General features: G+C 32.2%; 7 protein-coding genes and 4 pseudogenes across 12 annotated transcripts in view; 8 read left to right on the top strand and 3 right to left on the bottom strand.

The window, feature by feature from the left end:
- UBP5 (ubiquitin-specific protease 5) overlaps positions 1-5,161 on the top strand; it is a 10,901-nt gene extending 5,740 nt beyond the window's left edge. The window contains exons 7-12 of the mRNA XM_085730659.1: positions 782-922; positions 1,009-1,179; positions 1,529-1,786; positions 1,884-2,548; positions 4,458-4,731; positions 4,830-5,161. Of these exons, the coding sequence (XP_085586785.1) occupies positions 782-922; positions 1,009-1,179; positions 1,529-1,786; positions 1,884-2,548; positions 4,458-4,731; positions 4,830-4,973 (1,653 nt within the window). The 3' untranslated portion in view covers positions 4,974-5,161. The remainder of the gene's footprint in view (positions 1-781; positions 923-1,008; positions 1,180-1,528; positions 1,787-1,883; positions 2,549-4,457; positions 4,732-4,829) is intronic.
- Positions 5,162-45,296: 40,135 nt separating this feature from the next.
- On the top strand, positions 45,297-48,641 carry LOC146909550 (WAT1-related protein At5g07050-like). The gene is made up of 7 exons (XM_085722682.1): positions 45,297-45,585; positions 45,695-45,757; positions 46,006-46,122; positions 46,281-46,531; positions 46,623-46,781; positions 47,181-47,332; positions 47,761-48,641. Exons 4-7 carry the CDS (start codon positions 46,355-46,357, stop codon positions 47,996-47,998), a joined length of 726 nt encoding a protein of 241 aa, XP_085578808.1. The 5' UTR covers positions 45,297-45,585; positions 45,695-45,757; positions 46,006-46,122; positions 46,281-46,354; the 3' UTR covers positions 47,999-48,641.
- Positions 48,642-70,734: 22,093 nt separating this feature from the next.
- LOC146909549 (WAT1-related protein At5g07050-like) lies at positions 70,735-73,626 on the top strand. Its single transcript, XM_085722681.1, has 7 exons — positions 70,735-71,048; positions 71,159-71,221; positions 71,477-71,593; positions 71,721-71,973; positions 72,071-72,229; positions 72,547-72,698; positions 73,113-73,626. Exons 1-7 carry the CDS (start codon positions 70,846-70,848, stop codon positions 73,348-73,350), a joined length of 1,185 nt encoding a protein of 394 aa, XP_085578807.1. The 5' UTR covers positions 70,735-70,845; the 3' UTR covers positions 73,351-73,626.
- A 12,557-nt stretch (positions 73,627-86,183) lies between these two features.
- Positions 86,184-90,051, top strand: LOC146909548 (peptidyl-prolyl cis-trans isomerase FKBP65-like; annotated as a pseudogene). The gene is made up of 12 exons (XR_015020368.1): positions 86,184-86,402; positions 86,506-86,592; positions 86,778-87,038; positions 87,197-87,271; positions 87,598-87,678; positions 87,816-88,010; positions 88,277-88,363; positions 88,471-88,637; positions 88,749-88,870; positions 88,971-89,117; positions 89,355-89,482; positions 89,793-90,051. The product of XR_015020368.1 is annotated as a peptidyl-prolyl cis-trans isomerase FKBP65-like (transcript).
- A 5,331-nt stretch (positions 90,052-95,382) lies between these two features.
- Positions 95,383-100,960, top strand: LOC146909546 (cytochrome P450 98A2 pseudogene; annotated as a pseudogene). The gene is made up of 3 exons (XR_015020369.1): positions 95,383-95,892; positions 99,360-99,757; positions 100,088-100,960. The product of XR_015020369.1 is annotated as a cytochrome P450 98A2 pseudogene (transcript).
- On the top strand, positions 95,406-99,925 carry CYP98A3 (cytochrome P450, family 98, subfamily A, polypeptide 3). Its single transcript, XM_085729358.1, has 3 exons — positions 95,406-95,892; positions 99,360-99,757; positions 99,860-99,925. Exons 1-3 carry the CDS (start codon positions 95,406-95,408, stop codon positions 99,923-99,925), a joined length of 951 nt encoding a protein of 316 aa, XP_085585484.1.
- A 3,397-nt stretch (positions 100,961-104,357) lies between the features above and the next one.
- Positions 104,358-107,147, top strand: LOC146909545 (zinc finger protein 4-like; annotated as a pseudogene).
- Positions 107,148-110,896: 3,749 nt separating this feature from the next.
- On the top strand, positions 110,897-111,793 carry LOC146909544 (uncharacterized; annotated as a pseudogene).
- Positions 111,794-117,158: 5,365 nt separating this feature from the next.
- LOC146909543 (phosphoinositide 4-kinase gamma 1) lies at positions 117,159-119,918 on the bottom strand. Its single transcript, XM_085724802.1, is given in 4 exon segments — positions 117,159-118,460; positions 118,463-118,969; positions 119,406-119,473; positions 119,738-119,918. Coding segments are annotated over 2 exon segments (1,317 nt in total). The 5' UTR covers positions 118,896-118,969; positions 119,406-119,473; positions 119,738-119,918; the 3' UTR covers positions 117,159-117,576.
- An 8,460-nt stretch (positions 119,919-128,378) lies between these two features.
- On the bottom strand, positions 128,379-138,311 carry DPE2 (disproportionating enzyme 2). 4 transcript variants are annotated; one of them, XM_085725008.1, is made up of 23 exons: positions 138,098-138,311; positions 137,251-137,658; positions 136,348-136,465; positions 136,174-136,232; positions 135,889-136,016; positions 135,644-135,770; positions 135,357-135,553; positions 134,287-134,365; positions 134,156-134,194; positions 133,256-133,375; positions 132,996-133,097; positions 132,827-132,910; positions 132,490-132,732; positions 132,261-132,386; positions 132,075-132,149; positions 131,867-131,938; positions 131,323-131,442; positions 130,822-130,919; positions 130,472-130,631; positions 130,201-130,299; positions 129,537-129,734; positions 129,287-129,380; positions 128,379-128,827 (listed from the first exon to the last, which is right to left on the bottom strand). In XM_085725008.1, the coding sequence occupies exons 2-23, from the start codon at positions 137,602-137,604 to the stop codon at positions 128,589-128,591; spliced, it is 2,931 nt and encodes a 976-aa protein (XP_085581134.1). In that variant the 5' UTR covers positions 137,605-137,658; positions 138,098-138,311; the 3' UTR covers positions 128,379-128,588. The 4 variants fall into 4 exon arrangements, with proteins under 4 accessions (XP_085581134.1, XP_085581131.1, XP_085581133.1 ...); XM_085725005.1 differs by having other exon boundaries at positions 137,251-137,606; XM_085725007.1 differs by having other exon boundaries at positions 138,187-138,311.
- A 5,571-nt stretch (positions 138,312-143,882) lies between these two features.
- Positions 143,883-144,179, bottom strand: part of LOC146909541 (uncharacterized) — a 5,211-nt gene continuing 4,914 nt past the window's right edge. The window contains exon 5 of the mRNA XM_085724952.1: positions 143,883-144,179. This exon is cut by the window's right edge and continues 355 nt beyond it. The gene's annotated coding sequence lies outside the window, so the exon portion shown is untranslated.

Raw genomic sequence — 144,179 nt, 5'->3', positions numbered from 1 at the left:
TGATTGTGAGGTATTATTTTAGTTACAAGAAGATCATTGTTTATATATTGCTTGAATGCGAGCAATAAGATTTAACTTTTTGTGCTTTGTGTTTGTTGTATCCATTCTTCAATGACTTGGTTTGGTTGGACAATGTTTCTTTAGTCAACCCTATGTATAATCTGTCATGGTTAGAGTGTAAAAGGTGGGGCAGTAGAAAACTTTCGTATAAATATTAAAACTGCAATTAAGTACCACTCTTTTCGGAAAAAATACGAAAAGAAAACTGAAAAGCATCACTATAAGCTGAGAGATCCCTTCCATGTTACCAGTCAAGCTGGGAAAATTTTACCACAAACTCTAAACTCAATTTTATTAAGATAAGAATACTAGAATAAATGAGTGGCAACAAGATAAAAGATAAGATTAGGAATGATTGCATTAGGAAAAAAAGTTGGGGTGGCATCTATTATGGAAAATATGGTATCATCTTTGCCTTAGGTGGTTTTGGCATGTGTAGTGGAGAAGACTTGTAGAAGCCCGGACCCTAGTAAGGAAAGTAGATTATGAAAGGTAGTCAATATTTAAATTTAAGGACCAAAAGAACAATGAGCAAATCATTAAGAAGGACTTAGATTTAAATGATTATGTATGGACATGTTACAATTGGATATTATGACTGTTCGGTTTATGTGGCCAATCCCATCCAGTGGGAGAAGGTTTTTTGGTTGTTGCTGTTTTTGTATAAGTTAACTGTTATAACTGCAAATTATTGAGTTTACATGAAATTTCAACTATGCAGGGTGAACTAGCCCTAGCATTTGGCGAGTTGCTTCGAAAACTATGGGCACCTGGGCGAACACCAATTGCTCCTCGCCCTTTTAAAGCAAAGCTTGCTCGTTTTGCACCTCAGTTCAGTGGGCACAACCAACACGATTCTCAGGTTTGCTTCTCTAGCGAATTTGTTTACCCTCTTCAACTTCCATGATGTAGCCTGTCTGTGGTAGCATTTGTTTATTATTTTATCAGGAGCTCTTAGCATTTCTGCTGGATGGTCTCCATGAAGACTTAAATCGTGTAAAGCACAAACCATATATAAAGTCTCGAGATGCTGATGGCCGACCTGATGAAGAAGTGGCTGATGAATATTGGGCAAATCATATTGCTCGTAATGATTCCATAATTGTTGATGTGTGCCAGGTGAGTCAAGTGAATATGTCTTGAGTCGTCATCGCTCTTTCCCTTATTAATGTAGGTTTCCATAATGTATTGGTTTTTACATTAGTATGCTTCAATTGAGCCTTGGTCACGATACTTGGATATGGCCGTCTGAATATTGTTTTGGCCTAGTCTCTAAATCCTGCATACTAATTTTCTTTTGCCACTCAATCCTATATCCCATTAACCATTTTCGTAAATGCTCAATACCACAATTTGTTCATGATTTAAACTTTGGCCTCTTGATTATCGATAGAAATTGTGATATCTATTTTCATTTTATATATGTTCCTAATCAAGTACACCAGCTCAGGTTTGTTTCATTTTACAGGGACAATACAAGTCGACTTTGGTATGTCCAGTTTGCAACAAAGTCTCTGTCACATTTGATCCTTTCATGTACCTTTCCCTACCTCTCCAGTCCACCACCAATAGGACCATGACAGTGACTGTTTTTAGTTGCGACAGTATTACCCTGCCTTCTCCGTGTACAGTAACTGTGCCCAAGCAGGGACGATGCAGAGATCTTATACAAGCACTAGGCAATTCTTGCTCATTGAAGCATAACGAGAGGATAGTGCTTGTGGAGGTGTGTACGATACTAGAATAAAGTTAAACATATGTATTGGAATTGCATTTAGTACTTTATTCTAATTGGATGTGTTATATTGATGTGCTATTCACAGATACGAAACCATTTGATCCATAGATATTTTGAAGATCCTCTTCAATTGTTGTCCTCAATTAAAGATGATGACCGCCTTGCCGCTTACAAGATTACAAAGATGGACAAAAACACTAAGTACCTCCAGTTGATACATCGCCGCAGAGAGCAGAGTAGTGACTCGCATACCATTTCAGGATGGAAACCATATGGAACACCTATTGTTTCATTGATCTCATCTGATGATAAAATCACAAGAGGTGACATACAAGTAATGGTTAATCGTATACTGTCTCCTCTTCTGTTGAAAGGTGACAATGCACAACAAGCTGCTTTTGCTGAAACCAACGTGGTTTCAAATTCAATAAATAAGGATGATACCGTTTCAAAGGCGACACACCTACCGACATTACCTCTACTATTGGTAGATGATAACAATGCTTGCATTGATCTTTCAATGGGAGAGGAGAAAGTAGTTAAACTGTCACCGTCATCAGCAAGAGTTCTAGTGTATATTGATTGGTCTCAGAAGCTTCTGGAAAAGTATGATACTCGTCCACTTGAGACTTTGCCAGAAGTTTTGAAATACGGGCCTGTAACCAAGAAAGCTCGTACTGAACCTCTCTCTTTGTACACTTGTTTGGAAGCTTTTCTGCGTGAAGAACCTTTGGTGCCTGAAGATATGTGGTTAGTTAATCCTCTCTCATCTGTCCCATATATGCCACGATTTCCTTGTTTCTTTCTCATGCTTACCAAACAATCAAATGGAATATACATTAATAATTGTTAGCTTGATGTCTTTATGACCTGTTTAAATTATTTCGATTGCATCTTTCCTAAAATATTTAGTTTGTACAATAAGAATCTCACAGAACTTGTGACTAGTATCACGCTTCTTGTTTGAATATTTGTTTGTAGTACATTGAGAGTAATAGAAGATTGTGTTCATCCACAACATTGAATGAGCTAATGTGTGGTTACACCGTCCTTTACATGGTCAGCTATGGAGCTGTAAAATTAATTTGATATTAGATCAGTTTTGATGATTTGATCTAGATGCTTTACATTAACTATGGAATGGTTGGTCTTCAGGATTTTCAAGATTTTGTAAAATAGATTCATTAACAAAACATCATATAAGAGACCTTAATCACAATAAAACTATTAACATCTCAAGATTTTTTAAGATGGACTCAGTTTAATTTGAAATCCATTATGAATGAAAACATTAAAATACGCTCTTGCCCATTTTGGTAAAACCCGAGGACTTAAAAGACATGCTAGCGCCAAACGCTCGGACACTCTCTTGAACACTCAATTATAGGGCCACGCCACTTTCTTAGACTGTGTACTTTGCTACTGGTTCAGCCTTTTTGCCCTTTTACTGTCATCTCGTTATCTCTATCATACTGCAAGTTAACACCGCCACCACTGTCCCTCAACCTCTCCCATCAATTGCTCCACAGACATCCACCCACCGCTTTTTTCCCCTCCACAATGGATTGTTCTATGAAAATTGGTCCTTTTCATTCCAACTGTTTTTTTTTTCTTTTTTTTTCTTTTCCGTGTAGCATCCAAAGTGAATTTTGCAGGTTTAGAAGATGTTATAATATATGTTTTCTACTTTTAGAAAACAGAAGAGAATAAAAATAATAGCTTTTAACAAAACTAGCAACAGAAAGTCAGAAATATGAAAACCCATTTTCGCTGTATTGGCTTAAAGTGAATATGAGAAACAATCTTAAAAATGATTATCTATTGATTGAAATTTACTGGAATGAAACGGGAAATTTCTGGGAATGGAAAACTTAAACAACTGTTGGTTCTGTGACAATGAGGGTGTGACTTTTGTTTTAGTTTGAATTAATAGAACGGGTGTTAAACCTGAATAGCCGGTTAGCAAGTAGTGGGTTTTAAAAAATGATGACGTGGACAAATTGTCAAGAGTGTTCAAAGGAGTGTGTTAGAGTGGTTGTCCATAGCCATGACTAGTTAACTAATGCTTTGTTTCTCCTTTCTCTTCTCTCGTGCACATTTGTATTGGAATTGTTTTTGCTTAATATGCTCCTCCTTTATTGCAGCCTACCTGTTTTGAAACGCCAGTAACTCAAATACTGCACAATTCTTGTACTAGAGTCATCCTATCGATATGACTTACACAAGATATAACTAATCTAATTCTCTTTTTACCAAAAAAGTTGCTGTACCGTAAGAAAATCTTCAAAATTTTTGAATCGGTAAAACATTATTTTGTAAGAGTTGATCAAGACATTGTTGGTTATTTGTACGTATTCTTTATTCATACTCCCAATGTTCTATCTTTGAAGCAATTTTCTATGAATCTTGCGAAGTATTCTCTTCATACTACTTTGACCTTTGAATAAAGAAATTTACGTACTTGTCAGATGTCACTCTACATTTCAAACTTGTACATGTTTTTCTTGTAAGCTCTTATATTGCTAAACAATCATATGAATAGGGAAAAATGTCCACTCACTGCAGTAATAGTTATTAAATCATCTCCCCATTTACATATATGTTAGATTGAATGGATGATACTTGAAGCCAATTGCTAAAGTTTTAAGTTCTGATATAGGTACTGTCCTAAATGCAAAGAGAGACGACAAGCAAGCAAAAAGCTTGATTTATGGAGGCTCCCAGAGGTTTTGGTGATTCATTTAAAGAGGTTCTCATACAGCAGATCAATGAAGCATAAGCTCGAGACTTTTGTTAACTTTCCCATTCATGATTTTGATTTAACAAATTACATAGCCAACAAAAACAACTCTCGGCGTCAAGTGTATGAACTCTATGCCCTTACAAATCATTATGGTAGTATGGGTAGTGGACATTATACTGCACATATTAAGGTAAAATGATAAATTACTAATTCTTTGAAAGTTTATTTGACTTCTTGTTCTTCCTTTTAAGCAACACTGCAGCTTGACATTTTTTTTTGAAATTGCAGCTTTTAGACGAAAACAGGTGGTACAATTTTGATGATAGCCACATATCACTCATAAGTGAAGACGATGTTAATACTGCCGCTGCCTATGTTCTGTTTTACCGGAGGGTGAAAACTGACGATGACATTGTAAGCAATGGGGTTTAGTCTTGCATGTATGCATTTTTAGGCATTAAATAGATTTTCATGTACACATCTAGTTATGAAAAGTCTAGGTTATATCAGGTGTTATGTCTCAATTCAGACATTTTTGTTGTGTAATGAAAAGCACAGGCCTGTTGATATGAGAGTTTAGTCAATGAACTAACTATAAATGTATTTCTTTTGCTTTTCAATTTACTTTTTTAGGAGTTTCTTTGGTGGAGATTAGGTAAATATTTGATCATATTACTAGAACATTCAGTATTATGCTTAATCAAAGTGAAACTATTATGATGAAGTTGGTGATAAGATGCATAATTATAAACAATGAGTGGTTGTGTAGCCTAAAAAGCAAAGTTTATTGTACGTTCAATTCATATTAGGAATTTAAGCTTGGGTAGAAATTTCAAAGACGTGCCAGAAATTATTGAAATTTTGTGGAGTTTACATTGCTGATAGCTTGTAACATTCACCAATTAGGATTGGAGTTCTCTTATATGATAAAGGTGTGAGACTAATTTCAAATGTGTTTTTTGTCTAAATATTTTTTTCTTCTTGGCAGTGTAAATTGATATAGACATTCAAAGCCTGGGAAGCCACTTACCATAATAAATATTTCAACTGTGCACGTGTTCTTTTTCTTTTTTGTCTCTATTTATTAGTAGTAGCTTTATAGAGAAAATATTGATAAAAAAGTTATATAGAAGAAATAAATAAATATATACAAAACAGTATTCGTGGAAATATATAGCATGGCTGTCATCCCTTTGGTACATATCATATCATACAACTCGTGTTTTCACATTCTTATCCAATTGAAGTAAAGAAACTGCCTTTTATAAATGGAAATGGAATTCTATTTCATCAAAACTATTTGCGTAACGGCACTTTTATCATGGCAAAAAGTAAATCCACATCTAATGTCAGCTTTTAAACATATTTTCACTAACAAAGATTTAGATAATATATATGCATTTCTTGGTGCCATAATGATATTTCTCGGAAATCTTTTTCGGATACATGCATGTTGAACGATGGTATAATCTATGGAAAATGCTATTTCTCTAGAAAAATAACATCAAGAATTTTTCAAGACACAACTATCAAGTTTTAATTGCATGATTTATTTGTTCACTTCCTATTTTTCAAATACAACTCCTTGAATTGTGACAAATAGTGCACCGTGATTGATCGCTCTTTATTCTTGAAGAATTCTTGATGTTATTTTTCTAGAGATATAGCATTGCTCATGATCTATTAGGAGAAAGATTGAAGTTAAAACTAACTGGAAGATGATTTTGAACCATTGCTGGTTAATTAGCAGAGTATAATGATCACTTTTTAATCGAATTGTTGAAGATATGATATTGAAGACTTTAAAGTGAAGCAAATATTAGAAAAAAGGCCTAATAAGCTCAAATCATGGTGGAGATCTAAGACAATTGCTCTTCAGCCCCTTTCATTTCTCATAATTCTGTTCATTGATGATCTGGAGTTACGAACCCATTGGTCCGAGAGATAACTCCCGAACTATGCGACATAGTTTCGACGGGCATGTGAATAGCATTGTGGACAACAACATTTCAATTTTTTGTTTGAAGAAGTTAAACTAGCCCACCGAAATAGACACCGATGAGAATCAAACTTCGTACTTTGAAATGAGCACACTCCAAGGTCTCAAGTCTACACCACAACATTTCAAATTGACAAACATAATATATATTTTTTTGTATTAAAGATAGAACATAATTCAACAACAACAATGCTTCAAATTGACAAACATTGCATAAATTGACAACACAATTTCAGTTTGCTCAAACTCTTCAACCATAGGGTTTAAACACACTTTCCTGAAACTTTTGACACTGGTAATTTGAACGAGCCTAGCGCAGACAAAAAATGTGTGCTAACTACAAGGATTTGAGAAAATATGTACTAACCTCTTGTTTAATTGTGCGAAACGTCTCTAGTTCAAAGGATTCAATCAATTTTAGTTGAAAATTGACACAATGAGAGGAGATTTGAATTTGGATATTTTTTTTTGAAAATTTTTAGGTTAAATTTTGTAAATGAAAAGTGAGTGAAAGTGGCTAAACACTACATATATAATTGTACGGTGCGAATTATATAATATGTAACGTATTTTTAAGTTTCACATTATACAATTCGAACGAAGATAAACCTATGATCATCTCATCGAGCATTCTAGGGGTGACTATTACTTTTGATCCTTTCAAATTATATGACCTACATATAATTGGCTGATATTTTTCCACACGTACATCCCAAAAGGCCTTTGATTGAACAATCTTCTTCTATGGTGTTACATGCACGAAAATTACACGTACTTTGATTAACTAACGCTCTCAATGAATAGAAAAGCCTTAGCTTTCAAACATTTAATAAAGCTAATGCATTATAGAGTTGCAATAAAATTATGTAAAGATGGTGAATGATTCGTATTAAATTAGACAAAGAAAGACCATAAAGATACATATTTTAATAGTTGAATGATATTGATTGTAAGGACTCCATATCAACGTGACACTTAACATTTAGAGTGAGAATGATCTCTTTGACCAAGAAACTTTTGAAGAAATATGACTTCAGTGGGTTTCAATAATAGAACCACTTTATTGCACAAATGGATATGTTTTAGCAACTTGAAAGATAGATACAATAAAATGCTCTCAAAGTAAAACAAGGAGTTGGTCTTACTACAAGGACTAGTGACAAGTATAGAAGGATTTTTGTGATTCATTTTTAGAACATTTTCCATTGCTTGGACATAATGAAGCTAGTGTGTAGTGCAAGGATAAAAAGTGGTGTGTGAGAGCTTTTTGTTAATTTGGTTGTTTTTGAAAGATACAAAATTATGTGTATGATTTTGTAGTATTATATACTTTTTAGTGGGAGTCCTTTATGTTTTTTTCATCATAAAGGTTTTATCACAAAAGATGGAGAAAAAGAACGGTGTCTTCTCCTTGCCACGTCAATGAAATCAACATCTTAAAAGTAGTCAAAATTTCATATGTTGATATTGATTGAATCAAATGCCTGTTTTTCTTTCACTTCAATTAGAGTACTTCGAGTGGACAACTGTAGTATGCCTTGGATACATGTGTAGCAACATTTGTCATCTCGCTCGACATGCATCGATGAATGAAAAATTATACGTAAATACATGACAAATCAGTTTGAATTTTCTATGTGTAGCCACTGCAGAGTTGTTTGTTCTAGCTAAGTGACCGATCCAACATGTGCTTAGATTAGATCAGACAGCTTTGCAGCCGCTGCACGTAAATTATGTTCTCAACAAATCATGTGTATGCTGAAATATCATCGTTAGTTTTGTTACTTTACACTCTATTTTCTTTGGAGGAATAAAATTAATAAACCGTATCAATTTTGTCCTATGATTTAGTTTTACATAGAGATATCTTTAATAAAGATCTTAAAGATATCATGACACAATTTTTTTTTTTGTTCTTCTTTTATATATCTTGCTTTTGAAGAGATTGGATTGCATGACCAGGAGATCATAAATTGTAGTTAAATAAGTCTTACCCTCTGTCACAGCAGGAGTTTTATATAATTGAATTGTCTTTTTATTGGTTGTATCACTAAAAGTGCACTTATTTACAGATGCAAAAATGATAATGTATATCAATAGTTAATTTACAAATATTTTGCTAGGATTCTTGAGACATTCATTAAAGATCTCAATTAAAATACTAATTTGAGAAAAAAAGTTGAGTGACATCATATATGAAAGTGGCAATGTTAAAGCAGTATTGTCTTTTGTCTTGCCTTGCTTTTTTCTAGTGTTATTGTAAGGTCAAACAGTACAACTTCTAATAATGTGTTTGGAATTGCATTATGTTTTGGTCAAAGAAGAGCTAGTTTGGAATTACACAAGCTTCCCATTTTTCATGTTCCAATGCCTATTTGTCTTGGTTCACTTGAAGCTACAAATTGTAATTTGAGAGTTAACATGGGTTCACCAATCCTGTTAAAAAAAACATGGGTTGACCAATTTTTCACAATTTAAATAAATATGATATGCTATACTTTGTTTTTATATATCTATATCTATGTATCATTAACATTTTCCTTAAAAAAAGAGTACCATTAACATTTCAATTTGAAGACATATAATGGGGAAAGATCAAGCCAATTTGAGGAGGTCCAATTGACCTTCCTTGGACATAAAAATTCACATCTACGTCTATATATTTTGTATTTTGAACCTCCAAGTATTTTTGAAGAAATTATATTAATACAATTATTTTGTAATAATTTTCGACAACTCTCTTTCATGTTTACACATATTTTTATCCTATCTCTTTATTTTTCTTTTTCTATTGTTTTTGACCAATAAAAAATGTTATCACAAATTTATTTTTTTTAAATAAAGGTTATCACAAAAGTTGTCATCACATATTTATACAAATATCGTTATTTTTTTTGTGTGCAACTAGCCCAAAAAGTCTAAAATCTAAAAAAATTGAACCAAGATCCTACGCCACCGACTATATACCAACAAAATTTGCATTTCAAGTAGTAACTAAATCGTCTTCACTAATTAACTTAAAAATGAAGTGTATAAAGCCAAAACAATAAAAAGAATGAAAATATATTTGCTTAAAAGAAAAGTTGAATAATGGAGATTTTTTTTAATGTGACGTAAATGTCTACAAATTCAATTCAATTGATAAAAATATTGAAATTGTTTGATCATACACCGTGATCATGGTTTAAACTCCAACTTCTCTACTTATGTGTGCAAATTTTTAAATAGTTATTGTTATCTTATCTATCTACAAGAGTATCGGACCTTGATGTTATAAGGGTAAGTTTTTGAGAACAGATTCTTTACCGTAAACTTTTCTCAAGTTTTCAATCACACCCCCTTAAATGTCCTCTATATCCTTGTTTTAATATTAAATCTTGTAATTTAAAAGATCATGGTTCGGTTGGAGCTCTCCATTCAATGGAGAGGATTCGATCATGTAAGTTCTTACCACCGAACTAAAATATCAAATGCAAAATAAAAATCTATCAAAATAAATAGAAAATAATATATATAAATATTCTATGATTAGGAAAATATGTATATGGCCAAGCTTTGTCCGATTGTGTGCAAGTGCTCTCCTTGCCATATTCATGCTAAAAATTCTAACCTAATCCAACTTCACCTGAGAAACCGACAAAACTAAGGAAACAATATTAATGTGGCTTTTGAGAGACTAGACCCCATCCTAATCCCATTACTAAGCCAATTGAAAGCCCTATGCTATCCTAGTGGAATCTAACATACCCTACAGTCAACACTACAAGTTAGAAAAAGCGCGATCAAAAGGGAAAGTGAAAACAGAATACACAATCAATGTGGAAGTAAAGAGATCCTCATTGGCTTCTCAATGCTTAAGTCGAGTCTCCAAACATTTGCTACTTGAGAGGACCCCTTAACACTTCCATGCTTCCCACTCTAGCTCCCACTTGTGATTTCCCTTCAAATTGTAGTAAAGGGCATCTAGTATCTCTCGTCTCTTCTTATTCCTTTTTCTTTTTCTTCTTCTTGATACATGGTTTAATTTTATATTGAAAAGATGATTAATGTAAGGTTTATGACTTGAACATTCATGTGTTTATAAACGGAAATAGTCCTCACTTTACAAGTCAATTAACAGGGCCGAGTTAAACCCTACTCGCATTGTAATAAAGATACAAGTGAAAATATCAATATTTGTCCTTTCGAAAATCACTCAACAATGTAGATCATTTCAAGTTGGCCCCCGAAAATTGTTTATCGGGCCTAGCTATATGTGTAAGAGAGTTGCTTTTCGACATAGAATATTTCCAATTGGCACATGGAAATGACCATATTGCCCCCGGCGGTAGTTAACCGCTCGCCGGGAAACACGCCGGCCGTTAACCGCCGCCGGTACCCGCCGGTTGTTAACTACCGCTCACACTAGTTACGTAACCGGTGCTTTGTAAATCGGTTTTGCCCAGAGATGTGTCCCGTTTGACTCCGTAATTTGAAACGGCAATTCCGGAGGAAATCAAACCGAAACAACAACATTTAATAGTTTATCAATTATTCGGTTACATTACACCAAACCGATAATGCGTTGACGTTTAACAATTTTTTGAAATTCATCAAATTTTTCACATTATGCAAAACATTACACGTAATGTACATTAATTACTAATAAATGCGAAACTCAAATATATTGATATACATATAAATAGTTAAAGGTTAGTTACATTATATCACCCAAAAAATTGGTCATTACATTATATATCCAAAAAAATACGTCGGCGTGTATCAACCAAAAAACGGATTAACACCGACCAAAAAGTGTCACATTTCATCTAATAAAAGCAAATCATCTAAATGTTCCGTAACATTTCAAATTCGGTGTTTGCTTTAACCGGAGTGTCATCAAACATAATTGGATTGTCTTCATTTGTTGGCTCCTTTGGTGGAACCGGTCTCTCTTTGACCTCAATGTCCATGAGTGTTTGGAAACGATCCCGTTGATCCAAAAATTCATCCTCCCATGTTGCCGCCTCTTCGCTCCCGTGATTTCTCCACTCGTGTGCATGTTGGAGGTAGTGGGCAACCATCTTTTAATGAAAGAAGGACAAAATGATTTGAGATTAGACCAAGGCAAATCATGTTGCTTTTCGGGTTAACCGGAGGCCGTCCTCTAAGTGGGAAAATATGTCTTGAACGGTTTGACTCTCCTTTTTTTTCTCTTACGTAATAAACATATCCATTCTCTTCCAACTTTGTGATTAGATATTGCATCTCCGTCAAGTCACCCCTTTTTGCCTTTTTGAATTTATGACGTTCATTGTAGACTTGCTTGATATTTGTCATGGACTCGTTTCCTTTTATTCCTCAAGTTTGTCAAAATATTTTTTGGTTTCACCGAAGAATCGGTCCAAGTCATGTACAAGCTTCTTGTCGTCCTCCGTTAATCTTCCGGCAAGAAGGTGCCCTGCTACATACGGAACCATCTCATGGTTGTGAACGCCATTAAGAATGGCCAATTTCCAAGCATTGTCTTCCCTAACGACATATCCACGCACCTTGAACAAACACCCACACTTTCTTGATCCAATTGTTTCATTCTTCACTTTTGTCTTCGATACTTTGTGCTCGCCGCTCCGTTCACAAACCAACTTCAACATAGCATTTCTTCCTTCACAAGATCTCCTAATGATAACCGTAAATCCAGCCCTATTTGCTTGTCGAGGGACCCAACCGAGCAATTCGTTTTTATCTTTCCATGTGTCTTGGGTTGAAAAGAAATGAGCCGTGTCCACATCGGAATTGACGCTTGAAGCCTCAACTTTAACAGAGACTTCGACCTTAGCGGGAGCTTCAACCTTAATGGAATCGACATTATCTATAAATAAACAACAAAAAAGTTGCTTATTTGACAAGGAATAAGAAAGTTGCTTTTTCTCAACATTATCTATAAATAAACAACATACAATTACTAAACTAATTAATAAACATCTATCTAATATCATATATTAACATAAACAAACAAAAAAAGAAAAAATTTTGGAAAAAACACTGCTTTTCACAAGGGTCAGCAGCTTAGAAAAATTTGAAAATTTTTCAAAGTGTCCACTTGCAGCTACCGCTCACCGCGCGGTAGTTAACCGTCGCTACAACGCGTGTCGAATAAAAAACCAGAAAAATCAATCAAATGCAATGGATTTTAACGTTGTAATACCTCGTTATTTGGTGCATTTTGTGTGTAGAAACGTCTTACCAATCGATCGCAATGATTTGGAGGCATGATTTTAACACAAAAATTTTGAAATGGGATTTTTTTTGGGTATGGTTTTGGTGAAAAATGGTGATGAATGAATAGGTGAGGTAGGGGTTTCGGTTTTGGGGGAAAGACACCGGCGGTTGTTAACAACCGCCGGCTCCCCGGCAAGCACAACGGGCGTATCTTCCAAATGGGTTGTTAACTACCGCTGTGGGCTTTATAGTCATTTCCATGTGTCAATTGGAAGTATTCCTTGTCAAAAAAGCAACGCCCTATGTGTAACGTTACTATATGTATGACACATTTTGAAGACAAAAACGTCGTGATGTCTTGTCTTGTGTGTTTCCCGATTAGATTTCCATTTTTCTTCTATATGATGTTCCACTTATGCTCAAACATTTGTTCCAGCCACTTGGGAACTGTTTGTTGTTGAGGCCAGGGAAGGTCATTTAAGCCATTTCCAAGCGTAAATGAGGAGTGTTATTTGAACAACCAATTTGGTGACAACTCATTTGACAACCATAATTTACAAAGAAAAAGTAGTATTGACACGGAAACCATAGCAATAGAGAGATTAAGTAAAATATAATGTGAATATAAAAGAGAAAGTTGTCACCAAATGGATGTTCAAATATCATTTCTCAAAGACAAATTCTGCCTCCAAGTTGAGTTATTGTGCATGGTGGCTATGATGAAGTAAAAGTAAAGTGAAGTAATTGGTGGCTATGGGTACATTGAGTCACTAGTATGAGCATATTGTGGTCTTTGATTTTTATTATTATTTTGCTGGTTTGAAATTTTGTGGATTTAATCATGGGATAAAAAGTAAGACAAGCAAATTCATAATTGGATAGTGCGTTATATGTATGAGTTGGGGGCAATTGCACAAAGAATATCTAATGAATATATAACAACTATATATTGTTTTCTTATTGGATTACATGTATGAATATGCTCGATACTATAGTGATACTATGTTTAGCACACCGCACCTACATATGTAATAAATCAACTGCTCAAAAAGTAAAAGTAATAAATAAAAGCGTCTTGTTAACGATTGTTTCTGCGTACTCTTTAAACATTTTCTATTTAGGAAATTATTGTTTAAAAAAGTTAAATAGTTTAATTTTTAACGCTTTGAATACACAAATTTTCACAAAAAATTATCATTCAAGACCTTTAAAGAGTGTCCCGGAAAAACTTGTTAACATTTCTCTAAATAAAACTTTACGATAAAGAGGGTAAATTTCATTTTTGGTAAAATAAAATAAATGTATATAATGTATTTAGTGGTCCATGATCAACATCATATGACAACATGTGAATTACGCCGATAATCTCAACGATTTCAAAGAGATTTATATCTCAATTCACTTGAAATCGCATAATGTTTGGGTAAAATATCATTTTAAGCGAGGTGGTGAAAAACAATGTGTGGCTTGACATAATTATAAAGGAACTTTTGCACAAAAGAAATGCAGACATTCTATTCTGATGAGTTTGTCGATCTACTCAATCAAATACAAATTTGGAGTATATGTAAGCACTCTGATACTCAAATTTGGAGTCTTTAAAAATCAATTATACATGAATGTATTCAAGCATTGCATAAATTAATTTGTGTTCAAGTCACTTCTAATGGAACTTGATTTTCTCGAAAACTTATATATCAAACATAACTGCTTGCCATTTTGGAAAATAAAAGTTGTACTCATGCATACATTGAATCATGTGAAATTACTAGACTAAAAAATCTAGCTAAATCTTGAAATGTACTAGTAGGATGTATAGATAATAGATTCTCCATGAAACCAGCGTTTGCAGCAAGTTATAGACATCCCTTGGCTGGCCATGTCCAATCGGGACCCTGCTTTTGAAGGCTGCTGATCGCTTTAGAAATCTACCCCATGCATGCATATTATAGAAATGCACCCTGATATGTTTTTGTTGTGTTTGTTTGTTAGAGATACATAAACTCATGCATTCAGACAAATTTTAGTGACCCCTCAAATCACTGCACTTCCATGCGATTATGTGGAAATTCTGCTGATAACGTGTTTGTTTGTTTTTCTTATGTATGTGGTCCTAGCTCTTCATACAATTCATTTATCAATCAATATCTTTATTATTTTTACATAAATAGAATACTATTCTTTTCTAGAAATTTCCCTACATATATAGCTGTTAGCTAAATTGGTGTTAATCCAATTAATTTGAAGATTTTGAGATCGATATAGCATATTACCATCTTTTTATTCACCTATAAAGCGCATGAATCATGTCATACTGTATGGTAACCTTTCAAAAACTAATTAATGTGACACAGTTTTTTTTTTTTTTTTGAGTTGTAATGTGACATAGATAGACAGTGCTATTTTGCACGGATGATTTAATTTTGCTTAATACACAACTGCATATATGCAACACAGATTCTCTCTTGTCACTCATGATTTTGATATTTTTTAAAGAGAAAAAAACATTAGAATATATAAATCACTCTCAAGGATAAGATGAGACATAGAAATTCGGTTGCAACAGGAAATCTTAATAAAAACTAGCATGGACACCCGTGCCAAGCACGGGCTAGAACGTCGTTATATTTGATGGAGGGAATATTGTGATGTATCGTGTGTTACTTAAAATTTTAGATGGAGTTTTGGTTGTATCATTATCACTTGTGTGGTTTCTCTTTATCCAAATTGTCGATCTACATCAACGTAGGCTCCCACGAAAGCCCAACGGTGGTATCACATCCGGGTTCGACGTTGTGGGGGAGCGAGAGTTGTTCTTGGTGGTGGACTACGTACACAAAGATCCTAACACTTAATGGAGAGATGTTAATGTCTCAAGTGTGAGTTAAAATTCCGTATTGTATGCAAGAGTAGATGTGAGAAACATATAAGTGAAATGATTCATATACATAATGCCTTAAGACTTTGAAAGAAGATAGCATGTGAATCTCACTTCGTGATTAATCTTAGCTTAATGTGATAATACAATCCATTGTAGGATCCTAGCCTAATGTGATGATTTGTTTGTTATTTTTTGAGTGTCATTTGTTTAATTTTTCATCTTAAATTTTAGTTTTTGAATGTGATTAGCTTTCATGCACAAAAAAAATAACCTTTGTCATTTCGAATTCCTTCACTTATGGTATTTCATGGGATCTTGCAATGGAAAAATGTATATGTAAGATGAGTTGACAAAATACATATTCGTTAGACATTTTAAATAGATGTACATATTTTCAATAAATCTAATATTTTGGTAGCATAATTGCCCAGTAATATTCAACTTCTTCAACAAATCCATAAAATCAACGGCAATTCATTATGTTTCCTATGCTCTCACGAATAAAACGCACACTCCTTTTTTTTTTTTGCTCTTTTCATTTCTATCAAGTTCAAATTCATTTTTAATATTCTTTTCTTTTATAATTTACTTTATCTTTTCTCATGAAAGAAAGAAACAAACACCCCTCTATGAAACTCGTCGCCAACCCACTTTTTTTTTACCATGTCGTGTCTCCGACCTTATGTGATATCTCACCGTATCACATGCATAATAGTCTCACACTTAAGGGAGAGATGTTTATGTTTCATATGTGAGTTAAACTTGTGTGCAATAATATACATTGAGTAACATATAAGCAAGAAGAACAATATACCTAATGTCTTAAGATTTTACGCAAAGATGTGATGTCAATCTCACTTGTGGAGTTTCTCGTAGTCAAATGTGATAGTCCAATCCATTGTAGACTCCCTCAGAACTCTAAACATTATAGTGAGTTAAACTTGTGTGCAATAATATACATTGAGTAACGTATAAGCGAGAAGAACAATATACCTAATGTCTTAATATTTATCGCGAAGATGTGCCGTCAATATCACTTGTGGAGTTTCTCATAGTCAAATGTGATGGTCCAACCCATTGTAGACTCCCTCGAACTCTAAACATTAAATTTTTTTTTAGTTTTTGAATTTCATTTGTTTAACTTTTTATATCAAGTATAAGTTTTTGGATGTCATTTGCTTTCATACAATTTTTTTATCCAATCAATATTATATCAAATACCTCCATATTTGGTCTTTGGGTGAACGAACATGCGAATGGAAAAATACAAATGTGTTATGCTGAATTGAAAAAGTACATGATTATTAAACATTTTATAAAGATGTGACGTTTTTTTAACCGAGTCTATTTTTTGGTGAAATATTTACTCTTAAATTTCCAACACTTTTTAACTCGACCCATAAAATTGTCGGTAACTCGCTATATTTCCGATACTTCCATGGACAAAACACACACTATTTTTTTCCCATATCATTTCTTTCATGTTCAAATTTCTTTTCATATTCTAATTTTATTTTATTGTAGCTAAATTTATTTCTCTCATTTCATGAAAGATGGGAACACAAACTTCCCTCCGCAAAAACACCATTAATCCATTTTTTTTTAACCATGTTGTGCCTTCGCCTAACCTTATTTGACTATCAACAAATTACGTACGCATTGAGTCTCACACTTTAGAGATATATGTTCATGTGTAAATTGTGACTTAAAGTTCCACATTATTGGATGTCAAAGTAGACGTTGAGAAACATATAAGTAAGATGACCAATACACCTAATGCCTTAAGGTTTTGGATAATGATGTGATGTCAATCACAATTGTGTGGTTTCACTTAGCCTAATGTCATAGTCCAACCTACTGTAGACACCCTTAGAACTCTCAACATTACGATAAACGGTTTCGTTAGTTTTGGGATGCCAATTATTTAATTTTTATATCAAATTTATGTTTTTGGGTGTTGTTCACTTTCATGCAATATTTTTTAATCAATCTCTAAGATATTAAATTCCTTATCCTTTGATCTTTGGTGGAATTTAACCATAGATAAACACTTAAGTGTTATGCCGAGTTAACAAATATGTGCTTAGTAAATTCTTTATATGTTGTTGCGTTTTTTTTACCCGAATCTAACTTTTTGGTAAATTAGTTTTTTTAACGCACTCTAACTTTTTGGTAAATTAATTACACAAAAATCTTCAACTCCTTCAACAATTTCATAAAATCACTTGCAACTTACTTCGTTCTTTATAACCTCATGGACAAAATACACAATTCTTATTTTTTTTAACCGTATCAGCTTCTCTCAATCTCAAATTTATTTTTCGTCTTCTAATTTCTTTGATCTCTTCTCATGAAATAAAGGAACAAAAACACACTTCTAGTAAATTACCATTAATCTACCTTTTTGATCATGTTGTACATCGGTTTGACCTTATTTGGCTATGTCACGTAATTACGGACACAGAGAATGTCACACTTGAGGGAGATATGTTATCGTGTAAAATAAGAGTTAAAGTTCTACAATGAAAGGAATAGTAGATATTGAATAAGATATAAGTGAGATGACTCACAAACGTGTGCCTAAATAATTTGGGAGAAATTGTCGTGTCGATATCATTTGTCTAGTTTCTTTTAGCCTAATGCAAAGATACAACCCAATGTAGGTTACACTTGCAGTCCCGAAATTATGATGATTTGTTTTGTTAGCTTTTGAATGTCATTTGTTTAATTTTTTATGTTAAATATTATATTTTGGAAGTCGTTCGCTTTCATGCAATTTTTATTTGTCAAGGCGATAACTTTTTTTATTTAACCTCTATTATTTTAAGTTCCTTCACTTTTAGTCTTTAGTGGGATATGACAAAGGAAAAACGTTTATGTGTTATGCCGAGTTGAAAATTGATGTGACATTTTTAATGAGTCTAATATTTTTGGTAGAATAATTACTCGGTAATATCCAACTCCTTCAACAAACTCATAAAACTACCCACAACTCACTCGTTTTCCTTGTCATTTCTTTCTAGTTCGAATAATTTTTCTAATTTAATTTCTCTCTTCTCATAAAATAAATGAGAAAAAAAACATCTCTATGAAACCACCACCAAGCCACCTTTTACCATGTTGTGCCTCTGGCCTTATTTGACTATTTCATCATATCATAGACATAGAGAGTCTCACGTTTAAGGGAGAAATGCTAATTTGTCATGTGTGAGTGAAAATTCTATATTGCCAGCAAGATTTGATATTTATGAACATATAAATGAGATGAGTAATATACATATTGTCTTAAGGTTTTGGATGAAGAAGTAGGGTTTCTCATTCCGAAACACAATACCTTGGTATATGTTCCTCATCAATATTATTGGACATCCAACTTTAAATCTTAATTTTTGGTTTGAAATATGCAACTGTTAATATCATTCAAGAACTCAATTGAATACCATTTGCTTTGTAGCTTTTTATTTTGGTCGATTGACAAACCGAATCAAAGCTAATATTTTCCTTCTCGTTTTCCGGAAACAACGATAGAATAATATTGTTAAAGTGCTCAAATGGGTCCAAAGTTTGAGCAAGTATCCCTCGATCTTGATTTTTTTGGAGATCTATATATTTTCCAAATTATTTGGATAAACAAAGTCAATAAGGGAACACAATGAATAAGTTTGATCTAACCCACTTGTTTTGGCCTCGGGACTACTTTTAAGGTCTCATGTTTGATTCTCTCTCGCTGCCTTCATATCAATTTTAAGGTCTCGTATTTTCTTTTCAAATCCATGTATCAATGCTTCATTGATTTTCAATGGAATATTGAAGGATGAACCGGTTGTACGAACACTGGAATTAACAATGTAAGCTATGACCCTAGGAAAAAATGGTCAAATTGATAATAGATTAGAGCCTCGTAAGTATGTGGATAGCGGTTCAATTTCTTCGCCTCATGTGTATGGAAAATATTCGGCTGAGATGAGAGAACCCGTCTTATGTATCCCATAGGTTTTCCAACTAAGATTAGTCACCGCTAAGCGGTGATGTAAGCTTTATACCAATTTCATGATAACTCGAAAAATATCAAATATAAAATTAGTTACCAAACTTAATTGATACATTTAATTAGTATATCTAATAAACATTAAAAATCAATATTTATTATTATTAATAATAATATAATAATAATAACAATAATATTTAAAAATTGATAATTTCAGCAAGCATTTATTTTGTATTATTTTCGACCAAAAAATTCATCAATAAGTTAATCGATTGTTAGAGCATCCACAATGGACCTCTCCTTTTGGTTGCTTAAATGAGTCTCTATGTACATGTCATTTGCTCTTATAATTAATACTTAATAAGATTTAATCTTTCAAACTCTAGGAGTATATATGTTACGTAATAACTCAAGGACTTTCTCTTAGTTCGTTCCTTTTATTTTTCTTTTGGTTTTCTTTACTTTTTATTTTTTTGTTATCTACTTTTTTCTTGGTTTGGTGTTTGCCCCTCAGCTTTTTGCTTAGCTTTATTGAGAAGGTTTTGGTCCATCCCCCAACTCCTTTTGTTCTTGTTTCCTTTTATTTATGCATTTATAAAGGGATGCAAATGGTTCATAATTGAACCCCATTTAACTAAAAAAATAAAAAATCTCTCAAACTCAACACTTCAAAAAATATTAAATGGGTCTTAGTAATAAATAATTGTTGTACATTTTATATTAAATGTGTAGTTTTTTAATAAATAGATTCAAGTTTAGATTATTAAAGAGTTTATTTGAATAAATAAAATTCTAATAACCTCTAAGAAAAACGCTCTAACCTCTCACTACACCTTCTTCACCGTAGCAGTTCTCTCTCCCACCAAAATCCTAACTTTGTGCTTCCGATGTAGGCTTTCCAGTGGTGGTGCGATGAGGCGCCTCCTCCGCGCCACCTCCTCCCTTCGGGGTGGGTTTGTTGTCCTTTCCACCGGCAATCTCCCGTTCTCTTTTTCACCGCCATCGTCGTTTCCGCTGCGCCCTTAACGGAGTGTCGCGGTGTCTTTGGGGTGATGGGATCGGTTGGTTCTCGGGTTCTTTTTCCTAGTGGTGGTTATCGGATTTCTCGGCGACGGTCGATCCTCAATCAAGTGCGGTTCCGATTTTGGCTCCTCTCGTCTTCTCCCCGGCAAGGCCTCTCGATCTCGGTTTCTTTCAGATCCGTTGAGATCCGCAGATTTCATGGTCGTTGTTCCGTTGCTACCGCGTCGGTGGACTTGGGATAGCTTCGCCGGGCTGTTTTTGCTTTTTGTTTTGTGTGGTTTTTTATTTCGTGTTGTTGTTGCGGTTCATAGATTGGGTGGGTTCGGCTTGACCTTTTTGCGGTGGATGGTTCGTAAACCCGAAAGGGTCCGGTTCGTTTAACCCGAAAGGGTCCGGTTACTAACGTATTAGACTCATCCCACGATACCGAGTCTTTACGCGTTGCTTTGCTCGAAAGGGCACATTATGCTTGTTGTTGATCGTGGAGCCGTTGGCACTTGGGTTTGTTACCGTGTTGGCGGTCAATCCATTCGCCATTCTTATATTCTAGTTGTTCTTAGCAGATTATCACTTTTCATGCTTTTTTTGTAACTCGGTTTTCGCGCCCGTACGCGGGTTCGTTGGGTTGCGCTTGTGATTAGTGATTTTTTTGTTAGAATAGATTAGAGTCGATCCATTTAGGATCGTTCTCTCATGATGTATTCCCCGTTGGGTTATTCCCGGGTCGTGTCAAATGTCCCCCGGTCTTTGTAACTCTTTCCTTTTTATTATATATTTTCTATTTTGCTTAAAAAAAATAATAGTTGTTTTCAATAAGAAGTTATTACTTTCAGTTGCTTTAACATGTGCAATATTTCTTCTAAAAACCCATAGGTCTAGCCACCGTATATGTTCTACACCTAATTTTCTAGTTCTATCTAGTGGAGGTTCAGCTTAAAATTAACATAAAAAAAAATACATATTTGTTGGTTAGTGCCCCTTTTAAAATAGATATATTTTGATTAATGTGTATATACACTCTTTACAACTTTGTTTGTATGAGAGGTAGTACAATACTTATATTATTGAGTAAACGTGTTTTATTCAAAATATTGATTGTTATAATGATTTTTTTAAATTACCATTTACATGCTCTTCAAAGTCAAATGAGGATTGGGTTTTATCATTTTTTAAAAGTGAAAACGAACCAAACCGAATCGATGGTGTACGGTTTCGTTCGACCAAAACCGCATTTAAACAAAAGAGGAATTTTTTTTCTTCAAATGTTTGTATTTATTTAATACCGAAAATAAAATATATGAAATTCCGTGAGAACACATAATTCGTAAATAAAGTTGCATAAAAATTTAGATTTTTTTTAGCAAAATTCAGAAATAATCATAGTAATAAAATTCAGGAAAACTTTTGCAACCTAAGAATCTAGAATATGTCAAAAAAGAAACTTAAGAATTCGAAGATAAGCCGCAACAAAGAAAAATGAAACCCTAATTCAAAATTCTTATAATGTAACACTAATCCAAACAACACAAAGAAGAAAAATAAACAAAACCCTTAAAAAGACTAAAATACACACTTATTACATATGATTCGTGGTATAAAATGAGTAAATGACAAATTACCAAAAAAACTAAAGTTTGGCCCCGACAGTTAATATAGGATGCGCGACCTTAAACTGAATATATAGATAGGAAACTACTTTGTTCTCAATATTATAAAGGTCTCTGCAAAATAATGAACATATTGTAAACAAAACCAATAAAAGAAATTTCAATAATGTTGAGTTTCCTCCCAATTAGAAGAAACACAACCAAACCGGAAGGAATTAAAGTCGATTAAACCGAGATATACTTTAGTTATAAATCCGATAAGTTCTTTGTAAATTTGAGGAACATTGAGTAGCAATATGGTCATCCACAAACAACTATATGGGAAAATAAATATGTTACATTAATAGCAAAAGAAATTTAATGAATAAGATCATATCGTTATATGATGAAAATAATGTCTCAAATGAAGCATTTTCAAAAATGATATATAGTAGACAATTATTTGGAACAAAATATAAATCATGAGAGAATTGGAACAAAATATAAATCATGAGAGAATTGGAACAAAATATTTCGTTTATGCCTTTCTTCAGCTTCAAAATCAATTTCTCAACAAATTATTTGATAACTAACATTCTCCCTCTTATTCTCGTACAGCTAAAAATCCAACTATTAGCAATAAAATCCTAAACCATGGTCACAAACCATGATGAAGTGGGAACGGTCTGATGCAATCAACAATAAAATTTGATGAAATTGTAGGAACTAAAGGTGTTCTTGATCTTCTTACCGTTCAAAAACCATTTTTGAAAAATAGTAATAGTGATGAGAATAGGATGGGAGATAAAGATCTGAGCTATTTTATTTCCTTTTTGTGACAAAAAGAATCATTACCTTTCACTATTTTATTTTGGTTTTAATTTGATTTTAATAGGTGAGAAACAATTCAACGATAGTCTTGAATTAGACCAATTGTCAACATTCTTTTTTAGGACTCGTTATAAGCGTTGAATAATTTGAATTTAATTTCATTAATTGGCAGTTGATAGTTTCTTGTTTGATTTTTTTATGGGCAGTTTCTTGTTTGATTTGATATACTGGCAATTAAATTTCTAGATATCATTTTGATCATAATAATAAATTGAATGATTTCTTAAAATAGAGGCGTATATGGAAGTATGTGTTGAGACCGAAATACCTCGGTGCTAAGCATATACCATGTAATGGAAATTTGAATTTTTCTCGCTTTAATTAGCCCGACATTAATTAGAATGAGACTATAACATGCCACATGTACTTTTGAATGAAAATGGTTTCACTTGTTTATATTGTAGATGTAGATGTAGATTGTAGATGTACATAAGGATACATATAGAGATATTGATAGTTTAGCCGAGATTGTTGTCTTTTTTTTTAATATAATTTTAAAATAAATAAAAAAATATGGGTATGAAATAAAGGCAAATAAATATTATCGATGTTGATGAGTGACTCAAACAACCATAAGTATGTGTTTTATCATGCAATTTGTAAAAAAATTAACAAAGAAGTTTGAGTATGTGTTGATGGCAGAAATAAATAAATATGGGGATATAAAAATGGAATGCTTGATTAGGTGATAAAGAGTATTTGATGCATGTGAACTAATTTATCAAATGAAATGAATGGATGAGATTTGATGTTAAAATAATTTATGTGAAATAATATATATCAACGCCATGTTTAGTGAAAATGAGTGATTGACAATAGAAACGAAAAAACTTAATAAATTAAATCAGTTCTTTTGAATAGGAGCAAATGAAAATAATAAAGAAAATAGTGAGGTTTAGATAAAATTCATTGAAAAAAAATAACTAAAATAAATTTTCTGCATTTTCGCAGGGGTCGGTCTTGTTCTACAACATACATGAATAGTTTGCACCACAAAAATGTAAGATAAAAATATAATATCTTGAGAACTATCAACTAATATGTTACCCAAAAATACTTGAGAATTCTCTGTTTTTTTAAGGAAGAATTCTCTTTTATATGCACAACTTCAACGTTGGAAGAACAAAACATTGACATGCCTTTCACATATCTCTCATTATTAATAGTGGCAAAAAAAATAGTTTTGGAATGAATAAATCTGATTCAAAACGTCTTTCAATTACGTCGCTTCAAATTAATAGAAAAATAATGAAATTCATTAAAACGTGAAGCAAACTTTTTCAAAAGGTGTAAATATATATGGGGATGAAAACCCTAAAATTAACAGAGCCGACAACTAAACCTATAAAAGGGAATCAAAATTCGGAAGGAAAAAAAAAGGTGCCTAAATCAATTTGATAATAATGAAATCAATAAAATTGAATTGGTCAGGAGGTAGAAATATTTGCATTTCAAATAAATGATATTATAAACAATTTGTACGAAAGGAAGATGCATATACAAATGATGAAAGACAAATTGACTATATATAGGAAAAAAACTCAAGACTCGGCTAACTTAATATGATGATGTGTTGATTACAATTTGATTGGATGATAATTAAGAATTATGTACCAACATGTAATTGGTACATATCTTGTCATAAGCCGTTAGAACTCGAGGGTATCATAGGATGAATATGTGAATTTGAACAAAATACATGGATATATACAACATGTAGTGGAGTAATATCATAAATTGAATCAATTTTTGAAATTAGAGTGATGAAAAAAATATGTTAAGAAGAAAAGTGTTTCAATAAAATAAAAGAGAGATTTTGAGAATAATTTTAAAACTTTAGTATGAATTCTAAATGATGTGAAGATGTTTGAGACGGACAAACAATATTTATAGGAAAAAAGAAGCAAGTAAGTCACATCAATTATGTCATTAATTTAGTAATGAAATTAGTAACACATTAAATAGCAAAAATAATTTGAATAAAATATTCCATTTATTTTATTGTCATTATAAGTCTTTTAGTCAACTTGCATAAGCATGTCAATTACATAAGTCTTGCACAAATCACATAATATGTACCAATTACACAAAACATTAAATGCACCTTTCAATATAAGGATGCCATGTGTACTATCAAAATAAAATAGTGCAAATATATATAATAGAGATAGAGATAGAGATTCAAAATTTACAATATAAAGTTAATTTTAAAATGAATATATTAAAACATTAAAAAAAATTGGCTCACTCCCTTAAAAAAGAATTGGCTAACCGAGTAGAGTAAGTTTTTTATTTTTCTTGAATGACAATAAACTATTAAACGATTCTGACTTTTTAGCATTTATTAATTGAGATTTTTAATGATAGAATAAAAAAATAGTTAAATAAGAGTGTTTTAGCATTTATTAAATGTGCATAATTGTAATTAAGAAAATGCTTGTGACATTTTTTTATTTTTTTTGGTAGTTCTTCTTTTTTTTTTTTGGTAGTGGGTGGGGTTTGAACCATGGATGGTAGTGGCCGGGATTTGGACCCTGGACCTTGCATATTTTATGCATTGTCCCAACAGACCGAGCTAAGCGACATTTAATTATTCATAATGAGTTACGTACCATTATGTTCACTTTATTCATTTGGCAGGCTTACCACAATGTACTCATTATTATCTTAAGGTCATTTGGTTGGCTTGTTGTTGGGTAATTTGGAAGGAAAGAAACAACCGTGTCTTCAAAAATGCGGTATTTGATCCTTCTAGTATTGTTGATAAAGTGAAGCAAACTTCCTTTTTGTGGCTTTCTTCGCATCCGGTACCTATTGCGTTTGGTTTTCATGATTGGTGGAGATACCCACTACTTTGTATGGGTGTCATGTAATTATTCTTTGTATTTCTTTTAGATGGTGGCTTTCTTGTTAGGTGACTGTGGTTTGTAACAGACTTTGGGTGTTTTATCACTTTAGCACACCTTGTGCGGGGTGATTCACTCTCTTTTGAGCAATATATTCCATTTTGATTTGTTAAAAAAAAAATTATTCATAATGAGTGTTTTAAATCATATATATTTTGGACGAAATTAATTCATATATTTTATTATTAGAGAATAACGACATTCGCAGTGGTCCTAAAACATGTCATGTCGGTCGGTCTTGTTAGGATGTTTGAGAGAAGTTAAATCAGTCCTTAATATGCAATTTATTATAATGCTTTGAAAGAAAAAAAAACGGAAGTCGAAAATTAGAAGAACAGATGCGAGAAAAAATAAATATTATTCAAATCCTTTAACACATGCCTTAGGTAGAAATTTCAAATTGAAATGCATTCCTTATTTTTGAATGTATGAGCCTTCTACATATATTTGTATATTGTAAAAAGATAGTGCAATAACAATAAAAGACTTTATCAATGAAATGAATAATAAATTTTCACGAATTTCATAATAAGAAACGATGTATATATGACGGACATTCAAATCTTGCTTAAATTCTTGAAAAACGGTGTCAATTTCACGTCACTCGCATCAATCATTTATAGTCTTTCTTCACATGAAATAATTGAACATCTTTGATTCAATACACACAAAAAGGCAAAATAAATTGATTCAATACACACAAAAAATTGAACGAAAATATAAGAGAGAAAGAAATATATGGACTTAAGAATCAAGCACAACATGAAGCAAAACAAACATAAGAAGCCGATATGTGGTTGCGGTAAGATGAAGAAAGAAGAAAGCAGATGAAAGAGTCGAATAAAACATCCGATATATATAGTCTAAGAGCTTAAGTATAATATTATTTGAAGCAATATGAAGAAAAAAATATATGACACAATAAAACCAAAATCAAGCAATATGATTGGTTCAACAAAACAAAATTGACACATGTTAAACCACCATTGGAGAAACTCTTTTTAATGACGTGATTAACACCTTTAGTCAATTAGAAAGTTGTTGTATCATCACTTTTTCAGGTACATAAATATTACATTGGCTTAGAATCTTCTTAATAAAGGCAAATTAATACTTTCGATTACATGAATCATAACGTAGCTTAGAAATTTCCATGATTAGACAAATTAATCCTTTTTTTTTAAAAGATAGACAAATTCATACATGATTAGCGAAAATGAGTGCGGCAAATAATCAACTCTTCAGCTTAAGGTAATAAAATTGTTCGTGGTAGAGTAAAAAAAATACATTTTGCGTAGTTAAACTTTGTTGACCAAATAAAATTAAAGATTGATCATTTCATACCTTTTTTTGTAAAAACAAAATTTGGAATATAAAAAAAGTATAAACAAAATTTGAAGCACTAAAAAACCAAAAAATAAGATGTAACAATGATGCGATATAATTGGCTCAACAACACAATAATGACACATGTTAAAATATCATTCGATATAAAATTTTAACTGATGTATTGAGAAATAATTTAGAAATTTGACTACTAACTATAATTATTCAATAACAAAACAATAAATTTTTAAACTAATTTTAGGCTACTAATTTTCGCTTACCAACTAATTAAGCATATATAACATTAAATGATATCACATTAAATGATGCTTAGAATAGAGAGGTGACATGTGTACTTTAGAAAAAAAATAACGCAAATATATATAACTAGTATGGAAACCCGTGCTAAGCACGGGCTAGAATTTTGTCATACTTAAGAGAGAGGATATTGTGATATATCAAATGCAGTTCAAGCTCAATATATATAACAAATAAATGAAAAAACTCATACTTAAGTTTTCATATTTTGGATGAAAATGTGGTATCATTCTCGCATGTGTGGTTGAACTTTCTCAAATGTGTTGATTCACACCAGTGGTTGGTCCTTCGAAGGCCTAACAGCTTGTATGACATCTCAATTTAACATTGTGAGAGAGTGCACATGCGTGGTTCTTTGTGGTGGACCACGAACACATATAGTCCGACATTTAACAAAGAGATGTGAATGTATCAAGTGAGTTAAAATTCTAGTGTATGTAGGAGTAGATGTTGAACTACATTTAAATGATATTACCCATACACCTAATGTCTTAAAATTTTGGGTGAAGATGTGTTGTCAATCTCAATTGTGTAGTTGTTTTTAGCCTAATATGATTCAATTGTGTAGTTGCTATTAGCCTAATATGATTATGCAACCCAATAGTCTCTAACGGAACTCTCAACATTATGATAATTTATTTTGTTAGTTTTTGGGATTTGTTTAAATTTTAGTTTCTGGATGTCATTTGTTTTCATGCAACAAAAATATTAGTTAATCTCTCGTTATTTCAAATTGCTTCACTTTTGTTCTTTGGTAGGATACCGACGATGGAAATGTGTAAATGTGTTCTACCGAGTTGACAAAATACATGTTTATTTTACAATTTGAATTGATGTGGCATTTTTTCTTTAATAAGTATACTATTTTGGTAGCATAAATACCAATAATCTCCAACCTCTTCAACAAATCTGTAAAATTACCAACAACTCACTATTTCATATACTCTCGCGAATGAAACTAACATTCCTTAATTTTTTTTTCCTTATCATTTCTCTCTCATGTTCTAATTTCTTTTTATTGTTCTTTCTTTTTTTTTAATTTACTTTCTATCTTTTCATGAAATAAATGAACAATCCCTAAAAAAAAATTAACAAAAACATTTATCTATGAAACCACTACCAACTCACCTTTTATTACCAAGTTGTGCCTCGGTCGACTTTATTTGACTTTATTTGGATGCAATAGTAGATGTTGAGAAATGTATGAATGATATCATCAATATAACTAATGTCTTAAGGTTGTTTTAGGTGACGATGCGGTGTCAATCTCATTTGTGTGGTTGCTCTTAACCTAATGTGATGATACAATCCATTGTAGGCTCCCTCGTAACTCGAACATTACGATGAACGGTTTGGTTAGTTTTTATATTTCATTTGTTTAATTTTTACATCCAATTTAATTTTTTGGGTGCCATCCGTTTTAATGCAACATTTTTTAACCAATATCTATTATTTCAAATTCTTTCGATTCTGATCTTTGTTAGAATTTAACCAAATAAAAACGCCGATGTGTTATGCCGAGTTGACAAAATACACGTTTATTAGACATTTTTTGGTAAATCAATAACTCATAAATCTTCAACTCCTTCAACATACCCATAAAATCACCAACAATTCATTCAATCTAAAGTTTCTTTTTCATTAGACATATTTCTCAATCTCAAATATATTTTTCATCTTCTTTCTTTTTCTAGTTTTCATTTTCTCTTTTCAGAAAGAAAAGAACATAAACCTTCATCCATTCGATTACAATCAAATCACCTTTTTGACCATGTTGTGCCTTCTTTTAACCTTATTTGACTATGTCACATAATTAAAGACACGGAGAGTCACACACTTAAGGGTGAGATGTTAATGTGTCAAATTTGAGTAAAACTTATACAATGGATGAAAGAGTAAATGTTGAATAATATATAAGTGAGATTATCCACATACATGGATCTAAAGAATTTAAATGAAAATGTGGTGTCAATATGAAATTTGACAAAAATATGTGTTATGTTGAGTTGATAAAATACATGCTTATTAGACATTTATAATTGATGTGACATTTTCTTAATGATTCTAATTTTATGGTAGCATAATTAATCAATAATCTTTAACTCCTTCAACAAACTCATAAAATTACCGGTAGCTTACTATCTTCCCTCTTCATTTATTTCGTCTTCTTTCTTTTTTGTAATTTACTTTCTCTTCCCTTGTCATTTATTTCCCTCATGAAAGAAAAGGGCAAAACATCTTTGTAACTTACTATCTTCCCTCATCATTTCTTTCGTCTTCTTACTTTTTTACCATGTTGTACCGACACCTTATTCGGCTATTTCACCATATCATAGACACAGAGAGTCTCACATTTAAGAGAGACATATTAATTTGTCATGTGTGAGTTAAACTTTTTATATTAGATGCAAGAGTAGATATTGAGCAACATGTAAGTAAGATGACCAATATACCTAATGTATTAAGTTTTTTGATGAAGATGTGATGTCAATATCATTTTTTAGGGTTTCTTTTAACCAAATATAATGATCCAGCCCATTGCGTACTCCCTTATAACTCTGAACTTTATGATGAATCGATTTGTTAGTTTTTTGATTCCATTTGCTTATTTTTTTTAATAAACATAAAAATTATTTTAAATAAAAATTCAAAAATTGGAATAATTTAAAAAGTGAAAATAAAATTACATTCATAATATACATATTGATGCATCCATGAGAACCATATCTAGATAGAACGGATGTGTGTCACAGATGACATCATGAACGAACCAAGCATGAATGATTCGAACAACTTTGCTTCATGATTCTATAATCGAATTGATCTCAGAGAAGTTATCGGATCTTGGTGTAATGACATTTTTTTGGAGTTTGACAACATTCTTTGAAAGAAATATGCATGTGAAAATGATGAAAGAAACATATACTATATACGGAAAATAATGGAAGCAAGTTACATTTTGAACAAATAAAAAATATGATGCGAAATTGGTTAATTCTAAAATGTTTAATTGGCTCACAACATAAAAAGTGACGCATGTTATACTCTAATTGATTTACATATTAAAAATTGGTACTATGTTATAATTTTATTGGTTCACTTGTGTAATGGACAATTCAACATATAAAAACTTATGATGATTTGCTTAACTCGACCAATTAAAAATTAAAACAAAGGATATATGGTTTGATTTGATTGGTTGAAAAAAAATGATCAAGACATTTTTCTCCACATAACACTACTTAATCAATGATAATTGATTATAAATGCAATTTTTTGAACAAAAGTTTCATGTATATCACGTCAAATTAAAGTGAGATTTTTTATATTATTTGGTGCTTAATGTTATCAATTTTCCCATAAAAATCACGTATTATAGGAGTGTACCGTTTTCATTTATTGTGAATTGGGATTTGAATGAGTTTATAATTTTTTTTTTTAGTACTCTCTTTTAGTCATTTCATGTTTTATAAATTACATAAACTAAACAAATAAAAAACATCAAATAAGATGGAGAATGTGAAGATGTCACATATATTTTTGATTTGAAGTAAGAAAAATATTTATTATATAAAGAGTAAAGAAAAATAATTTACGTGTTCATTCTTCAAAAAAATTACGTGTTCAATAATATACAAAATAGGAAATTATGTGATGATGTTTGCAATAACTTAGAATATGATGCAAATATACAAAAGCATGCCATTTGATTGACTTATTATATAAAAATGACACATCTTACATTGGAATTAGTTTAAATAATAAAAGGTGATGATTTAATAAAATTTGATTGGTTAATCTTATATGTATAAGAGAAATTCTTACGTGAACTCTCACCTAACACGTCATTCTTACACCCAACATGGAGTAGGCGACAGACGATGGATGTTTATGCAGGGTGTTAATCTAGTTGGGATGTTGTGGATTCATCTTGATGTCCTCCCTACCTCTTTGCTTATAAAAAAATAAATAATTATGTATGATTTTTTTTCGTAAATTAAAATAATAGTTAAAATGATTTTCCTCACATTGCTTTTTAGCTACATGATTTGAAATCAACCACGTGATATTGTTTTCCTCTCAATATCGAGACTCAAATATTAGCTATACGTTTTTTAAAATACTCGTAATCTCTATTTTAAAACATACGTTTTTTTTAGTTATACGTTTTTTATGACACGAAGAAATAATTAATACTCTTTAGAAATTTAAGATGACACGTGTACTCTTGAAATATGGAAAGACTTTTGTTAATTAATAGAGAGATTAGTTGTTAGATTAATTTTTTTCTTTATAAAAAAGTTAATTTTTTTCTTCTTTGTCCGAGTTTGTACCAACAACCTCTAACATCATGTAAAAAACACAATCAAAGAAAACCAATAAATATGTTGAATTAGACAACTGATATTACAATTAAATGCAGGGTCGGCCCTAAGATTTTTTGTACCCTTGACGAAACAATAAATTGTGCCCTTTTAATTATTCGAATATTTTTCTTCTTGCATTTTTTTGTTGAAAAATATTCATTTATAATCAAAGTTATCATTACAATATATTTTTAATGGAATTAATCAAAGCGAATTAAAAAGAAATATATATATATATATATATATATATATATATATATATATATATATATATATTACTAACTACTAAGTAAAATTAATAATTTTGGTGCCCCTAAAAGAATGGTGCCCCGGGCTGCCGCCCTCAAGCCCGCCCTCGTGGCCACCCCTAATTAAATGCTAACATGATTTTGCATCTTTTGTAAAACAATAAAATGAGACTACTCATAACATTATAATTAAATCAATTGTATAATGAATAATCGTACATAATTTTAGGATCTGGTTTTTTTTTTAAAACAAATTGACCATAAATAATTTGAATTAATTCAATTTTATAAGCAATTCAATGGTCCTTGCAATGATATATACTCATATTCAATGGTCGTTGGAATGACATCAACCGTACATTTCTTATTTGAGAAAAGAAAAAAAATGGAAATTAAAGATCAAGGAGAAAATGTCACATCAACATGCTATGTTATTGTTGAAAGTTGAGAGGAAAAACATTTAACATTTTGCTTGTTAGGAAGTTATATTTGTTCTACCAACAAAATTTACAGTTGGCTTACTTCATTTGATTGGTTGAGAAATCAAAAAATGATGATAAGTTGATGGCCGCCATTGAAACATGATTAATAAGTAATCAAAAATTCATTTAGTTTTGTTAATTATAAAACTTTTACAACTTTCCACTTATAAATAAGGTAATTAATAAAAATATTAATGCATGTTTACACATACACATTGTCTTGTCAAATATATCACCTATGTAAACTTTTTTATGAGGTGTATTAGTGTTTAATGCTCTTTAGAATGTGAAGATGTCGATGTACTTTTAATTTTTAGGAAGACATTTGCATATAATAGAGATGTCTTGTGGTACGTCAAAAAACTTCTCAAATAAAAAACTAAAATATTACATGATAAAATAAAATTTAACCGAGGAAGTGAGATATTAGGCCGCAATCCAACACAAACAAAATACAAAATCAAACTCGTTAGTAGCATGAACCGAAAAACCATTATTAAATAGAATCAAATTTGCAGTACATTCCTTTGAAATATCATTTTTTTTTGAAGCATTGCAATATCATTTTTGAAAAAAGGAATTGGTGTAAAATATGATGAAATATTCAATCCGATTATTCTTAGAAAAGTAATAATGCACGTTTAGTGGAAATTATATTGTTTGATTATTTATAGGAAAAAGGATAATGAGTATTTATTCCCTAAAAAATTAGTGTTTATGTGTCTTGATATTTTTATTGTGTGTGTTAACCCTACAGTTCCTAGGAGAAATGAACTTTACTAATTTAAATTTCAACCGCGAAGTAACTAAAACTCAGATTCTCTCAAAAAATTATTTATTTGATGGAGTTAATAAACGACTTGAGCCAAAATACATGATTTTCATTTTATTAAATTATAGTAATTACAATTTCAAAATCAATCAATTTAATTTTTCAAGTTTGTAGAAGTGTTGTGAAAGAATTGTTTTTTTGTAGAAATGATGGATGAAGCGAATATTATGGAAAGGGTTAAATATGGAGTCGGTTTTAAAGCATTTGTGATTATTAGTTTTAATAATAGAATGAATGCATTGAATACAAAAATATGGATTTGAATAAAACAATTAATATTTTTCTCTAAATAAACATAATAATTTAATAATCTTTAAGTAGGATATTAATTTTAATAATTGTATGAATTCATTTATATATTTAATTTAGATAAAGAAATAAAACATAAATGATTACCGGGTTTATTATTTTTTAAAATGCACTTAAAATTTTAGGATAGCATCTTTGCTCCCTTTTAGTTAAAGAAAAATTAACTTTTTACCAAAAAAAAAAACTAAAGATGCCATAAAAACGATTTGGAAGATGTCACTCCAAAGTTATCAATTCAACCTGTTTTGTGAAAATGAGATGCATTTCTTCTTGTCTATCTCGGTTTCCATCTCAAGTATAAAGTAGGAAAAATAGAGAAAAATCAAATATAATCACGAAAGTAAAATATAAAAGAGCAAATTATCAAAAGTAAAATAAAAACATAAGAAATATAAGAAAAGTTAAACAAAGAAAAGTAAATAGATAGAAAAGGTTGCGAGTATCGAGAGATTAAAATAAAACAAAAGGGTTATAGAAATCCTCGATATATTTTTTGATTGATATGTGATGCATTTCTTCTTTTCTCTTGATTGACTTCCATGTCCAAACTAAAGATCCGGTAAAAAACAAAAAACTTATAAACACAATTTTTTTTTTGAAAAGAGAGAATATGAATAAGAAAACAACAACATAAGAAATCACAATATAAAGTAACATAAGAATAAGAAATGTTAAATAAATTAAACAATAAAACAATAAAAAATAAGAAATAAATAAAATAAAAGAGAATAGAGTTGAAAGCAATGATTTCTATATGGAAGAAAGAGGTAGATGAAAATAATGAAAATCAAATTGTCTATATATAGGAAAGAATATGTCATAATCAACTTTGATTGGTTGATTCCCTCAAAAAAAAAAACTTTGATTGGTTGATGAAAAATAAATGAGTCATATGATTCATTTTGATTGGCTAATAGAAAATGAATGAGTAATGATCCATTTTGATTGGTTGATGAAAAAACATTAAATGAGATGGAGAATATGAAGACGCCACGTGTACTATTACTTATAGATGTATGCTTTTGTATTATATAAAGATAGAGATATATGGCATATTCTACCAACAACAATAACTAAGCTACATTTTTGGTAACAGTGTTACTTTGTGCTTGATTGATATGAATTTTTTATTAGCATTCCTTAATCAAACTACGGTTAAAACTCTATAAATTAATAATGTCGGGACCGGAGAAATTTATTAATTTAGAGAGTTATTAATTTATCGATAAATTAATAATTATTAATTTAAAGAGTTTTTAAGTAATTATACCGTACATACCAAACAAAAAGGCAAATTAGTCCTCTTAGAATTACGTTGTAGCGAACCTTGGAACTCAACGTAAATTAGTAACTACCGTGTTCATATGCATTAGAAATCAATAATGACTTTTGAAGTGCAGTAAATGTAAACAAGAGGAACAAATGTGTTCAATGTATTCTTAATATTTTTTTCTTCAGTTTCTATGAATTATTAATTTATGATTTTCTTGGGATCGAAAATTATAAAGGGATCTCCCGAAAAATTATTATCTTATTATTTTATCGAGTTTTTCAATTTTTTACATTGGCCCAAGTCGGGACCGGACAAATTTATTATTTTAGAGAGTTTATTAATTTACCGAGTATTAAATTAAAGAGTTTCTACTGTAATTTGGAAGTGCTTACGGAGGAATTATGATCAATAATTAATTTTTTTTTTAAGTGAGAATATTTTTTCCGCTTTTCTCTTATATTATTTTTTTTTTAAGTGAGAATATTTTTTCCGCTTTTCTCTTATATTGTGAAAAGCATATCGAAATGTGGAAATGAGTGAGAAGATTGTGGAAGGCAGATCATAACTCAAATTGATGTAAACTAATTTTTGAGACACAACATAGTGTATCAGAAAATTTGAGCTTGAGCTATTCCTATATTAAAAAAGTCGGGTAAAAAATTGTTCCACTCAATAATTAAATTCATGTTCTCTTGAACAATTCGTCTTCGTGATCTCAATAGTCACTTGAGCACAATTGCTTGGTTCAAAAAATCACATTGCATATTAAACAAATATTTTTTTGGTTTAAGGCAAATTCCGCCTTATCTGCATTGCTAGTGTTCATATCTTTAAAGAGTAACTAAAATGGATAATTTGTATACCCATTATTGTCTTTTCAAGAATCATTACATCAACAAATCAAGAATTAAGGAATTTTAAATCTTCAACTATTCTTTTTATTATATGCTATAAGTTTGGTGATGTCATCAAGCTTACACGCTAGGAGCACAAACTTCATAGTGCCAAAAGTGCTACCAGCACCAAAAATATCTTTTTTTGTTGTGGTGGCCGGGGTTCAACCCCGGACCTTGCATATTTTATGCATTGTCCCTACAAACCGAGTTAAGCTCACGAGGACAAGTTTAAGAATAACTTTGTTCCCCAAATTGCCTTGCATTTTAATTATTTATCTTTTCTCAAATATTTGTGAGTGTATGGGGACATTAGGTAAGAAAAAAGTATGTGTAAGGAACTAATTTGGGGAAAATACTTGGGTGACATAATGTCACCGTGACATTAAATCTGGGCCACACAAAGGTGTTGTGTTGTGTGGCCCGTATGTGTTGTATGTGTTGTGTGACCCAGATGTTGTGTGGCAATGTGTGTTGTGTGACCCGTATTTAATGTCACGGTGACATTATGTCACCCAAGTGCTCCTAATTTGGACTCAGCAACTAATTTTTAATGGTTAATTTATTTTAATCAAATTTAAATTTAACTCAAGCCCTAAGAGATTAATCTCTTGAAGGAGAATTTTGTCATATATTACGATCGGCTTGATGGGTTAGTTACCGCAACTATACTCGAGATATCCGATTTACACAAAATTTAAACTTACGAATTTTCGAGACAGAGCATAATGTATCATATAATTTGAGCTTTAAATTTCCCATATCCAAAAAAACACATTGGATATTAAAAATCAAAAAGAATATACTATGGATTAAGGGAAATTCCTCCTGATCTGCATTTCTAGTGTTGATCATATCTTCATTGAATAACTAAAATGGCTGATTTGTATACCCATTTATTGTCATTTCAAGAATCAATGCAGCAAGATATCAAGTAAGGAATTTCAACCATCATTTTGATCATATGCTAAGTTTTGTGATGTCATCAGAAAATTAACAAACAGTCAAGACAATGCTTACACTCTAGGAGCACAACTTAATAGTGGCAAAAGAGATACAATCATACAAACCCCAAAAATATCTATCAACATAATCATCTCTGTTCTTCATCTTTCCTTGCATTTTAAGTTTAATATATGATTAACGAATATAACAAGGTGACACAACTCAAAATCATCCGGAAAACACAATTCATTGTGGTTTTTTAAATATAAGTAAATATATTTTTTAGAAAATTAAAAACGAGTATTTAAAGTATATGAATATTTATATTTTTTTTTTTGAAGAAACTAATTTTTTTTTTGAAGAAACTAAATTACCCTACTTAAATTGATTGACACCGGAGAGATTCGAACTTCAGACCTTGAGGAGAAGCACACTCCCAAGTCTCAACTCAAGCCAATATCACCATGCCAACCCAAGAGAGTTCAAAAATTATTTTGATAAAATTCTATATATATAAATTTGCTAAACATATTAAAATAAGAATGTAAATGCACAGACCACTCTGTTTCATCACTCTCCCATATATACATCATACATGTAAGTGATTATACAAGCCCATAGAAATGAAAACAGTGTCACAGTACCTATTTTGATATTCTTAAAAGAGTAAGATTCTTGAACTAGGTCTGTAAATAATGGCAACCACATAATTTATTGGTGAAATTTTTGAATTCGATTGTATGGTGTGAGACGTATGGTATATGTATCCTCCTTCACTTTATAATAATTAAACATAGTACTCCACTTTCTCACCCTTAAAATAATGCATCATGATTCATGAACAAACTTTAATTTATTTTATTTTATTTTATTTTCTATGGTATCCTCATGTATCCTGAGTGCAAAATTAGTTTAATTTGTACATGCTAGACGCCTAGACCCATACCTCTCTGTTTTTTAAAATTAAGTTAGGGACTTTAAAATTAAATTAGAGACAAAAGATACTCTAATACCTCTTTTTACTTGTAATTCTAGTGCTAGAAACACCGGCCTGGTTGGGTGTTTACAAGCGGTGTCCAATAGCGGAATTCTAATAGCAGGTGGTTCAACGGAGGTTAGAAGCTTTGATACTATTATGAATTAGAAAACAAATGAATAAAAGTGTCAAATCTTATTAATTGGTAAATGATTACAAGCTTATTTATAGTTGAAATAGAGTGCACCATAGTAACCGTAGGTTTACAACATCTAATCAACTCTAAACACTAAGCTTCACTTTGTTTCTTGTGCTCCAAGTTATGTTTGTCATCTTTGTTGTGTGGTAACTTGCGCCGCAAGTTATCTTCTCGCACTTTGATCATGTAATAGCCCCCCACAAGGTGGAGCTTGGTAGAGGTCTAGCAAGCCCAGCTTGGATAGTAAAACACCAAAAGGTTGAGGCAAGCAATGGCTTGGTGAAGAAATCTCGCTAATTGGTCTTGGGAAGACACAGCAGAAGTTTCAAAATACCGGCTTGCGGCTTTTCCCTAACAATGTGACAAGCCAATGTCTAGATGTTTTGTTCTTTCATGAAAAACTGGATTGGCAGCAATATGAAGAGCACTTTGATTGTCACAAAACAAAACCGGAGGCTTGGAACATTGAACATGCAAGTCTCTAAGCAAGTAAAGAAGCCATTGTAGTTCACAAGAGGCAGATGCAAGGGCCCCGTATTCGGCTTCGAAGAGGATCTAGATACGATAAGTTGCTTCTTGGTTCTCCATGATATTAAGGAATGACCAAGGAAGAAGCACCGGCCATCGATAGATCTTCTCGGTGTCAATACACCCCGCTCTAATCGGCATCGAAAACCTTGCAAATGTAAAGGTGAGTGTCCGGGAAAGTGAAGACCTTTGCTGGACATCCTTTGAGGTATCCGAGAACTCTCAAAGCAGCATGATGATGAGTTTGTGTAGGTTTAGAAAGAAATTGACTAAGTTGTTGAGTAATAAAGGTGATGTCGGGTACGGTAGTGGTCAAATAGAGCAATCTACCTATCAATCTTCTATAAGAAGGGATATCCTCATAAGGAAGAGATGAATCATGGTGAAGTTTGATGGAGGGATCGAAAGGTGTTGAGACATGCTTAGAATGTATGGAGCCTCGAATCGGACAAGAGATCCAAGCAAGACTTTCTTTGACACAAAGAGATACCTTGCTTGGAATGAGCAACCTCCAAACCCAAAAAGTATTTGAGTTGGCCAAGATTCTTGATTTTGAAAGAGTTGTGTAAGATGGATTTGATATGAGCAAACTCAATCAATGAATCTCCAAAGAAGTATGATATCATCTACATACACCAATAAAACCGTAAAGGATGAAGCGCTTTTCTTGATAAACAAGGAATGGTCGATGGTGCTTGAATGTAGTGATGCCGCAATAGGACAGAAGTCAACTTCTCAAACCATTTCCCCGCTTGCTTGTTTGAGACCATATAAGGATTTCATCGTTTGCAAACTTGATTGGGTTTGGATGAAGAAACACTGGTGGAAGAGTCATGTATAAATCCTCTTGTAAATCACCATGGAGGAAAGCATTGTTTACATCAAGTTAATGTAGATTCCAACTATTGATTGATGCCAAAGCAAGAACCAATCTGACCGTGGTCATTTTAGCCACAGGTGAAAATGTGTCAAAAAAATCAATGCCTTCAATCTCGGTTGTATCCTTTGGCCACAAGTCCGGCTTTGTACCTCTCAATAGAGCCATCTGCATGGTACTTCGACTCTATAGATCCATTTACAACCAATAGGTGTGACATGTTACGGTAGATCAACAAGTTTCCAGTACCGTTGACTCAAGAGCGTAAAGTTCAAATTTTGCATTGTTTGCTTCCAACAACCAAATTTGTTTGCCTCGGTGAAAGATTTAGGTTCAGGGGTTGGAATGCAAAGAATTGACAAAACAAGAATGTTGGTTAGACAATTTATGATGAGAAACATATTGTGTAATAGGATAAAGAGAAGCATGAGTGTTATTACAAACATAATCTTGTAAGTATGCGGGAGTATTAGAGATTCTAGTGGACTGCCTAGTAGGAACATGTAAAGTGGGAGGTGGAGGAGTAGGGTTGTCAGGAGAAGGGTCAAAAGGAGTGGTCATCAACAATAATGGGAGGGACAGGGAATGATATCGGAGAAGGTGAAAGTTGTGTGGTAGGTGTGGAGGAAAAATACTCCCATTGGGAAGTGATGGAATCAGATTGCCGGGATATGGAAGAATGTGTTCGGAAAAAATAACATGTCTAGATATGAAAATGGTTCTAGAATGCATGTCTAAAAGAATGAAACCCTTATAACCAGATTGATAACCAAGAAAAATGGACTTTCTAGCTCGGGATGTAATTTGGTTCTATTGGCTTCGTAAGGTTGAAGCATAGCAAAGACATCCAAACACTTTAAAGGATGAAATGTCGGGAAGTTTATGGTATAAAACTTGAAAGGGAGACTGATTTTGAAGGATAGGAGTGGTGATTCTATTGATAAGGTAAACCGCATGAAGAATGGCATAAGACCGGTAAGAGGAGGGAAGTTTAGATTGAAATAGAAGAGCTCTACCAACATTGAGAATATGTTGGTGTTTTCTTTCAACTCGTGGATTTTGTTGAGGAGTTTCAACACATGATTTTTGGTGTAAAATTCCAAGGGATGCATAGAAATCGTAAAGCATGAATTCTCGGTCCATTATCGACCTAATGGTTTTAGGGGTGACTTTGAACCGGTTTTGAATCATGGTAATAAAGGTTTTGACATGATGAGGAACTTCAACTTTGGATTTAAGCAATATGATCCATAGGAATCTACTATGATCATCAACAATGGTTAAAAAATACTTATGACCATGCACAGATGAAACAGATAAGGGGCCCCATATGTCAAGATGCAACAATTCAAAATTGGAAGATGCATGAGATAAACTAGAAGTAAAGGGAATATGTTTTTGTTTGGCAAAGTGACAAATGTCACAAGTTGCTTTATTATCATTGACAATAGAAGAGTACAAAGATGACATTTTATCCATTCTTTGATGAGATAAATGTCCCAATCCGAAATGCCATAAGGCTTTAACAGAATAAATCGGCTTCGCATTACAAGTAATGGCGTAAACATAAGTACATGGTACATTTATTGTGCTAGAAACTGAATTGATAGAAGCTAAATTTGAACTATGAAACTTGTATAGGCCATCTTGCCGACTAGCCAAACCAATCATCTTCAATGACTTGGTGTCCCGTATAAGACATTGTGTAGCGAAAAGTGAAAAACACATGATAGAGATTGACACACTTTAGCAACGGACATGAGATTTAACTTGAAAGTTGGACAATATAAAACATTGGTAAGATAAAATTGAGGACTGAATGTAATGGTGCCACTTGATGAATAACAACGGTAGTTTTATTAGTGCAGATTAACATAAACGAGTTTAATAGAGTAAAGGGATGAAAAATGAGACAAGTTGCCGCAAATATGTTCATTAGCACTCGAATCAAGTAACCAATATGAATTTGAAGGTAAAGAGGAGGAATGGACACTATATATACCTGCGGATGAGGAAGAAGTAGAGTATCCAGGGAGTGATTTGAGGGGAAGCATTGATATGATTGGTTGTAGAACCGAAGGAGGAGCCGAAGCCGAGGAAATCAAATTTGCTTTGCCGAAGCAAAGATACAAGCCGAGCAAGCTGATCCCGAGCCAAACCAATATTACCGTAAACATTGCCAATACCACCTCGTAAACCGCATTAACTTCCCCCGTAAACATTACTTGCATCGAAGAAGATTCGGTTGAAGATGCATTAGCTTGTGAATGACTACCGTATTGTGACCGAGTGTTAGATTTGTTGGGAAAGCCATGCTTTTGATAACAATACTCAACAAGATGGTTATATCTATTGCAAAATGAGCAATATCTAGTAGAAGGTTTATTGAAGGAACCTCTACCACGACCTTGGGGTCTTCTAGCTTCGAAGCATTCACAAGAACAGAGCCTTCATCCATGGAAGAAAGAGAAGGAGTCAAGGTAGTGTTACTCTCTTCTGGACAACTAGAGAGAAAACCTTATTCAAAGAAGGTAAAGGATCAAGTAGGAGGACTTGAGTTTTCACTACCGAAAACCGATCATTCAAGCCAAGTAGAAACCGAATGATTTGATCTTCAACGCGATACTCTTTGTTGGCTCTCATAGCAAGACATTGACACCGAACCGGACAAGTGCAATTCGAATAGGACGATGAGAATGAAGCTCTTCCCATAGAGCCTTCAATTCAGTGAAATACTCCAAAACCGATTTGGAACCTTGTTTGAGATTATTAATGGAAGAACGCAAATTTGCAATTCGATACGATCTACCTTTGAGAATCTTTCTTTAAGGTCTTGCCAAACTTCAAAAGCCGTATCATGAAAGACAATAGTTTGTGCAATCGAATCGAAACCGAAGCAATGAGCCAAGATTGCACAAGATGATTGCAACGTTCCTAAGCATTTCGTTAAGATCATCATCATCGGAACATGGATGGATCCATTGATGAAAGCGAGCTTGTTCTTCGCGCCAAGAGCACGCTGCATAGATCTACTCCAAGAAAGATAATTGGAGCCATTAAATTTGGGAGAAATGATTACGTAAATGAGGACCTTCACTTGGATGAACGTAAAATGGAGATTCGGTATCTTCACGCCGATTACGAACCATGATGAATCGAGGAAGAACAACAAATTGAAGAAAGAGAAGAATCAATTCACGAGAAATGTGAAGAAAAAGGAAGTCTCAAGAAGAAATTGAGATCAATAGCAAGAAGAAGGAATCGAAACGAGAACGATTCATTAGAAAACAAGGAAAAAGAAACAGAGTGATGAAGAAGCTTGAGCTTCAAGCTTCAATGGCGGAAAACGGTTAGAACTGGATCGTAACTAACTTTCTCTCTTGAAGAGAGAAACTGATACCATATTATGAATTAGAAAACAAATGAATAAAAGTGTCAAATCTTATTAATTGGTAAATGATTACAAGCTTATTTATAGTTGAAATAGAGTGCACCATAGTAACCGTAGGTTTACAACATCTAATCAACTCTAAACACTAAGCTTCACTTTGTTTCTTGTGCTCCAAGTTATGTTTGTCATCTTTGTTGTGTGGTAACTTGCGCTGCAAGTTATCTTCTGCACTTTGATCATGTAATAGATACCATGTTAGAATTTGATGTTAGGTCTAACTCATCTTTACAAAACCGATTTGTGAGGTAATGATTGTCCCATCTATATAAGGTCTAACTCATCCTTAAGTTTTTCTCAATAAACTCCATAGTTTTATGTAAGATCCATTTATTAAAGTATGATGTCCTCAATAATCTCAAGAGAAAGAGTACTGTTTGAGGGAGTGTTCGAAAAAGAGTGCTCACAATATTTCGAAGTTTATATGTTTAGTTTCAATCAGCAGCACTATTCCGATGGATAAGATGTAGCAGTGACTCGCCGCGTCGCTAAATTCAAAACCAGGCAGAGATGTTAATAATTGGTACTCGAGAGTGACCTATAATATATGGTCAATTGGCCCCTATGATTTAATTTGATTTGATCCCTTATTGGCATCAGCAAGCACTTCACTCCATCATCAAACAAGTGCTATCCACTAGTCTTATTATTTCAACACCAAATTTAATCATATCATTGTTACATTATTGCTTGATACCGTTTGAATTGTTACATTATTGCTTGATACCGTTTGATCCTGTTAAATATTGTTGTATATTTTTTTTTTTGAAATATAATATTGTTGTATATAAATAGTTTATTATATTAATTCATACATTTTTTTTAAATTTATTTTGGCTATCCCACGAAATTATGAGAAGCTCCACCACTGATTGAATACAAATTGTATATACATATTGTAAACCCTAATCTTTCACTTATAATACAAAGAAATTGGCCAAACTTCGTGTTGTGAATTCGGACAATAATCACACCAATGAAACAAAGATGTGTGGAGCAAAGGAAGTAGTAATCAATGAGCCAAGTAGCCTCAAACAACAACAAATAGACTTAAATCTAAATATAGAGCAACACAACAAGCATAATCAAAACACTAAAGATAAGCAATGAAAGAAGGAAACAAACACACCAATATTGTTTACCCAGTTCGGTCCAATATGACATACTCTTGGGGAGAGAGCAACTCTCCAATCCACTAAGATGAAAGTGATACAAAGAGGTTACAAGAAATTAGCATAAGAGCTCAAAAGAACAAAACCTAATTTCTACCCATTTTTCAAGTCATCCACACTCAATAAATCCTAAGAGAAAACACAAAAGAAAACTTTTGATCCTTCCAATGGTGAAATCTCACTATCCAAGGTGTTTACATTGTTTCGCAACCCAAGAGAACCTCACTTCAAAGACATTCAACCCTAAAGTTACCTCCTTTGTATTTCCATGCTTCTCTCTTTAAGCCACACCTTAAAAATATGAAAAATGAAGCTTTAAATAGTGTTCGAGCCCCGCAACATCGTGCCACGTTGCCACTCATCGTGCCACGACGGAGTAGGTAATAGTACCGTACTATACCTTATCCTTCCGCATCGTGCCTAGTTGCTCCTGCATTGTGGCACAATTTTTCCAGTGACACCCCGAAAATGAACCAACCAATTGTGCTACATTACCATGCAAACGTGCCACGACTTTTCCAAGTGCTTCAACATCTAATTCTTGAGTCAATTTCAACACTTCATCAGCAAACATTGTGTTGATTGTTTATGTTTATTGTTTCTTTATTTTATTTTTTTTAACTGAATTGTTGTTCTATAAATAATTTTCAAGGTGAACATTATCCCGATTCATGAACAATATTCGTGTTATATCCTTATCCATTTTGGGATTTTGACATAATATGAGAAGTCTTTTTTCTCCACCAAAATGAATACTCACCTTTTCAAAAGCAATTATATATACGAACTCTACATAAAATAAATAGTGGCCATTCACCTAATTTTTTTTCTCAATAAAACAATGCAATTATTGCCACATGGAATCCATATTGTTCATGCATATACACACACAACAAATAAGAATATCCATGGCCATACGTATTACTAATCCTAGCACAAAAAGGAACTCACGTGTGAGCTTGATGATGATATCAACTCTTACACGCTTCAAATTAAATCAAAAAAGTTTTTCTAATTAACTTTTTTATATTTTAAATCTCTATGTAGAGGCCTATAAATACAATAGAGACACAACAAAAACAAATTCAAGTGTTCTAGTGTTTCTCTTTATACAACTCTATTCCTAGTTTTTTAGTACAATAAATCATAATACCAATAGAGAGAAGAAGAAAAATGGAAGGAGATAGGTGTAGTACAAGTTTTTTTCAGAGGTGCAAGCCATACATAGCAATGATTTCTCTACAATTTGGTTTTGCTGGTATGAACATAATAACAAAGGTTTCACTCAACCGTGGAATGAGTCACTATGTTCTTGTTGTTTATAGACATGCTTTTGCTACTGCTGTTATTGCTCCATTTGCTATTGTTCTTGAGAGGTATCCATCATTCATTCTTAATGATAAAAAAAAAAAAACTTTGAGAAGATCATAAGCTTAATATATTTGAATCATTTTCTCATCACACTCTATTTCTTGTCATTGGCAGGAAGATAAGGCCAAGGATCACATTTCTTATGTTTATGCAAATGTTCGTGTTGGGACTTCTCGGGTTAGTACTTTTCTCGCTCTAGAATTACGAGTATTCTTGAAGGACTCAGATTCCCTACAGTCGAAATTTCTTACAAGCACTTCAGTCGGTTCATCTTGACCGTTATAGATAATGGCTTACAACGTGATTTTGATAAATCAAAATTGTCTAGTCTAAAGTAACAGTCAAGATCACTGATTGCTTGTGTTCATTCTTAAAAATATATGTGCATCCAACAATGTTCTAAAATTTGTTATTGTTTGTATCAGGCCTGTGATTGATCAGAACCTATACTATGCTGGGTTGAAATTCACTTCCCCAACCTACTCATGTGCTATTAGCAATATTCTCCCAGCAATGACATTTGTCATGGCAGTTATTTTCAGGTATATATTTTTTTTTTTTTTTTTTGAATATAGGTATATATTTTTACATACACAATAACCAAATTAATATTTATATAATCTCACATGTCTTAAATAATTTATTTTTTTGCTATAAATGACTTAACTTAGTGTTACATATGCTTTATTTTGGAATTTAGGATGGAGAAATTGGACATAAAAATTAAGATGCCAAGTAAAGGTGATTGGAACTGTAATTACAGTTGCTGGGGCCATGGTGATGACATTATACAAAGGACAAGTTATTAATATATTAAGTTCTCAATACATGCATCATCCTAGAAATTATGAACCTGAAAACACTACTGATTCTGGTGAAAAGGATTGGGTTAAAGGTTCTATTCTCCTCATAATTGCCACCTTTGCTTGGGCTTCTTTCTTCATCCTTCAGGTATGTAATTGTTAAATAAAATAAAGTGTAGAATAAAACTTAGATTATACATTTTTTGAATATTGAAATAATTTTTTGTGATTAAATGCAGGCTGTGACATTAAGGAAATATTCAGCTCAGCTCTCACTCACAGCCATAGTGTGTTCCTTGGGCACACTTCAATCAATTGCTGTGACTTTTGTTATGGAGCATAAGCCAAATGCTTGGAGCATTGGTTGGGACATGAACTTATTAGCTGCAGCCTATGCTGTAAGTCTCTCCCCCTTATCAAAGTTTTAACTTGCAGTCGCGTTTGCATCACAATTCTTTATAATACAAGAAATCACAGTCAAATGCGACTAATGGCCACGACTGATGACCACCTTAATAATCACTACCAAAAAAATAAATTAGCAATCAAAATTAGTGACGGAAACAATGAAATTCCTTGCTAATTTGTTATCGCAAAAATTAGTAACGAATTTTGAGAGAGATTTCATGTTTTTTCGTCCTGAATGGACATGCTTTTTTGGCAACAGACGTTAAAAAAACTTGAAGTTCCGGCGAAATTGCAGTCGATATATACTTTTTTCTTTCCCAAAACCCTATTTTTTATGTTTGTTGATGAATTTATTGAGGGTATTAATGGATGTAAACTTTGGTGAACAGGGTATAATATCATCAGGTCTGACCTACTATGTTCAAGGAATAGTCATGCAAAAGAAAGGGCCAGTTTTTGTTACTGCTTTCAGTCCTTTGATGATGATCATTGTCGCAATTATGGGCACTTTCATCCTTGCAGAAAAATTATATCTTGGAGGGTAAGTCCATATCATAAAGTATTTTATTTTGCACCACCAATAAAAAAGTATTTTATTTTATTTTATTTTTTGGTCGAATAATACTTTTGAAAAAAATAGTGACAAATGTGATTAATACAGCCACAATTATAATTGTGATGCTGATACATCTCAAACTTTAGTATTGCATCACAAGTGGACCACAAATATAATTAAAACCTTGTCCAATCCAATGAAAATATCAAATTCTAGTGAGAAATAAACTTGGCTTTCATGCAGTTTCTTCTCTATGCTTTTTTCTATCATTTTCTTATCGCAAAACCCAAAAAAAGTAGAAAAAAATTATGCACTAAAAATGAAACATCACAATCATAAAAAAGCACAACATGTGAACGGTGATAAGCACTTTGGTGTGATTATTAATTAATTAATTTAATTTGTGACTGCAGTGTTATTGGAGCTATTTTGATCGTAATAGGACTTTACTCAGTTCTATGGGGCAAAAGCAAAGAAAATAAAGAGATTGAAGAAGAGACAATAACTGAGGGAATGAAGTGTTGTGTAGAAAATGGAGTAATATTGGAAACAGTGATTGAAGGTGTTGAAGAAACAAATGATATTGAAATGCAAAAGGGTGAAGCTACTAAAGTGTTAAGGGTAGCAATTATTAGTGTTCCAAAAGTTTAAGCATGTAGATATTATTAGGATTAGGAAGGGGGTCGTTCTAGCTCAGCATGGAAGAGAGAATTGATAGAAGGTTGAGCGTTAACGAAAATTGGTTATCGGAAACTATCATGAACGTACTTAGGAACGGAAGAGATACATCGTTTTGGAGTGAAGAGTGGAGCCGTGGACCGTGGTAGGCGGTATAGTAGACTATTGGAGGATTTAAGGAAAATGAGAACGATAGATTTGTTTGGCAGACTATTCAGAATTGCATCTCGTCCAAATTCAATCTTAAACTTGAGATGGAAAAAACAATGAAGATAAAATTTGAATTGGAGGGCAGGGATCCAAAGAATCAGTTCAAGATCATTTCTTTGAATGCTCATTTTCTTTTTCAAAGTATGGTCAGAATTAATGTGTTGGCTAGGGATGTCAATAGTATTCTGCAATGAAGAAAAAAGCTCATTTTTGTAGGAGAAATTTTTAACCCTATTGTTTGAACGAGGCACATCTCATATCTTTCATGTGAAAATTGGAAATGTGAAGGTTGTATATAATATAATTAGCAATGATTTTTCTTGCACTTCTAGTGTTTTAAGTGTGGATACTTAATATATATTCCTTTTTTCCTATTCAAAACAAACTCAATAGTGTTCAAAACCAATTTTAAAATCAAGGTTAACCTAATGGATTTGTATGCTAAATGATGATAGCGCAACAATGATAACTTGCAATGCAAGTTATCTATTTTGTAAGAGAGAATTGAGAATTGATCGAGAAGAATGTAATGTTCTATTGATTGTAAACTTGTTATTCTCATTAACAATGAAATTGAGTTTACATCATATTTATTTACAAGGTAATGTACATTACTTGCTGATCAAGTGATCAATCAAAGCTAATAAACTTTGCTTGAAAGGAGCTAACAACCATAACAAACTATATAACTACTTTCAACGCTAACAAACTTTGCTTGAAAGAAGCTAACAACCACAACAAACTATATAACTACTTTCTATCTTAACTAGCTTTGAGTTTATCTCAACTAACTTGAATTACAAAACTGACAATTGAACTTGAATTACACACACATTAAAAATAAAATTTGATAAACGTTAACAATATTAGTAATTTATAATTTTTTATACGGTATCAAAGTTCAATTCAATGTGTTTTCTTATTGTATATCCAAATTGATTTCAAGTATGTAATTGAAAGTGAAAACCAAAATATCGCAAATCCTTATTTATTAATTTGTGTTGGGGGTCTGCTGCAATAACTTGACCAAGAAGATGATGAAGATGACTATGATGAAGTGTGCACATAAATTCCAAAGATTTGTTGTATATCTTGATTGTTGGGAAGATGCCGCCGTACTTGAAACCCGAAAAGATTAATGGTTATGCATGCAAACTCAAAGCGTATGGGGTTGCCATACTAACCTTTAGGTTCGATTCGCCCCCACCAATAACGGTATATTGGATGCAATAAGGAATGACCGGCGAATCCCCTTCAGATACTATGAGTTCCTTGACGTGTATTGCACAACCACACCAAGCGTATCTCCTAACAAGATTTTACGTATTTATGGTTCCAAAGAATTCACTCATGCATTAGAGAATTGATGGATGATTTAGAGTAAGAGAATGATGGAGAATTATGTTGTTGTTCTTTTTTGTGTGTCCAACTAATGCCCAAATGCCAAGCATTTATAGTGCATTATATGACCCTTCATATGAGAGAAAACACCCCTTTGATTTGAAACAATGTTATGGTTCATTAAACATCCCTTTGTCAAAGGTTATAATCATATACACTTGAATCAATGCAAAGGTTCATTAAGCACCCTTTTGCCAAAGGTTATAACCATATACATTTGAATCAATGCAAATGTTCATTAAGCATCTCTTTGCGAAAAGTTCCAATGTATATGAATGATTCCCATGAAGAGTTACAACTTTTGATTTAAAGTGATTCCATTATTTTGGAAATCACCAACAATAACTACTTTCTATCTTAACTAGCTTTGAGTTTATCTCAACTAACTTGAATTACAAAACTGACAATTGAACTTGAATTACAGACACATTAAAAATAAAATTTGATAAACGTTAACAATATTAGTAATTTATAATTTTTTATACGGTATCAAAGTTCAATTCAATGTGTTTTCTTATTGTATATCCAAATTGATTTCAAGTATATAATTGAAAGTGAAAACCAAAATATCGCAAATCCTTATTTATTAATTTTGTTACGTCTCGCAGCAACTTAACCTAATTTTTTCCCGCTCATTTGCTTTATTAGATTTGCAATTATTTAACCTAACAAATTTCATCTAAAAAATGCATTGCACACCAATTTCATTCCTATCCGCTTGCTTTTTTTTTGAAGAAAATATTTTCTACCATATCAATGATCTTACGGGTTAAAGATTATTTATTGGTCTCTATTATAGTCGAGAAAACCCGTGCGACGTACGGGTCAAAAGTCCGGTGAGAGTTAAAAGTTCTACATAAAAAGGAAAAAGTGATTGTTAACAAATTTATAAATAAAAAGACCCATAAGCAAGTGAGACGGGCTTTGACCGTTCCATTACGTTTGGCTCAAGTGTTTGTTGTGGGGGATGACTAGCCCCTGCAATGCTCGTGGTATGGCTCAAGGGTATATATATTATTTGTTACTGTTCTAACAAGAAAATTAAGTCTTCCTAAAAAAAGAACCTGGAAATTAATTGTATAGTATGAATTTGAACTCTATCCTCCCAAGATCGTTTAGATGAGATGACATGAGTCTCTTCTAACTTAACCAAGGTTCGGGTTTGAATCCAAGATTGGGCATGCAACATCGTTAAAACTCTTAGGAAGAACTTGTCGTCCATTTGGGTCCCACAATGCTCGAGGAATTAGTCTCCGCGATTGCACGTGGATGATACTTGAATTAATGGCGATGCATTATATAATCAAAATTTAACCTATTCTATCATATTCGGTGCAATTGTACCTAAAATACCCTTGATTAATAATATTTTTTTGAGAGGATGATACATTGTCAAATTTATCTTTCATATTTGGGTAGCTTAAAAGGATTTTACGTGTACACATCATTCATTTTATAATTTATAAATGTTACTACTAATAAACACTTAATCTCTTCAACTCACGACCTTAAACTTTTGATTAAATGGGCCTCACTATAACTCCATATTGGGATTGTGAAAAAAATATTAACTCTATATCATTACATCTAATAAAAAATTGAATTTTAAAATAAAATAATAATTGAAGTGATGATGTAATTTGGTGTAGATGGGATCCAAAAATAAGAGTGTTTATAAAAACACTCATCTTTTTAATCATCCATTTTTCTTATGCCATAGTGGAGTTGTCTTTTTGACACAATACTTATTAGGGGAAGTAGCTATCATTATGGATGCTCATGAAACTGCTTCTTATCAAGGAAAATTTAATTAGAGATTACAGCTATTACACACCCTTTAATATTCTTTCGGAAATGTTAACAAGTGTCTATGGGGCACTTGTTTGGAAGTCTAAAGAAAAAAACTTTTTTTAGAAATTATGTATTTAATGTATTAAAAACTTAAAAAAGAACATTTTCTACATAAGATTTACAAATAATTTTCACTTTTGAATTTTTAACAAATGCCTTAAGGATACTTGTTAGCATAATTCATATATAATTGGCTGATATTTTTCCACACGCACATCCCAAAACGACAAAACCTTTGATTGAGCAAAGCTTCTTCTATGGTGTTACATGCACGAGAATTACACGTACTTTGATTATAGTGTTCTCAATGAATAGAAAGCCTTAGCTTTCAAACATTTAATAAAGCGAATGCATTATAGAGTTGCAATAAAATTATGTAAAGACGGTGAATGATTTGTATTAAATTAGACAAAGAAAGACCATAAAGATACATATTTTATTTGATTGTAAGGACTCGATATCAATGTGACACTTAACATTTAGTGTTAGAGTGATCTCTTTGACCAAGAGCTTTTGAAGAAATATGACTTAAGTGGGTTTCAATAATAGACACTCTTTATTGCACAAATGGATATGTTCTAGCAACTTGAAAGATAGATAAAATAAAAAGGCTCTCAAAATAAAAAAGCTAAGTAGTCTTACTACAAGGACTAGTGACAATTATAGGAGGTTTTTTGTTTGTTTTATTTTTAGAGCTATGCTATTTAAAGAGAAGGAAATCTTCTAGATATCATCCCAAATGAATCGTAACTAATTAAAACGGTGGCTTTTGCGGAATACATAGAGGAGAGAGATATCAATATGAGAGAGAAACAAAAACACGCACCACTATTTTCTTTGTGAAGGCTTTGCTATGTAACCCCTTGCGACATTTAGCAATTTTCTTATTTTTATGACATTCTCTATTGTTTCGACATAATGAAGTTAGTGTGGAGTGCAAAACAATGCGAGATAAAGAGTAGTGTGTGAGAGCTTTTTGTTAATTTGGTTGTTTTTAAAAGATACAAACTTGTGTGCATGATGATTTGTTAGTATGATATACTTTTTATTGGGATTCCTTTATGTTTTTTTCTTCATAAAGGTTTTTATTTTCCACAAAAGTTGGTGAAAAAGAACGGTGACCTATCCTTGCCATTGCACATATATTACTGAATGAAATCAGAAGGATCAAAAGTAGTCAAAATTTCTATTCGATATTTGATTGAATTAAGCTATTTTTCTATTTCGCTTCAGTTAGAGAACCTTGAGTACACAAAGGTAGGAGAGTCTTGTGACTTAAGTACCACATTGAATACTATTTATAGGGTCACGAGAGCATTTTGAGAATATTTTAAATTGGATCAAGAGCAAATATACAAAGGAAAATTGATATCAAATTTTTACCTAAAACCGTAACGCATTAGATATCCGGGCCTTCTCACTTATACGTTGCTCAAAATTCCTTCTTGTTTTTATTCAGTTTGAGACTTCTAACCTACACTTATCACAACAATCTCTTCTTAATGTGTGAGTGCATCTATTCATCGGGTATGCTTCCCCTCAAGCGAAAGTTTTTCATCCATATGCATTTGCACCGTCGTTTCCACCATTCAACGAAACACGTCTTCTTGTCACCACCGTCCGAAAGACTTTTAACACAATGAGTCGATCTCTTTAGTAACCACCGACTCTTATGTCGTTGTTAGGTCACAAGGAGAGTTTAGGGGATCATCATATTGGACCATCAATAATGAGACAAATAAAATTTGACACCATATCTTTACCCAATACCTAAAGGCATTATCTATATATATGGTACTCTTACTATATTGTTCAACATTCACTTTTCCATTCGATGTGAGACTTCTAACTCACAAACATAAATTTTATCTACATAATATGGAATCCCGATGATAATTATTTCCTTTTTGGCGGCTACATGTATTTGTTGTAGTGCCTTAATACAACCTATAGGTAGTCTTTTCTGCAGCCTAACTCTCAATGAAAACATGAATAGATAGGATTTAAGCCCATGAGGGGAAACCAACCTAAAAGAATAATCCATTAGGTGGAGAATCTAATGACTTATGTACCATATTAAGCACGACACATAGAGTACTTTATATCCTACATGTCGACTCCTAACACATGTGTAGCAACAATCTTCATCTCGCTCACTCGCTCTTCAAAAATGAATAATTTATTTTATATACCGAAAAATGAATAACATGCACCGTTGAAAAATGAGTGATTGAGAGTATATCCAAATGAACAATAAATCATAGTTTGGATCTTCTATGTGTAGCCCCTAAGAGCTGATAGTTTTATTGGGTTCAAGTAAGAGTGGTTAGTCTAACATCCGCTATTTATGTACTAGATGTGGGATATCGAAGAGAGACAACCCTTATATATATAATACCTTAAGGTTTACTACGAAGATGTGCACATCTTACATTCTCTTCATAGTCTTGGATCATTAGCCCTTTGTTGCTCTTAACACTACCTTGGACAAACTAAAAGTGCTATTAGACTCTAGTTCATTTTGGTCATGATGCGAGAGTGGATTCTAGTATATGAATTCTTGTATTGAAAGTCTTTCCGTCAATGTAGTCAAGAGGTGACTTTCATTGGGTGTAGCGACGGTGCAAGTATAGGATGTTAGAGACTCACATTTAAGAGAAAAATTGTTGAGTTTAAGCATGAGTGACTATTCTCACATCAACTTTGAATGAATTAAATGGTGAATATGTGGCTCCTAGTATATGAATTCTTGTATTGAAAGTCTTTCCGTAGTGTAGTCAAGAGGTGTCTTTCATTGGGTGTGGTGACGGTGCAAGTATAGGATGTGAGAGACTCACATTTAAGAGAAAAATTGTTGAGTTTAAGCATGAGTGACTATTCTCACATCAACTGTGAATGAATTAAATGGTGAATATATAAGAAGCTCATATGTCTATTCGTTTGAAGTTTTGGAATGAGATATGGTGTCCCGATCTTTTGATGATCCTAAATCGTTCGTTCATTTTGTTTCCTGCGCTCCTTCGAACTCCCCAAACAAATTCTTGCTATGTGGCCAATACAACCTACGCCTAAATCCAACGGCTTTGCGGCTGCTACAGAGAAATCAAGTTCAGAAAATTATTCATATGTTTGAATATCGTCGACTACTTTTTTTTACTTTATACTCAAATCAGTTTGAAGGACCAAATAACAAATCCTAACAATTTCCTCAAAAAAAAATGATAATAAATCCTAACAATTGTTCATTTACAAAAATCTTCTCAACCATAGAGAGATCTTCAATAAAAACATAAAGATAGCAGTATGCAATTTCTTTTCCTTTTATATATCGTGTGACTAGGAGATCATAAATTGAAGTAGTTAAATTAGTCTTACCCTCTGTCATAGCACGAATTTGATATGATTGGATTGTCATTTTATTGGCCGTATCAATGAAAGTGTGTTAAGGACAATTATTTACAAATTCAAAATGATAACGTATCATTACCTACTTAATGGGAGCTTCTACGGTGCGATCAACAACCGACTTTTTTGAAAAAGTTAATTTTGATCTTAATGTTTGATTCATTTTTAAATTGTTGATTGTTGATTAATGATCAATAGTAATTCATCTAGTAATGCTTGCAACATCTTGGACTTACAGATACTATTTTATCGTTGGAATATTTAACATGCAAACAGAGTTGATGATATTATGTGATAGTCTTAAGTGCTACACTTTGTGGGGTGTTACGCTTAAAACAAGGTAGGATAAAATTAGATTAAGTGTAGTCTTGTTAATCCGATGAATTGATGATGCTATGAGGACCGAACTTTTGATGCCATTGTACAAACAGTAGGATGTTACTCACTACATTTTTGATGTTATAGTGTTAACTTCACCGTAAAAGTCATTCTCATGACTTCACCATAGAATTTTCCTACTTAATTTACAATTATTTAGCTAGGATTCTTGAGACATTCATTAAAAATGTCATTTAAAATACGACATTTGGGGAAAAAAATTTGAGTGACATCATTAGACATCGACATGACACTAACATGTACTTACATACGATTACTTTTATTTTCTTTGTTACCGATATTGTATATCCATTTTAGCATCGAGTTCGTGTGTGTTGTGCCAATATCTGATTGCTATATATACTAATTACAAAATTTGTATGACAAGTAGTTACTAAAATATCTTTACTAACTAATTTAACAATGTAGTGTATAAAGCCACAAAACTAGAAAATGAAAATACATTAAAATAAATAGAAAACATTAAATATTTTATGATTGGGAATATACTCTATATATGTATATGGCCAAGCTTTGTCTGCTTGTGTGCAAGTGCTCTCCTTGCCAGCCATGCTAAAGAAATCTCCAACCTAATCCAACTTCACCTGAGAAACCGACAAAACTAAGGAAGCAAAATAGTAACAAACAAAAAAGAATCACAAAAGGTAAGAAACCATGATATAAAAAATAAAAAAAATTCTCTTTAAACTTCTCAAAAGCTTCTCCCAAGTGACACTTAAGTATCGATCAGTTTTTCGTTCGATACTTTTTAGAGTGTTCGGTCACTTTTTAAATCGGTATAACCGATTTAAAAAGTCTTCCCAAACCTCGCTAACGCCGAAGGTATTTTAGTCTTTTCGGCATTGTTGGAACGAAAGAAGCAATTTTCAAAAATTAAGGTTGCTTTTGAGAGGCTAGATCCCATCACAAAACCAATTGAAAGCCCTATGCTATCCTAGTGGAATCTCTCATACCCTATAATAGATAAGTCTTTACCACAACAAGTTAGAAATAAGAGCAATCAAAAGGGAAAGTGAAAAGAGGACACACAAAATCAATGTGGAAGAAAGAGGTCCTCATTGGCTTCTCACTGCTTCAGTCGACTCTCCAACATATGCTACTTGTGAGGACCCCTTACAGCTCCATGCTTCCCACTACCACTTGGTCATTTCCTTCAAATTGAGTAAAGGGCACCTAACCTCTCTGTCTCTTCTTCTACCTTTTCTTTTTCTTCATGGTACATGATTTTATTTTAAATCGAAAAGATAATTAAAGTTTTAAAAAAATCTATGACAATTGTTGATCCCGGAAACAAATTTCTCTTGTGTAAAACGGGAGGTAAAGTGCGACAATACACCAAATGGTGGGACCCTTCCCGGACCCCGCATATGCGGGAGCTTTAGTGCACCGGGTTGCTCTTTATGACAATTGTTGATGCGGCATTATAGTTTGCTGACTACAATTCTCTGCAACAATGATATTAAAAACGTCTACAACTCTTTTTCCTACAACTCTTTGCAATTTTAGAGATTTCAAGCGACCACAACCATTTGTTTAAATGAGGTTCAAATTTATTTGTGAGTTTTAAACCATTACATTTTAGAAGAAAAAGACTTGATAATCCAAAATTTGACTGGAAGGTAAATAAAGCTTGTTCAAAAACTGTTTCAACTAGGATTCAGACTTTAAATAAAGTTCATTAATTAACCAATTGAACTCGACCAATCTATGAAAGTTCAAAAGTTTGCCTACAAATCAACTGTCACAAAGTTACAACGACTACAATTTACTAAATGTATGTTTGACATCACAATAATTTACCAGAATGCGGTGGCTTCGTTAAGTCACTGTGATACTATCACAACATGCAGTTAAAACCTTAGACTAAAGATAAAGTGAAAATATCAATATTCTCCTTCTGAAAATGACGAATCAATGTACATCATTACAAGTTGGTCCCTGAAATATGTGTAAATGTAACATTTAGGATACAAAAAAGCCGTGATGTTTGGCATGTGTTTACTGATTAGATTTCCATTTTTCTTCCATGTGATGTTCCACTTATGTACAAACACCTGTTCCAGCCACTTGGGAACTGTTTGTTGTTGTGCTGACGCGAGGAAGGGCATTTAAGCCATTTCACAAGTAGAAGTTCTGCCTCCAAGTTGAGTTATGAGAATAGAAGAAAACAAAATGGTATGTACTATGCATAATGGCTATGATGAAGTAAAGTAAACTATTTAATTGGTGGCTATGGGGTATATTAGTATTAGTATTAGTATATTGTGTGGCCTTTGATATTTTCATTATTCTCTTGCTCATGTATATATGTCTGAAACTTTGTGGATTTTAATGATGGGATAAAAGGTGAAACAAGCAAATGCATAATTGGATAGTGCGTGATATGTATGATTTGGCAACAATAAGACAAAGGAAATCTAGTGAATATATAACAACTATGCATTGTTTTCTTATTGGTTTACATGTATGACACTAGTAACACTAGCACACCACACCTACATGCAACTCTCTTTGTACCTATTGGGTCGTGAATAGAGTCAAAGGGATCATCTATGTTGTGCCAAAGTCAACTATACAAACGAATTAGACATCACATCTTAACATAAATCTTAACATTCATGTTAGCAAGCATCAAATTTAAAGAATTTATCAAATATTCAAGAATCATGTTTGTGTTCGGTTACATAACCGAAGAGAGAGAATTTTTTTGTTTTTTTAGCAAAAATCGAAGCGTGAGATATTTACTTCTTGATTGATAGACTAAATATTGTGCTTTATTATTAGGAAACGAGTAAAATGAAGAGAAAATGAATTGTTATTATTGAATGAAGTGTTTACAAATCGATATATATATACAAGAAGCTAAGGCTATGCTAAGCTATCATGAACATGCAAGAGAGTATAAACCTTAACTACAATAACTTGCGCAAAGAAGCAATAGAAAAACTAAGTGATATCATCACCGTGTAATATCCCCCCACAAGTTGGAGGTTGATAGATGTTTATCAAGCCCAACTTGGATAACAAAACATGAAAAGTCTTGGGAAGTAAAGCTTTGGTGAAGAAATCACCTACTTGATCTTGGGAAGAAACTCGGAAGTAGCTTCGAGAATGCCAAAATTCAACTTCTCTCTCGATCAAGTGACAATCAATCTCTAAGTGTTTGGTTCTTTCATGAAACACAGTGGTTAGAGGCAATATGAATGGCACTCTGATTGTCACAATAAAGTACAGAAGCTTGAAACAAGAGATATGAAGATCCCCGAGAAGGTAAAGAAGCCATTGAAGCTCACATGTGCGTATGCAAGAGCTCACGTATTCGGCCTCGAGAAGAGGATCCGGATACCGTGATCCGTTTCTTTGTCCTCCATGATATTAAAGAGCTTCCTAAGAAAAAACATTGACCGTAAATGGATTTTCTAGTGTCAAGGCATCCACCCCAATCTCGCATCCGAGAAGCCTTGCAATGTAAGGGAAGCATTTTTAGGAAAGAACAAGCCATTGCCGTGACACCCCTTAAGATATTTCAAAAATCTTAAAGCCGCATGATAATGAGCTTCGAGTAGGTTTAGAGAGGAACCGACTCAATTGTTGTGTAATGAATGTGATGTCAGGTCTTGTAGTATTGAGATAAAGCAATCTACCCACCAATCTTCTATAGGTGGAACATCATCATATAATGGACCGTAATCATGATGAAGTTTAATAGATGAATCGAAGGAGTAGAAACAGGTTTGGAACCTATAGTGCCTCGCATCATCCAAGAAATCCAAACAATACTTTCTCTCGGCACAAAGAAATTCCCGATTTGGAATGTGCAACCTCAATACCCAAGAAGTATTTCAACCGACCTAAATCCTTGATTTTAAACAATGAATCCAAAACACATTTGATGTGAGTGAATTCTGAAGAGAGTTGCTCGCAAGGAGGATATCATCAACATAAACCGAAGAATGGTGAAAGAGGATGATGTTTTCTTCACAAACAAGGAATGGTCGAGGCAACCTGCAGTAGTCATGAGACAAGAGAGTGGAAGTTAATCTTTCATACCACTTTCTACTAGCTTGTTTCAAACCATATAAAGACTTTTGAAGTTTGCAGACTTGATTTGGTTTGTCGGGCTTTAATGCCGGAGGAACTATCATGTACACATCTTCTTGTAGTTCTCCATGAAGAAAGGCATTATTAACATCTAGTTGATGAAGATGCCAATTATGGATTGAAGACAAAGCAATTACAAGCCCGACAAACTTGTAAGCTTAGCAACTCGGGGAATATGTGTCAAAGTAGTCCAAGCCTTCAATTTGGTTATAACCTTTGGCCACAAGTCTAGCCTTATATCTCTCAATAGAGCTATCAGCATGAAACTTGATTTTATAGATCCATCTCGCAACCAATAGGCTTGACATTGGGTGGTAAATCCACAAGCTTCCAGTGCCAGCTTTTCTCAAGAGCATGAAGTTCAACTTGCATAGCATGCTTCCAACAATCATGTTTACCGGCTTCAAAGCATATGATTTTGGCTCGGGTTGTGAATGAAGGGACAACACAAAAGAAGAATGAGCATTAGATAATGAATGATGAGAAACATAATTGGAAATGGGATATGTAGATGCATAAATGTTACCGCAAACATAATCTTGCGTATAAGAAGGAGTAGTAATGTTTCTAGATGAATGTCCGGGAACAAAAGGAGCAACAGTGAAATAATAGGAGTAGGAGGGGAGACAATAGGTGAAGACACTATATCATCAATAATAGGAGGCCGGGAAGGAGAGAAGTGTCAACAATAGGTGAAGGAGACCGATGAGAGAAATACTCCCAACAGTGAGGTTGAAGAAGGTGAATGATGATAAGGAAGATGGTTCTCATGGAAGGTAACATGTCTAGAGACAAATATTTCTCTAGTATGCAGATCATAAAGAGTAAAACCCTTATAACTCCGTCTTGTATCCCAAGAAAAGAGACTTTCTAGCTCTAGGTTGTAATTTGGTTGTGAGAATGAAGAGTGGAAGCATAACATAGGCAACCAAAAACCTTAAACAAAGAAATATCGTGTAGTTTATTATGAAGTATGAAATAGGGAGATTGATTTTGCAATATAGGTGTAGTGGACTCTATTGATAAGGAAAATAGCATGATGAATAGCATATGACCAAAAAGAAGGAGGTAATTTTGATTGGTACAATAAAGCCCTACCAACATTGAGGATATGTTGATGTTTCCTCTCAACCCTACCATTTTGTTGTGGGGTTTCAACACAAGATTTTTGATGAATAATACCATGAGATGCATAAAAGATAGGTAAATGAAATTCGGGACCATTATCGTATCTTATAAATTTGGGAGTTGTATGAAAATGGTTTTTAATCATAAGAATAAAGTTTTGAACATGATGAGACACTTCGATTTGGTTTTAAGGAGAATAATCCAAAGAAATCGCTATGGTCATCCAAAATGGTAAGAAAGTATCTATGACCATGTACAAGCAACGTATAAAGGACCCCATATATCTAAATGTATAAGCTCAAAATTGCGAAGCATATGAAGAACTTGAAGTAAAAGGTAAATGTTTGTGCCTCGGCAAAATGACAGAGATCACAAGTATCTTTATTATTAGAAGTAATATCGGGATACAAAAGAGACATTTTATGGAGTCTCCGATGAGACAAATGACCAAGTCTAAAGTGCCACAAGGCATCATTAGGAACAAAATGATCATGTTTATTACAATTTGAAAGAGAAACATTATTACAAGAAACACTAGAAACAGAAGGGAACTTCATATGTGAAGGTTGACTTGAAGGATAAAACTTGTATAAGCCATCCTCTTGTTTAGCCAAACCAATCATCCTCAAAGACCGGTGGTCCCGTATGATACATTTATCAAGATAAAATTGAAAGAAACAAGTCATGGATTCACAAACTTTGGCTACATAAATGAGATTGAGTTTAAAATGGGGTGAATAAAGAACATGAGAAAGAGTAAATTTGGAATTGAATGAAACCGTGCCAAAGCATGATGAGCTAAAACCAAGTTACCATTAGGTAAAGAAACATGCATAGGCTTAATTCTATAAAATGAACTAAAATATGAAAGATCACAACAAATGTGCTCGTTAGCACCCGAATCAATAAGCCAAAAAGAAGGTTTACTTGTGAAAGAAGAAACAGAAGCATATACACCGCAGAAGTATCGTGTTGCAATGCCGGTGGAAGTGATATGATTTGAAGTAGCTTGTGAAGGAGGGTTGCTGAAACCACCAAATTTGATTGTTGTAACATGGATACAAGCCGAGCAAGTTGTTCTTGAGAAAAACCAAACAGAAGGAGAACTTGCAGAAGCACTCGAACCGAAGAAGATGTGGTACCAGCTTACTATATCTTCTTGACAAGCAAAGATTAGCACGAGGCATAGATTTGTTAACATTGGGGTATCCATGCTTCATGTAACAAAAATCCACAAGGTGTGATTTGTACGGTTGCAAAAAGTGCAAAATACTCGGTTGGTTTGTTACCATAGGAACCCTTGCCACGACCTTGGGGTTTCCTTGAATCGAAGCATTGATCTCGAACAGAGGAATCTTCGCAAGACTTAATGAAGTGAGAGAAGCATGATTACTCTCTTCTTGAACAACCAAAGAATAAACTTTGTTCAAAGAAGGAAGAGGATCAAGAAGAAGAACTTGAGTTCTTACAACAGAGAATTGATCATTTAAACCAGCTTAGAAACCGCATTATTTGATCTTCATTCCTATGAAATTTAGCAGCTTCTGAAGCAATACAACGGCAAGGATGAACACAAACACAATTGGGAATTGGTCCGTGTGAAGATAGTTCTTCCCAAAGAGATTTCATTTCGGTGAAATACTCTAAAACACTCTTAGATCCTTGCTTCAAGTTGTTAATGGAGGAACGTAAATTTGCAATACGAATACGATCAATTTTGGAAAATCTTTCTTTCAAATCAAGCCAAACCTCAAGAGCAAGTATCACAAAACACAATAGTTGGTGCAATAGATTCCGACACCGAATTGATAAGCCAAGATTGAACTAGATGATTGCAACGTTCCCAAGCCGAACGGCTCAAGTCATCTTCATCGTGCATAGGTATTGAACCATTGATGAGTCCTAGTTTGTTCTTCGTGCCCAAAGAACGCTCAACAAAGTGCGACTCCATGCGATGTAATTGAAACCGGTGAGCTTAGGAGTAATAGAAAGAGAATTAGGATTCTCACTAGGATGAACAAAGTAAACCGATTCAAGATCGTGTGATGAATTACGAGGCGCCATAGAAGATTCGTAGAAGAATTCAAGTTGCGAGAAAAACATAGTATGAAAAGCTTCAATGAAGAAGATGAAGCAAAGCAAGAAAAAAGGTGAATTTGTGAAAATCAAAGGCGCAACAAGGTTGAAACAACCACAAGCAACGAGAATCACGGTGGATAAACAAGAATCAACACCGAAAACAAGAAAGAAACGATCAACAATGGTGATCGGAGAAGAAGAAGAATGGGAGAAAAACGGTTACAAAACCGTTATGGATCGTAACAACCTTTCTCTTGTGAAGAGAAGGCGCGTGATACCATATTAGGAAACGAGTAAAATGAAGAGAAAATGAATTGTTATTATTGAATGAAGTGTTTATAACCGATATATATATATATATATATATATATATATATATATATATATACAAGAAGCTAAGGCTATGGTAAGCTATCATGAACATGCAAGAGAGTATAAACCCTAACTACAATAACTTACGCAGCAAGCAATAGAAAAACTAAGTGATATCATCACCGTGTAATATTTATCATGAATCTTCTCGGTTCCTTAGGTCACAATTACGAGATCTTTTCACAATGAAAATTATCAAGACTAAGATGATGAATAAGATGGAAGTTGTGTTTCTAGCGGATAGCATAACAATTTATATTGAAGGGAAAATTATTCAAGTATTATGTTATGTAGAGGTGTTCGCTCTCATAGCTTGGATCGGCTTTAAGGTAAACAAATTCGTTGGAACAAAATGTGTTTAACAATGAACCTTAAAGAGTTTTGATGATAACAAGGTATTAAAAATTGTAAATTGGACTAGCTAATATTTGTTCGAGTGTACAGGACCATAATTATAAAGTTACATCATCATTGGTTCCGAATGAGCAAATAAAGAGCAAAGGAAACAACAAAAATTTGAAGCTTGGACGCTCCCGAAGGCAACTTGTTACCGAAGGGAAAAAGCGCTCCCGAAGTTAAGTCGCTTCGAAGTAAGGATAGTGCTCCCGAAGTTAAGACGCTTCGAAGTAAGAATAGTGCTCCCGAAGACAAGAAGTCCGAAGTCATATCATCGAAGCCGCATCATCGTAAGCCGCAGAAGTCATATCATCGAAGCCGCATCATCGAAGCCGCATCATCGAAGCCGCCTCATCGAAGCTATTTCACCGTAAGCCGAATCTCAACTCGGATTTGCAAAAGATTCAAGAATTGAAGAATTATCAATGCAAAAGCCGTCTATTGGATTCGAAAACACAAACAAAGGATTAGTGGAATTTTGCAACGGTCATTTCAAAGGTGTTTGAAGGCTTGTGCTTGCAATTTGGACGAAAGCGTTGACATTGTACTTTGTACGAATTGTACAACCACGTTCTCCACCACTCGTTTTGTGTCCACGCTACAAGACAAGAAAACAAATTTCCGAATACGGTCTCGCTCGCATATATGTTCCTTTGGATAAGGAATGGATTTCAAATTGGTTCTTCATAGGACAACAACCAAATCGTGCAAAAGATCATTGGTGAAAGATCAAGCTTCAACAACGACTCTTTGGTGTGCCGGCAATTTCACAACGTCTCTTTCACACCTCTATATAAAGGAGTGAAGAATTAGAGTTTTGGTAATGCAAGAACGCCGAACGAAAGACTCACAAGATTTTCACAAGTATCAAACCTCCGCCGAAATTGTTTCGCATTCACTTAGAATTTCGTGTCTAAAAGTCATATCTTAGAAATTCTTAAGTCCTTTCGAGTCTCGTATCTGATTTGTATTGTGAGCACCTCTCGATTGTATATCAAGTGTTCAACCTTAAACAATTTTCTCGTGTAATTTTGTTTAGTTAGGAAGTCTCTTGCACAGGTGCTTGAGCAGAAGTCTCTTGATTGTGTTCTTGAGCAAAGGAAGTCTCTTGCTTGTGTGCTTGAGCATTGGAAGTCTCTTGCTTGTGTGCTTGAGCATTTGTAATCGATATTACTCATAGTGAAATCTCCTTGGAAGTGCAAGGGGACCGGACTACTTCCGGATTGTGGAAGGAACCAAGATAATTGCTTTGTGTCGTTCTTCTTCTCTCTCTCTCGTTTTATTCCGCCGCATTTAGATTCTCGATTATCACTTCGTAAGCCGTCTCACTTAGCTTCGATCGTTGTGTTCGCTTTTAGGAGAAACGAAGAATTTTTCAAAACACAATTCAACCCCCTTCTTGTGTTTTTTCTCACCTTCACGTCCATCCGATACAAAATAAAAGTCGGATGTGGTTCGGTATGGACGACTATTTAAAAAAAATCCAATCATATACAAATATATGCGGTTTAATTTGGATCAATTTTTGGATATTCAAAATGCAATATGCAATTCTTTTAAAACGGGGAGTAAAACTTACTTTAGGCCTCGCTAACTTTTGATGATTATTGGACCGACCTTGCGATCATGTGGTCGAGACTCGGGTCGTCGACCATGCAAAAAGCTATGTAGCACCATTTCAAATCTACATAACGCAAAATTCACTTAGAAAACTAATTTTTGTCGTACTGTGCTAGATGTTTACTATATATTTAATAGAATCTAGCTCACCTAAGTCTACTAATGTAATGATTTTGTGATGTATGAAGTACTCAAATGTTTTAGAAAATAAAAATTGTACTCCATGCCGACATGCATTGAAATTGAATCATTGTGAAGTCAACTACTAGACTCAAAAATCTAGCTAATTCTAGAAATGTACTAGTAGGACTAGAGATTCTCCAGGAAACCAGCGTTTGCAGCAAATTATAGAAATGCACCCTGATATGTTTTTGTTTTGTTTGTTTGTTAGAGATAAATGTACTCATGCATTCAGACAAATTGTAGTGACCACTCAAATCATTGCATTTTCATGCGATTCTGTGGAAATTCTGCTGAATGCTGATAACGTGTTTGTTTTTCTTATGTATGTGGTCCTAGCTCTTCATACAATTCATTCATCAATCAATATCTTTATTTTTGCATAAATAGAATACTACTCTTTTCTAGAAAATATACCTGTTAGCCAGATTGGTGTTAATCAAATTAATTTGATGATTTTGAGATCGATATTGCATCCTGTCATGCTATATTGAAACCTAGGATCTAAGCTAGCTTTCAAAAACTAATTAATGTGAACACAGTTTACACCAGTGATTTAATTTTGCTTAAAACTCGATCAAGTATTAAATAGGAGAATATTTTTTAAATTCATCGAATAAATTATGTATCCGATTTATATATAAACTAGATATATCAATTTATTTAACAAACCTAAATAATTTTTTTTTTTTTTGTATTTAGGATCGGATAGAGTACACTATTGCATATGTAGAACACAGATTCTATGTTGTCACTCATGGCTGCATGCAGAGAGTCCGTGGCCATTCTCTGACAAAAAAATATGGAATTTTTTTATATTTTTAAAAGATAGAAAAATATGAAATTATATAAAATAAAAAAAACTCTCATGGACAAGATGGGACTAAAATATCTGGATATAACAAGAAGAGGCAATAGAAATATGAGTATAGATCCATTTTTGTCCTTCATAATTTTTATGTGCCAATTTAGTCTTTGAAAAAAATCCAAAGTAATTCATGACATTTTTACACTAGGAACACTTAGTTTCCAACTCAATATAATAGAAGGACTAATTTGTCTTTGGTACGAGTATATCGGGACTATTTAAGTTTTATTTTTGTCAAATACTAAATTGATATGCACAAAATTTAAAGGATTCAAAGAGATCTTCAAGCTAAAAAGATATGGCGTATTCCACCCAACAATAATTATCATGCTATATTTTTGTTAACAGTGTTACTTTGTGGTTTGTGCTAGCTATCAATTATTATATTAGCATTCCTTAATCAAACTAATATGTAAGTATTTGGAGAGGAATTATGATGAGTGATTAAGATTTTTTTTTTTAAGGAGAGATTATTTTTTTTTCCGCTTTTCTCTTATATTGTGAAAAACATATAGAAATGTGGAAATAAGTGAGAAAAGTGACAAAAAGGTGGTAGGCAGAGCATAGCTCAAATTGATATAAACTTATGAATATTTGAGACAGAGCATAATATATCAGAAAATTTGAGCTTGAACTTTTCCCATATCCAAAAAACACATTGCATATTAAACAAATATTCTATGGATTAAGGGAAAATTCCTCATCATCTACATTGCTAGTGTTGATATCTTTAGAGAGTGACTGAAATGGATGATTTGTATACCCATTTATCGTCTTGTCAAGAATCAATGCAGCAGCATATCAAGCAATAAGGAATTTTATATCTTCAATTATTCTTTTTATCATATTCTATAAGTTTGGTTATGTCATCAGGAAAAAAAAATATCCATCAACATATAACCAGTTTAAGCACTCCTCTGTTCTCAAATGTTTGTGTGTATGGGCACATTAGGTAAGAAAAAATACGTGTAAAGAACTAATTTTAAATCTGCAACTAATTTTTCCCTCAAAAAAATAAAATAATCTGCAACTAATTTTTAATGGTTAATTTCTTTTTAATCAAATTTAAATTTGACTCCAGCCTTGAGAAATTAATCTCTTCAAAAAGAGCTTTGTTACGTATTACGGTTCTATTCGACTTGAACTTGAAGGATTAGTTATACGATTGTGCTTAGAAATATGTTATATGATCAAGATAAATTTTCGTTTGTGAGAACGTGAATAACTAAATATTGTTTCAATTTACTTTGGTGACTATTTTGAAGATTTCTTGAATTATGGCTGTAAATAATAGCAGCCACATAATTTATTGGTAAGATTTCTGAATTCGAGTGTATGGTGTGAGCATGAATGCATCTAACCTTCACTTATTAACAAACAAAGTACTCCACTTTCTCACCCTTAAAATAATAATGCATCATGATTCATGAACAAACTTTATTTTATTTTATTTTCTATATCATCATATGTCCTTTGAGTGCAAAATTAGTTTAAGTGGTACATGCAAGACTCATACCTTTCTTTCCTTAAAAATAAAGACAAAAGTTAGACACAAAAATATAATGACATATATTCCTTTTTTTTTCTCCTTAAATTACTTACACGAAATTATTTGTCATGATTGGTGGTAGTCTGGTAGTTTTTTTAGGGTGTGTTTGATCGGTTAAGAAATAAAGGACAAAACATGACAACTTCAATTGTACATCGATTGATTTGTAAAACTCGTTTCGAGACAGATAAACGGGAGACGAGAGACATGACAAAAACATAAACTTTTGTCCTTCACTAAACCACAACACAACTTTTTGTATCACGTGCAAGTTATCTAAAATACAAAAATTGTTTTTTGTTTATAAAAAATCGTATAAAACCAAAAATTATTCAATACTATAAAAGTTTATCTTGTACTGTTTTGCCTTGTGTTGTGTTGTCTTCTCTTGTGATGTTCGTCTAGAACATACCGCTTAGCAAATCAAACACACCCTTATAGTAATAGTGGAAAGACGGTCACATATCTATTCACTTTTTTTTATTGTATTTCATTGTATACATGTTTATTGTATTATTTTATAAAATATTAACTTTAATTTAATACATTTTATGTGTTTTTAATTTTAAAATTGATTATATTATTAAGGACAAATCTACAAAAAAAAATTAAATAAAAGAAATATTCAATTTTCCTGTAATTTTGGCGGAGATTTAAGTTCAAATTTACATTTGAAGAAAAATATGAGTTTCTAAGAGTGATTTTATCCAAAACAAAAAATATCAGACCAAAAAGTAGTTAATAGGTGGTAAACTTTTGAGTTGCTATTATAAAAATGGTATAGATTATGATGAAATTTTCAATTGTAGAATGTGCTAATTTTGTTTTTCTTACTGGAGAGCCAAAAATATTTTTTCTTTGTCTCCTAATCTAAAGGTAAACATAACAAAATTTGAAAATTGCAATTGTATTGACAATATATTATGGTTAGGCTGTCCTCGTGAGCTTAGCTCAGTTGGTATGGACAATGTATAATATATGCAAGGTCCGGGTTCGAACCCCGGCCACCACAAAAAGAAAATATTATGGCTAGACTACCGAAGTAGGGGTGTTCAAAACCGAACCAATTGAAACTAAAACCGCAAAAAACCGCATTTGGTTCGGATGTAACCGGATCATTTTCTTGCTCAACCGCATGGTTTGGTTTGGTTTGGTTTGCGGTTTTCATTTTACCAACCGAACCAAACCAAACCGCAACATAAGAAAAATGTTGATTAAACATATCTCACCTAGACCAATACTCATAGGAACTCAATGGAAACTTTCTAAAATGACATATTTTTTCTCTTGTTAGATTCTTTCTTTACTTTTTATTTAAAAATGTATTTATGTGCTATTTGAAATTTTAGAGAAAGATTAAATCTTAGTCTTTTGCATTTCTTACTAAATAGGATTTTGTTTTGTCCATGTTTTTAACTTGGTTTATGTTGTTGGAAACATTGTAAAATGAAAATGAAATTGTAATATTTGATGAAATTTAAAACATTGCAGAAAATATGTTGTGTTTAAGCTTTTTAACTTGATTTTAATGTTGGAAACAAAAAAATTATCGTCTAAAAAAAACAGCACAAACCGATCCAACCCAAACCGCATTGGTTTGGTTTGGTTTGGTTCGGATTTTATTTTAAAACCGAACCGAACCAAACCAAACCGCATACTTATTTATCTTGCGGTTCGGATGACTTTTAGTATCAAAAACGAACCAAACCGCACCGCGAACACCCCTATACCGAATTGTGTTGTTCCGTCCCAAACTCATTTTTTGTAGATATTATGTAGAACACCCCTATACCGCGTACACCCCTATATTAAAAAATATTATGCAGAACATTTTTTTGTTAGAACTTATTTACCTTCCGTTTCAACCTCGTAGAGGGCTAACACAACAAAAAAAATTATCGAAGCATACATGTTTAGTTTCTATCAGCGGCACTGTACCGATGGATAAGATGTGGCACAGACTCGCCGCGTAGCCAAAATCAAAACTAGGCATAGATGGTAATTGGTATTTGAGAGTGACCTATAATATATATGGCCAATTGGCCCCAATGATTTAATTTGATTTGATCCCCTTATTGGTTGGCATCAGCAAGCACTTCACTCCATCATCAAACAAGTGCTATCCACTGGTCTTAGTATTTCAACACCAAATTTAATCCTATCATTGTTACATTATTGCTTAAAAACAGTAAGATAATTGAGCATACTATAAAAAGATTAATAAAATAAAAACAATTTCTTTTTTTTAGGGAAAAATAAAAACAATTTCATTGAGTTTGTTTGGCTCACAATTACGGATAAGTGTACAGGGTCGATTTAATGGAGCGAGAGAACCTTGTTCGGGGATTAGGCTAAACATTTATTATGTGTGTTGATTGAAGAGTACAAAAGGTTATCTTGTTTTGCAATATGGTTCGGATAATGTTGTCATGTAGATTGTATTATTTGTAAATCATAATTTTTCATTGGTAATTTGTAATACCAATGAACTAAAGTTTTATACAATCGAGAGATACATTTGTAAAATTAGTTGAACTTCATCGTCAAATATCGTATGTTTATTTTTATTTTTTTAGCTCCATGAAACTAAATACCTAGAGTGTGATCCAACTGACTTGATATAGTTAGCTCAACAATTATAAATATTTGTTCAAACTAATTAACCTCACAAAATAAATTTCCAAGATGAATATCTATTCAAAAACAATGTTCATGTCATATGGTCATCCAATTTGGCATTTTTAACATAATATGAGAAATTATTTTTCTCCGCCAAATTAAACACTCACCGATTTAAAGTAATATATATACAATGAACTCTCCACACAAAAAAGTGATCGCCATTCACCTAATTTTCTTCCACAAAAAACAATGCAATTATTGCCACGTGGAATCCATATTGTTCATGCACACAAACACAGCAAATAAAGAATATCCAAGGCCTCACGTATTATTATTAGTCTTATTACTAAAAGGAGTTGTGAGCTTGATGATGATATCATTTCTTACACGCTTCAAATTAAATCAAAAAAGTTCCTCTAACATTTTTATTTTATTTCTATAATTATATTTTTTATGACAATTCTAACATAACATCTCTATGTGGGTGGAGGCCTATAAATACAATAGAATGCGTGACGTTTATCACTTAGGAGACACAAAACACAAACAAATTCAAGTGTTCTTGTCTTCCTCTGTATACAACTCTGTTTCTAATTTTTTTAGTACCATAATACTACTGATAGAGAGAAGGAAAAAAAAATGGAAGGAGATAGGTGTAGTACAAGTTTTTTTCAAAGATGCAAGCCTTACATAGCAATGATTTGTCTACAATTTGGTTTTGCTGGTATGAACATAATAACAAAGGTTTCACTCAACCGTGGAATGAGTCACTATGTTCTTGTTGTTTATAGACATGCTTTTGCTACTGCTGTTATTGCTCCATTTGCTATTGTTCTTGAGAGGTATCCATCATTCATTCTTAATGATAAAAAAAAAAAAAACTTTGAGAAGATCATAAGCTTAATATATTTGAATCATTTTCTCATCACACTCTATTTCTTGTCATTGGCAGGAAGATAAGGCCAAGGATCACATTTCTTATGTTTATGCAAATGTTCGTGTTGGGACTCCTCGGGTTAGTACTTTTCGACTTTATAAACGTTTGTTTTATATAGATATAGATTCTCTCCGTAGTCGAAATTTCCTACAATCATGTCATCTAAATCATTAGATCGATATTGAACGGCTTACAACGTGACTTTGATAAATTAAAATTGTTCAATCTTAATCAATGGTCAAGATCACTAACTGTGTCATATATTTGTTAGTGTTCATTTTGAAAAATATGTGCATCCAAAAATGTTCTAAAATTTGTTATTGTTTTTATTAGGCCTGTGATTGATCAGAACCTGTACTATGCTGGGTTGAAATTCACTTCCCCAACCTACTCATGTGCTATTAGCAATATTCTCCCAGCAATGACATTTGTCATGGCAGTTATTTTCAGGTATATTTTTAGATACACAATCAACTAATTAATAATGATAATAATATGATATGTCTTCCTTTTCCTTTATATTCTTTTTATGTTTTGGTATTAAAAGATTTAACTTGGTTTATTTGGAATAAATTAGGATGGAGAAATTGGACTTGAAAAAATTAAGATGCCAAGTAAAGGTGATTGGAACTGTAATTACAGTTGCTGGGGCCATGGTGATGACATTATACAAAGGACAAGTTATTAATATATTGAGTTCTCAATACATGCATCATCCTAGAAATTATGAACCTGAAAACACTACTGATTCTGGTGAAAAGGATTGGGTTAAAGGTTCTATTCTCCTCATAATTGCCACCTTTGCTTGGGCTTCTTTCTTCATTCTTCAGGTATGTAACTGTTTATAAATTAATTAAGAAATTGGAAAATAAAATTGAAATTATACATTATTTGAATATTGAAATTCTATTTTGTGATTAAATTCAGGCTGTGACATTGAGGAAATACTCAGCTCAACTCTCACTCACAGCTATAGTGTGTTCCTTGGGCACACTTCAATCAATTGCTGTGACTTTTGTTATGGAGCATAAGCCAAATGCTTGGAGCATTGGTTGGGACATGAACTTATTAGCTGCAGCCTATGCTGTAAGTCTCCCCCTTTTATCAAAGTTTTAAATTGCAGTCGCAGTTGAATCACAATTTTATATATTAAAAAATTAGTGACGAAATCAAATTCACTAATTTTCTCGTCACTAAATTTATTAACGGATATAAAGAAACATTTCACGTTTTTCTTTCTTGAGTTTTTTTAGTAGTGTAATGGTTTGGTTCTGGTGGCACTAACAAAAAAAAACAATATGTCGCGGCCAAGATCACAGTCGATATTTCTTTTTTAACCCCATTTTTTATGCTTGTTGATGAATTTATCGAGGGTATTAATGGATGTAAACTTTGGTGAGCAGGGTATAATATCATCAGGTCTTACCTACTATGTTCAAGGGATAGTCATGCAAAAGAAAGGGCCAGTTTTTGTCACTGCTTTCAGTCCTTTGATGATGATCATTGTAGCAATTATGGGCACTTTCATCCTTGCTGAAAAATTATATCTTGGAGGGTAAGTCCATGTTATATAATAAAGTGTTTTATTTTATTTTTGTAATGGAAGTGGCATTTATCTCCATTATAATTTTGGGGAAAAAATTGGTGACAAATGTGAATAATGCAGCCACAATTATAATTGCGATGTGATACATCTCAAACTTTAATATTGCATCACAAGTGGACCACAAATAAAATTAAAACCTTGTTCAATCCAATGAACTATGAACATATCAATTTTTAGTGAGAAAGAAACTTCACTTTCATGCGTTTTCTTCTCTATGCTTTCTATCATTTTCTTATCATAAAACAAAAAAAATAATAAAGCATTTAAAAGGAAATATCACAATCATAAAAAAGCATATATATAGGAACGGTGGTAAACAATTTGGTGTCATTATTAATTAATTAATTTAATTTGTGATTGCAGTGTTATTGGAGCTATTTTGATCGTAATAGGACTTTACTCAGTTCTATGGGGCAAAAGCAAAGAAAATAAAGAGATTGAAGAAGAGACAATAACTGAGGGAATGAAGTGTTGTGTAGAAAATGGAGTAATATTGGAAACAGTGATTGAAGGTGTTGAAGAAACAAATGATATTGAAATGCAAAAGGGTGAAGCTACTAAAGTTTTGAGGGTAGCAATTATTAGTGTTCCAAAAGTTTAAATATGTAGATATTATTAGGAAGAGAAGAATAACAAAAAAAATGTGCAATGAAAAAAATGATCACGTAGAGTTGAGAAATTGGGAGGGGTTTTGTTTTTTTGTACCTTCTTCATCCTCATTATCATCACTACCTTTCTTTGGAAAACTTTGGTAAAGCATTTTTAGTGGTTGATTAGGACCATTAAGTGTGGGCGCGGTTATCCATAATGTAACTTAATTAAATTTTGCATACTTTGTTGAAAAGGAAATTATATTGAGGAACTCTCTTACTACTTACTACTTGTTGTGTTGCAGTTATTAAGAAAAATGTCATTTTTTTTCCTCAAATTGTTTAGTTACTAGAATTCACTTTTTAAATGAATAGATGAGGTGTTTGAGGTTCGAACCTTGACTTTTGTATATAAAAATGCATTGTCATTGTCGGTTGAACTATGCTCACGGGACAAAATGGTGTTTATTAGAATCTAGAATCTAGAGTCTAGACATACATCAATGATGTGGATCAACTAATAAATGCATCTTTTATAACTTAAAACCTGCATTCGATTCGAGAACCGACTAAATCGGGTGAACCAATTTCAGCATCCATTTGCGGAGGCCCCATTTAAAGTCGGTATGGACTTAGCCCATCGAAATTGAGACCAAGAAGAATCGAACCTCGAGACCTTGAGAATAAATGTCATTTTGAGAAATTAGTTAGGAGCCGTGGAAACATTATTTATACCCTGAATTTGAGTGTGTCGACCTTCTTTTCAAGGATATGTTCTCTTTTTATCTCTTAATATAAGCATCCAAGTATTCAACGTGATACAAATACAGCCATATGTTATGTAATAGATACCCCTTACTCGTAAATTGTCTAGGGTGGAATAATTACATCACAAATTCATTCCAAGTGATGCAATGCAGCAATGGAATTTATTTACCACTTAAGAGATACAGATTTGCCCATCCGCAAAGTGCTTACAACATATTCTGATTCTCAAATCTCTTTTGCAAAAAAATCTAATCCCAGATCCGGGGCACCAACATGTGTCAATTAACTAGTAGCTGTTTTGATTTAGAAATTTATACTTCATCCGAACACAAATATGAGAAAATAAATAAAAGTAATCAACCAGGAGCATTTTGATTTTGATTAGATGTAAGAGGTTTTTTTAGCTTAACTAGAGGTTTTGGTTTAGATGCAATATAAGGAATACATAAATGTTAAATTTCGTTGTCATTCATTATGGTCTTATTCGATTTGAGTGATTATTCTCTACAATTATACGGAGAGGATATCCGTTTCACATAAGGATCATATATTTTCTATAAATTCGGTGAAGACAATTTATATTAAAGAGAAACCGATTATCTCAAATGAAATGCATGATTTCTAGACTAGTCGATTGATTGAATCAGATGGCGGATCTCTTTGGGGGCAGGCAGTGCCATGGCATCCCCCAAATTTCCCTTATATACTATATTATGTGTATTGTAGCAACCAGAATTCAGCTGTTGCAGCGGTAAGGGGGTACCGTAAATTGCTCTAGGTCACCGGTTCAACACCTACTTCTCTTCTTTTTACACGTTTAATCTTCTACTTTTGCATATGTATTGAAAAAAAAAACGTTTTCAAGGGTCTTCTACTTTTGCATATGTATTGAAAAAAAAAATTTCATTTTCAAGGGTTTCAAACCCACATCCTCTTGCTCCTAAACATTTTAAACCACTTGGCCAATTCTAAACTATAGATAATACTTGAAACCATTTAATATATATTCCATAATATTTTGGCACCCCCAACAAATTAACTCAAGCTCCGCCACTTGATTGAATGTGCATCATCATCTTACAACTTGAGGCTACATGCTTTAAACACCAATACAAATCATATTTTGAAAAGACTTGAATTTGCTTGCGATGTGAGGCATATGTGTGATGGCTAATTAGCATTAGACACTTGGTCCACTACCTACTGCAACATGATTGTATATCCACTTTAGTCCTTATAGAGAGGGAAAGTACTTATGTACCATAGCAGTTGGGTACCATTGTACCATTGGCTACCAAATTTTGACATATGTCAAAGATTTCTAAAATCAGTCCTTGCAAAAACCGACTTAAAAAGTCTAAAATAAAATATTTTAAAAATCCAAAAGGAAAAATGGTTTTGTTGCCATTCATTTTAAATCCTAACTATCAAGATATATATCTGGTTAAAACACATATTAAATGGTGCGATGAAACAGCTACTTATTATCTAAAAGAGAATTTTGATTATCATCTCTTTTCAAGATATGTAATTAAAGCCGAACAACTCGTAAATAATCTTAAAAAATTAGCAAGATAATGGAAGGTCTTATAAATCCATTTGGAAAAATAATACCTCAACCATTCATATTAGAACCTAATTATGATAATATAATTAGAATGAAAAATTAAATTAAATGGTTAAGAGAAACAAAGATTCGGTTTCTTATAATGGAAAATAATTATTCTCTATACCGGGAGTATGAAAATTTTGCAAATCTTTTAAGCATAAAGATACAAGAATTCCTACATGGCTAATAAAGGACTTGGAGAAAAAATACAAGATATTTATGAAAAAATAGTTGTTTTACAAGAACGACTCGGAGAAAATAGTTTCTTTTATAGAAACCTCAACGTAATACCGGATAGATAAAGAGTTCAAAGAAAAACTCGACGAAAGACTATTTAATATAGAAAATATTCAAAAAGGGTTAGATGAAAAACTCGCATAAAAATAGACGATCTAATTGATCTAATAAGCCTTTTACCTAAGAAAGATAAAAGTCTAACTTTAGAGGATCTCCAACTTCTTTTTAAGGAGGGGGAGATGAGGTAAAAGAAAAACCAAAACCCTCGCAAGAAATACAATTCTTTTCTCCTAAATACTAAGATGGACGAAACAGAGGAAGAGATAGCTAACCACTACAAGAATTACAAACCCTAATGGCTACTCTAGACATTAATGAAAAGAATAAAAATATCGAAGAACTAGAAGATGAAAATAAATTCGTCTATGATTTCGATTCGGTATTACCATTTGAAAGTTTTGATGAAAACCCACAAGTAGGATTTGTTAAAGCAAATGACGAAACATCGTAACAAGGACATAAAAGAGGACGTCGTGATGGTAATGAAGAATTTATTGACCAACAAATAATACAGGAAAAAATAAATGAAAGAAAATATAAAAGTATAACACCAAAATATATTCCAATTGTAAATTCACAAAAAGAGGATGATGTGCTTAATCTTGATTGTATTACGTATAAAGGAAAAGAATTAAGAGAATGGTATCGAAAACATAAAATAAATGTTCAAATAGATGTCCAACTAAAGGCCTTTGGTCCAAAAGATGTTTTTAATTATGTTAAGACTAAAACATACGGAAATGCGATGAAATTCATACATGAATATCCGATATTCTAGAATTACCATCTACGGAATGAAACCGTAGACTATATATACAATATTCTAAGAGTAGAATTTGTAGGATATGAAAGTATTGATGCTAAAAAGGAATTAGAAAACACATTGATTCACAAAATTTTTAATTTAAAAATTTGTGATATGTGTCAAATTGATCCATTTATATGTGAATTTGAAGAATATTACTATGGTATTCATCCAACAAAAAGAATAGAATATAATTTATTAAATCTATTCTATAATAAACTCCCAAGAGGATTAGGAATAAAAATGCAAGAAATTTTTGACGAAAAAACAAATAATGAAATGGGATTGGAAAATACCCTAGGAGCTAGAATAACCACATTAAAACAATGGGTATCTGAACAATGTATGAATAAAATTGTTAAAAGAGATGCAAAAATAAACCTCTCGTTGCGATAAACTACAAAATAAAGTTGGCAATTATGGTTGTAAAAAACCTAGAAAAAGAAAAAGAAAGGTCTTTAGAAAGATTGACCGATCGAATATAGAAGGAAAAAGAAATTTCCTAAGAAATTTAATAAACAAAAATATTTTAGGAGAAAGAAGAAATATCCTAAAAAGAATTCATGTCCCAAAGGCAAGAAAACATGTACATGTTGGTTATGCCATGAAGAAGGACATTATGCAAATGAATGTCCCAAGAAGAAAGAATCTAAAAAAGAAACCTTAAAATTAATTTGGCATGTAAGTTTCGAACCAATAGAATCGACATAGATTTTGATGAAAGTAGTATTTTTGAATATACTATCCGAAGAAGAGTTTGAAGAATGAGTAGGAAGATCCTAAAAGATGGGAATCCTAATTCAACATTTATTCAAATTATCTTGAATAAAAAGAAAATCATGGGTTACATTGACACGGGTGCAACTCTATGTTTTGGAAGAAAATCCATATCCAAAGATTGGATTGAATTAAAAACCAAAAGAAATAATTATTGCTGATAAAACAAAACATAAGATATGGTTTGTTTTGAAAGATATTTTCATAAAAATTGAAGATAAATATTTTTATATAAGATCAATCTATGAACATGATTCTGGAATAGATTTGATAATAGGAAATAACTTTTTAAAGTTATATAGTCCTTTTATTCAAGAGCTTGATACTATAACATTAAAATGGTTTAATGTAAATAACCCAGAAGAAAGTGAACTTGTTACGACAAACATTATAACAAAAAATGAAATTTTAAGAGCAATAAAAGAAAACCTCAATATACTTAGATGTATGTGGGAAAAGAGAAAGTTTTACTTAACAACCGAACAAAATCTAGGATATCATCTAGATCAAGTATGTTCCGAAAATCCATTGGACTCCATAGTGAATAAAATACAGGATTTAGTTGTTATAAAACTCAAAGATCCTAAAAAGGAAGTCAAGGTCCTATACAAAATCCCTTACTCTGCAGAAGATAAGGAAGAATTTAAAAAGAAATAGCAGAATTATTAGAAAAAGGTCTAATAAGTGCTTCTATTAGTCCACATTCGGCCCCAACTTTTATGTCGTAAAACATAATGAGATAAAAAGAGGAAAAGCTCGAATGGTGATAAATTATAAAAAAACTTAATGAGATGACTATAAGCGATTCTTATAAGTTACCAAGAAAAGATTACATTTTTGAAAAAATAAGAGGATGTAATTGGTTTTCATCTCTAGATGCAAAATCCGGATCTTGGCGATTAAGGTTATCGAGAGGAAACAAAACCATTAACAGCTTTTAGTTGTCCAAGGACATTTTGAATGGAAAGTTTTACCATTTGGTTTAAAACAAGCACCGTCAATATATCAAAGATTTATGGACAATACTCTAAAAGGTCTTGATCATATTTGCTTTGTTTATATCGATGATATATTAATTTTTACTAAGGGAAGTAAAGAACAACATATTAAAGATGTTATGACTCGTTTTAAATGTAATAAAGGATAGAGGAATTGTTTTATCTAGAAAAAAGTCAATACTTATGAAGCAAGAAATAGAATTCCTTGGTCTTATTATAAGAGAAGGAGGAAAACTCGATTTATCACCGCATGTTCAAGAAAATTTTTTACTTTTTCCCGACCAATTAGTGGATAGAAAACAAATCCAAAGATTTTTGGGATGTTTAAATTATATTGCTAATGAAGGATTTCTTCAAGATTTAGCAAACGATAGAAAAATGTTACGTAAGAAGATATTCGAAAAAGTGCCATGGTCATGGACACAAAAAGATACCGAGGTCAAAATCTTTAAAAGAAAAATTAAAAGTTTTACCACAACTATACAACCCAACGAGAAAATGATTTTTTGGTTGTAAACGTTGATGCAAATCGGTTACTTGGGCTGGAGTTATGAGAGCTCTACCTAATGGTAAACAAAAACTGGGATTAAATCTCGGTGGATATGTTGAGGATGAAACCCCACAACAATCCTATACCATTGTGGGCGCAACCCCACTTGTGCTAAAATCGTATATCCCTAATGGGCGATCGTATAAAACATCGGGCCTCAATCTGATACAAAACTTGATTACTCAAGTAGTAACATCCGAATTAAGGATAAAGATCTTGTTTTATGCAAGTATGTTTCAGGTTCTTTTAAAGATGCCGAAACAAGATATCATATCAATGAGAAGGAAACTCTTTCTTGTTTAAATGTTTTAGAAAAATGAAGAATGGATTTAATTCCATCAAGATTTTTACTAAGAACTCGATTCAACTTATGCTAGCGGATTTTGGCGCTACAATTTAAAATTTGATCATAAACAAGGAAGACTTGTTAGATGGCAGATGCGCATCCAACAATTCTATCCTTATATTCAACTAATAAAATCATAAAACAATTGTTTTGCAGATACTCGACAAGAGAATGGAGCAAGCTCTAAAAGTTCTCTACAATAGCTTAAAGCAAAAGGATGAACAGATTGAAATCCATAGCCAAAAACTAAAACAGCTCTCTTCGAGAGGGGGAGATGATTAAAATGATTGAAAGTCTAACCAAGATCATAAATGTTGAAACTCCAACAACAACAAAAGAAGAACCAACAAAAAAGACTTTGAATGAACAACAAAGTTTTTCATCAACATCTTCATCAAAGTTCTTTGCCGAGGAAGATACGAAAAAGTCATGGGCCGACAAAGTTGAACAAGAAGATGAAAGCCAAAAAATGGTTCAGACCAAACAAGCGATGTTGTAGATCCACAACAAGCGAACAAGGTATATGTCATCTTTGATGGTCCAATGAAAGGAATCTACAATAATTGGGCAATTGCAAGCCTCCACATCAATGGCAAAAATGTCGACATAAATCCTATCCAACAATGGAGGAAGCAAAAGAGGCTTACAAAGCCTCCTATAAAGAAATGACCATTGCTAAAGAAATTGGCCAACCATCAAAAATGGAGTCAAAGAAAAAGATCTCAAAGTGGGATCCATAATAAATCTCCGTAAAGAAAAAATAAGCCAAAAACCCTTGATGATTTCATGGGAAAATGGAGATGGCTAGCAAACTTCAAAGAAGAGTTAGCACTTGAATGTTTTTACCCGACCAACACCATATATGGGGTAAAAGCTAATACGGTTCCAGGAATATCCAAAGAATTGATTAAAGAATTCTATGACTATGGAATGCTTAAGACCGTGTATCTTGAAGAAGGAGAAGGTCGTAGATTCCAAGAATTGGCTGATCTACCAAAAGAGATTGGTGATACAAAGAAAAGATTTAATGATTTTCTTGCTAAAGGAAGAGAAATATTCCTCCAATTCGAACAAACCTATCCATGGTTTTTTGAAGAAAATAATTTTATGGCTGCAAGACCAAGAACAATCATCAAAATAGGAATTTCAAATAAAACCTATCTACCTCCAAATACGAAAAGTATTGGATGGACAAGAGACTCGTTCATTTATCAAATGAAACGTTTCTATGATAACCTTATTAGATATGGTTCTACCATTATTAATTATAAGGTCCTCTATACTACGTAAAACCTCGTCTTATGGTCCGTGACTCCAAGAAGAAGGTTTCGAAGAACATCTCAAGCAAACACTTCATTATGAAGAACTATTCTCAAAATTTGAGAATGCTCTTGGCTAAATCCCGAGATGAAGTTCAACAGGAGTGTTGTCAACACTTCTCAAAATACAAAGGGCATATCCGTAAATGGTGTGCAAAAGAAAGTGTCGGTAGAAGAAGACAAAATACCGACAATCACAAGATTTCGAAGATAAGACAAAAGGAAAAGCCTAAACATGCGTCATGTAGATGGCCATAGGAACAAAGTTGTAATAATGGAACCTTATCATCCGAGTCGATGGGGTCCATTTAGTTGAAAACCTTATCAACTTATGTGATAATGCTTTTACTTTTTCCTTTGCGTGTTTTGTTTGTTTTTCTTTTTAGCCGGAAGGAAAGTGACATGTGACCTACTCGTAAGTCCTTTCCTCCTATAAATAAGAGCCCCGATGCTCACTTGTAAGATACAACCGAAATCAATGAAGTAAGTACCTTAATTTGTGAAAAACATTGTTGGGAAAGGGCTTCGCAGGATTTGAGGTTGTCATAAACAAATCGAAAGATTTCAAAATCAATAATCGAAAGATTATTTCAAATTCCAAAGGATCGAAAGATCGTAATCATCAAAAATCCAAGACAAAGTCAGGTATGATTTTAATAATTTAAATATTTTATAATTTTTATAATGGAATTTAGCATGAAAAAAGAAGATTCATCTGATTTTATGGCGTATGTATTAATAGATCATATAGAAAAGGTAGATTTTACCTTAAAACCGAAGAAAACTTCAAACAAAAATATTTTTTCTTTAATAAAAGAAAAACTATCTAGAGAAAATATTCTAAAATATGGAATGATGGTAGGAGAAGTCCCTGTACCAATGGAATCAACGAGATGGATCCGTTGTAATATCCATAATAGACGAAGAACAAATTAATAACAAGTTAAAACATCTATCGTTAGAAAAAAGACGAGAAGATAGGATATATTCATATATCAACTATCCAAATAATCATAAAAAGTACTTTTATGAAAGGAATAAACTCGTAACTAGAACTTCTTATAGAAGACGCTAGAATGAATAAAAAACATTCACTAATAACCAAAGGTGAAGGAAATTTAATAGGTGGAAAAATAAAATTTGATATAAATCTACAAATAGGTTTGAGTCTAAATGATATAGGTCTAGACAGATCTTTAGTAATTCATTATAAACTTAAAGATCAAGATCTCATGAGACCAGGAAACCATCCTTTTAGTATAAGTTATAAAATGAATTATGCACTAAGTAACTCTCATTATAGTGTAGAATTTAGTGGAAAAGAAAATACAAATAGATGAACTATTTGCACCATTAGTAAAATTAGAATCACCAATTCTAAAACCACTAAAAAGATCAAAATCTATTATGACCATAGAAAGAACACCTCTTCTAAAACAAGAAGAAAGTACTAGTGAACCAAAGTTTCTACCAAGCAAGAACTTCATTAGACAAGTAATGAAAAAAGAAAGCTTAACAAAACCTTGTCGAAATAAAAACTGAACTCTTAGGCATTAATAAAAAATTATAATGCCAGAATAACAATAAAAAATGAATTAAGTTTATTCGTAATAAAACTAGATAGCCTAGTTAACGTAATAGAAGAAAATTTCTTCGAATAGAAATGAAAAACACACTTTGGGGAATTCATGATTTAATGATTTTACAGATTTCATATATAGATGAAATGATAGAAGAATTAGAAGGGACGTAAAATATTTCGTTACACAAAAGAAAGAGCCACAACCCCGTTATGGCCATCTCAAAAATTAATTGAATTTGAACAAATATTAGAAAAAATTCAGAAAGTTCCTCAAATATATAATGCCTGGTTTAGGCCTAATAACGAAATTAAAACTTTTTAAAGAAAGATTAGAGAACATAGTCTCGATATAGAATTTTATCACGTAAGAGTTCGTCCTTAAGACAAATTCTATTTCATTCTAAAGAATTTGTAATTTATCATATAGAATATATTCACGATTTTCTAAAAGAAATAGAAGATTTAGAAAATCTTACTAATACACAAAGAGAAAGAGCAAAAACGCTCTTAAAACCATTTCAAGGATTAATTAAAATCGAACAAATGTTAAATCAAGTTCGACAACAAAATTCCGCCGGCGATTTCGCCCCCAACTCCGGGAATCAAAGAGCGCCGTAATACAATCCTAGGGAATAATAATGAAAATAAAAATATTATTCTTTCAAAAAAAAAAAGTCTTTTAAAATCGCTTTTTTATTTAACCAATTTAAAAGGCTAGGAGGACAAAATCCACGTGTCACACACTGATTGAACAATGTTACATAACATAGATCCCACTATGTTACACAAGTGGAACCCTAATAGAGAGGGGGTCGTTACTTTTCCAATATTTATGATAAAACGTTTTTTTACTTAAAAAAATAACGATGAATCATTTCGGTTTTTAAATACCAACTAATATTAATTTTTAAGTGAATGATATGAATATTTCATGTAAGAAAATTATTATCAAATTCATCCATAAGTCATAGCTCAATTGATAAGTATGTCGAAAATGTTAGCCCAAACATCATGATTGAGATTTGAACCCCTTTACTTATGTGTGTGAGTTTAAAATAACTTTGTCATTTCGTCTATATCTATCAAAAAATTATTACCCAAATCGAATATATTCACTAATAATTAAACTAATATTAGATATTGAATATTAATTAATAGCTCGTTATGGGGAGGAGGGAGCTAGGGTTAAGGCGGGAGGGAAAACGTGGTTCAAGAACTAGTGGATATTCTTAGAGGAGGAAAGTAAGGGGTTGAAAGTTGGTTTGATATGATAATTTGTGAGTATGGTGGGTGATAGGACCAAAACTTCTTTTTTTTTTTTTTTTTTATAAAGTGAAACTTCTATATTTATGGTGGTTTAAAGCTAAGCACAAAAAATTAGCTTTTGATTTTCATCATTGATGGCTAAACTTTCTTCGGTGTTTGAACCATGTTACCTAGCTAGGATTTATTTTGCTACCTAGTTAGTGTTTTTGTTGTTTTTTCTTATGGTGTTAGCCTTGTAATTCGGCTTATAACTGCTTTTGAGTCTTGCTTTGCATTCCTTGTGCAGGTCGAGATCTCTTATTGGTTTTTTTTTTGTGGTGGTCGGGGTTTGAACCCGGACCTCGCATATATTATGCATCGTCCCTACCAACCGAGCTAAGTTCATGAAGACTCTTATTGGTTTAATATATTTCATTTTAACTTTCTCAAAAAATTACACAAATGCTTAATCATATTTTTCTATCTTATTACCGTGATTTATTTGTTGAAATTTGTTTATACTAACAAAGATAAAAAGACACGATTGAATGTGGAAAATTCTTTTTTTGCCCAATAATATAATAAATAACAAAAGCATTCAAATTATCTTTTTTTATATAGTTTACCATTTTTTTATGTCATCATCATATGCCAAAATATAGTTTTAATCAATCATTTTTAAAGAAGCTACACCTGCTTAAGATGATCTCATCAGCTATCATCCATCAAATAATTAGATGCCCATTATTAGATTTGTTTGGCTAAGTTGGGGGACATGTTTGAAATCCCTATTTCCATTTGATAGTGCATGACACTCTCCTTCAATTAATTGATTCGTGAACATCCATCCATCACCTCATAAACAACCATTTTATAATATGTTTTTGAGAAGAATTCACTAAAAAGAAACTCAAAATAATAACATAAAAATAGAAGCAAATATAAATTGTTTAATTTCTTTCTTTTCTTTTGTCAACAAACTAGGTCCCATTAATTCACAGAGCTACAAAGTCAATATTACACCATGTGTACAAAAACTACTCACTGTTAAGGTAAAGAACAAAATTAATAATGCAAAATCAGAATATATAAGATTTTCTTGTGACTTATACATCCATCAAATACATTGGTTATATTGTCTAGCTAAGAATGAAGAGAGACAAACCAAATTCTTTAATTTTCGACAGAAAAGAGGGTGAGGAATTGTGATCAAACTCAAAATCATCTTGGTTTTTAGAATTGGGCCGAAAAATCGAAAACATCAACCCAACATGGAAAAATCTCAAAATAGGGTGTTACTTTAAGCGCCCCCCCCCCCAGTAAATACTGCTCCCTCCGTCCTATATTAGATTATCTATTGACTCGATATACTTTGACCATATTTTTTTACTAATATACAAAGATAAATAATATCATATAAGATGTTGGATTCGTCTCAATGAATATTTTTAAAATATTAAATTTTCATAATTTTTTCTAATAAATAATTAAAGATATTAAAGATAAAAAAATATGTATTGGTATGTGTGACAGAGTCAACTGTATCACTTAACGGAGGAAGATCATCTTTATTGGACATTTTTTTACTTGATTTTGATATTATCCTGATGTATGTCTGTTCATTATTTGAAAATCAACACACACAAAAAAAAATACAATTATATCATTTTAAATTAGATATATTTTGATTCCTTAAAATATTTTAAATTTTATTCATTTATGATCGTCATATTTGATAAAAAAAATTGTAGGTTTCTCAATGAAAATTAAAAATATACTAATTTTTATGAATTTTTAACCAAATGTACTAACAATAAAATAGTTTACTACATTCACCCGACCAATATGATTTGATCGTTATGATAAAACCTAAGTTTAAATTAATCTAATTTTTTATTATAAAATTAGAAAATAGACTTAAATATTTTGACTTTATTGCAGATGAAAATATTTAACTTCTAATGATTTTAACTAGTCTACATTCAAAGGCTTTTGTCTTTAAATCTACATATTTTAAGTACAAGTTCATTTTTTAAAATAGTAAAGTGAAAATCCCTAAAAAATAGTAAAGTGAAACAAAAAATAACTAAGATAGTATAAATTTTATATAAATTAATTTATATACACTGCCGGGTGTATAAAATCTAAAACTCGTAGAAAAATTCATCAAACTCATAAGAAACGGTGAAAAAAGATGAAGATCAATTTATATTGTTCGGGTGTTTAGGTTGATTGATGAGAGAGAAAATGGAGAACATGAAATTTTCATGAAATCCTGCATTTTTTGTATTAAGTTGGGAGTTTTGTGATTTTTTCTAAGTTTTTGATGAATTTTTGATTTTTTAAAATTAAATTAAGATAATGATGTTGATATTTTATAACATAAGACATTGAATGTCAAAGAAAGAAAAGATAAAAGCACCAAAGGATTACCGGAAATTAAGTTAAAAGCGAAAACATATAATTTTGCCAAATTTTTATTAAAAAAAAAAAAGATATCGATGATGATGTGTGGTAATTAAGGAAATATGTGTCAACTGAAAGCTCCAAAAGGAGGGAAACCAATAACGGCTTATCCTTTCTTAGAAACTTGAACCTCTTCCTTTTTCTCTTTTTATCTCTTTTCATTTCATTCCAATGGCACTCTCTCTACAAAATGAAGACTCAGAATTTGTACTCAAGCAAATTGGAAATGAAGGTCTCACTAAACAGATTCTTAGAAAAGGTGTCACTTGGCAAACTCCATTTTCTGGTGACCAAGTTGAAGGTTAAAAACCATATCATTCTCTAACTATATCCACTTGTTTTATGTCTGTACCATAAGTCAGATAAAGGGTCATGCTTAATTTTTCATTATTTTGACCTTTCAGTTCATTTTAGAGGACAAGTTGAAAATGGACCATCTCTAGAATCCAGTTATGATAAAGGGTCCTCCTTTCATTTCAAATTAGGCCAAGGTAAGTACCTTGTTTATTGCATACTGCTAGAAAAAAGTTGAATTACCGACGAAAATTATAGACAGAAAAAATAAAGATTGCTCTCTTTTAGATTAGTACATTTGTATCATTTCAGAAATGAATATGAAATTCTTTGGTTTTGATGTTACTGTTAAATTAGGCTAAGTTATTGAATTTGGTTGCAGGTGAAGTAATCAAAGGTTGGGATGAAGGAGTTGCTACTATGAAGAAAGGGGAGAGAGCAATCTTCAAAATACCACCTTCCTTAGCATATGGGGAAAAAGGTTCTCCGCCGTTGATTCCTCCTAATGCAACCCTCATTTTTGAGATTGAAATGTTGTGTTGGAGTAGCATCAGAGACTTGACTGGTGATGGAGGAATAATGAAAAAGACAATAAGAGAAGGAGAAGGATGGGCTACTCCAAAAGAGCTTGATGAAGTGCTAGGTAACTAACAATCATAATTTTTACACATCCTATTAGTGTAAAAAGATATTTTTAAACTGTCAACCAACAAATCACAAACAATGATATATGTGAATTTAGAAGTAGTCACGATTAAAGTCAACGTAACTAATGTCCTACATATACTACTAATTTAACAGTGAAATATGAAGCAAGGCTTGAAAATGGGATGCTTATCAAATCTGATAAAGGTGTGGAGTTTAATGTAAGTGATGGTAAGTTCTATTCAAGCATTAAAGACTTTATTTTTGAAAATATATTTTGTGCAGTTACTAGTCATTGCAGTCAATGATCTCAGCTGTTGATAGAATATCAGATGACCGAGGTCTCGAGTTTTCATTTGTCAGACTCTTGATATAAACCATCTGATATTTATCTAACGGCTTAGATTGCTCGCACTAATAGCAACAAATATTGACTGCAGAGAATTTGGATCCATTGAATATCTACTACTGTTTGTATTATCTAGAAGTTATGAGAAATTTTGTCATTTGTTTGAAAATTATAGAATACTGATCAATCTCTGGGATGCTTCAATTAGGCTATCTTTGTCCAGCCATGAGCATTGCAGTAAAGACAATGAGAAAAGGCGAAATGGCAGAGCTTAGTATGAAATTCTTTTGTAAGTTTAGCACAAGTCACTCTTATTTTTGAAGTATGCATGTACTGCAATAATTTATTCATTTTTATTTTTGCTGCATAAGTTTATTCATTGAAACTATTTAATAATATGACTAATATCAGGACATAATTTTGCAGATGGCGTTATTAGTCAAAATTCAAATAGAACCATTGAGCTTGATGATTTACTGGATTCTAATTTAATTAACATCAAACTTGAGCTGGTATCATGGAAAATTGTTACTGATATCACAGGAGATAAGAAAATACTGAAAAAAATTAATAAAGCCGGTGAAGGGTTTGATCGTCCTAACGAAGGATCACATGTGAAGGGTAAGCTATGCCTCATACATAAATAGATGTGATGCAGTCAACGCCCAACAGTCACTACTGTCGATGATGGGACAGTAGTTAAAAATTTGACGGTTAAGGTTTCAATTTTCGTTTTGTCAAAGTCACAATGTGAGTCATTCAATCTCGGTCGAATGACTTAGATTCTATGAATGTATTGACCGACTGCACCGAATCTATTTCCAACAAAAGTAAAAATAAATCATAGTCGTTTTAGTTTCTTAGTTGATATTTTTCATTTTCTACAGTCATATATTTATGTAAAGGAGAAGATGGTACTATTATTGAGAGGAAAGGATCAAAGGAAGAACCTTTTGAGTTCACAACTCAAGAAGGTATACTATTGATGTTATACAAGAATAAGGGTCATGTTCATTTGTTACTAGTAGTTAATATGTTTTTTTTATAGATCTATGTGCTAATTTGTTCTATGCATTTTCAGAACAAGTGCATGAGTGTCTAGAAAGAGCAATAATGACAATGAAAAAAGCTGAACAAGCTCTGGTGACTATCAATGCTGAATATTTCTGTGACCATAGTAATTTGCAAGGAAACAAGGCTAATAATAAAATCCTTTACTATGAAGTTGAATTAGTTGATTTCACTAAGGTTAGCTTCTTCTATGCATTGCTAATATGCGTTCAATCAATTCAAAACATAAACACTTGGTTTTCATTTTATTTTTACGTATAATTGATTTTTCGCAACTTCTATAAACAGGAGAAGCCATTTTGGAAAATGGAAACTCAAGAGAAACTAGAAGCTTGTGAGCAGAAAAGCATGATGGAAATCTGCTATTCAAGGCTCAAAGTTTCAGGCGCGCATCCAAGAAATATGAAAAGGTCTGCTTCCGCGATCAAAGAAATCATGCACAAATGGATCTCAATGCAATTTAACTAGATGGATAAGAGAATGAAATTCTTTATTGATTTGGTATTGTAGGCTGTAAAATACATTGAATTTGATCACACATTCAGTGACGGCGAGAAGCGTCATGCTAATACCTTGAGATTATCCTGTAATTTGAACAATGCTGCTTGTAAACTTAAATTGGAAGAGTACACTGAAGCTGCTAGGCTATGCACAAAGGTATTCTTTGATCCTAATTCACTTAATTAACGCTTTAATTTCAAATGACAAAACTATTTTTAAAGTACAAATCTACCTTTCTATTAAGACAGATGTAGAAATTGTTTTCTATGCAACATATGTTACTCGCTCTGTCTCATATTAAACGGCGTTTAAGATTATGCATCAAAAGACATAAATTAACTTTGCAATATTGGCTAAAACTTGAAATCTTAAGTTGATCATGTCTTGAAACAGGTCCTAGAACAAGATCCCTTAAATGTGAAGGCTCTTTACAGAAGATGCCAAGCATACCTTAAAACATCAGACTTGGAGAAAGCTGAAGCTGACATTAAAAGAGCTTTGATTATTGATCCTAATAACAGGTACAATCAATTGCATTTTCAACTCTACCCTATTTATTCACAATCATATGCTAACAAATTTTCATTGACAAAAATTATTTTCTATGAACCACTACCATAGACAATACATGGACATTGCCACATTAGACGTGATATTGACACTCTCACATATTCACCAATAAATAATTTTAAAAAGTGGAAGTAATTGAACCTAATTATATATGTCGGTGTTGGAAATCGAATACGTTTTCAATCTAATTTGTTGGTGCTACATAGTTTATTTTTTATTTTGAAGAATGAATAATTATTTGTTCACTTGGCTTGTTGACAGAGAAATTAAACTTGAGTACAAAGAGCTCAAAATGAAGCAAAAGGAATACAATAAATATGAATCTGACATCTTTAGCGGAATGGTTTCAAGGATGAATTAGTGACCAATCATTTTCATGTAGAAATATGTTTATAGTGTGTATTATCATCCATTCAATTTAATTTTTGGGTATAGTCCAAATGTTACTGATGCAGAAACATAGAATCAACCTCAAAATTGGATCCTCGTACTTGAATAAAGAAGAATCAATTTATAGCAACACATTTCAACAGATTTTCTTTGATCGATTAAAATTCATATGAATCCCACCAAATTTATATAGAACCCACATGAATTGATGAGACCCATGTGAATTTTAACCAATCAAATAACATTACCCTTGCCAACAATTACATATACACTTAAGAAAGTAAGGTTAAAATTAGGTTTTGCGTTCTTTCGACACAATCTCGTACACCATGTCTCAACACCGTATACTATTGAGTGTGAACACCAGCTTTAAAGAGAGATAAACAAATGTAAAACTCATAAAACATAAATATGCGGTGTTTGTGTCCAAATCGATGTTAAAAAAGATTTAGTTTATTTTTTTGTCAAGTAGGTTATTGGTTAGAGCTCACACATCTAAAGCGTGGAAAAATGGAGTGTCGGATTCGAACCCCGACCCTTGCATATATTTCACAATGTCTTTATCAAGTGAGTTAAGTTCACGACGACAAAAATTTAGCTTCTAAAAACTAGTAAAACATTTTGGAAGTTACTATTTGCCTAGTTGTAGTTTTTTTCCTCCTTGAGTAAACCTAGTTGCTGGGTAGGAGTATCATTTATTTTTGGAACACAAATATTAGAAACCAATATGATGACAAATGCATTGATCATCGTACAAATATGTTAATCATGAAAATGAATCTTTTTTTTTTTTTTTTGACCGAATGAAAATGAATCTTGTTAACAATTTTTTCCAACATGAATCTCATTAACGACTTTGACTATTTCAATAACTACTTCATTATTAATCTATACACTTCTGTCATTTTTAAAATAAAAAAAAATTGAGTAAAGTGGTTGATAACTTTGCATTTTTTTAAGGAAACTTTGCATTTTGTGAGTAATGAAGTAGTCAAAGTAGTCAATGAGATTTATGTTAAATAAAGTGCTTAATAGCGTAATATTGTTGTTGATGCAGATGTGAAATTGATTAATAACACAGTTCAATTTTTATGTTTAAAAAATATTTGTCTATATAGAAAAATTGACTTAAATGCAATCATAGTCCCCTATTTAATCACCAATTTACAGATTTGGTCCCTCTATTTTAAAGTTTGACAATTTTGGTTTTTCGATCATATTTTTGAACTAAAATTAAGTTATATGATATTATGTGTTTAAAATGATGTGGTACATGATCTAATGATGGGAAAAGATCAACATGATAAAATTGTTCCATTAGGTCCCCCGCTATCAGTTTCCGCTTATCGTGTCATCCACCATTTATGTCCACGAACCAAGCTCAATAATATGCTGGCCATGAGGAAGTTTGTTAAAGAGTCTCACATCGGACAAAATATGACCGTAACATGCATCGATAAGTGGGGGCAATCATCATCTTACAAACTGATTTTATAAGATTGTGTTAGACTCAACCACGATTTCTAAGTCTTCATATATTTAAGTATATTATAATTTGTAGCTAGTATTAAATAAAAAAATTGCCAACCTTCATATATCTTTTCTTAATTTAATTTAAGCATATCAACCTATCTTTTCTTAATTTAAGCATATCAACCTTCGTATATTTTTCGACATTCCTTCCTTGAAAAAAATAAATATATTTTTTTGAAATTGTTAAGGACATTATTATAAAATTAAATTAAAATAGGGTGTGATATAAGTTTAAATTCTATAAAATGTCATGATAAATATCAAAATAGAATTTAATTGTATCTTCTTTTTTACGAGAGTTTAATTGTTAGTCTATTTAATATTATATTATTTATTTAATTACTTTTTTACAAGAGAGTTTAATTGTTAGTCTATTTAATATTATATTATTTATTTAATTAAAAATGATGATATGAAATATGTTTTTAACTAGATTAACAAACCATACCAAATATTCCCTTAAAAAAAAAAAACCATACCAAATATTCAAATGAATCAAGTTAGACTAAAAAACAAAGTCCATGAAAGGTAACATGACATACTCCTTTAAAATTTTGTGATCACTTCGGATTTAGGCTTTGTAAAGCTTAGCTAAGTTAGTTTATATCCACTCCTAATTGTTTCGTTGGTAAGAGAATGTATTTATCGTTATAAGTTTTCCATCCACCATAGCGTTTTAGAGTCTGTTTAGTGAGACCAAAATGCTAGCTTATCCTCTATAAGTTCATTTGATAAAAGTATAGTTGCCTGGTAACAAGTTTATTATTATTGTTCTCCAAACATAGCCTAGTTTCACCGGAGGGAAACATCTTTTTTATCTTACAAATAATCCAAATGTTTTTAGTGTTCACCCCTCACGTTGTCTCGCTTTCATTCCAATTCCAAAGGTCAACATTTCGCATCTCACCAACCCACTATCACCTACACGAGTGGGTCCTCCTCCTAACTCTTAACATGATTAGCCTTATCCCACACACCCATCACCAACACATATAAAAAATGATGGGAAATGATAACAATTATAAAGGAATTCCAAGGATAACTAGCTATCATTTTTCTAACCATGCAATTTCCTTTTTAATTAGGTCATCATCCACCACATTTGCAGTGCATATTAACAAGTATTATATTTATGTGTATCCCAAACTTAGTAATTCCATAGTTATGACATCATTAGCAGTGTGAATTTTGGTTGGATTCTTGGCCTATATATAGAAGAGCAATATGTTGAGAGAGATCAACATCTCGAAAAATTAGTCTCGTACTACTTCTTAGTAAAAATGCTAAGGCAATTGATTCAGTTAAGTATCAATGTGACGTAGAATAACATGAGTTGTTAGATGAATCAAGCTGTTCACATTAATAGTTTATCCATATATTTGAACACAAAATTTGAACATAGTATGCCAAGCACCGTATAATATATATAATTTGAGCCTAACCAACATCGTAACTAAATAATTGAACTCAAGTGGTTAATGAGTTTCACGATATGACGAATCGTTTAAGAGAACCTAGGTTCAATTTCTAGATGACATAATTGTTGTCGTATTTTACTTATCTCGTGCCAAAACTCCAAATTACTTGAACTCCTTTTCCTTAAGAATCGGAGGGTTAACATAAAAAATATCTAATTTCGGCGTGTTCTATTTTGAAAAATAAAAGAAAATGAAATCAAATTCTATTACAATATACTCATGTGTAATTTGATGTCAACTTTTAAGGTAAACAAAAAAGGAAAGAGAAATGATATTTATACAATCATTTTTAAGGTAAACAAAAAGGAAAGAGAAATGATATTTATACAATCATTTTGTAATAAATTTTGACATCTCTCTCTAATACTTTTCTCTCCTCCTTTTTCTCTATATTGTTTTTGACCAATAAAAAAGATAAAAAATAAGCCGACACAAACGTTGTCTCAAATGATTCTTTAAATATCACTACTCAAAAGAAAAATGTTAGTATCTCTGGGACACCGGGAAAAAAATAAGTATGATAAAAATTTCTTTTAAAACTTGTGTAATCAAATATTTAAAAGTGTAGAAAATGTTATTTTTAATAAAAAAATAAATAAAAAATTACTTTTTTTCATTAACTAATGTCCATCCTGTGACACTAGATAACATAACAAAAAAAACATCATCTTTGACATAAACACTATCACTATCAAATACTAACAAAAACGGTTTTTGTTAGTAAGTATTTTAAAAGCATTTGGTAATAAAACATCTCTATGCATCGTTGGTATAAGCAACACTGCTAACAAATTCTGTTTTTGCTACTACCTCCGTCCCAATTTAATTGACACAATTTTGTTTTTCACACATATTAAGAAAAATGTATAAATAAAGGGAAAGTGAAATATATTGTATTGGGAATGATAAAAATAGTATTATTTAGTGTTATATTGTATTGGGAATGATGAAAATTGTATTTAAAATTGAAATGAGTCATTATTTTGGACACTTTTTTTAGAAAATGGGTCGCTTATTCGGGACGGAGGGAGTAATAATTATCTTAAAAGCATTTTAAAACAAAAAAGCAAGAAACTTCATATTAAAAACAATAATTTTTAAACATTTAAAAAGTTAAATATGCACTTTCTCACCGTTTCTCAAAATAAAAAAAATCTTTATTTTAATTTCCTTGAGATATCCTAACAAAAAAGCAACAACTTCAGCGTGTGATTCACACACAAACACACCAACCCTGAACAATCAATTGTCCTTCTCTCCAACTCCAATAGTCCACTAGGAAGGAAGGGTCTTTATGGGGTGTACAATGTGCCAGTGGAGTGGAGGGGTCTACATCCTCACCAAACTTTGATTCTTCTTCAACAATCCAAAACCCGTAAGCATCATGAGTTGAGTGGTTCAAAAAAGTCTCTCTTTCACTCACCAAATACGTAACAGAACACTTTAGTTTTGATGATGATTCAATGCATCCTAACGCAACGCCACCTATGTCCCATTAAACACATCAGTTCACCCCTTGCAAAATATATGAAAGAGATTGAAAGAAACAGTGACTTAACAATGTTGGATGTTGGAATAGTTATTACTCATTCATTCATATAAGTTATTTTCAAAATAAACGGTGTGATATACAAAAATACAACGTTCAAGATTCTACAAATTGCAAATAATTTAGCAGAATTTGTTGCAATGCATAATTTATATTTTTAGTATACTATCATGTAGGACATTTCTTAAAAAAGAAACAATTCTTTACAATGACCTTCAAAAAATACTATACGACCTACTTTGCGTAAGCAATATACATTTTCCACATTGAGTCAACACGTTACACGAATAGAACTACTCTGCCTACCTCATTATCACGTAAAAAATAAAAAATAAAAGCCTACCTTTATTATACATGCCTCAATTTCATTTGCCTTAACTTTATTTTTCATTTTCGAATTAAGGGATTAGCCAATTCCGTTAAATTCAACTTTCATTTGTATTTTGTTTTATGAAGTATTACTAACCAAAATTTCACTTGTTAAAGTGAATAGGCAGATAATATTTAGTTCGAACTCCGGTTTCTACGTATTATAATGTCTCTATCAACTTTTGTTTGTATTAAAATTAAATTATTATTTTTCATAAATAAAATATAGAAAATTTAGTGATTTTTTTTAAGGGAAAAAAAATTAAGTGATTTGTTTTTTTGGTCAAGAAAATTAAGTGATTTAATCCCTTACTATGTATCATGCAATACCTTTTTTTTCTTTAGGAAATTATGCAATACATATATGGTTGGTAAATCAAATAATTATTAATACCAACCGAAATAAAATCAAACAAACCCATTATGCTTACCATGTAGAAAAAGATATACGTTTGTTTACACATAAATCCAATTCTCACCAACTCCCATTTTTTTCTCTATATTCAACATCAACCTGTTTCCAACCTTCTCTGTTCAAACACACAATTCATCACAATGGCTCTGTTTCTCACAATACCCCTTTCATTCATAGCCATTTTCCTCTTTTACACACTCTTCCAAAGACTAAGATTCAAGCTTCCACCCGGTCCACGACCATGGCCGGTTGTTGGAAACCTCTACGACATAAAACCAGTCCGGTTCAGGTGTTTTGCCGAATGGGCCCAATCTTATGGGCCCATTATATCAGTTTGGTTTGGTTCGACTCTGAATGTGATTGTTTCAAATTCAGAGTTGGCCAAAGAAGTTTTAAAGGAGAATGATCAGCAGCTGGCTGACCGGCACAGAAGTCGGTCAGCGGCAAAGTTTAGTAGAGATGGGCAGGATTTAATTTGGGCTGATTATGGGCCCCATTATGTGAAGGTTAGGAAGGTTTGTACGTTAGAGCTTTTTTCACCTAAGAGAATTGAAGCTTTGAGGCCTATTAGAGAAGATGAGGTTACTGCTATGGTTGAGTCCATTTTCAATGACTCTACTAATTCTGGTATGTTTTCTTTTTGGTTCACTTTTTTGTTTTCTTAATTTCATGTCTGTTTCTTAATACTCTGTTTTGTTTCGTTTTCTTTCATGAATGTTATGTTACTAATACTGGTAGAACATTGATGAGTTATTCTGGGTTTTCTACGTTATTTTGTTTTTTGTTTACATAATTAATAATTGATTGAATAAATATTTTGGTTGAATATCCTTAAAAATAATATTTTCGTTGAATAAAAAGGACCAAGCCCCGAACGAAATTGAAGGTAGAATCAAGTTAAGAATGGCTCAATTTAACTAATCTGCATTTAGTTTATATTTATCAAGCATAAACACATGTGATAAATTAATGGGATTTCTTCTCCTCAAGAATAAAATTTCATTGGTATTTAATAATGCATAATATATTTAAAGTCGAGAAAGCCCCGACCCCGGCGCAAAAAAAAAAAAAATGTGGCAAGCTACTGTTAAGTTTTCTTATGCGTTTGGTAGGGTGTTAGTAGTAACAGCAAAGCAAATAAATTAGGTAAAATGCATAAGACCATTTACAATGGCTTGTTGAATCCCAATCTCAACATATTGAAACCATTGGAGAGAGGGTGTTGAAGATGAGCTGGAGGAAAGAGTAGATGAATCCCTTCAACATGTTGAATCTGTCCCCGCCGTGCCACGTGTCGCGTTTTGGTTAGTGAAAGTGAGCGCGTGTAGTACACGCGGCCGACAAGGCGCGTGAGGAGCAGAAGGACGCGGAGAGAGAATGCTTTTTGGATAATGTTGTGACACGTGGCTTGCTACGATTGGGTAGCTTGGATTTTTATTTTCTTAATAATTTGGACTCAATTATTTCATTGCAAATAATTTTTTTATTTTTTATTTTTTTACCAAAATTCGTAATTTTTTTCTCTACAAATAGAGACTTGGATCATTTTATTTGGACACGAGAAAAAAAACCAAGTTTTTCACTCTCTTAATCTTATTATTAGGTTTTCTTTTGAAGTTTAAGTGCTTTTTTTAGTGAAATGAATCCCAATAATAATCATTTTGTTGTTGTATTGCATTTTAAGTTAAGAAAATAAAAATAAATTATTTAAATACATTTTATTTTTACAAAAAAATTAAAAATTAAGCCTTTTTTAATTTAACTATAAACGATAATTGTATTTTTATGTAATTATAAAAACAAAAATATAAAATAAGAATAAGAAATAAAAGATGGTGGGGTAGGGTGTTGAATGATAAAACCATTGGAGTGGATAAAATTGAATGGGTATTGAATTAAGAGAGAAAATGATGTGGGGTGTTGGGAATTGAAAAAGTGGGTGTTGAAGGTTGTTGAATTTTTTTACCATTGTAAATGGTCTAAGTGAGTGAATGTCAACGGAGAAATATCAAATGAGTAATGATATTTTGACATCCATTTGATGACAACTTTGTTGACAACCTTGTTTTTCTTACATCTTATTGGTCAAAAACAATGGAGAGAGAAAAAGGAAGAGAGGGGATAACAAGATCATGTGAGTATGAGAGAGAAAGTTGTCTAAAATTGTCAAAAAGTGGTTGTCAAAATATCATTTCTCATATCAAATGATGCAATGAGTTAAGGTTTGGGTAAACTGTTTGTTTATTTCGGTTGGTAAAGTTTGTATGTCAAGAAAACATGCCTTCATTAGTTGTTGAATTTTAGGTCTATAAATTTAGAGATGGCGTTGGTTTAACTAATTCTCCAACTACTTTCTTTAATACTTGTACTTCAATGTGTAGTGCTGTTTCACGTAAATTCGTTTTAATTGTTTTTAGACATAGATACATTTTTGGGCCGTGAAATATCAATATTTTTTGGGAATGTTAATTAGTGTACGAGGCATTAGTTAAAAACATTAAATGATAATTTTTTACGAAAGTTTGTGCAACCAAAGTGTATTGAAAATTGAAAACTTTGATAATTTTAAAGAATAATTGAAAACTAATGACGGAATCGACTCAATTTATTTATCATAAATTATTAATTCCATCAATTAATTTGATAAACTATTTTTGTTTACCTAACATGCATTAAGTTTGAAAAACGATAATGTTTACCATTTTTTGAAAAAGCTTTGCCTAATAATTGATCAACTAATTGGGTATAGTTGCCTGCACTATATATCAATGTAATGCTGGACTATTTTATTATGTTCGTTCAATATGCATTATTGTTCCTTTGCCTTTCTTCATCCTTAAAAAATCCAACTACAGTAGAAACTCTTTAAATTAATACTCGGTAAATTAATAAACTCTCTAAAATAATAAATTTGTCCGGTCCCGACTTGGGCCAATGTAAAAAATTGAAAAACTCGATAAAATAATAAGATAATAATTTTTCGGGAGATCTCTTTATAATTTTCGGTCCCAAGAAAATCATAAATTAATAATTCATAGAAACTGAAAAAAATATATTAAGAATACATTGAACACATTTGTTCCTCTTGTTTACATTTACCGTACTTCAAAAGTCATTATTGATTTCCAATGCATATGAACACGGTAGTTACTAATTTACGTTGAGTCCCAAGGTTCGCCGCAACGTAATTCTAAGAGGCATAGACTAATTTGCCTTTTTGTTTGGTATGTACAAGTATAATTGCTTAAAAACTCTTTAAATTAATAATTATTAATTTATTGATAAATTAATAAATCTCTAAATTAATAAATTTCTCCGGTCCCGACATTATTAATTTATAGAGTTTTAACTGTACAAATGTATATCCAACTACAAATGTATATTAGCTGTTCCATCCCTAGTTCCACGTTTTCTATGATTAGTCCATATCACAAATTGACGATCTACCTAATTTTTGGCTCTTAACAAGGAAAACATACTAGTACAAAAACTGTTGTAACAGTGTTTTTCACATAAAAGTTATGTCAATGGCCCAAGTATATTGTTTAGAGTTGTCTTAATTTGGCACATAGTTTATTTTGATCAAATTTGACACATAACTTTGACATCAAATCGGATGATCAATGCCATTTAAATATGAGGTTAATTACGAACGCTCATTAACAAACGTGTCGCAATTCATTAATTGTGTACCGAATCAAATGCAGTTTAAATATGAGGTTAATTACACTCATTAACGAATGTGTCACAACTCATTAACTATCTGCCGAATTATTTTAATCACGATGTTGAGCTTCGTTAATCACAATTATATTGAACACAAAATCATGTTTAATGACTCATGTTATTCGAACATCTAAAACAATGATCAATGATATATGTATCTTTGAACACCTAAAAATTGTAGTTAACGACATTAGAAATCGTTTTAATTTTAGTTCATGGTCATTGAGTTGCATTACTTTGTTATATTCATTAACCATATTAAACATGATTGACCGCACGTATTCAAATTGAGTTAACCATTCAAATTGATCTCGGCATTTGATGTCAATTTTGTGTGTCTAATTATTATTTCTCTTGTTTTTCTGCAGAAAATTTGGGGAAAGGTATATTGATGAGGAAGTATATAGGGGCAGTTGCATTCAACAACATCACAAGGCTGGCATTTGGGAAAAGATTTGTGAACTCAGAAGGTGTAATGGATGAGCAAGGAGTAGAATTCAAAGCTATAGTGGCAAATGGATTAAAGCTAGGAGCATCTCTAGCTATGGCAGAGCACATCCCTTGGTTGCGCTGGATGTTCCCACTTGAAGAGGAGGCTTTTGCCAAGCACGGTGCTCGCAGAGACCGACTTACCAGAGCCATCATGGAAGAGCATACGCAGGCACGTCAGAAATCCGGTGGTGCCAAACAACATTTTGTAGATGCACTGCTCACTTTGCAAGATAAATATGACCTTAGTGAAGACACCATCATTGGTCTCCTTTGGGTAAGTTTTTTAAGGTTCTTAGAATTTTTATAATCTAAACTATTCTTTTGGTTTATCTCTTTGTATTGAATTGGGATTTCCTAAGTTCGTAAAACGATGCAGCTGCCACGATCTTCAAATCAGTACCGTAAATTCAAGATTGAACGATTGACATGTACATTTTTGTAAATATGATTCAGAATACCGTCTTTAGATACTAGTAGCATAATCGTAGTCTAATAGCGTTGATTTTCCGATTGAAACAACTACATCCTTTTTCGATAGTATGAAAATTAGATTTGTCTATTTCGCCAACGAAAAGCATAGCTCATATTTTTCTTTATTTGATAGGACATGATTACAGCTGGGATGGACACAACTGCAATATCAGTTGAGTGGGCTATGGCAGAGTTGATAAAGAATCCAAGGGTGCAACAGAAGGCACAAGAGGAGCTAGACAAGGTCATTGGTTTTGAAAGGGTCATGACTGAAACTGACTTCTCAAGCCTCCCTTATCTACAATGTGTAGCCAAGGAGGCTCTAAGGCTGCACCCCCAACACCATTAATGCTCCCACATCGCGCTAACGCCAATGTCAAAATCGGTGGCTATGATATTCCCAAAGGGTCAAATGTCCACGTAAATGTATGGGCTGTTGCACGTGATCCAGCTGTGTGGAAAGACGCAACAGAGTTTAGACCCGAGAGGTTTCTTGAGGAGGATGTAGACATGAAGGGTCATGACTTTAGGCTACTTCCATTTGGAGCAGGTCGTCGAGTATGTCCAGGGGCACAACTTGGGATCAATATGGTGACATCCATGTTGGGACATCTATTGCACCATTTCTGCTGGGCACCACCTGAGGGAGTGAACCCGGCGGAGATTGACATGGCAGAAAACCCTGGAATGGTTACATATATGAGGACTCCATTACAGGTTGTGGCCTCTCCTAGGCTTCCGTCGGAGTTGTACAAACGTGTGACAGCTGATATCTAATCTTTTTCTCATACTTCAATGTTGCTGTTTTTCAAATTATTGAGTCAATTTTCTTATGGGATTTATTTCTACCATTGTGTCTATGTAACTATAATTGGAATACAATGTAAGGAACTATGTAAGACTCATGACAAATGTAAGACTCGTGACAAATTTGACTTTTGTTGTACCCTTCAGATTTTGGATTGAAGTTTCTGGCAGTGTAATGCATAATTTTTCTTCTTAAAAATATGTTAAATTGGAGGCTATAGTTTACTTATGCTTTTATATGTCAGATAGTTTAAATGTTCTGTATTATTGCTCTGAATGAACTTAGACTTAGTGGCCATAGTGCTTTATGCTATAACATTTTGGTCATTACAAGTTGATATACGAGATCTCCAAAACACGTACACACCCGAGATTAGGAGTGTCATCGTGCCCAACACACGTACATCAAGTCTCCGGCAACACAAACAAGTGTCTTAAAGAAAACATTTTTTTGTGTTAGGCACACCTTAGACATTCTTATAACACATGTATAGTAACATAATTCGTTGAAAATGCAGAGAACCGCGTACCAATTCGCGAGTACCGAATTTTGGTAGAGCGTATTGGGTACGCATGAATTCACGTGGAATTCGTAAAAACTGCCGAACCACACGTTCCAAAGAAGGAATAACAGTGATTGGTTAAAAAAAATGTTTGAACAATAAAAAATAAATATATAAATGGTGAACCGGATAAAGACACTGCTAGCTATTTATTTATGGAGAATGTTAACCAAATCTCGGGGCATTGGTTAAGCACCAAAAGAAGTAAGTTTTTATTAAAAAAGTAATGTAATTATTACTTGATAAAAAGTGACAGTTTATATTTCTAAGACAGAACTTCTATTTATAGATTTCTTAACCCAACTGCGGTTAACAAGACCCTTTATTTATTTATTGCTACACAAGTTGCGTGTCCTCTAATCCATACAGTTCTCAATCTATTTGCTTGGTTTTATAGACAGCTTTCATATATAGTTCTCTCAAATCTTCCGATGTGAGACTTAGCCTTTTCTCTCATTCAACAGCTTTTTGCATTTATGCTATTAGCTTGTTTTGATGTTCTTTTCTTTCTTTTGGATGTGTGGATCATTTCGATGTGTGGATCTTGGGATGTGTGGATCATTTTGATGTTCTTTTCTTTCTTTTGGATGTGTGGATTCATTTCTTTCTTTTGGATGTGTGGATCAAATTCAAGAACGTCATCCTGCATAAAAGAAATAAATATATAAATAAATGTATAAACCCTTGAATAATTAAATCTTAGATGTTAGGCCTGTTGCATAATCCAGACTTGGCAGAGAGAGAAAAATTAAATCAATGAGCTCAGAATAATATAAACCCTTGATGAATACCTTTTCGATGTTGTGATGTTCAACTGCGGAAACAGCGAACCTTTGGATTTCAGGATCATCGATTGGAACTTCTTTGGCTGCTCTCATGATTTTGCGTCCAAAACTCATGCACATACCCACCTCAAATAGACCAAAAAGTAAGAGCAAAACGGTAACAAAGATCGCATGAAATTTCATCATCTTCATTCACTATTATCGCTTAAAACAAAAACGAAATCGTGTGTTATTTTAGGGTTTGAGATTTGAAGCTTAGTTTTACTTTGTTGCTGTTTTTTAGTACTTTAAGAATGTTTGGTTTGGTTTCTTAAATAGGAGTTGTTCATCGACTTGTTTGTTAAGTAAAGGGATAGCCCACGAATAAACTAGAAGTGTGGAAAATAGATATTCTTCACTTATAACAGAATATATTTATCATTTTCGATGATACCAAAAATAAAACTATAACAAGTATAATATAAATCTTATCTTTTTGAATGACACCAACCAAATAACATTCTTATAGTTAAATTTGGTTAAAGGTATACTTGGAAGGAAAAAAAGTCAGCCCAAAACAATCTATTTTCTTTGTACTAGCGAAAAGACGGACACTCACGTGCCTCGTCTTTCCGCTCTTTTTATCAAGGCTTAACGTTTCGAAAATTATGAACTCTATTTTTTATGAAATTTTAATTTTGATTAAAAGTAAAAATATAAATGTTTTTTTCTTTCAAATTATAATAGACCAAACTAATTATAATTATATATTTCAATGAAACCAAGGCAATATAACAAAAAATATAATCTAAATTCAACTTTTTTTAATGACAACAACAACAATCTTTATTCCTTAAAAAAAATCTTTATTATAGAAAAAGTTGTTGTTTAAGGGTATAATTGAGATAATGAAAAAGTAAATATAGATACACTCATCGAGTTTGTTACACTTTTTAAATGATAAAGGAAAAAATTGGACATTTATGTTTGTTACACTTTTATTTTAATATTTATATTTATTCTTATCTATTCGTTACGTGTGTTATTTGTATTGAAAATTGAGGACATTTTTGGAAAGAAAAATTCAACCCAAAAGAGTTTTTTTTTTTTTAAGGAAGGAAACCCAAAAGAGTTGAAAGGGGTTGTTTTCTTTATATATAGTATAGAAGTATAGATAAAGTTTAGATTTCCAATATTTTACATAGCAAAAATATCTCCAGTTTATTCATTATATTTTAAACTTTTCTAATTTTATCTTAACATTATTTTTTCAATAAATGTAATTATTTAATTATTATTCAAATTTAAATACTATTATATATTTATTTTGTTTTTTATGTACACATGACATGCTTCTTCGAAAAAATGTACACATGACATGCGTCATTATCATTATGCATAGCCTTCAACTTCTTCCCGTTGTTCGCACACTTTAAATCGCTACGGAACTACGACAAAAAAAAAAAAAAAAAAAAAACTACCATAAGTATAGAAACATAGTACAAAAATATATAAGTGGAGTATCTTACTTCTCCATCCCACATGCACCTGGCCAATGATGCACATACCATGTGAGCATACACATATCGGGATTCTAATTCGACTAGCTCGTCCTCTACAAAAATACGGCGCTGTCTACGGTGGGAGGCACTGATAGTGCCTCCTACCGTGCATGACATTTCAAAACCATTAGATTGATTAAACACACCATAAACCAAATACACTAGATTATTTTTCTTGTCTTCCTTTCATTGACTTTCATCAAAGACAAACACCAACCACATCAAACTTCTCAAATCCCTCTATATTCATTTTTCTTCCAGCTATTTGACTCTCACTGTTTACTTCATCATAAAATCAACACTTTTTTGATGCAAAACAGCAATGTACCGCTTTTTCCTTCGGTCTAATTGTAAAAATAATCAATCTACTTCAGACTTATCCTTATTTGACCAATGTTCATGTGTTTCTAAAAAAATTAATGCTCATATTTAGCATAAACTAAAAATGGCACTCAAATCTGTAAGTCTACCATGTGAAAAGATTTTAGATAAACCCAGTAAATAAAATATTCAAATTTCTTTTATATCAAAGGTCTTAGAACAAAACTTCAATATTTAACAGAGAAAAACGTTCTTAAAAAAAACAGAGAAAAACGTAAAAATTTCTAGAGGTTTTATGTCTGTGTGTGACTGCTGATGTGTTTTAGACTATCGATTTAAGTCCTATGAGAGTTTATTGGGATGTTTGTACTTTTGTTCATATAAACATGATAGTTTTGCTGTGGTTCGGTACTGTTTGTGCCGTTCTTTTGTTTTTGATTGGTTTTTGTTTGTTTGAATTCACTGGTATGGGTTTAGCGTGACCTCTTACATCATCAACCGTGATAAATTAAAATTGATCGGAAGAGAGAATAGAGAAGGACGATTGTTCTTTGTTTTTGCAGTATCAAAGTTCAAGTGTTTTGGGATAGCCGCAAATCTGGGTTGAAGAGGAGAGAGAGAGAATCTGGAAAGGGAGAATGGATAGCTACTGACAGTCTATGATAAGATCTATAGTGTTTCATTATCCAACAACCAAATTTTTTTATTTAGCTTGCTCACCGGTAGGAGACCTAGCAATGTCTCTCACGGTAGACAGAGCCCAAAAATACATTCTTTTTTGTTTGTTACAATTCATATGGACCCATATTAATATTGATGAATAAAGATTTTGTTAAAAAGTGTGTTGTTAAAAATATTCCACTGATTTTCTAGTCATAAAATTACATAGTACCTCTAATCTTAATTCATAAAATTACATAGTACCTCTAACCTTAATTATAAGAGAATTTTTTAAGATTATTTTGGTCATATAAATAAGTAAATGTCATAACATTTAAGGTGTGTTTGTTGCTTAAAAATATTTTTTACCCTCATTTAAAATGTTTTTTTTAAAATACTAGTTAATTAATGTATTTAATGTATTTTATCAATTTTTAAATTTTAAAGTTATAGTACATTGGTTCCTTTTTAATTTTCATGTCAAAGGGTTTTTCTTTTTACAAACCATGTCAAAGGTTATTTACACTTATCCACAAAATTAATAATTTTGTTACTTTTGTATACTTTTTTCAATGGCTTTTGATATAATTAATTGTTTTTTTTTTCTATAAGCCCTTTACCCATTTATTTATTATCTTATTTCACTTTTTTCTCTCAACAATAAATAGTTAAGGATAATTTTATTAAAACAATATTAATACTACTTTGAACTTTGAAATCAACAAATAAATTAGGATTTTTTTTCTATAAGTCTAACACTAAAAAAGTACCGACGTGAGTATTAACTATTTTTAGGTTTAATCGTATGTTTGGTCTCTTATATTGATTTTAAGTTTTAAGGTGGTCCTTTATGTTTTAAATGTTTCAAGTTGGTCTCTTATGTTTTAAAAGTTTTAAGTTAGTCCAAAAAAATACTCACATTGAAATAAGTTAGTCTCTTCCGCCACATAATATTGAATTTCCTAAAACATAAAAAATTAAAAAATATTTTAAACCTAATTTTGTAAATTAATTAAATTCCAACACCTATATTTTCAACCCAAATTGCTAAACGGTAAAATGATGAAAATAATTAACTTATTATAATTTGAGTAACGTTTTGGACCAACCGTAAACTTTTAAAACATAAGAGACCAACTTAAAACATAAAATAAAAACCAAAATACAATTAAGCCTTTTTTAATTAATTATCCACTCAATTTATCGACTATTTGACATTTACATTAATAAATAGGCCAACAAAAGGTAAGATTATTTTTAAAATCTACTTATTTATTGATTTTGACTAAAAATCTATTTTTTTGTGATGTCCGGGGTTTGAACCTCGTACCTTGCATATATTATGCATTGTCCCTATCAACCGAGTTAAGCTCACAATGACTAAAAATCTACTTATTTATTAAAAGTATATTTTGTTTTGTGCAAAATAATGTTAAAAGATATGTATATAGATTCATCGTAATCTTGAATAAGGTTGGTGCTTCACTTTGATATTGTATCTAGTGTGTCTACCATAATCTAAATAAATTTATTATTATTTTTATAAGCCTGTCATAATCTTATTTTATTAAAAAAAAATTACAAGATCTTATTTTATTAATTATCATTAAAAAAAGATGCATGAAAAAAATAATAAAGAGAAAGAGTAGTATTTGAAATCTATCTAATCTAATTAAAAGTGATATCCATCCTCAAGATTGCTTTATAGTTTACACGTGGAAATTTCGCGAATATTTGCCCTAAGTGCATGTCTTTAAATTCACAAGAATTTTCACATTCTAAATCATCCCTCAACCCATCATTTCACTTTCTCTTTGATGCCATGTGCAACAAGGGAAGGAGAAGGTGAATGAAGAATCAAGTAGCCAATTTGAAGATGATGGAAAATCGAACAAGAGAAAGGTAATTGTCTTGGAAGAATCTCATGTTGAAACTCGAATTCAAGGACTCCCCAAAAGATGTTGTTGAAGAAGAATCGACTGATTCTTCCAAAGAAATTTCTCCATTTCTTCTTTTTGGATTCATTGTTGATCACAGGAAAAGTATTCAAAAGGCTTACTCGTGCAAATTTTGTAGCGTAAAGTTCACTAGTCCACAGCATTAGGTGGTCATCAAAATTCTCACAAATTAGAGAGAAGTCTCAAAAAGGATCCAAGCTTTTAACAATGCTTGGATAAATTACTCAAATGGTGATCAAGGGATAAGTCTAAACACCATCTCTCCATTCCATATGGGGTGTGGATATCATTATTATGGATTTAACAATATGATTCAAAGATGCAGTGGTCATCAAACTTTTATGCGGGGAATTTGTATGGTGCATTGCAAAGCATATTCCAGAGATAGATGAAGCAGATGAAGCTAATCAAAGCATAATGAGTCAAAAAGGTAATATGTCCGAGATTGAAGTTGGTTCAGTTTCAAAGGGAGGTCTTGTTAGTGATGAAGTTGATCGGGAAGACAAAGAGACTCAAGAGGAGGAAGCATCCAAGATTGATTTGACCCTTAAGCTTTGATTAATATATATATATATATATATATATATATATATATATATATATATATATATTTAATCTATAAATAATATCTTAATGTAGTATTAAGTACCATAAATCATAATAAATAATAATATGTAAATAGTATCATATAAGATGAGGTCATTGTCTTCAATCAAACATATGTAATAATATATTGGTTTCTAGTTGTGGAATAAAATCTCTCTATCCTTTGGGGATTAGTGTAACCAAATTTTATTTTTGTTTTTAGAATTATAATGAAGAGTTCAACGGAAAGACCAAAGACAAGTAAAAGTTAATCTATTGTTGTTCATGTAAGGGCTTAAACTCACATTTTCCAAATAATCCGTCTTTAATTGAAGTTCACTATCTAATTGGTCAAATCATTGTTATTTTAATCATTCATGTTATAAGGCCTAAGCGATTGGGTCTAGGTCTCCGACCGGTCCAGAACATTACTATAATATGGGATTATGTCACAAGAAATCTAATCATATAAGGGTATTTAAATATGAATATTATGACTCAAATATGCCACACATTTCTTCATACAACAATGATCGTTTGAATGTGAACGTATTTGTTTTTTGGTACAAAGGGAAAATGAAAAACAACTACAATCTCATAAGCTTCTAATAAAGAAGAGAGACCAAGTGGAGGAGTACTCTAGTGAACAAACTTATCATCTTTGGATGAGCCAATCTTAGCGAGAAAATTTGCACAATAATAACCTTCTTTAATGGTTTAGATCAACCCTGCTCAAAAAAAAAAAAAAAAATGGTTTAGATCAACCGAACATTTTCAACAAGTCTTAAAGAGGATTTTTATCGCATATTGATTTATATGATTTAAATTGGAAGAGGTCAGATTCACAACATGATTCAAGTTCATTCTTCTATTAACAACAATGTGATATACGTGAGCTTTTATAACTAAATTATGGGTTAGTCTATTGCAAAAGAATATACTAAACAACAACAAAAATCTAATTTTCATTACCTAAATCAATTAAAAAAATCTTGAAAAAACACTTTCTGCATAGTTCTTTGTGAGATTTGGTTCTAAGATTAGAGGGACGATTATAGGTTATGTAATGGTTTGATTCTTTCAATAAATTTGAGGTGCTCAAGATCTCAAAGGACACAAAAAGGAATTTGAGGTTCAATGTTTGATAATTCGGTATAACATAATAATTCAATTTTTTTATTTTATAAAATCTAAATATTTGGACTGTAAATTTGAAACATTTTTAAGAAAAATAAAAAGTATTAAAAATAAAATAAAAGTTAATATTTTTTTTAATAAAAAGTAAAAATATAAAACATTTAAAAATTAATTTAAACTTTAGAGTATTTAATGATTTAAAGCTCATTTTGCCTCAAGAGTTTTATGATAATATATATCATATTATTGATGGTCTATCTCAAACACATAATACAATAATATATCTATTCTCTACTATATATAAAGAAAATAACCTCTTTCAGCTTTTTTAGGCTGACTTTTTCTCATTCCAAAAATGCCCTCAATTTTCAATACAAATAACAAATGTAACAAATAGATAAGAATAAATTTAAATAGTAAAAAAATATAACAAACACGATATGAATATATATGTCTGATTTTTTTCCTTTACCATTTAAAAAGTGTAACAAACTAGATGAGTATATTTATATTTACTTTTTCATTATCCCAATTATACCATTAAATAATTTTTTCTATAATAAAATTGTTGTTGCTGTCATTAAAAAAAAAAGAATTTAGATTATATTTTTTGTTATAATGTTGAAAGCAACAAACATTTATATTTTTAGTATTTATCTAAATCAAAATTTCATAAAAAAAAAAACCGTTCATAATTTTCAAACGTTAACGCAATAAAAAGAGCGGAAAGACGGACACGTGAGTGCCCGTCTTTTCGCTAGTATTAAATAATTTTTTACTAATATATATTAAATACAATATTATCAACAAAAAATGCAAGATAGGATCAAACTTTATCATAAAAATAAAAACACTTTTATCTTATTTGTCTCTATCGTATCTTATTTCACTATTTATTTATTTTTAAAATCGTAAATAATAATTAAATTTTTTTTGTTCGTGTTGAACCCACAACATCTTTTTTCTAAGAGCCCCATAACATCATTATCATCTCCTTTCAGAAGAAAACCACTAGGTACAATCCTATATATTCCTCCCCATTATCCATAGTTCATCAATATATAAACCATCACTCAATATTTTTAAAATGGCCAATTAAACTCCTAGCTCTTTTTAAAGGTATTTGCCCTAGTATTTGGAATGGAATTGGTTCTTCCACATGTCCAATATGTGTTATCAACTATGTCACATGCAAAGTAACTTTAACTATATTGTCTTTTGAGTATAAATAAATTTCAATTAATTTAAAATCAATTTTCTCAAGTAATTAAAAAGTCAAACTAAAAATACTGAAAATTACTATTTTAAAAAGTCAAAGTCAAATCCTAGTAAAATAAGAAACGGTTTCACAAATTATATATATAAGGTAACATATACATTAAAAAATAGACAAACAAGTAATTTGTTAAGACCTTACCATAGTTTATTTTTTAGCAAAGCCTCGCTACAGTTTTGATGCATATAAAATATTCTAATTCAACGTTGACAACTGCTTACCAACTTAAATAAAAACATGTTAACGGCTAGATTTTATGTAAAAAGGAAACTAGTTTAGAGCACACAACTTTTTTTCTAAAAGGACACGTTGCATATTTGAGAGTGGGTTAAAAATATCAAAATTTGTAATATACTTTAATTTACTCACAAACTCTTTCTAAAACCATGTTAAAAAAATGCTTATAAGAAATGTAAAAGTGTTAAAATTATTTTAACTGTCAACAAATAAGATGCTTTTACCCCTAAAAAAAATTATGCTTTTACTTGACCAAAAAATAAATAAGATGGTTCTATTGTAATTGCATATCTTAAATCTATTTTAACACTATAGCACTTAACACTATAGCACAACTGTTTACAACTATCATATGCAAAAAAAGGTCAAGTTTGTGTTATTGTTAACCGGTTTCAATTTTTCCATATATTTCATTTAGTCTTATACACTTTGATCATATCAATAAATCTGCAATTATAAGTTATAACCCTGTCAAAAAAAAATATATCTACAATTATAAAATTATTTTTTATTAGATACAAGAGTTTCTAGTATCAAATGTGAACTCCCCTTTTTTATTAAAAAAAAAAAATCGAAAATCCTGATCTTATAATATTAATAATTGTTTTCTTCTCTTGCATTAATTTGAGTTTCCAATTTCATTTTCAATAATTTGCTACATACAATGTTTTTGTAACTTCTGGGTGGCTAGACCAATAGATCATGAACGAGAAAAAATATACTGTACTAATTAATTAAATTGGACAGTTGTTTTTAATATATAATAATCTTTTTTAGAAGAATATATAATAATCTTAATACATATATTTAATATATAACATAATATTTAATAGTTAAAATAATCTTAAATCACGTTATTGATCAAGCTTGACTTTAAACAAATGGTATTGTATATTTTCCTTAAAAGCTTGTTTGATATTTGACCCTAAAATATGATTTTAATTTCATGTTTTTTCCTTGTATAAGTGCTTAATCCAATGATAAATACCCCCTCTCTAGCGATCATGAAATCACACAAGTTTGTTTCTCACTTAAAACTTTGAAATCTCTCTTTTTTTTTTTGCTGTCAAAAATGGCTGAGGACAAAAACCTCAAGCGCAAAATGATGGAGGATTCGGAGCAAGAGTCGAAATCGGAGAAGGAGCCAAAGACATCACCACCAACCTCTGGATCGGATGCTGGCGATTTCTTGACCTTGAGGCTTGGCGGTGGCACAAATCCCACTTCCAAACCCTTGGAGAATGGTGAGCATTCAGGTTCATCTCAAACTGCTAATGTTGAACCTCCACCTGTGCCGCAAGTGAAGGAATTCTCTTGTACTTATTGTGACAAGAAATTCCCCACTTCTCAAGCGCTTGGAGGACACCAAAACGCTCATAAGCGTGAGCGTGTCTTCAAAAAATGGAAGAACAAAGGAGAGAGGATGTGATCGATTCAGCCCTAAGGTATCGATCTAATATCCTTCCATACCCTTATCAATTTTCAAGCTCTCCACACTACCAAGGGTATTCATATTTCCGTAGTGCTAGCCTGGCCAACCCAATTGGTTCCCATGTGAACAATTCCTTGCCTTCTTGGCTTGGTGGTTCATCTTCTGGTGGCTATGGAGGGATGTATATGCCAAATACACCTCCTGCATCACGATTTGTGATGCCAATGTCAAATTCATCCCTTGCAACACCACAATTTGGGATGAATAATTTATGGGGTGGAGGTCAAAATGCTGCATTACCAACTCCACAAAGATCAAACACTGTGGGTTTGGCACTTTTAGCTCAAGCTAATCAAACCCCTCCAATTTCTGAGGCATCTTCTGAGGCTGTAGAAAGAAATTTCATTGATCAAATTCCTTCTCATGATCCTATTGAAGATGAAGATGACAGAAATGAGGCTAATCCCAATGAGGAGGAACTGAACTTGGAACTCACCCTTTAAGATTTTTATCTAGCTAATAATTAATAAAGTACAAGGAACATTTTGTGACATCATGTTTTCATGGTCACTCTATAGTTTAATTTCTTTTTAATTGTTATGTTGTTTTTGTTTTTTATTTATTTTCCGCATATCTTTATGTACTTTGTTTCATGAAATAATTAAATCTATGTATCCTTTATAAGTGTAGACTTTATTTCTCAAGTAGATAGATTACTGTGATCTTTTCGCAATGATTATTCATTTGTCCAAACATGTGCAAGCGAATTTCGTAAACTAAGAATCAAATATTACGACTAAATTCATGAACTAATTTCGAGTGAAAGATAATTTTAGGGTTAAATTGCAAGGTTCGTAGCAAATTAACATTCAAGGTTCGTAGCAAATTAATAATATCAAATATAAAAGTGTATTTTCCACCCTTACTTGTGGCGTTTCTCTTTGACGGATGTGGAAATAGATTTAAAGATAATAGAAAAGGATTTAATTCATTTAAATAATTATCATAATAAATATTTAATATATGGCTTGTATTAAAAAGGAAGAAGTTGTGAAGATTTTTATTCAAACTTTGATTCATCCGGATGTTTACTACAGTTTAATTTCTTTCCATGAATAATTTTTTATTGTTGTTTATGTTTATAATAAAAATAAGTTTGTAGATAGGATCAACTGATGATTCATTTTAATATAATTTTTTGTATGAACAAATATGTTTATAATAAAATAAAAACTATATATGCCATATATTATGTGTTTATATCTTATAACTTTTTTTTAATGGCAAACACACACATATCATAAATCTCCTAGAATGAGTACAAGCATATACAAATAAGGGAAATGCTAACCGGTGCCCTGGGGCATTGGTTAAGGATATGAAAAAGGAAATTATATAGTAGTTAATGCATTGAAATTGTGTAATTAATTTATAATAAAGTCAAAAACAGTTTCCTTTTATGGTAATAATTCCCTTTTATGGTATGTTTAACCGGTGCGGGGCACCGGTTAGCAGACCCTACAAATAATGAGTACAAGAAATACTCAAGTTAAACCAATCAATTGGGTTCAATTGGTTAATGAGTAAGGACGAACTGTTCGGGAAAACTTAAGTTAAATTTTTAGTAGAACAATTTTTTGTCGACTTTATTAACATCTTGGACGAACTTCGCATTACCGAGTCTAATTTTTCCCCAAATCATCAGTTTAGTTGTCTACGAAGAGTATGCCCCCGTGCATGTGCATGCATATGTGTCAGCTTCATTTAAGATTTCTCTCTCTTATAATTTTATATTCTTTCTTTCAATTTAACACTTTCAAACATATATACTCCATTTGATTTAATGGATCATGCTAGCAAATTTTTTAAGAACATTGTTTAAGTAATGTATAAAAAGAAAATTTTATAAATACAGTTGAAAACTTGTCAGATTAATAACTAAGTCATTTTCTATGGAATATTTGTCTCTTTTGATTCCCCAAACAATGTCTTAATTATTAAGGGTGTTTGTTATCATTTTCCTAATTTTATATAAAAATGTGTTTTATGATAATAAATTTTAAATTAATTAAAAGAGTGTTTTAAGGGAAATTATTTTAAAAATTGAGTGTGAATGGAGTATGTCCATAAGGGAAATTATTTTAAAAAATTTAAGAAATATTTAATATTGGTTTACTAATTTTTTACTATTATGAAATATTTAATATTGGTTGACTAATTTTTTACTAAATATACAATAAAATGTTTAAATTATTTACAATTGACTCATTTTAGTCAAAGATACATACGACTCATTTTAGTCAAAGATACATACAAAATGCCTACAAAATATATTAAAAAAATGTTGACAAAACTTCAAATAAAAAATAATACACACACACTCCATCGCTAATTTTTTTTGTTTCTTTAAGGTTTGAGTTTTGACACACATATTATTATGTAATAAATGTAAAATTTATTTAATGCATATATTTTGTTTTTGTAAGGGTGTAAATAAAAAAATATCATTAATCATATTTGTGTTTCCTAAAGAACCAAAAAAATTGGAGAAAATTACAATAAATACAAAAATAAAAATAATTGGTAAATTTTAAGTAGAAAAAGTTACTTTTAAAAGTTTCAATGCATTGAATGCATCATTTTCAAGACAAAATTTCTTCTTTAAACTTCTTAGCAAGTGTCCTTAGGGCACTTGTTAACATTTCCCATAAAAAATGAGTGATGAATAGGGTAATAGTTAATTTTAGGCAAAATTACACTTTTAATCCCTTAACTTAATTTCGAGTAACAGTTTGGTCTTTTATCTTTTTTTCATTTCAATTTGGTCCTTTTTGTCCATTTTCATATGAATTTTTAAGCTTAAAATTCATGATTTTATTTTCTTATGGTCTTTTAGTCTTCAAATCTATGATCCTCGTCTATGTTTGCATAAGAATATTAGATTTGAAACTTGAAAATGTATATGAAAATGGACAAAAAGGACCAAATTGAAATGAAAAAAGATAAAGGACCAAACTCGTTACTCGAAATTAAGTTAAGGGCCTAAAAGTGAAATTTTGCCTTAATTTTATCATTTCTTTTTTTGAAAACTCAGCATTCAATTCAAGAACCGACTATCCGAGTGGACCAATCTCACCGTCCACTTGCGGAGGCCCCATTTAAAGTTAGAGCTTGCGACTTACTCACCGAAATTAACACCAAGAGAAATCGATCCCGAAACCTTAAAAAGAACAAACTCAAATATCTCAAGCAAACCATACTAGATCAACCTCAAATGGGTTTATCGTAATGAATTTTACACAAACGAATGAGTTTATTGTAGATAAGGACCGGTTGTTCCTTAAAAAAGGACTGATTGTGATAATTTTGTAACATTGGCACATTGCTAAGATAAAATAGGAGTTATAAAAATCACAATATCTTCCTTTAAAATTCACGAGGCTTTAAGAAATTTTTCTAAAATTATTCGTAGCTCAAAATATCCACTAATTAATAAGGTAAGGGTCTGGTTCCTTTCCTGTAAAATTTTCACTCGAGGGAGTTCAGGACATATCTCAAGCCTTCATTTCTTTTTAATGCCTTAAAATTGGAGATGGTAATAAAAAAGTGAATGTTAACCGGTATCTCAAGGGCATTGGTTAAACATCCAAAATAAGTAAAAAAAATTAAAAAAAATGTGTAATCATTACTTAATTAAAAATGTCATCTTATATTTACTAGACAAAATTTATATTTGTAGATTCCTTAATCAATACCCTAAGGGCGCCGGTTAATAAAACCCTAATAAAAAATGTGTGGTTTGGATTTCACTGGACAATAAAGTTATTGAAGAGAATCTCTTTCCATTAATAAGTGGGTTTGATACAAACTTAATTTTATGGGATAGTATAATCCCTATTCCCAACACTAATCTAAATGTAAAGTGGTCTGCCTCATTAAGTTGTGCTGAGAATATAAAAATGATATTAAAACTATAGAACGTTTTTTATATTTAATCGACTGCTCTCATACTAAAAATGTGAAACCCGAACTTATCTTAAAAAACTTTGATGAAATATTTGCATTGAGTTGGAAAATCATGAAAAACTTAAACTTTCATATTTGTACTTTTAAAAGTAATTATTTATAATTCAAAATAAACTTCGATATACAAATTAACATACAAACATGTAACCTAAAAATCCTAATTCAAAACTATTGCTTGATCTTTGCTCTTACTCGAGCATTGAACAAATGATCACTATTTGATATTGGAAAAAATTCAAGTTCCACATCGGATAGATGAGACTCTTGATGAGAGTTTATAAAGAGGAGGCACTCCTCACCTTACAAGCCGGTATTGTAAGGATGAGTTAGGCCTCAAATTTCAACATGGTATCGAGCTTGTCGAATTCAAGGGCCACCTACCTATACACGCACCAAGCCCGAGAAGAGAGCTGAGTGTGAGGGGGTGTATTGGGAAAAACCCAAGTCCCACATCGGATAGATGAGACTCTTGATGAACGTACATTTCTATTTGGAAACATCACCCCAACAACTGTGAATATTATAAAACTCCATGACATGTTACATATGTTTTTCAAGCCATGTTGGTATATAGAAGGAGAGTCCATGCAGCAAGGATGAACCATATGTTTCTCACCCTAAACATGCATCTATGCTTATGCGCGTATAACCATATCATTCAGGTAGCATATACCAATTGGTCTCAACATGTCCATAAAATACAGCATTCACATATATATAAATCATTAACCTCAAGCCAAGAATACACTAACTTGGCATACATTCAGTCCATTTCACTTACCATTGCAAACATGTCTTTATTGTTCAATTATCACAAGTCAATTCACATATCGATATGAATTCATAGAAAATTATCATGAAATGTAGATTAAAATAATAGATTAGAAGTAATTTGAGTTAACAAAAGTATGGCAAAGTATCAAATCGATTACATATAAGCATTTACACTAGACTATAATGCTTGATGTGTAAAATTGTTGCACCATTAATATCCCTAGTTTTTCCACTTTTAATATTTGAACAGGACCTCCAATTTTATTGGTTCAACCATGTTGAAGTCCATAGCCATATTTTCTAGATTCCACATAACATAATTTACACTTTCGAAGATCATTTTGCAGGACTTATTCAAACTCATTCATCCCAAAAGCCGTCAAAGATTTTTTGATGTTTGAGATTTGTTGCGTTGATTTTAGAGTTTGAGCATGAGTATGATGTTCTTAGCTATGGCTGATTTGGAAATTAGGGTTCTTCCTCTCTTTAAATTTAGATATGATGATCCATTATAATCCCCGATTACAATGCTTGGAGTATCTATTGTCGCACGAACTATACTTCAAATTTCAACCACGTTGCTATTAAAAAATTCTGATTTTGACAAATCCTTTGAGTGTCCTACAAAGATCCTCACTTAGCTTAAGCCTATTTATCTTCTCAAATCTATTGACTCAACTGGTCCTTTAAGGAATTTCTTTACCAAAATGAGAAATGATTCAAACTCAAAGCTTGAAATCTAGTTCTCATAGAGAGGCTATTACAATTTAATCATATGTCAATTCAAGTGTACCTTGACAACTTGATTGATTTACAACATGTCTAATAATGACTCTCAACGGAGAGGATTTACATTTATGCATTGATCATAAGTTCTTGGCTTTCTCACAATATGAATTTGAGATTGAACTTGCCTTTCAAAGTGATGAAATATACATAAAATTTTAAGATTATGGCTAGACTAGAAATTATGAAAATATGTGCACAAGTGTATACAAGTAACATCAATCGTGTCCCCGTGAGCTTAGCTCGGTTAGTAAGGACAATGCATAATATATGCAAGGTCGGGGTTCGAACCCCGACACCACCAAAAAAAAAAAAATACAAGTAACATCAACTAGTACACATTGATAGAATTTACATAACCAGTTGATCCCATTACAATTTGAATCACCGAAGTTGATCCCATTACAATTTGAATCACCGAAATAAAAAATTTACATAATCACACGTTATAGAAACCACTTAGTGTACAAATCTATTTTGATAAAGAAAGACAAATGCAACAAAGACATAGTTGCTTAATGGAATGGATGGCATTAGAAGCTAACCAATCACTATTCCATCTTTGTCATAGGGTACTTCATATCTACATGACCTAACACTAATTTTTTTGACAATATTAATAATGTACAATCAATTATAAGCGACAGTGATTCATGTGATTCATCATCTCTTGCTTTGGTTCCCTATCTTCCTAATAACATTCATCAACTTTCTTTGATGTTCTTCCAACTTCTTCAATTCTTACACTTCTTATCCTCAAAAACTCCAATCACAAACTTGTTAAAAATCTCCAAAAACATTTCCCATTCACCTTTGTTCATGTCACCAAAAGAAATGCCACCAATTCCACAACTAGTCTCTCCTTCATCTTTTTCTTTTTCATTCTCATTGTTGATACTAGCCTTGACTTTCAAACAAATATTTTCCAATTCACTTGACGATTCATCGCCGCCGCAAAATTCCCTTGTCATCATTTGTCCTATATCAGCAAGATTAAGGCCAGCAGCAGCAGCTTGTTTCAAGAAAACCGTGCAAACGATAAGGACGCGAATAGACGATTCTCTCAACGAAGGAACCTCGGATCTTAGAATATCAGCATCTTTAAAAGGATCAAGTTTTGAAATATACTCAAGTTCTGATTCAGAGAAAGGAATTGATGCTTGTGGCCAATGCAGCCACTCAAAATAAGGATCATCCAACCACTCAGGTAAGCAAAAACCGTGATCAATCGGAACAAGATCGGCGACAGCAACGCCGTTAACAAAACTATTGTGATCATGTTTCATAACAAGCATATTCCCTGCATGTCTATCAAGATTCATAAGCCTAATGTCTAGAATACCAATTTGGTGAACAGAATCAACTGAAAAGAAAGAAGGGCCTAACTCTCCTGCATCGAAACCGTGACCAACAAAGCGTTGGAGTGAGGCGAGTTTAACTGTGGCAGAAGAATCAGAGAATGTAGCATGACAGAATTTAACTAAAGCAGTTGGAGGCACACCAGAAAAGCCTCCATGATCAAGTAGATAAGCAGCTAATTCTCTTATACCAGTTTCACCGATCCGAATAGAGCGCTTTAAGCTCGGTTGACCTAGCATTTCATGAGTAGTGCTTTTAACCCTTTCGGGTTATTCAAGGCAAAAGGTTCTTCGTCGACCGGCTTTGCTACAGCAATGTTGTTACCATTTTGGTTATGAAAGACATAGGCACCACCTAGTCCACTAGGGAGAGGAATAGGTTGAATACCAGAGGCCATAGCAACTGCAACCTCGACGACTAGAGTATGTACCGGAACTCCACTTCCACGAACGATCTCAATCCTCGGATGAGGAGGATTGAGATCTTCTGCCCCGGTTAAGGGTAGACATGGAGTGGAGAAACTGCGGTGAATATTATCGGCTTGAAATGCTAGAAAAGTAGTTTGGTTGAGTTCAAGAATGTTGTTGTAATCAAGGTGACCAAAGGATTGGAGTTTGCATCTTTGGGATCGACTAAATGGCTTAAATCCATGGTGTTGTTGATCAATGGCTACGGCCATTTCAAACAATCTCATCCAAGTGTGAATAGCAGCAGTGCATTCCAAATCCCCTCACAACAATGTTAGTTTTCTGAAGGCGATGATGACATCTGCAATGTTCAAAAACAATCATTCAAGTTTTTAACTCTTCTCTAAAATAGGTATAACACTAATATAGTATCTAGGAAAAAATATTCAAACATTTATTATATCATGGAACAATTACTACTAGAAAATGTGTTTAATTTAATGTAGCACCAACATTTCTAATTAAAGACATGTTATATTTCTCAAATTATGTTTGGTGTTTGTATATGTTGTCAATGTTTCATAACAAAAATTCATATTAAAGGAATGAAAACACGTGATTACATTCAATTATCTCAAATTACTAGTCGTGTCTATGTCGGTGTTTCTTAGGTATTTATCTTTTCTTATCATACAAGAACATCAACAACAAAAGTAAACAGATATACAAACAAATTTCTTACTGTGTATATTGATTTTAGGGGTAAAAATCAAATGCTAGCTGGACTCATCGCTTACACTTTGGATACCAAATTAACAGAAGAGCAGGCAAACTCTGCATATTTTTTCTTGAATCCCTTATTAACCTGCAAATTTCCCCAACCACAAATTGTAAACAAAACCAAATATTTGCAATTTTATATCTCACATCATATCCATTTTAATATAAGATATATTGCATATAATTCCAGTCAAATATAATTGATGTAACAATCATTGTGATCACAATGTGCTACCATAGAACAATTGTGGTCACAATGTGTTTGCAGAGACATCAAAATCCTTAATATCGCGACCATAATCTCAGTACCATAATGATTTCAAAACAAAACAAAAAGAGAAAAACATACCCTGAACACACCGTTAAAAGGTATTCAGGGAAACAAGAAGCAACGGGAGCGCGAGAGAATCAAACCGTCGCCGAAGTAATATCGAAATAAAACTCGACTTTCACTCCCACTCTCCCACCGTTAATATCCTTCCTTCCCTACTTCTTCTAAAACACAAACAAACCCTTTCAACCTTTCCACCCTTTCCTCTTCATATCTTTCTCCTCACGTTATTTTTGTTACTATTTTTGGTTATGTAACCACCATAACGACATTTGGCATATTCTCTTACACAAACGGTAAATTTAATTTTAATTTTGTATATAAATATGAAACGTTTTTATTTAGTACTATTAACTAACTAACAACCTTTAAACTGTAACTGCTATTTATATTTCTTGGTCCTATCTGAATGTGACAACTGTTGTGACCAAAAAATAGGTTTTGGTCAAATCAAACCTCTTGATTCATTGACTATATATTTGAATTTTTCTTTTCTTTTTTTAGTTTGTGGTCGATGAAAAGTCTTCAAGATAAAACTGCTCTTGATTTGGTGCGATGAAACCGCCTGATACTCTGTCTAATGAACACTTTTTAGACTTTTAGGGTTTGATTGATATGCACCAAAAAAGGAAGAAAAAAATTGATATGTATGATACATTTTTTTTCTTCTTACCATATGATATATTTCTTTTTTAAGGAAACAATATGATACGTTGTTAATCAATTATAACCGTTAGATCATTAATTTAAAAAAAATATATCGATAGGCCATTGAAAAAAATAGTTGAGTTTAGTTGATGAAAAATGCTAAATGTCCCGACAGCTTTTTTCCCGATAGGCTCATGAATGACATGGAATTGACTGTTATTTGAGTTTTCCTGTGTTTTTTTCCACCCATTAGTATCTTCTTACACAACCCTTTATACCAGCTTCCCACCTCTTCACTAACATTCAGAGTTGTGTGTGCTTTAACATCTGTCCATTTTTTAAATCAACTATAGGTACCTCGGATGATATTTGTAGCGGTGGAGGTTCAATTCTATTATTTTGTGATATCTTTAGGAAGGGATTATTTATGATTATATCAACTTTAAAGAAAGGCACATGAATGTAAAGAAAAAAGGCATATGGCAATTGAAAATAGCTTTTCGTGAAGCATTCGGGAGCATATGTCTCATGACATATAGCATCCCTCTTAGTTGATATATCTATCATAAAAATTATAAAATGGACGATTTGTGATTCATAGACAAAGTTTTACACGGACACTGCATTAAAATTTTACTTATAGCTTTTATGTGATATATATTTCATAAAACTGATTGTTAAATATTAGTTGAGACATGGGTATTCCAAAACATTGAATATAGTTATATTGGTAGGTTTATAAACTTTCGGTTTTATGTTATTGACATGGATCTTGCGAGATTGTTAGCGTGTCATCCTTTTCTTTAATGAATTTGTATTGAATCGGTATACTTTATCAATTTGAAGAAATGAATATCGTTTAATTTTTTTAGGCAAAAAAATATTAAAACTTATATTCTTTCTTTTTAGTTTTTTTTCGCCGAATCGGGAGAAAGAACATGCATCAAAGGGAAGCAACAACATCCCTACTAGATTGGCACCCCGATGAACCTTCATCTCATGCCGCCAAACTCAAAAATATTATTTTAGAAAAAGGGGAAAAATTATGTACAAGAGGGGGGACTAGGCCAAAACCCTCCAAAAGAAAGAAAAAAAACTTAAACAAACATAGATAAAACAGCCGTCTAAGGAAACCTAAATTGAGGCATACCGCGGCGGTCCAAGTAAAAATCCTCCTGCGGCTCGGGTGGTAAAAATCGACAACCAAGCCGTGTCTGGGTCGAGTGTCCCAAACTAGCTAACTGATCGGCACAACAATTACCTTCTCGAAAAATGTGGGAAACCCGAATACCAAGAGAGCGAGCATTTTCCCAACGATTTCGAAGCAAAACCGGCACCAACGACAGATTTTTGAAGACCAAAACAATTTCCATGTCCGACTTACCAAAGCCACGGTCATTCCAATATAGAACAATCAATGATCGGTCGAGAAGGCTCACCCCTAGAGCGGGTTTTGTACGGCGGCTTACCGGCAAGGATTTTCCTTTGATGTTGCTTCGTTTCTTTGCTAAAACCGGCGTGAAAGGTACTTCCGTAGACGTTTTATCATATTTACGGATACAACGCCATAATTCCATGTCATGCTACCTCGAGCTTCGAAACCAAACTCCCCGATGTCGTTGCATGTGACTCGTAAACCATAAACACCTCCAAAGGCCGAACCTCAATATTTTCGGCAATAACACGTTCGGCAGGGATGGGTCGTACCGAGAGAGGATTAGCGGGGGACCGTAATTGCACGTCATCGTGCCCTATGACATGTTGGTCTCGAAGAATTGGTGACACCTCCCTAGCGAAACGGGAGAAACCAATTCAACGGACATATAGTTACAAAGGGCTTTATTATATACTAGCGAAAAGACGGGCACTCGTGTGTCCGTCTTTTGCTCTTTTTATTGCGCTAACATTTGAAAATTATGAACGGTGTTTTTTTTATGAAATTTTGGTTTTGATTAAAACTAAAAATATAAATGTTTGTTGCTTTCAAGTTATAACAAATCAAACTAACCATAATTATTTATTTCAATGACACCAATTTATAACAAAAAAAATGTAATCTAAATTCTTTTTTTTAATAACACCAACAACAATCTCTATTATAGAAAAAGTTGTTTAACGGTGTAATTGGGATAATGAAAAAGTAAGTATAAATATACCCATATAGTTTGTTACCCTATTTAAATGACAAAGGAAAAAAACCATACACACATACACACACACACACACACACACACACTTTCTTTTTATCTATTTGTTACATGTGTTGTATGTATTGAAAATTGATGGCATTTTTTAAAAGAAAAAAAGTCAACCCAAAAAATCTGAAAGGTTTTTTTTATATATAATATAGAAGTATAAATATATAGTATAGATATAGATGTACCTTTATGATAATATCGCATTTTGTTTTTAACTTAAAAACTTTTCTAATGGACTAACTCAAAATATTATCATAAAGGTACATATATAACAATAATAATAAGTTAATTTAAATCCCAAAATTAATGGCAAGTTTTTTTAAGGGCGCTTTGAAATAATAATTTAAATGGAAAATTAATATAAAACAAATATTTAAATACATTTCATTAAAATTTTAAAGTCAAATAGATAATAGATGACATATATCATACCTTGAATATATTTAGAATTTATAAAAAATTATTTAACTCAAATATATGAGATTTGATATAATAAAATTTAAATTTACAGCTGAATTTATAAAATGGTAAATAAAATGTTTATAGACATTGAATTAAATTACTTAGATTTTAAATTAATTTAAAATAAATGTGAACATGATTTTTATTATTATTATTTTAAATTAATTTAAATAAATTTTAAATTAATTTAAAATAAATGTGAACATGATTTTTTTAATTATTTCTAGTGAAACTTCTATATAATAAGTGGGAACATAGTTAATTTAATATACCATTGTTGTTGAATTTTACTTTGTTTTGACTGAATGTTGACATTTAGTTAAAAAATATTACTTTCTTAATAAAATATTATAAATATTATGCAATTAATGTATATTACAACAACGGTAGAGGATTGTCTCCCGTGAATAATCTCTCTTGTTTTCTCTGTGGGAAATCCCAGCCATTCATTTTGTTTAATGACAAATCAATGGATGTTAACAAAAACAATTAAATCACATAGGCTTGTCTTTGTCCTTTCCTTCATTCCTCTTGAGATTCCCTTCACTCACAAACTCATCCGACTCAACCCACCTTCCTAACGAGACCCATCTCAACGGCAACCCGCACAAGTGGTGGCCGCGCGGTGGAGCCGAGAGGCGCCGCACCACGGCGGCCGTGGTGTTCTTCCTCCCATCTTTATTTTCCATCTTTCTTTCTTCAACAAATTAAAAGATAAAATTCACTAACCTTCCAAAACATCAATTTATTATTTTCTTGATTGAGAGATTGAGAGAGAGAGAGTGATTGTTGGGAAATTAATTTTTACGAGACCATCTCTACTTCTACTTCTAATTCTTCTTTTTCATTCTCTTTTATTTTTTGTAGCCGAATCATCTAATAAAATTGCAGATTGGATGAAAAAGGACAAATTGTGATGAAAAACCACACACAAATTTGATCCTTGTGGGTTGAGATGGGTTGGTGTGTTGTGAGTAAGGAAGATGATATTGGTCGTGAAGAAGGGATGAAAGGAAAAAGACAACCCATGTGATTTAATTGTTTTATTAATAGTCATTGATTTGTTATTAAAAGAAATGAACGGCTAAGATTTCGCACGGGAGAGGACTGGAGAAACGGTCCACGGGAGACAATCCTTTCCCTTACAACAACTACTATAACTTCTTCAAAATAAAAACAACTACTATAACTTATTCCTTTAAAAAAAAAAAAACTACTATAACTTATGTAAATTTATAATATGATATATTAAATATTATAAATGTATATATTACGCACCCATGCATTTAACTTTGAAATACAAGACATTTGTTAATTAAATATTATAGTACGACATGTACAATGTGAGGTGATATGTCCCTGGTGTGATACGGTTGTTGAGGATGATTGGCATGCTTTTGTGGGTTGTACGGTGGCGCGTGAGAGTTGGTATTGGGCAGGACTTTCGACTATCTTGCAACCGCGAGTTGGAACAAGTGAGCGGTTTGGCGGATTTTGTTTTTGATATATGTCATTCCGAAAGCCGAGACATTGCAGGTCGGGTGGCTTCACATCTTTGGCAAATTTGGGCTTCACGTAATGATGTCATTTGGAATGCCGCTTATCATACTTCAACAAGCATTGGGAGGACGGCACTAGATGCATGGCGGCAATGGCGGGAGGTTCATAAACATCTCCCACAACCGGTTGTGCAACACAGGCAAAATAGAGTGCAATGTAACTTCTCGGTTTGGGAGAAAGCACGCGAGACATGGTTGAAGTGCAATGTGGATGCCGTGTTCCATGACCGTAACCATATTACATCTTTTGCGTGTTGTGTTAGAGACTCCCACGGGCAATTTATTCGGGCTCAAACGAAATGGCGGCGGGCAAATATGACGGTTTTGGAGGGGAGGCGGTAGCCTTACTCGAGGCTCTTCACTTTGCTGATGCGAACAGATGAGACCGGGTTGTCTTCGAGTCCGACTCATCTACTCTAGTGCAAGCTCTATCGTCTCCGGGCCATGGTGATTCGGAATTCTCTGCTATTGTTTCTAGTATTATTTATCAGTTATTTTTACATTCCAACTTCAAGGTGAAGTTTGTTAGGAGACAAGCGAACATGGTTGCTCATAGTTTAGCTAGGGTGTCTGTTCTTGGGCTAGTCACCGTATTTTTGATTCTTATCCTTCTTGTATTGAACATTGGTTGATTAATGATAATAGTTAACTTTGTTTCGGTCAAAAAAATATTATAGTAAGTAAGTATATATAGTATAAAATTCAATAAAAATAATTTAGTGAAATTCATTCAATATTGTTTTATGTTGGTTTAAATTTATCATTTATAATATTGTAAGGGAAATGTTAACTTAAAATAGAATTAAACAATAAATATTGTCTTGAAAAGACAAGTTTTTAAGTTTTTAAGGTTATGAATGCACGATTTCCAACGTTAAATTTCTTTATTTAGTTTCTTATCTTGTGCCCTTAGGGCACAAGTTAACAAGACCCATATTGTAATTATTAAATAATTTAGTTAAAAATATAATATGTTTCAAAAAAAGTTAAAAATGTAATATCTTAAATATTACCATAAAATTATTAAATTTAAAATAATATATATACATAATATTATCAAAACTTTATTCCGGATTATTTACGATGTATAATTGACATATAAAACGAGTATATCCATAATGGCTCAGAATGAGGATATCCATTAAATTTCATTAAATTTTAATTTGGAATAAATGAAATACTCAATGCTTTGACTCGTCTTTATTAGGGGTGTGCCCTACACAGGTTGAATTGGGCTGGGTTTGGAGAAATGCGTTATCCAACCCGTTCAACTTTCAACGGATCGGGTTCGCTACCCAACATGTATTTTCACTATCAAACCCGAACCGAATTAACCCTAAATTGTGAATGGTTTGGGTTCGGGGTTATCGATTTAAAATTAAAAAAATCTAAAAAAATATTGCGGTTTAGAATGAGAATCTATTATAAATGAAATAAGGGTTGGGTTGGACTCATAATTGTTTTTGGTAGAAATTAAGTTCATATTAAAAATAAACATGTATTTATTAAGTTTTTTTTACTTAAAATAATAATATAATAATTCAATACTAGCAATTGGGTCCATTGGTCCAAAAGCTTAAACCCAATACATGAAACAAACTTTACGGGTTAGCTCAAAGTTAGACCCATATATAAATGATACGGTTCAAATATTTAGCGAGGTTGGATCGGTTTGGGTCATCGAGTTCACGAGTCAACTCGCACCCATAAGCACCTCGTAATTGCACTATAGGCAAAATTCCATCAACGACAACCAAGCAATTAGGTTCAAGTGGTTAATGATTTTTACCAAAGGACAAATTATTTGGGTGAAACCCTAGTTCCATTCCTAGGTGAAACAACTGTTGATCGAGACTATATTTACCTCACGGTCGAACTCTAGATTACGAGAACACACTTCTCCTAAAAATCGGAGGGTTAACACCCAAAAATAAAATCCATCAATGACTATTTAACTTAATTTCAATTCCCAAAACATGTCATTTATCTTCTATTTTTAAATTAGTTTTTTATTTAAAAACGTCAATAATGTTGCAAAAGTTCATTTTTCATACGCATATGTCACTAAAAGTCTTACTTAACTATTCAAAAATATAAATTACATCCCTAAAAAAAATATAAATTACATCTTCAGTTCATCAAAACTAGCATAATCTTTAGTTTTTATTTACTACTGTGGCCTCGTTGTTAATGAGTATCTAATATTGTCGTCATAGGTGCTGAAATATTTTTTATAGTATATCATTTAACCATAGACAAATTTATAATTGAAGTGGACCAAGAATGAATTTTTTTTTTTTTTTTTTGACAAAACCAAGAATGAAAGTTGATCAAACGATATAAACATTTTTAAATGAGTAACTAATTTTACGCAAAATAAATAAATAAATATAAATGACAATTTATTTAGGCTCTAATATAAATGATATTTTAAAAGTTTGAATTAAGGTTTGTCAAAAAAAAAAAAAAAATCAAGAGTCGGCATCCTTAAAATGTGAGTGTACATTTAGAGTGAGTGGTTATATTTTGAGTGGTGGTCTATGGAGTCTTAGAGTTGTGAATGGAGAATATAAACATAAGTTGACTCAATTATTTCAAGGTCATAAATATGCAAAACGCCTACAACTAGAAGAGAAGAAGCGTGTTCATGAGATGACAGGTATTATGGTTCTTCCAAGAAATATTTTTATCACTTTGAAGAATAGAAATGATCGTAGTGCAACTATTATCAAGCATATGTATAAATTATAATGCAACATCTCATGAAATGCTTGGTTGAAGATAAGTATGTTTATAACCATAGATTGCTTGTTGATTCCAAAATTGTCAAAGATATTTTTTGGGCCTATTCAAATTCAATCAAATTGTTTAATGCTTTTTTAACTGTGTTTGTGATGGATTCCGCTTATAAAACCAACAAACGGCGTCTATTGTTGCTTGAGTTTGTCGGTGTCACTTAGGTTGAGGATACATATTGGACTATATTTCATTTGCTTATATTTTTGGAAGAAGATTGCATTTGCTTATATGATATCTAAGAAGGAAGAAAACGTCACTTGAGCTCTATAGAAGTGGTGTGATATGTCGAAATCTCTAGGTAACGCTCCCAAGGTAATTCTAACCAACTGAGATAATGTTCTAGATGAATGTTGTTGTCCCAGTTTTACTTAACTCTATTGCTCTGCTGCTTTGGTATCCATATCTCAAAGCATGTCAAGGCAAGGTGTAAGACATATTGCAAAGTCAAAGCTCTCAATTATAAGGAGGGGAAAGAAGTCAAATCAAAAGATGTATGGAAAACAATCATAGATGCATGGCAAGCTATAGTGGAATCTGAGTCAAAGGAAACATATCTTGGTTTCTTTCGTTTGTTCAAAATTGTATGTACAACTTTTAAAAAAAAAACGTGGAAGATACTATATTGGAGACGGTGACGGTGCAATATTGCACATGTTAAGGAAACTAAATGTAGTAACTTTTCATTGAAAAACATCAATTATTATTAAAAAGTTGTCTATTTAATATAGAATACACAAGTTCCAAGACAAACTTACCGTTTTAAATTTCTTAACATGTGCAAATTTGCATATGATAGAAAAACCCTTTTTCTTTTACCAAAAATAGTACTACAATTTAACCAACACTAAAAAATACAGTTGTGTGGACTCCTCGGTAACACTAAGAAGCCCCAATTCAAATCTTGCATGACTCTTACTCCTTCCGTCCCTATATGTAAACACCCTTTTATTAGAGGGAAAGGGTGGTTACATAGGGACGGAGGGAGTATTTAGATAAAGGGAAATTGAATATTTTATTACAATAGCTACAAGTTATAGGCACATATATGCTTAGACATGTACATACTTCTAAATTTATTGAATCTTTATAAAGTAAACATCATAGAAACATAGGGAACAAGGGCAACAACATGGATGAATCCTTATTGTTATCTTCATTGTAGCAGGTTATGTAAATCTTAATTGAAGGACAAGTATAATGCAATCAACGGGCGGTTAATGATGGAATTCCATTATATTCAGAAGGATGACGGATCTTTTCTCCGGTACCGGCAAACTGTTGCTTCTCAGAGACGGTGTCTGCTACTGATGATGTTGAGATTAGATTTGCTTCAGCTTGTGAATCCTCTTGAGGAACTGATCTTCCACCCCAACGTACAAGATCTTTAATGATGGTTTTGAGCTCATTATCTTTATTCAGTGACTCCAGAGTCACATGCACACCTGAAACCAGTTCAAGACATTTATATTTTAATTCTTCACCAGAATAGTTCAATGATCACAGATTATCTTGTCCTCCAAGGAGTTAGTTTTGAAATCATTGGAAGCTTTTAGATCATTAGAGAAAACCCAAGTCCTACATCAGCAAGAGATAAGACTTGAATTGAGCTTATAAAACATAAGCAATCTTCACCTTACAATACAAAGCCTCGTTATAATCATTATTCATGCCCTATCACTAATCATTATGTTTTGAATAGAGCTTGTCTTCCAAAAAGTTAGCTTTAAGATCACTGGAAAAAATCCAAGTCCTAGTGGCCAAGAGATAAGATCTAAATCGAGCTTATAAAACATAAGCATTTTTCACCTTACAATTACAAACTCCACATTATAATTATCATCCCAGTCATATCATTAATCATTCTTGGACTGTTAAAAAAAAACAAAGCACAAAATACTTACGGTATCTCCAATAGTGCTTCGGATTTGTAGGGTCATTGATCGTCTCTTCTATTGCAGGGCGTGCTGTATATTCTTCTTTTAATGCTAACAAGTCCTGCCCAATAGATTAAGAGTGTCATGATTTTTATGTGAAGGGACATAACTAAACTGAAAGAAACCCTGAACGCCATGAACAAACTAGTGCAATCTGTGAGGTCTGTGCTAGGAAACCAAAAGGAACTTAGAAATCATGTTTTTTACATGTCTGTACCTGAAGGGGGAAAATTGCCCACATCGATGGGGATTCAATATGTTGCCTTGTGATAAAATGTGCAACTTCTGGAACGCATTGATCGGGTGGCAACTCATCAGACTCCATCACATTCTTGAAGAACCGTTGTCTTCTTTCTTCGTCTTCTTCCCACCAAGCACGCAAGGTGGAACAGTCATGACATGATGGGGCACATACCTGCACATTGGCACAACTTGCCGAATCAAATGACAATTTTACGAAAGCTTTGTAAATTCAAAAACAGTCACTAGTTCTCGATTAAGCTGAACCCGGGTTTATCAGAGTACAACAAAGAAACCTTAAATATTTGATTACATGCCTCCTGAACCAAATAACCACAAGCACCACACAAAACCAGTAATTTTTCATTATTTGCAGCATAAAACCAAAATAGACACTTGAACGTGGCATAGATATAACTTATATCTATATAACACAACCAGATAACTTTGAGTTATGGTTTCTAAAGGCTTAATACAAAAAAATATTTGTTCATAGAGTATTTATTATCCCTTGGATGGAGTATTTTTAATATGGAACCGTGAAGCCTCAACAAAAACAGAAAATCACCATGCTTCCTTTAGTTCGACCATAGGCACTCCAAAATAAAATACGGATAAGCAATAGTATATAGAAAGTTTACCGTCATGTAGCTGTATTGAGAAGGAATGCCAAATTCCAGATCAGATTCATTGGGCATCCGTTGAATGCGCAACCCAACTAGTCCGAGTTCTTGCATAACCTGCACCAATAAACTCCTAGTCAAAACTTTCAATGTAACACCACCCAAAATGAAATAATTCAAATCCTTAAGCATAATTTTGAACATGTATGTGTCTGTGTTTGAGGAGCCATGCCCACGAGTGAGAAAGAGGTTCTTGTTTACAAGAGCTTAGGGAATATAATTGACATACAGGATGCACACAAGAAGGAATGAGGCCCAAATCTTCCCCGCAGGCCAGCATCTCTGATGAATTTAGAAGTGCAGGTAGAGTCTTCAGCGCATTTTGCCTCCAAAGATTCTCTTGACGATGGAAATAGTAGTCATAATACAATCTTTTGAGAACATTCTTGCTGTATTGCATGATAAGCAGTAAGATCTTGTAAGATTACATCTCAAGGAAGTCAGGAAGCAGAATATGAAAAGAATTTTTATTGGATGGAGATCAGTTTTCAGTGTCAAACAATGATGAAAAAGCAGCATAATAGTTGGAATTGGAACCAGTCCCAATGGTATATCCACACACACATATTATTAACGTACCTATGATCATCCAAAGCCTGGAAACTTGATGTATCTTCAAGGTTGAAACGCGGATAAAAATCTTTTGGATTCTCTGGATCTCGGATTAGAACTATATTCTGCAAGACACAATAGCAAATAACATAATGTAAGAGTTGCAAAGATCAAGAGGACACAGATATAATTCAGAAGACAGAAAAGGATACAACATAGATTAAAGAAAAGCCATATTAAAATTGAAGTGTGTCAACTTGATCCATTGTCTACTAATAAATAAGAAAGTCCACATCATTGTAGAAACTGGGTTTTCTAGCAGCAGTGGAATCACAAGAGTATCTTAAAACGAGAGATCCATTTGGTTTACTGATATAATGAAATACCCTTAATACCAGTGAATCAAAATTAAGTCAAAATATTCTGAGCTTTGCAGTACCTTTCAGTGTAAATATCAATACATTACAGACAGATAGTGGGTGGAAGAGAAGAAGAATATAATCCATGAAACAAATTTGATAAAGCTACCTGTAAAAGATCGATCAGATTACGCCGCATTTTGTCTTCACTCTCCAACAACAGAGAACTTTCTGCAGAAGTTTTCAGTTTGGAAACAATTTTTTTCTCTGTGTTGCTATCCTCCTTGAACTATAATTATCATTCATGAAAGAAAAATATTACAACAGCATATATATAATGGTCATAACAGAATTTACAGAAATCTTATGAAAGAAAGGCATGCTTTAGAAATAACCAACATAAATGAAAAAAAAATTATATTTTCACATCTTACATGATAAAATCCCTGAACCTGTCTTAAATTGGTGCCGTTAAGTACTGTGTTACATTGATTAGACATCTTTAACAAATAAAGCAAGAGGATTGACACTAAGAATCAATATATTATCATGCGGCTAAGCATCAATATGATATTTATATAGATTATAAAAACTAGCAAAAGGGTAGAAATACATTACTAAAATATATATAGAACACAAAAACAATATTTAAAAAGATAAAGCAGATGCGATAGATATAAAAAATAAAAATCTGCACAGAATAGTATGATCACCTCATAGCAGTTCTTGTCATATTCGTTCAGAAAAGCTGTTGCGATAAATGCCCAAGCAGACCCAAATTTTTCCTGAAACAAGAATTGAAAAATATATTATAACCAAGAAAATCAACAAGACATGATAGAAAAAAGCAGATGCATCTTTAAGGTAAATTATTAACACATTATGAAAATTCATCCATAGCATAAAAGGTACAATGCTAACCTGTAATATTTCTTGCCTAATGTATGGGCGGCTCAGGCGATTAAAGTCCCATATTCCTTCTCTTTCAAGTTCTTCCTACAATACATTTAATAAACTATAAATTGACTAAAAAATAGTTTCTTTTGCTAGAATCAGGACGAATCACTGAATCAAGTGCCCATTAAATTTCAATGAGCATAAGGATACCTGACTTAGTGGAATAGATGGTCGGAATTTTCCTACTAAACCTGTCACAGCATGATCTGGAAGTTCCCAAATTCTGAAGAATCCCAATATGTGATCAATCCTGTAAGCTGTGAAATATTTTCCCATCTGTCATGGACAAAAAGGAAACTTATCTTCAGCCTTTATACTAAAGTTTGCAGAGATTATTTTCCAGTGAAGAACAGGACAACCAAGAATTCAAAACCAAAACCTGTGTTAATCGAGCTCGCCACCAACCATAGTTATCTTTTGACATCTCTTCCCAGTTATAAGTAGGAAAGCCCCAATTCTGGCCATTTTTATCAAAATAATCAGGAGGTGCCCCAGTAGAAGTGTTCATTCGGAACAAATTTGGATAAACCCAAGTATCCACACTGTTTCTGTCAACTCCAATGGGAAGATCTCCCTTTAGAATCACTCCCTTCTTTCTTGCGTATTCTGAAGCTTCAGACAACTGTCAGATTAAGATGAAAGCAAACAGTAAGACATTTTGCGTTAAGTGATTTGACTGCCATGTAGAACTTAAAGTAGGGTTCAATATAACTAACTTGTAAATGTAGATGGTATTGAACATAGTAGTGGAAGCAAATTATCTCGTAATGCAGACTTTCCTTGGATACAAGTTTCTCTAACTGCAAAACAATGGGAAATATACAGTTTAATAAAATATGTTTCGAAGTTGAAAAGAAAGAAAAAAAGGAAACCTAAGGTGTATACCTTATCTTCTGAGTATTGAGCAAAACGGCCCCATTGACTTCGCTCTGATGTTTCAAAGAAGTCTCTCAGGAAACAGAAGGCAGCATATGGTTTCAACCAACCCTATCCCCATCAAGAACAAAGCTGAGTCAGTGTAGCATTTTTTAAATGAAAATAAATAATCAATTATGAAAATTCATTACAAAGGAGAGGAATAGATAAGAAAGATAAAGCATCTCTTGCCAACATAATAAAGCAGTCATAATGTGTAGTACTAAAACCTCATTCTCAGAAAAGAACTGTTGAAAGGAACTCGAATTAAGTATCAAATCTTTCTCTTGATTGAAAACTTTCTTAGCAATTGAGAGTTTAGTAGCCACTGTAGCTTCATAATCAACTTCCTGTAAAGACCAAATAAAATTAACCAACCATAAGGAAAATGTATTTGTCGTCCACCAATATGTTGGCAAATAGAAATAGTGAAGATGATAACAATATATTTACAGCAAATATCGCCAACAACAATCAAGTACTATTCCACTAGGTGGGGTCGGCTACATGGATTAACTGACGCCATAAAGTCTTTTTCATATATTTGGTCCAAAAATAGATCATTTACCACAAACTCGCTCTTAAATGGTGCTTCTACAAATCTTTCTTATGAATGTTCATATCACACAAGACAAGTTTCTACGATCTCTACTATAGGGACTCCCCAAATTTTCTTTCTAATAATTGTATTTCTAGTTCTAACTTTTATATTTTGTAGCCACACATCCAATGTTCCGCTATCATGCCTTCAACACTAACCTTACAACATTATGGGTCTTATAAGTATTTGTTAAAATTTTCCCTTACATATTAGAAGTATTTTATATCACTTACACCTAAATAATTCCACCTGTTGAGAGTCCATGCAATTTTAAGGAAATGAAAACTGAGTGAGTGACCTTGAGACTGAAAACTTAGTTGCACATCCCCTCTAATAAACAAAATGCAATCAAGTTATTATGTTTTTTGTTCAAATCTGATATTTTATTTAAAACAACAGCAATGTTGGGACTGTCTAGAAAGACGAATTATTTAGACTTTGTAACAGCATTTTATTTAATGATGTGCATGCATAAATCAGAGAGCCTTTCTTGAGGATGTCAAGATACATATAAACATCTGACCATTACCTTGCCATCTAATTGTTGTTTTGCCTTCTCAATCTCTTGCTGTTTAAAGTAGATGCAAAGCATTTCAAATATCAGCATTTCGAAGTTGCTATGAATGCTATTCAATAGAGAGTGAAATTCCTAAACATAACCTTTATCTCCTCTGGTATGTTCTCAGAAAGTGCCTGCACTCTCAGGTACAACGGATGCAGCGCAAATACTGAGAGTGAACTGAAAGAAAAGCATATATCAGATTAGGACTTCAAGCATCTAAAAATTAGTATATCACTTGCTTGAAACAACAATTAAACACAAGAAACATTTTTCCATCAGAAGTTTGATAAAATTAACATCAGAGACATAGGGTGATATGCTGCATGCTGTTTGTATCTTATCCAAATAAAATTTGATATGGTTTTAAACCAGAAAGAAAATATCAAACTTAGAAAATCAAAGACACCCCAGCCCCAAATCTAAAAGGAAGTTGACAGGGACTTGGGTATCATGAGGTGCCTAAGTTCTCCAAAATTATGGGATGTTCGACTCAGTGAAGTACTAAAGTGGCATAGTTCTTCCCCTTTAATAGAGCTTTTAAGGGAAGGTTCCTCATCATATTGCTTCGGTGCATCGGAGAACAAAGAAGACTTTTTAGCAACTTCGAGCTAACTTCGTAAAGTTGAATTTCCCACACCTTTAATTATTATTCTGCTTGCTTGCCGGAGCCTGTTATACACCAGTAATTCTGTATGTGTATAATCAAAGAAAGAAATAACAAGGACTGCTCTCAGCTGAAGTGAATGCACAGAAAGAGAGGACTAGGATGTGTATTTGATATGAAAACAGCTGGCATAATGAGTAGAGAGGAGAAAGATTCTAGTATCACAATCACAAAGTGGAATATAAAGGAAGGGGAGGAAAACAGTGGAGAAGGCAGTTACTGAGAGAATGCATGGCAATTGCCCTTGGCCTTTGGAACAGAGCCTTCTTTTTTCCGTTAGATACTTTCTTGTTATTTCGCAGCATTACAATGGGTTACCTATGAATTAAGGAGCTAGCCTCCATCATGTCCATTATGTAATACCAAGCCCTTTCAGTTTCCAATAACTGATATATTTTTTTTTTGAGGGAATAACTGAATTATTGCAGGGTAAAAAAGATGTTTCCATTAAGGTATTTACAAGTTGATCTAATGTCTACAATGATTTTGAAGGTGCTGCTATACCTGTATGGATAAGAATCCCACCACATCTGATGCACAGATGTATCATTGATAGGTAAAAGTTGAACTAAATGGAAACCAGATGCTACAGCCCAGTCAACTAGCAATTTCAGGTCGAGAAACTCTCCAACTCCTAGATCAGATTCCGACCTGATAGAGAACATAGGAATTGCTACGCCAGCACCACGCCAGGGCGTTTCCTAGAAAAGCAAACCACCAACAAGTTAGAATCATCAACTTCTGGTAAACCACAATCTTCACTGCCCGTAAATGTAAATTTAGCAACTCACACGTATCATGCCATCTGAAAGAAAAATATATTTTGACTCTCTTCTTGAGGCACTAATGGACACTTCTCGATTTGGACCATTTTCTATAGAAGCGTTCCCAGACCTGCCATATTTACAATATCTGTATGTGGAAATAATTGTTAAGGAAGATTGTAAAGCTTGACCATAGTACTGGTAGCAACATATGAAAATAATAACCCCACATTTTCATCTATAACTCGAGATAAAAAGTTCAAAATGGATATCTTATTGGAAAATCACTCCTTTGTATGACACATTCTGCTAGCCAGACAAATTCACCAACATAGCTGAGTTTTAGTCCATTTTCAACTTTCCACTGCCCCAATTTTGTATTGCTACCTATCACGTATATCTGCAAAAGTACGGGAGAAACCACTAATTCATGGGTGCTTTTAATCACAAACTCTTGAGGTATCATTAAATGCTAAGAACATATTTTTTCAATGAATTCACAATCCATGCAGATAAACAATGTTAGTCATAAATGATTTATAGATAAAAGGCCTTACTGATGTGTCTTTCTCAATGTTTGGGCAGAATACTTTGAATTGAATGAGGATGGATTCCGCTGGTCATCAGAAGTCAAAACAATATGGGATATTAACAAAAGAATAAACGGACACACTAAATTCATTGTATAAGCCCCAAATAATAGGCTAAACATAAAATTTGCAAAATTTTACCTTCTGGTTCGAGATTGATACGGCTGACTCCTGTAGTTGTATTGATGCTCGAATCCCAGCTTTGCCGAAAAATGACATCTCTGAAAGCACTTCTGAAAGGGAGAGCATCTGAGCCAGTCTGAACTTGACGATAAAACAAGAAAAGATCTTGAGAATATGTTTTAAAAGAAAGAAAGAAAAAAAAACTATCACTTTTATCCCAACTAAAAACTTTATCAAATTATATACATCAGGAATGAGAATTTATATCCAACTTCAAGAAGTAATTTTCACACTAACAACTTTGAGAAGCTGTGCAAAGTGAAGCATTTTGGCAAAACTCTGAGCAGAAAGAACAAAAAAAAAATTCATGGATCAAAGAAACAACTTATATCCTTGTATTATGCATAAGTGTTACAACTTACATTGTCATAGAATATACACAGTACAAAAAAGGAATTATTCAGCCCTGCAACTGCAGTCTTACTGACGTCATATTACAGCTTCTCTAGCCCTTAAAAAGTCATTTTGCTAACTATTATTTTCAGAGTGCTTAGATTGAATAAGCTACATATAAAGAAAATGCTACATCAAGTTTCTTATTCAGTAACAAATTGCTATTCTTTTGAGTCCTTTTATCTTCCTTTCAATTCAATGTCTTCGGTTCCTAACAGATCACAAATGAGTTCGTAATCTGCACATTTTGATCAATATGATTCAAGCACCATATATTTGTCTGAATATGATCTAGATCGATAGTATCTACTACTGTATAATTTTACAAAATGAATCTAAGTTTATTGTTAGGAATGGCAGTAAAACTAGGACATATTTCACAGAAAGCAACAAAAAGCAACCTTATATAGAATTGTTTGAAACTTGAAAGCGGCATAGAGAAATGTGGAAAAAGAAAAACGAAGCAACCTGCCAAAGATCACGGAACTCAATCTCCTGACCACTCTGAACACTTTCGGGGAGCGTCAGTTCGTGCTTCTTCCCCATCTCCCATCTCACGATATTTTTCTTATCATCCACAACATAATAGGTGTACTGACATTGGAACCCTTTTGGCACAGTAATGCTTCCACTCCAAATGAGCTCAGAACCTTCATGAAAGGGACTAAGCAACACACCCTTCTTCACATTCCAAGATCCAAGCACTGGTACAGAGCCACACACCAGCAAACTCTGACCCCATTGAGTAAAATACGGTAACCGAAAGCTTATCTTCACTGAATTCACCGGCTTACTCCCAGAAACCAATCCCGGATTCACCATAGCTTCAAAAATGAATTTGACCCATCAAAAAACTCAAATTTCGGCATAAAAATTCTAAAAAAAAAAAAAATCAAAAAGTTTAAATCATATACACTGCCAATGTAAGAAGTTTTACATTGCCAAATAATCATATGTGTCACTCTTAAAGTAATTATGATTAAAGCCAAACACTTTTAGAGAATTTTGTTACAATTTTTTTCATAAAAATATCACTTTTTTAAATAATCACAAAGCAGCTTCTACTTTTTTCAAAAATCTCCAAAAATTAATCTCTAAATTATTGAGTACCAAAATTATTTTTTGTATAAGTTTCAAGCTCACACTCTTGCATTAACAACAGTAAGAAAATGAAGTAATTAAGCTAAAACTCAAATTAAATTATTATTGCTTCATTGAAGCATTTTCAATTTCTAACCTTTATCACTCACATCTAATCCAACTATCATACACACAAAAAAGAGCTTTTTGAGATATTAAATTGAATAGCACAAACCCATTTAGCAGAATTGAAGTAAAGTTGATTTGAAAGAGAAAATGGGTGGATGAAATTGATCCAGAAAGAGAAAGAGAGGTTGAAGTTACCTTTGCTTCAAGTAGAAGATATATGATATTGAAGAAAGAAATGAAGTGTTGTTGGGTGATATTTTGAAGAAAAAGTAGTGGAAATTGACACTGAAGAAGACAAGAAATACAAGAGAGACGTTTCTGGCTATGAACAGAGAGTGTGAGGTAATAATGTTCAGATATTTTTATTTCTGAATGTTAATGTGGTCCGTTCATGGAAACAAATTGTGTACGTTTATGTTGCTTTCATACATAATCTTTATAAACCGTGTATCGTCTATGTGGCATCTACGTAATGGTAGAGAATAATCTCTCGAGTCGAGTAAAACTATCCATTGACTAAACACACTTCTAGCATGATTAGATGACCACTAATTATATTTTCACGCATGTGCAATGTAAAAAAATATATAAACAAATGGTCTAATTTTAGTTAGTGTTGATCATATTTTAAATGTCTTTAATTTCTCAATCTGAATCTCAATAGTGATCAAATGGATACCATTTCTTTTCATGTCATGATATAGTAGCATGCCTCTAAACTGAATCATGATTCCCTCTTTGCCGCTAGTGTACTCTCGCGTATCAAATCAAAAAAAGGTATGAAGGTAAGATATTCGATTTGATTAACCACTGTGTTTGGAGGAGCAAGTACTTGATCACAAATTTAAATAAAATATAAAATATAATATTTGTCGCTAACCCTCCAATTCTCATGGAAGGGGATATGCTAATATAGAGTTATAAGTATAGCCTTATGAAAAATTGTTCCACTCTAAATTTATCTTAAATTCTCTAACGATTTGTAAAATATATACAAAGAGGAAGGATTCTCTCTCATTTTGTTAACTTTCAACTAAACTTAGTCGAATTCATCGGATTTGAAATATTTCGCACAACTACACGAGAGGTTGGTACATATTTTCTCAAATCTTAGTGCTATATGATTGAATTTTTTTCGGGAGATCTGTTATCATTCTTCATATAGAATTCTTCATCGTTTCGGTTTCTACAATCGATATTCGGAGATATTAATTTTTCTTTGATATTGTGATTGTTTCATGGTATGTCTACCCTCAACCTATGTCATATAATCATGAACCCCTTATAAAGAAGAGAATGAAGTGTGCTACTCATCATTTTTTACGCGCTACAAAGAAGAGTCTTATATTGTGTTGTTTAGATAGATTAGATCAAGCATTGACGGATATGCTTAACAATGAAGGTGTTAAGCAACTTAAACTTAATTTCATTTTGACACCCTCTTTTTTTACACAACTTTCTTAAATTAATTATGGTGGTTGAGATGTTTTATTGCATACATCTTAGATATCCTTGATTCTTTTCCACGGTCATGAAACTTGATAAACGCGCAAAAGAAAATGAAAATCTCAATAGCGATAATGAAAATCTCATACAACAAGTTATTTCTCACCGCCATAGATGAAGAATAAATCCCAAATTATTCTCAGGTTCTTAGGGATATTATTGGCTGAGGGCCAACAACATTCAATGAGGTCTTGTTGGTATATGCTTGTCATGGGCGTAGCCTTTCATATAGAAGTGGTAGCCAAGGCTACCCCAAAAAAAAAAAAATATTGTTCTTCAATTAGTTTGATACTTCCGATCTCATAAACAATTATAGGAAAAACTTTTTCAACAATAAAATTTATCAAAATAATAGTCATAAACAAATTGAATGGACAATGTGTTTCTTGTAAATAACTTATTTGTTTGCAATAGAAAAAATATTGTTAATATATTTTTTTTGACAATATATTATTAATATATTTAACATGTTGATTTTAAAAATATCTTATTTCTTCTTTATAGTTGGCTGCAAGATAAATTTTTTGCTAACTTTGCCGCCGATGCTTGTGATGCTTAAAGCATACAAGAATGACATGGCAATCATGATAGGTTCAATTACAAAAGTATATGAAATTTTACTCTTATGGTACATCTTCACTCCAGTGATGTAGGACCATGTAATATTAGCAACGAACCTATCTTGAAATCATGCATATTAAAGCTTCTCAAGTCTATATTTATACTCTGATTTAAGCCAATAAACTTCGACAATTGCTATTTTGACATTCAATGTGTCTTAGAAACACAAGTAAATGACCAAAAAACCCGGCGGCAATTAACTGCTGTTCTGTTTTCTAGTTATAAACCACGGTAGTTAACTACCGATTAAGGATATTTTAGTATTTTACTTGTGTTTTTAGGAAGTATTGAAAGTCAAAAAAGCAATTGTCATAAACTTCTCGTGAATGTACATAGATACTGATTGATACCCAAAATATATGATGTTTTGTCCAAGTCTTTCATTAAGAAGTGTGTCGTTTTCGAATGCCATTTGTAATTGTAGACCTTCTACATATAACACTAGAATGACAACTATCTCCTGCTAACCTATTTACTTCTTATAGACACAAAGTTCATACATATTGTTGATGAACTCAAATTGTCTAACAACATCAAATAAAAATTTCAACTCATATAGGCTTGCTCTGTAAAGGGATTATTATAGGATGATTACTTGTTCCATCCATTTCTCGAAACACTTTATCGTGAAATCTAACTAATTAAAGGTATACGTAAAATTATCTTACAAGTTTATTTTTTATAAAAATAAATAAATTACACATTGGTAGGTACCTATGAAGCCCGAGATACGGATACCGGTACGGGTACGATACGATACGGGTACGGGAATACGCAAATTTTTCAAAATTTAGGATACGATACGGCTAGGATACGTCAACAAAATTTTTATACTAAAACTTATATGTATGTAAAATAATTGAAGAAAATAAACATTGATTAAAAGAACTCAACACAAATTTTGATTAATCGAATCATCTCTCTCTCGTTACCTTCATTCACAAGAAGTATAATTTTAAGCGGTTCATCGAGAAACAATTCTAGTGATGCATATCTAAAATTGAATCATATATATCTCCACCGAATGTTTACAACATTGTCTCACTTTTACTCTTCATCTTTTTCTAGGATACGTATCTGTGAAGTATCTTATAAGTATCCTTGTGTATTCTATGGAGTATCGGATAAGTATCCGTTAAAATATTTTTTAAAAATTTAAATAATTAATTCGGATACTTCGTGGGTGCGTATCCGCGAGTATCCGTGGAGTATCGGTATCCGATACGTATCCGGTACGAGTACGTCTCCGTTTTGGAGTATCCGGGCTTCATAGGTAGGTACCATAGAGTACGTACTAACAAAATAAAACGGAAAAGATTCTTAAGACATTGAACAACTATTTATCTTATACAATGTTTGATAGACAATATAAAAAATAAAGTGAATTTTATTATAATACCTTTTATGAATATAAATATCAATAGAGTAGAGAAGGTAGGGGAGAGAGGAGATACAAAGAGTGGAGAGGGAGGAAGGGAGGAAGGGAGGGAGAGAGATATTTGTAGAAATTGCTTTAGTATTTTTTAGTATTTTCGGTTATAATATTATTAAGTTTTATGAGACATTAGTGAGTTATTTTTCAGTTATGTTTTGTTTTAAAGACAGTTATTTTAGGGAGTTTCTTTTTGTTTTAAGTTACGTTTCGGCTCTATTTATTTATTTTGTCGAGGTAGCCTAGTGGTTATAATTCACCTTATAAGGTGAATAAGTGGGGTGTCCGAGGTTCGAACCCCGGCCCCGCATATAACAATGCATTGTCCCTACCAATGAGTTATTTATAGAACACTTAAGTGTTTGTAATAAAGTGTTTGATGTTATAAACATATTTACGTCTTCCAATATATCATTTTCATAATACTTTTTATGGTGAAAACTATCATGCTTGGGCTATTAAGCGTCAACATATCATGAAGTCTTAGACCTTTGGGAAGTTGTAGAAGAAGAATATGAAGTGGAGCCATTGCCGGAAAATCCAACGGTGACTCAAATAAAGATCAACGAGAGGAAAGAAGACAAGGAAGGCCAAAGTTAAAGCATGTTGATTCCATGCGGTGTCAAGCACAATATTTACAAGAATCATGAACTTGAAATCGGCAAAAGACATTTGGGATTACATCAAAAAAGAATATGAGGAAAATGAAAGAACCAAAAACATGCATATATTCAACTTTGATTCGGGTGTTTGAGATGCTAAAAATGAAGGAGACGAAACCATAAAAGAGTACGCGAGATAAGTTGTTGGGCGTTGTTAACAATGTGACATTACGTGGTAATGATTTTTTCGATGAAAGAATTGTGTAAAAAAATTTGGTTTTTGTGCACGAAAGATATGAATCAAAAATTTCTTTATTAGAAGAAACAAAAGATTTGTCGAGCATTTCCTTGGTAGAATTGGTGAATGCATTGCAAGCACAAGAACAAAGGCGGACGATGAGAGGAAAAGCATCCATAGAAGGCGCTTTGTATGTGAAAGAAAAAATCCAGGAGGAGGCAACAACAACAGGTAAAATGATATTTTTCAACCATGTGCACACCGTAAAAAGACAAATCATCCTCAAATAAAATGTTGGTGGAGGTCTGATGTCAAGTGCAAAAAATGTGGCAAATGGGACATGTAGAGAGAGTATGCAAGTAAAAGTTTGTAATAAAGTGTTTGATGTTGTAAACATATTTATGTCTTCCAATATATCATTTCCATAATACTTTTTTCTCTCATACCCCTTTAAAACCAACAAGATGAGATAGAGAGGGGGAGAGTGATAAGAGATGGGGTAGAGGAAGAGTATTATACTCCTTTCTTACCTTCACTAAATTAATTTTTAGAGAAATATAATTTATCCTAATTTTTATTTCATCTCTACCTCCAGATATATTCAATTCTGTGAATAGATTTTAGATCAAACACAATCTCTTGTTTTTTACGAAAGATCAAATACAATTTAATCCCTTATTTCCGGCAAATAAATCAAACAACATCGTAAGTTTAAATTTTTCAAAGAACTAAACAATTTGTTTCAAGTGGTTAATGATCTTCATCAACCACAAATTGTTCATAAAAAGATAGTTCCATGATTCTTAGACAAAATAATTTACGATCAAATTTTACTTATCTTCTAACCAAACTTCAAATTATGAAGATATTTTAGAACATGATTGTGAACACCAACAAAAATTTAATTCTTTGAACGCGTCCTGCAATGACAATGAAGTTGAATTATCCGTGATTTCGGAACAATCAAGTTGGCATCATCCCATTACATTACGCATTGAAAAGTGACTTCATTCAATCCTCCTAAAAAGTCAGAGCCAGTTCACATGACAGGATCTTTTGCTTTGGTGTCATATCTTTACTATATTAGGCATAATAATAATAATAATAACTAAATATTGTACTACCATTTTTATATTCTTCACAAGCACAAATCATGTGCAACTTACTTCACCTCACATGGAAAAGGTGAGAGCTAGTACTATATAGTTCATAAACCTAAAAATAATCACAAATGTCAAATACACACACACAAAATAACTTTAATATATTTCCCAAATTAACAAAATTCTGAATAATCCCCAAATATTTAAAATCCTATATTACATTAGTACTTTTGAATAAGTCAAGTTAGTACATAAATTATCCCAATAAACTAATGTGATTCAATATTTTTTATTTTATTTACCAACGATATTTATTAATTCAAATTGATAAAATACATACGGTACAAATGCGCTAAAACAATAAAAGACGAATCTACGAACAAAAAATATGTTAAAACATCGATAATTATAAGAACTAAATTGTTTAAACCCAACAATTTTACATGGTAAAATAGTGAGAAATCCTAATGTATACTAAGAAAAGTATGTACTTTTGCAGTAGTTACAAGTTGGCTATTTAGCTCGTGAAGATAGAAAAACAAGGTAAGAAATGAACTAGAAACATTAACATTGCAACAACAAAAACCGTGACTTACATTGCCATCATTGGTGGAAAATTTTCCTTGTCAACCTCATCCAACATTAACCTTTACTAGGCTAATAGGAACCATACATAGAGATTTATT

The sequence above is a fragment of the Medicago sativa genome, chromosome 7 (assembly GCF_051527215.1).
Source record: "Medicago sativa cultivar Bolivia chromosome 7, Bolivia_mono, whole genome shotgun sequence".
NCBI classification, from domain to species: Eukaryota; Viridiplantae; Streptophyta; class Magnoliopsida; order Fabales; family Fabaceae; genus Medicago; species Medicago sativa.
The sequence above is the reverse complement of the archived record's forward strand: the minus strand, read 5'-3'. Positions and strand labels throughout refer to the sequence as shown.

What these genes read in the sequence shown, in the direction of transcription:
- CYP98A3 (XM_085729358.1), top strand. Translation starts at nt 95,406, where the DNA reads ATGGCTCTGTTTCTCACAATACCCCTTTCATTCATAGCCATTTTCCTC. An exon ending in CAATGACTCTACTAATTCTG is followed by an intron (nt 95,893 to 99,359) that starts GTATGTTTTCTT and finishes GTTTTTCTGCAG; the next exon opens with AAAATTTGGGGAAAGGTATA. An exon ending in CCATCATTGGTCTCCTTTGG is followed by an intron (nt 99,758 to 99,859) that starts GTAAGTTTTTTA and finishes AAAACGATGCAG; the next exon opens with CTGCCACGATCTTCAAATCA.
- DPE2 (XM_085725005.1), bottom strand. An exon ending in TGGGATTCTTATCCATACAG is followed by an intron (nt 134,366 to 135,356) that starts GTATAGCAGCAC and finishes CTTTTCTTTCAG; the next exon opens with TTCACTCTCAGTATTTGCGC. An exon ending in GGCGAGCTCGATTAACACAG is followed by an intron (nt 132,387 to 132,489) that starts GTTTTGGTTTTG and finishes TGTCCATGACAG; the next exon opens with ATGGGAAAATATTTCACAGC.
- LOC146909549 (XM_085722681.1), top strand. Translation starts at nt 70,846, where the DNA reads ATGGAAGGAGATAGGTGTAGTACAAGTTTTTTTCAAAGATGCAAGCCT. An exon ending in GTCATGGCAGTTATTTTCAG is followed by an intron (nt 71,594 to 71,720) that starts GTATATTTTTAG and finishes GGAATAAATTAG; the next exon opens with GATGGAGAAATTGGACTTGA. An exon ending in CTTCTTTCTTCATTCTTCAG is followed by an intron (nt 71,974 to 72,070) that starts GTATGTAACTGT and finishes GATTAAATTCAG; the next exon opens with GCTGTGACATTGAGGAAATA.
- LOC146909550 (XM_085722682.1), top strand. Translation starts at nt 46,355, where the DNA reads ATGGTGATGACATTATACAAAGGACAAGTTATTAATATATTAAGTTCT. An exon ending in CTTCTTTCTTCATCCTTCAG is followed by an intron (nt 46,532 to 46,622) that starts GTATGTAATTGT and finishes GATTAAATGCAG; the next exon opens with GCTGTGACATTAAGGAAATA. An exon ending in TATTAGCTGCAGCCTATGCT is followed by an intron (nt 46,782 to 47,180) that starts GTAAGTCTCTCC and finishes TTTGGTGAACAG; the next exon opens with GGTATAATATCATCAGGTCT.